This window comes from Doryrhamphus excisus, chromosome 8 (assembly GCF_030265055.1).
Source record: "Doryrhamphus excisus isolate RoL2022-K1 chromosome 8, RoL_Dexc_1.0, whole genome shotgun sequence".
Lineage (NCBI taxonomy): Eukaryota > Metazoa > Chordata > Actinopteri > Syngnathiformes > Syngnathidae > Doryrhamphus > Doryrhamphus excisus.
Window position 1 is genome coordinate 1,193,927 of NC_080473.1, and position 144,179 is coordinate 1,338,105.

Here is a 144,179-nt window from a genome sequence, read left to right on the forward strand (position 1 = left end):
TGTTTCCTATGGATACAGACTGGATTTGATATGGGGATATATACTGTATAATGATATTCAGTCTAAATACATCTGAATATTACTTTTGGTCGCCCAGCCCTACCCTATGGCCACCTATAGACTCCTATTACCCTATATAAAGTAGTAGACATAATAAGAGAAAATAAGACTCACACATGTTAGCATTGGGAGAGTTTTTTTTTAACTTTCTGTTCTGTCTGGTACTTCCTGTGGTGGCTATTGTGTCATTAATCAATGTAACATTACTGACACCTAGTGACCAGTGTAAAATACTACATGTACTACTACATCTTTGAATGAGTCTTCTGTATGCTTTATTTTTGTATTTGACTTCATTTTTATGCTCGAAAATCCTTCCTCACGAGGGTCGCGGGGGTGCTGGAGCCTATCCCAGCTGTCTTTGGGCGAGAGGCGGGGTACACCCTGGACTGGTGGCCAGCCAATCACAGGGCACATATAGACAAACAACTATTCAATTTGAATTGGCCAATTAACCTAGCATGTTTATGGAATGTGGGAGGAAACCGGAGTACCCGGAGAAAACCCACGCATGCACGGGGAGAACATGCAAACTCCACACAGAGATGCCCGAGGGTGGAATTGAACCCTGGTCTCCTAGCTGTGAGGTCTGCGCGCTAACCACTAGACCGCCGTGCCGCGAGATTTGGCATTTAAATCAGAAAAAATATATAATTTAATTTATTTAAAAATATATTATTTAGTATGATGCTCTTTTGCTTCACATTTTTGCTGTTTGTTTTCCAATTATTTCTACTTTCATTCGGAATTACATTTCTTTTGGTAATATTATGACTTTATTCCCATAATATTGCCATTGTTCCCCAACCTGATTTGCCAAATTGATTTGACATATTTTTCTTGAATATTTCAACTCTGCTACAAAAACATTGTATTTCCTTATAATATTACAGGTTCATTCACTCAAAATTGCCTGTTTTTTGTCATTTCTGTCTTAATATTTAGAACTTATTGTTGTAAAATTGCTGATTTTTAAAAAACCATTTCAAGTTTCTTTTTGGATATACCAATATATTGAAGCTGAATATCGTTATACAGTATATATCCCCATATCTTTTCCACAAGTTTATGTTAGTTTAGTTTATGTTTATGTCTAAACTCCCTTTGTGGGAGTTTGCCGCCCGAAAATCCTTCATTTCGGCAAAAAATACATAAAAACTGCCATAAATATGCATATATTTGACTAATATTCAACCATAAAATGTGACAATTTGTACATTTTTTCAACCTACCAAGGTGCCAATGTTTAGTTCTGCATACAGTGCAGTGCTTTTAGGACTGAATCCTACTTAATGAAGAGAAGTGGCATGAAAGCGTAGGAAATGGTGTACCTTTGTGAAGAGAGTGTGTGAGTGTGTGTGTGTGTGTGTGTGTGTGTTTGAGTGTGTGTTGTCACAGTAATCACGACTGGCTGTCAGCACCGGAACACATTGGTGACTTCACACAGCGAGTCCCGAAAAAGAGAACTGGGTCAGATAAGAAAAAAACTGGTTTAGTTGAGTTTAAAGCAAAACTTTGAAGCAAAACTTATTTCCCGTAAAGTTTGAAATTCCGAAAGCAGCAATTCTGTGAGTGATTTGGATGCAAAGTGACGCCTCTGTCCTGATAAAACCTTTGTGAACGTGATGGGGGAGCGCTGCAGTCACGCTCCTGGGAGCTGACACAGGCAGAGGAAAACCTTGTCTCTTTGTGGTGGATGATACCACCTCGGGAGCAACATACTGTGTGTGTGTGTGTGTGTGTGTGTGTAATAGTTACTTTTGCATCATTTGTTGCGTTGCATGAAGGTGACTGCAAGGTTGAGCATCACAGCCAAACTCTAAATACATCATTTACTGCTTCGATGAACACATCAAGAAGACTTTATCATGTTTTTTTTTTTTGGCAGAAATGAAGAAATAAGAAGCATTCAAGAAGGTCATGAAATGTCAGCCTTCTCAGCCGTTGACTACCGTGGTGGCACAGCGTTTGCTTGGAGCCTGTGCCTCACTACAGTGCACCTTACTGGACCACAATAAAGTCCAAATATTAAAAGAAAACAGCATGTCATAACTGTAAATAGATAATGTCATAACATGAGGGAAAATGAATGAAATATTAAAGAAAAACAAATAAAGATGCAATGTTTTGGAAATTATGTTGCGGAAAAGGTTCGAATGTCATAGAAATAAAGTCCAAATATTATGGTAATAAAGTCATAATAATGACAAGAGCATTTCTAAGAAGAAACTTGAAATAGTTTTTTAAAAATCTGCAATTTTACAACAATACGTTCTAAATATTAAGACAGAAATGACAAAAAAACAGGCAATTTTAAGAGGATGGACCTGTAATAATATGGGGAAATACAATGTTTTAGTAGTTCACCTTTTCTGTATTTATTTAAAACAGAGAATATAACATTTTTATGTTTGTGCAAGATTATGTACATTTTAATAAAACTGATGTCTAAACTCCCTTTGTGGAAAAGATATGGGGATATATATACTGTATAACAATATTCAGCTTCAATATATTGGGCTATCCAAGAAGAAACTTGAAATAGTTTTTAAAAAATCAGCAATTTTACAACAATAAGTTCTAAATATTAAGACAGAAATGACAAAAAACAGGCAATTTTGAGAGAATTAATCTGTAATATTATGAAGAAATAAAATGTTTTAGTAGTTCACTTTTTCTGTATTTATTCAAAACAAAGAATGTACCATTTTTATTTCAGCAGCTATTTTTGTGCAAGATTATGTACATTTTAATAAAACTGATGTCTAAACTCCCTTTGTGGAAAGGATATGAGGATATGAGGATTTAAAAATCAGCAATTTTACAACAATAAGTTCTAAATATTAAGACAGAAATGACAAAAAACAGGCAATTTTGAGTGAATGAACCTGTAATATTATAAGGAAATACAATGTTTTTGTAGCAGAGTTGAAATATTCAAGAAAAATATGTCAAATCAATTTGGCAAATCAGGTTGGGGAACAATATCAATATTATGGGAATAAAGTCATAATATTACCAAAAGAAATGTAATTCCGAATGAAAGTAGAAATAATTGGAAAACAAACAGCAAAAATGTGAAGCAAAAGAGCATCATACTAAATAATATATTTTTAAATAAATTAAATTATATATTTTTTCTGATTTAAATGCCAAATCTCGCGGCACGGCGGTCTAGTGGTTAGCGCGCAGACCTCACAGCTAGGAGACCAGGGTTCAATTCCACCCTCGGCCATCTCTGTGTGGAGTTTGCATGTTCTCCCCGTGCATGCGTGGGTTTTCTCCGGGTACTCCGGTTTCCTCCCACATTCCAAAAACAAGTAATTTTAAGTTTTGTTTTTTTAAATAATATTCAGACTTTAAAAAAAAAATGTATGCAAAAAAGTTTCATTTCCCTGGCTGCATGGTGGACGAGTGGTTAGCACGTAGGCCCCACAGCTAGAAGACCCAAGTTAAAGTCCACCCTCGGGCATCTCTGTGTGGAGTTTGCATGTTCTCCCCGTGCATGCGTGGGTTTTCTCCGGGTACTCCGGTTTCCTCCCACATTCCAAAAACATGCTAGGTTAATTGGCCACTCCAAATTGTCCATAGGTATGAATGTGAGTGTGAATGGTTGTTTGTCTATATGTGCCCTGTGATTGGCTGGCCACCAGTCCAGGGTGTACCCCGCCTCTCGCCCGAAGACAGCTGGGATCCCCGTGAGGATAAGCGGTAGAAAATGAATGAATAAATGCCAAATCTGACATGCAGTTTTTACTTGAAATATATAAATATGAATATGAAATATATACGTGTTGCTTTACAAAATATCAATGTTGCGTCCTTTCATTGTTCACTACGTGGCCCCCATCTTAGGGAAAAGGTTTGGACACCCCTGGAACCTGGTCTGGTCATTGTCTATACAGTTACACTTTGCAAAGCAAGGTGGCAGCAGAGTGCAGCCCTGCCAGGAGGAGGAAGGAGGAGGAAGGAGGAGGAGGAAGAGAAGGAGGCTGCACTCCCGTCACATGTTGAATATATTACATTTTTTGGAAGGGGGGGGGCAAGTCCTCAGCTTGGCCGGACTCGCTTTGCTTGCAGTCAGCGTGCAGCCGAGCAGCAGCAACAGCAGCAACGCGGTGGATGCACATCTCCTGGAAAAACACCTCTTGAGGAACTTCTCCCGAGTTTGCAACCCCACCGAGAAAGAAAGTTGACAGCCTCCCGGAGCGGGAGATTGTGTCTCAGCGAGTCCTCCTGCCGAGGATCCATGAAGATGGATGCAACTTTCACTTTGCAAGTCACCGGGAAGCACTGAGAGGACTTTATAGTTTCCGGACCTGAGCGAAACCCATGAATGTAAGTCACTTTCTCATTCATCCGTGCACTGCTGAGGGATGTTCCTAATATTATGGTGACCTTAATTGCCTCCATGTGGTGGAGGTTCCTCCTGAGGAGACGCTCACTAAAGCTCATAGTGGAAAAAAAAACTATTCTCCTTGTGTATATTTTTCAACCCGGTGTCTTTATGTGTAACACACAGCAAATGATGACAGACACAAAGTGTGTCATCACACTCCCAAGGTGCTTTACTGTCCTTACTGTAAATAAATCAGCAATCCCAGCTGGGCTCCATCATCACACACAAAAACACTTCTTCTACACAGCACCTGCTAAGCTTTTATTTATTTCACGTCATGGAAGCTTTTAAGCTGTCATATGTTCATACGGATAAGGAATGTCAAGGAGTTCCGCTCCCTGACGCATCCCAGTTGTGTTGAGAACAATTGCTGTCTTCTGGAAGTCACACCACACCAACAAAATCTCGGTCGTGGAGTGGGCCAGTGGGCCAGCGTGATTATTTTCAGTCTTTCTGATCATTCATTCATTCATTTTCTACCGCTTATCCTCACGAGGGGGTGCTGGAGCCTATCCCAGCTGTCTTCGGGCGAGAGGCGGGGTACACCCTGGACTGGTGGCCAGCCAATCACAGGGCACATATAGACAAACAACCATTCACACTCACATTCATACCTATGGACAATTTGGAGTCGCCAATTAACCTAGCATGTTTTTGGAATGTGGGAGGAAACCAGAGTACCCGGAGAAAACCCACGCATGCACGGGGAGAACATGCAAACTCCACACAGAGATGGTCAAGGGTGGAATTTAACTTGGGTCTTCTAGCTGTGGGGCCTGCGTGCTAACCACTCGTCCACCATGCAGCCAGGGAAATGAAACTTTTTTGTATACATTTTTTTTTTAAGTCTGAATATTATTTAAAAAAACAAAACTAAAATTACTTGTGGAGAAAGTTTGAATGCGATGAGAAAAAAGTCAAAATATTCACAGGAATAAAGTCATAATCACAAGAAGAAAAGAATGACAAACCATTGGGGGGGAAAAACAGCATTAATGTAAACAACACTGTCATTTTACGGGAATAAAGTCAAAATATCAAGAGGAGTTATCAAGTTGTATTTTCACCAGACAAAAATGTTGTAATTAAACTCCAATCATTTTCATACAATGAGGAAACATCTATGTCATTTAGCAGCATGACAAAACGTGCAAAAAACATGACTTATTTTTAAGTCAGAGAAATAACTCATGGCAAAACAAGAAGGTGGCATCCGTGTGGTGTCTTGCTGCCACATGGTGATTTTCTATGTAACTGAAAAACACGGGCGGATGTATGTTTTTAAAGTAATATTAATTTTGTTGGTATTCCATGGGGAAAAATGGGATGCCACCAGTTGAGAACCCCTCCCTGCGCTCCGCTGTCAGAATTTTACCACAGCAGGTGTGTGTTTGTACTTAATGTATGCACAAATCCGCATGCACGGGGAGAACATGCAAACTCCACACAGAGATGGCCGAGGGTGGGATTGAACCCTGGTCTCCTAGCTGTGAGGTCTGCGCGCTAACCACTCGACCCCCGTGCAGCCCTCTTTCTGATCATTTCTTTCAGAAAAAAGGTCAGTTGTGGTTCCGGGACCTCCCATAAAGACGTTTCTGTCAAGCACAACATCATTTTTTCGGCGTCTCTCAGTGTTTGATGGTAGATTATTGATTATTTTTAATGTATTTTGAAAATAGTTTTACACAATAGGGGATTTGCATCTCATTTATTTATATGCAAAAATTGCTTAAATGTGCATATTGTTTACTCATTATAGACCAAATTCAACCATGAAAAATATGTAAAATTTGCTTAAATGTGCATATTCTTTTACTACTAATAGGCCAAATTCCACCATTTAAAATAATATGTAAAATGTCTTTAACTGTGTCTATTTTTGACTAATAATAGGCTGTATTCAATCATAAAAAATACATAAAATTTGTTTAAATGTACATATTGTTGACTAATAATAGGCTGCATTCAACAATGAAAAAAATATGCCAAAAATTGCTTCAATTTGCATATTTTTCAATAATAATAAGCCAAATTCAACCATGAAAAATATGTAAAATGTGCTTAAATGTGCATATTTCTGACTAATAATAGGCTGTATTGAGCCATGAAAAATACACAAAAACATTTTAATTGTGCATATTTTTGAGTAATAAAAGGCCATATCAACCATAAGAAAACATTAAATTTGCGTAAGTTTTGACTGATAATAGACTGTATTAATTCATTCATTTTCTACCGCTTATCTTCACAAGGGTTGCAGGGGGTGCTGGAGCCTATCCCAGCTGTCTTCGGGCGAGAGGCGGGGTACACCCTGGACTGGTGGCCAGCCAATCACAGGGCACATATAGACAAACAACCATTCACACTCACATTCATACCTATGGACAATTTGGAGTCGCCAATTAACCTAGCATGTTTTTGGAATGTGGGAGGAAACCGGAGTACCCGGAGAAAACCCACGCACGCACAGGGAGAACATGCAAACTCCACACAGAGATGGCCGAGGGTGGAATTGAACTCGGGTCTTCTAGCTGTGGGGCCTGCGTGCTAACCACTCGACCACCGTGCATTCAACCATAAAAAGTACACCAAATTTGTTTTACTAGGCATATGTTTTAACTAATAACAGGTCTTATCCAATAAAAAAAAATAGTCAAAATGTTTTGACTAAGAATAGGTGATATTCAACCATAAATAATGTGCTTAAATATGCGTATGCTTTGGCTAATAAATAAAAATACCATATGAACAGCACGAGTGTGACAGCACGTCTCCCAGCATTTGATTGACGTCTCTGGAGAGCGTATCCCCCCCCCCCCCCCCCGCCCAAAAAAAAGCCACTTTTGTGTTTCTGCTCCAAGTCAAAAACAACTTATCTGATCAAAAGCAAAAGAAAAATAAATCTGTGCATGTTCTTCCTAAGGTCTCACAAATTTGCCGTCATTATCTCGTGGCCTCAGGGGCCCAACTGTGCCGGTTAGAGGAAAGATTGTGGGCAAAGTGTAGAAGAATAACGATCCAAGGATTATGTCAGGAAGCCTCAGTGCCTTGCGAGGCGCTCCATCAATCAGGATGAACCAAAGCATCTTCTTTGGACGCCAGCCACTTTGAAATGGTCACCCTGCAACACGGTCCTCGGGACCCGGGAGGCCTGGGCTCCGGGGAGTTTGGTTTTAATCCAAATATCACATATCGGTTGTGTAAACAGCTCAGCTATTGTTTTCTCATCTTCTTGGTGCATCATGCATTAGTCATGAGCTAAACATCTCATGAAGATAGCGCCAATTAAAGCAGAAACACAGCGTTGGCACACCGACGCCATGCTGGGCCAGACGGCAGCTGCTACGTTAGATGGAGTTAACCCCACGTTCGCCGTGGTCCTCTCAGCGCCTGGTGTCCGGTTTCAAATGAGAGCGCACGCTGTGACGGGACGGTAAGAAACACAACGGGATTTGTGCATACATTAAGTACAAACACACATCTGCTGTGGTAAAATTATGACAGCGGAGCGCAGGGAGGGGTTCTCAACTGGTGGCATCCCATTTTTCCCCATGGAATACCAACAAAATTAATATTACTTTAAAAACATACATCCGCCCGTGTTTTTCAGTTACATAGAAAATCACCATGTGGCAGCAAGACACCACACGGATGCCACCTTCTTGTTTTGCCATGAGTTATTTCTCTGACTTAAAAATAAGTCATGTTTTTTTTGCACGTTTTGTCATGCTGCTAAATGACATAGATGTTTCCTCATTGTATGAAAATGATTGGAGTTTAATTACAACATTTTTGTCTGGTGAAAATACAACTCGATAACTCCTCTTGATATTTTGACTTTATTCCCGTAAAATGACAGTGTCGTTTACATTAATGCTGTTTTTCCCCCCCAATGGTTTGTCATTCTTTTCTTCTTGTGATTATGACTTTATTCCTGTGAATATTTTTTCTCATCACATTCAAACTTTCTCCACAAGTAATTTTAAGTTTTGTTTTATATAATATTCAGACTTTCCGAGTGGTTAGCACGCAGGCCCCACAGCTAGAAGACCCAAGTTAAATTCCACCCTCGGCCATCTCTGTGTGGAGTTTGCATGTTCTCCCCGTGCATGTGTGGGTTTTCTCCGGGTACTCCGGTTTCCTCCCACATTCCAAAACATGCTAGGTTAATTGGCGACTCCAAATTGTCCATAGGTATGAATGTGAGTGTGAATGGTTGTTTGTCTATATGTGCCCTGTGATTGGCTGGCCACCAGTCCAGGGTGTACCCCGCCTCTCGCCCAAAGACAGCTGGGATAAGCTCCAGCACCCCATGCGACCCTCGTGAGGATAAGCGGTAGAAAATGAATGAATGAATGATATTATGACATAATTATGACTTTTTCTTGTAATATTCCAACTTATTATTATTATTGTTGTAAAATTACTGCATTTTTTTCATTTTTGCTGTTTTTTGTCAGTTTTCTAGTAATTTTATCATTTTATACTAAAGCTTCAGGAGGTTTCCTACAGCCACAGCTTACTTTCAACCTGATGCTGTGGTTATTTGGTTTTGTGGAGGCTAGGAACTTAAATATCGGTGGTTAATAGAATAGAAGCAAGAGTTGTTTGGGGAGGTTTGGCATAATTTGCATAATCAAAATTCAGCATTTGCGTGTGGACGGATAAACAGGAGCTCCTTGGGTTGTGTCGCGTGACATTTAAGGCTTATTTACCAACAGAACGTGAAGTCATTGACCTGTGGGTGTTGCTGTTATTTTGTGCAGTGGTAGTGGCGCTTTCCAACACGCTGTGGTGGTTAAAAACACAACCATTCATGATTCCCCATGCAAGTGTGCGCTGATTTTGCATCTAATACCTCCTGATATTGAGTTGCTACTGGATTACCCAGCATGCTCTGCGGGTACTTTGTAAATAACAGTTGTCTGATACAGATGTCTGATGTATTTCCTGTACAAGCGTTGGCAAAATGTTCCTCTCCCAGGAAGACGGTGAAAGAGTGAAATGTATTTTGGTACATATGCTGACGTGCGGCGATGATGGCAGTGAAATCCACCATGTTTCACACCGCATGGAAATCCTGGGACAGGCTCGGGTAGCTGGTTTGTGAGGATTTAGAAAGCAGTGAGACAAGGATGCAAAGTCAACATGACATTGAACGCCACAAAGGGATTGACTCACTCAGAGTCAATACTGCACAAGCTGGAGTGCCAAAGCTTGTTATCTTCTTTTTTCCAATGCTGATGGTGGACTGACCTGTAAACATTCACGCAAACGCTAATGGCAGCCTGTGTGAGTCCATGGCTGGGTAACACATTCATTCCTCCCGAGCTTCGTACACAAAGCTAAGAACCGTCTTTGTGCAATTACCCGAGCATGTCTGCTGGATCCATTAGGCTGCTTGGCGCTGCAGAGGTCCTAAAAGCTGCTTTATTTCACTTGTGGCATTCTGACAAAGACGCTGGTCTTGGAAACGTAGCCTTTGTGCTTTACAGAAAGGTTTGTCAAAAAAAAAAAAAAAAAAAGCCCAGGTTTGACGAATATAAATCAATACCGGAGACTTGAAATTTCAAGTGCTGTCAAAGGTTTCAAGCACCGGCTGTGCTGAGGCTTTAGCCAAGCGTTGTTTTTTGCCGGTTTGAATGATCCGAGTCACGAGTGACAGTTGCCGCTGAGCTATAATGAAACTCTAGGTCAGGGGTCGGCAACCTTTACTATGAAAAGAGCCATTTCACCCACTTGCCCACTAAAGAAAAATAGCCTGGAGCCGCAAAACGTTGTATGTTTAAAACAACATTGGAGGGAAAAAAAAAGACGAGTTGGAGTACTCTTGCTAGTACTGGAGATAAACTTTTGTTTTTAAATGAGCTCTAATTTATTTTTTAGAATCGTCAAATAACTCATTAATAATAATTAATAACTCAAATAACTCAAAGTATTACTCATTTCCCTTCATGTTAACCTGTCAGAGAGAACTGGATAGCATCCTGTCTGCTCATTCAGTCACCAGTCAGAACTCAGTCAGGATGCATTCATGGTCTCACACAAAGTTGGATTTTTGTAAACTCATAACAAAGACGTGCATTTTCACCACACGGGTGCTAAAAAATATTCAAGCATTGCAAAGGGAGCCGCAACAAAGAGGCTGGAGAGCCACATGCGGCTCTGGAGCCGCGGGTTGCTGACCCCTGCTCTAGGTCTACTCTAAAAAATACTCTAAAATACATATTATTTTGTATAATATCTGTACATTTATTTTCAATGTATTATTATTATTTTAAATTAATATAGTGATATTTTCTATTACAATATTTAGTATTTTTAATATTTCAAAAATTGTTTTTATATATATTTTGTTTTTACTTATATATAAATATATCCATATTATATTTAGTAAAAATGTTACTAAAAATATATATTATATTACTTTATCAAATCTAAATTAAAATATTTTTAACTATTATTATTTATTAGTAACTGTTATTTTTAAAATTAACCTATACATTAGATGTATACTCAAATCTGTACGTTCAATGTAAGTTTTGATGTTAAAATATTACACAGTGAAAATGATAACAATCAAATGTGTTATAATATTATGAGGCAATTAACCACACCCATGCTCTACTATATATAGTGAGGGTAGAGTGTGAAGGTGACTATAGGGGTGTTATTTCATGTCTAGAGAGCTCTAATAAGGTTAATAATGTTTCTATACTCTATGTAAATATGCCATCTATAAATAAGGAATCCTCTTAGCGGAAATTCACCGGAACCAATGAACTGCATGCAAACCAGGGATTGCTGTAAATACGTCAAAATATGTCAAATATGCAGTAATACGTATGTTTGTGTATCGTATGGAGTAGACCTCAAAAGATCTTCAAACACGGAATCCTTTCACCTCCAATGAGATTTCTAGATTATCTTTATTAATAGGCCACCAGTGCTGTCAACCCTGGAGCCTAATAATCTGTTCCAGGGTCAAACTGCTGCTGTCTTGGATCTTTTATTAGTTGTATGTATCATAAATAGCGTGTCATACAAGCGTAAAGATAAGTGAACCGCTGTTAGATGTGCTTCGGGTATGTTAAAGTTCAAAAACATTAATGTAAAAAATGTTGTTCTTCTAAGCATCCTTTGGTGTGGCTGCTCCTTCTTTAGTGTCAGACAAAAGCCAAAGAAAAAGCAGATCAGAGGAGAGGATCCTTTGTGGTGGCACCTCTGTGTGACTTTAAAGGCACGGAACATTTTGGTTTTGCCTCCATTGTGTCAAAACAAGTAAATCTTTTATTTGCTGACATTAAAGTTAGCATCTTTTGTTCTGAAGGCTCTGAAGTTAGCGCTGGAAGGTCCTGCGGACGTCTGGCCAGCTTCCAGCAGACGCTAATTGCAATGGTGCAAAGCCAGAAGACATTAGCTCGCTAGACTGCACGGAGCCCTTCAACTCGCCTGTCATCCGTCACCACCGAGGATGCGACACGTTGTGCAGCCACACTGTGTCTTAGTGTGAGTGGGGGTTCAAGGGTATGTGTCGCGTTGTTGGATGTGTCAGTGACACCACTAGGTGGAGCTGTGAAGAGCTGGAGCCAGGAAGTGGGCGATGGATCGCATTCAACCCACAAAAGTGAGGATATTTGTTAAACCAGGAGCAGGGAGACCTTTGGACAAATTAGGGCCCAAAGCAAAAATGTATTTGGAGTCCACCCCCCACATGAAAAAATCACATAGGGCCCCCCCGGGCTGCGGTGGTCACCACATCGTTAGGACCTCACTGACCCATTGAGAGCTATTTTTATATTATTTTACTTGAAAAGGAGTACAGTAATCCCTCGTTTATTGAGGTGAATTGCTCTTATGAGTCTAATATTGTCATAGGTGGAGTATAGAAAACCTTTTTATGAACTGCTAAATACAATTTTTAAGATTATTATAGCCCGCAGACATGAAATAATACCCATATAGTCACCTTTGCACTCCTACTACCCAACATCGTAAACATAATAAAAAAAAAAGACATATAAGACATAACTAGGACATAGTATAGACCAGAGGTAGGGAACCTATGGCTCAGGAGCCAGGTTGGGCTCTTTTGATGACTGTATCTGGCTCTCAAGCATTTCTTACCACAATAAAAATGTATTTTTGCGAACATTTTAAAGTAAACATCACAGAAATGACTGTTAAAAATAATATTAAAAATCAACAACTTTCTTATGCATTTTAATTCGTCCATCTATTTTCTACTGCAATACGGCCAACCATATCTATCTTTCCTGATGATATTTTCCAGGTCAAACACCAAAACTTGATTATTACTGGGTAATGCGGTAGTCTACCTCGGTCATTGAGATGTCAACATGTAAATATAAACTTTCCTCCTTTTAGTCAAATAGCTAAAGCTGCAGAACCAAGCCTTCTGACGAAGATGGCCAAAAGAATGAAATATACGGAGTACGGTGCAAAACCATGCAGCAGCAGAAGTTGTATTAATGGCAACAAGTATTTGATTTATTATTAGACACTGCGCTGCTCACGAAAGTGTGCTGGCCACACCCCCTTGGCGTGGGGTAGTGTGCCTGGTCTACATAATTAGAGCCCATTATATCTAAAACTGTTGGTCTTACATAAAAATGCACACATTTTATTGCATTCAATGTTTAAAAAAATGTATATGGCTCTCACAGATACACATTTTAAAATATCGGGCCTTCATGGCTCTCGTAGCCAAAAAGGTTCCCGACCCCTGGTATAGACTCACACATATTACCATCCTTGTCCTTCCTTTTTTACTTTTGGTTTCTGTATGATACTTCCTGCTGTGGCTATTGTATCATCAATGTAACATTACTGACACCTAGGGACCAGTGTACAATACTACATTTCACCACAACGTCTTTCAATGTGTTTTCTGAATGCCTTATACTTTTGTTTGACTTAGAAGCCGAAAGAAACATTTTTATGCTCAAAAATGTTTTATTTCAGCAAATAGAAATATGCATATTTTTGACTAATAATAATTCAACCAGCACGGCGGTCTAGGGGTTAGCGCACAGACCTCACAGCTAGGAGACCAGGGTTCAATTCCACCCTCGGCCATCTCTGTGTGGAGTTTGCATGTTCTCCCCGTGCATGCGTGGGTTTTCTCCGGGTACTCCGGTTTCCTCCCACATTCCAAAAACATGCTAGGTTAATTGGCCACTCCAAATTGTCCATAGGTATGAATGTGAGTGTGAATGGTTGTTTGTCTATATGTGCCCTGTGATTGGCTGGCGACCAGTCTAGGGTGTACCCCGCCTTACGCCTGAAGACAGCTGGGATAGGCTCCAGCACCCCCCGCGACCCTCGTGAGGATAAGCGGTAGAAAATGAATGAATGAATGAATAATTCAACCATGAAATGCAGATGATTTATAAATATATTTTGAAAAAAAACACGAGAGTGAAGCTGCGAAATTTGAAGCACAAAGCGGCGAAGGATGACTGTACACAGGAATGAAATCATAGCAGAAATAATTTTAAGTGGAAAATGACAAATGAACAGAATTTAAAAAAAGAAACCTGCCCTGGTGTGGGATCTAATCCACACAATTTCCCTTCAAAGGCAGCAGCTGTACCATTACACTACCTGTGTAACCGTACAGCTGCTGTGGTGTTAATCATTGCTCGTCTTTGCTTCACTGTGTCAATTTTCTTCCTTTTTGCATCTCTAGTAGCTATGCGGGCCTTTTGCATACCTACTATGTCAATATTAATGACATTTCTATAAATACTTCAACACAAGGATATCTTCCATTAAAACATCTGATATTTGCATATAGGATCTGTGTGTTAGCACACACACATGCACACACGTTCCATGCCATCATGCATCTATCCTAACAGACTAAAGGGGACTCCATTGCTATGGTGAACAGCAAAAATGAGACTTTTTTTTTTTTTCATTAAATGGGGTGGTGGCAGCCAAGGAGATGGGAGCTTATGTGTTGCGGCATGTGGTTTTGATGTAAAGAAGGACGGCTGAGGGCGATGCAGGGGGAACAAGGTGTTGACTTATTAGGTGAAGTAAGAAGTGTAGGAAAAATGTTATGTGTGGGTCTGTGGTCGGGACTTGTGCCGATTCAACATATGGGAAAGTCCTTTTGTACTGTTTATTATTTTTTCTCAAAGTAGCTCACTCATACTACACTGTATTTGAAGGCAGAACTAGTACTTATCATATATATTGTTGATGTTGCTCAGCTTGTCCTCGTGTGTGTCTGCAGGTTTAAGACAAGGAGCAACAATGAAAACAGCCGCCAAGGGTTTTTTGGGGAAGTCTGCAATGGATCCTTTGCGCTGTGACAACTGGTGGATGAGGAGGATGGTGCTCATTTTCTACGTGGTCCTGGAGCTTGTAGCGGTGGTCCAAGGGACCTTGGATCTGCAGCTAGATGAGGAGCAGCCTGCGGGAACCATCATCGGTGACATAAGCGCAGGGCTGCCCCCCGGCGTCACAGCATCGCTCTACTTCATCTCCGACCACGAGGGAACCGGAGTGAGCACCGATTTGGACATTGACGAGAGCACGGGGATCATTAAGACCGCCAGAGTACTGGACAGAGAACTGAGGGATAGGTACAACTTCATTGCAGTCACCATGACAGGCGTGACGGTGGAAGTGACCATCAAGGTGAACGACATCAACGATCACGGGCCAATGTTTCCAAAAAGACGCGCTGCTTTCAGAATTCCTGAGCAGACAGCCATTGGTACCCGGTTTCCTCTAGACCCGGCTGTCGATGCAGATGGAGGTCACTTCACCACACAAGGCTACCTCATTAAAGATGGAAACATCGGTCAGGCGTTCACCTTGGAGACCAAAAGAGGAAGCAATGAAGTTCTTTATCTGGATTTGGTCGTCAATGCCGTTCTGGACAGAGAGAAAAGATCCACCTATACGCTGTCCCTGGAGGCCTTCGATGGTGGTTCTCCTCAAAGAACTGATCAAATGATCTTAGATGTTACAGTCCAGGATATTAATGACAACGCTCCTGTATTCAACCAGAGCCGCTATCATGCCATCATATCAGAGAACCTTCAACCAGGAAATAACATCCTTCAGGTGTTTGCCACCGATGCCGACGAAGGAGACAACGGCATGGTGATGTATGAGATCAACCGAAGACAAAGTGACCCTGACCGATATTTTGTCATAGAACCCCACACTGGCGTCATCACACTAAATAAACCGTTGGATTTTGAGATGCGACGAGTACATGAGCTGGTGGTCCAAGCCCAAGATAACGCGACGCACCCGGAGGTGACCAACGCCTTTGTCACCATCCACGTCAGAGACTATAACGACAACCAACCCACCATGACCATCATCTTTCTCAGCGAGGATGGATCTCCTCAGATATCAGAGGGCGCACAGCCAGGGCAGTACGTGGCCCGGATCTCCGTTACAGACCCAGACTACGGCGAGTACGCCAATGTCAACGTGTCCCTAGAAGGTGGAGATGGAAAATTTGGTCTGACAACCAAGGACAATATCATCTATTTGGTCTGCGTGGACCAGATTCTCGATCGGGAGGAGAGAGACATATATGAGTTAAGGGTGATGGCAACAGACTCGGGTACACCGCCCCTGCGGGCCGAATCCTCATTCACCATTCAAGTGACAGACGTCAATGACAACCCCCCGCTGTTCGACCAGCAGGTGTACCGTCAGGTCATCCCAGAAGTGGTGTTTCCCGGGAGTTTTGTGCTCCAGGTGACAGCCAGGGACAAAGACCAGGGCCCCAATGGGGACATTAGCTACAGCATCCTTCGGGATAAAAGTGCTTTCGCCGACTGGTTCAGCATAGACACGATCACGGGGATTATCACCACTCTCTCTCAGCTGGATTACGAAAAGAACCCCAATCCCAGCATAACCGTGTTGGCCACCGATGGAGGGAAACCACCGCTGTCGTCCACCGCGGTGGTTCACATCGTACTGCAGGATATTAACGACAACGAACCTGTTTTTGACGCCAACTTCTACAATGTCTCCATCAATGAGGACACAGCTCCGGGCACGTGCATTCTGGAGGTAAGGCATTTCTTTAAAGATCGGAAACTTTCTCTGAGCCTTGCTAGCGCTGCATGATTTGGCTCGGTTGGGTCTGCTATGGTACGGAATATGACATTATATCTCTCTCAATCTGGGATATACCCAAACCTTATTGTACATACTTACAATGTTGGCTCTTGCTGTCATTGTGAGGCGGAATTCACCAAGTGTTGGATTGTTGGCCCACCAATAGGGAATGTGAGACCATCGTGAAACCGGTCAGTAGGATTACTTACTGCAACAACGCATCATCAGTAGCTTCAAAAATGTACACATTCTGGACAGAGAAGACAGGCTTGAAAGAGGAGTGAAGGAAGCCGTCTGTTTACGTTAAGGTTGAGAAGCCATCTCTGAACAGCGGAGGACGGGGAAGAGGGTCCACGACATGACACACTTTCTCCCGTATACAATGCTGTCCTTTTATCCTTTCCGAAAATATTCAGTCATTTCGCCTTTAACAAATAAATAAGTCACAGCCGCCTTGGTTTCAGGTGGCCCATGACCACCATTACATCTGAATGGAATTTACGAGGGTGATACCACCTGAACGACCATCCTTTGCATTCGAATGATGTCCTTTGACACGACAGTAAACCTTGGATATATCGGACTCGGATATATCGGAAATTCGCTCACAACGGACAGATAAAAAAGAACCGATTTTTCTGTAATGCATTTCCAATAAAAATTCATTGCATATATCGGATTTTTTATAACGGATTTCACCTATTTCGGACAAAATCTCCAGTCCCGTTCCAATGTATTTCCATTAAATTTCCCTCGCATATATCGGATGGCCGCATCGTGGCGCTCCGATTCGCCGAATCGTGACAGGCCGCTATACGACGTCATTTGCAGCGTTTGCAGCGTTGCCTGCGCGTCCAGGTACATTGGAAACATAGTCAAGGAAGTGCCTTTTTATAACGGATAAAATCCGATTTACGCATATACCGGATATAAATCCGATATATGCGTAAAACGGACATTTTCCGGTATACGCATATAACGGATTTCGCTTATATCGGACAAAACCAGTGGGAACAATTGAATCCGATATATCCGAGGTTTACTGTACAAAAGGGCCAAACCATTCCTTTAGAGCAGGGGTCTCAAACTTGCGGCCCGCGGGCCGCATTTGGCCCACGGGCCGCTAGTTTAAGGCCCCCACCTTGATACCAAAGTTTAATGTTGAAATGACAGTTTAAAGCTGTGTGCACACCGGACACAATGAACATGATTTTGCCCCCGCCCATACTGTTACCCTACCCTGTTACCCCGTTCTGTTTTGCTTTGGATTAGCAATGAAGCTAAAGGCTTATGACGCTGGGTACAAATAAATGCAGGAAATGATTTGGAATAAAAGGGAAAATACACGTCAAGATAAAGCATCTCATCAAACATGTTGTTAAAGTTACGACGCTGCTCCCAGATGGAACTGAGTACGATGCTAACTTGCTAATTGGGAAAAATTATTACGTTTCATTAATGTTCATGTTAACGGTTAAATAACTGTTAATACTGTACATTTGAATCTGAAAAGGGGCGGCACGGCGGTCTAGTGGTTAGCGCACAGACCTCACAGCTAGGAGACCAGGGTTCAATTCCCACCCTCGGCCATCTCTGTGTGGAGTTTGCATGTTCTCCCCGTGCATGCGTGGGTTTTCTCCGGGTACTCCGGTTTCCTCCCACATTCCAAAAACATGCTAGGTTAATTGGCGACTCCAAATTGTCCATAGGTATGAATGTGAGTGTGAATGGTTGTTTGTCTATATGTGCCCTGTGATTGGCTGGCCACCAGTCCAGGGTGTACCCCGCCTCTCGCCCGAAGACAGCTGGGATAGGCTCCAGCACCCCCGCGACCCTCGTGAGGAAAAAGCGGTAGAAAATGAATGAATGAATGAATGAATCTGAAAAAAACAATTTCTCTACCAACTGTATGTGGTTTCTTACGTTTTTCTTATTTGCTGTTTTATTATTATTTTACTTATTTATTACTGATTGATTGATTTATTGTCTTTGTTTATTTATTTTTTTAATCTTATTTTGTGTATGGAAAAATAAAAATTAAGATATTTGAGAACAGTGGAAACAGTTTTATCAGATATTTTGGCGTGGAAAGTGTAGGGTATAGCAGAAGCAGAAGCATTGAAGATAGAAAAAAAAAAAAAAAAAAAAAGAACCTAGAAAAAAGAACCAGAACCTAGCTCCGGTGGCCCCCAGGTAAATTGAGTTTGAGACCCCTGCTTTAGAGGATAAATAGATCTGAATGAACTGATTGGACGAGAGGTGAAATGACAACATGAACAGTCCAATTCCCTTAGAATACCATGACTTCTCTCACGGCGGTCTAAACCAGACTCAGGTTCCCTATTGGTGGATGAACAATGAATGCGTGGATCAGTCAAGGGATTGTTTGTAAGAACCAGAATGACACCTAAATATGACGTTTTTCTAACAGTAGCAGTTTTTGTCATTAATTGTCGTGGCATTGAAATGAAACAGAAAAGGGCAATCAGAGTACTTTGATACGTGCAGTATTGTACAAAAAAAACAGGCAAAATGTTAGCAGATACTTTGTCCAAAAACCGTATGTTATGAAAACGGGGACATACAAAACCTTGACTGCACTGTACAAAATGGAACCTCATCTGGAGTACCAGATGCAGTCTAAAGTTGTAAAGTTCCACAAAAACCTCAAAAGGGTTCTTTCTAAAGTCCGGGCATGACCCAAAGTAAGAAGTGTCACTTCACTCTCAAAAGGCGCCCTAATTAGGCCGGTTGAGCGTGAGAAAAAACGTCCCAAGTTGACACAACGAACTGAGATTCCGGCACATTATAGACCGGTCGGGACTTGAGATTGGTTTTGTTCAAGTGCACGGTTTTCACCAGTGGGCATGTTTTTATTTTTTTTTTCTTTCCCTACAAAATGGGATCCTGCACGGATCAAAGACTTGGACAGCGAGCGCAGTCCAGACGGAGGGCTGAGCAGACGGGCTCTTGGCTGAGGGTTTTGGCCTTGGGAGAGGGAGGGCTAGCAGGGAGAGACGAGGGCCTCACCGCGACTCCTGGCTCCGATGCAGAAATAGAAGCTCCGAGGGCTTCTTGTGTGAGGTCCCCCTAATTATAAATCATAGGAACCACCAAGATGAGGGAGATGGGAACAAACTGACATTGATTATAGAAATTGGAGAGCGAAGCAAGGAATAGTTAAAAATGTGTGTTTTGGAGGGAACCCAGCGTGGGATGGAGCTCATGCTGATGAAAATATCTATAAAGCCACATGTAGTTATCTTTCCTCTGCATTTCCTTCAAAGTATCGCCGCCTTCCTCTCAGCCGTGCTCTCCAAGTATGTGTCCAAGTATGAGGAGGGTTTCTCTGGACTCCGCCGGATCTGCCAGGACGCTGCTTGGCGGCCCGTATGAGAACAGCCTGCTTTGACTCAGGGGTCCTGTTGGAAAGCCAAACTTCTTAGCGAGACATAAAAATGGCCTCTTTTGTCATCTCCGAATGTTGAGAAACATTAACGCGGCGTTTGTGATGGAGCGTTTGAAGAGGTTTGTTGTTTTTCTGGCCTCCGCGGGTCCCCGGCGCCGCGGCTAACGATTATTCTCCGCTTGTGTCATCTTGCCGCTCTCATCAGTTAACAACAAATTGATCATGTTGTTGTTTTGGCAGGGAAGATGACGAAAAATAAGGCATGAAGCCTGTTAATCGGTCGAATAATTCAATCTGAAAGCAAGGAAAATAGGTCATAGTCAAAACGGGAAATCAAATATGACGTGAAAAACGAGATTTCTAAACCGCGAGATGCATCCACCAGCCATTACTAATTTTAATCTCCGTTATGAGTTCCTATGCTGTGTCCGATGCAGCTCTTTTTGGGATAGGCTGAGGCCAAAAAAAAAAATGGCTGCCACTTCTTGTACGTCAAGTGGACTTCAAGTCTTTTCTTCAACACCAGCCATCTTTTCAACAATAAAACGGAGACAAATTCCAATAAAAACCCAAACGCAGATGCCATTACATGGTGTAATTGTGCGCGAAAGCTCTTGACAATCTCGATGAAGAATACAAGATGTTGAGCGCAAATAACGAGCCGTGCTGCGTGCCAATCTTTTGCAAAGATTGACTGTTGGAGTATTTTGCCGTGACTGTCCTTGCGGAGCATCGGTCGTTGCGTTGCTTGCATGGGGGATCATCGAAACTTCACTCCGCTGCAGCGTTGTCCCAGAGGAAAAGTATGACGGGGTCGCTCGGCGTTTGAAGGGGAAATGAGTCCTGACAAACTCTGGCATGAGTGACAGAGTTGACACAAGCAAAGGGGAGGGGGGGGGCGACCTGAATCCTTATCTGATTTCACCTCCTTTCTCCTTAACCGGGTGCGATTTTTGCCCCCCCCCCCCCTCCGTTGCCTCATGTGCATGGTAGAATGGACCGTTTGTCACAGCGGCAGCCCCCCCCCCCCCCCCCCCCCCCCCCCCCTCCATAAGCAATACGAGACATCCGCTGATTGCCGCGAGGCCTGTGCAAGCGTCTTCAAGTTGTAATCCATCTGTGAGGCGAGAGCTTCCTGTGCGAACGAGCGCTTGGCGACGTCCGGCGACACATCGGGGATGTTAGCGAAATATTGCGCCTTGACCGGCGTTTCCTGCGTGCTGCTTCCATCATTAACCGAGCACGGCATAATACTTTAGTACTTTTTTTTCCATAAAAGTGTGACTCTGAAAGACCACGGGGAGGAATGAGTCATTAATGAATGTGCAGGGAATGATTGACAGACGTCTTTGAGGCGAGAATCCACTTAACATTTCTTTTATGTCGCAGCGCTGCTAGGTGTACTTTTGTTAAGGGTGACCTTTTCTAGTGTGAATGCTGGGGGGGGGGGCGTAACGGTACATGCATTCCTAATTGGTTTTTGGTCACAGCTAGTGATGGTGTCAAGGAAAAACTGGCGCTCAAACTCTATCATCATAACATTATTGACATAAACGACAAATATATTTTTATCATTATCCTTTAACACGAACTACGAGCTCTCTGCGTTTTTTTTTAACTCATTAAAAGCTGTTTACACAAAAGCTAAGCAGTTGTATTTTGTTCCCGGACTGTACCCCAAATGAACCCTGAACTGAAAATTATGGTACGTATAAATAATAAAAATCAATCTTATTAAAAAAATTATAAAATATATACATAAATAAATAAATAAATAAATAATGCAATAAATAAAGGACAAATAAAAAATATATAAAAAATATATATAAATAAAGGACAAATAAAATAATAAATAAATAATCAAAACTCAATAAAATAATGTGTGTATTAAATAAAATAATTAAATTGTATTAAATAAAAAAATTATAAAATATATATACATAAATAAATAAATAAATAATGCAATAAATAAAGGACAAATAAAAAAAATATAAAAAATATATATAAATAATGCAATAAATAAAGGACAAATAAAATAATAAATAAATAATCAAAAATCAATAAAATAATGTGTGTATTAAATAAAATAATTAAATTGTATTAAATAAAAAAATTATAAAATATATACATAAATAAATAAATAAATAAATAATGCAATAAATAAAGGACAAATAAAAAAAATAAAAAAAAAATATATAAATAATGCAATAAATAAAGGACAAATAAAATAATAAATAAATAATCAAAAATCAATAAAATAATGTGTGTATTAAATAAAATAATTAACACGTGAAAAAAATAAACCCAGTTAAATATTCATTAATTCATTCATTTTCTACTGCTTTTTCCTCACAAGGGTCACGGGGTTGCTGGAGCCTATCCCAGCTGTCTTTGGGCGAGAGGCGGGGTACACCCTGAACTGGTCGCCAGCCAATCACAGGGCGCATATAGACAAACAACCATTCACACTCACATTCATACCTATGGACAATTTGGAGTCGCCAATTAACCTAGCATGTTTTTGGAATGTGGGAGGAAACCGGAGTACCCGGAGAAAACCCACGCATGCACGGGGAGAACATGCTGTGAGGTCTGCGCGCTAATCACTCGCCGCCGTGCCGCCCGAGTTAAATATTAAATAAATAAATATTATTGCAATCATTTTTTGTAATTATTGTAATTTGGGAATAATTACTGCAGATTTAGTCATTTCTAATGTGTTTAATGCATCTATCCTTCACTATGGGGCGTACCATTACACCCCCTTTAGGGCCGGAATTATATTATCAACTACGCTGTGGGCCTCCATTGCTTCCAGATGTAGTAACATGAAAACATAAATGTAAAGGATGGGGATTGAACATAGTGAACTGGAGTCATTGCATCCAATACAAGTCAAATCTGATCCACAAGTTGTTCATGGCTGTCTATAGCAGTTATAGCAGATTTAATAGTAATAATAATAATAATAATAATGAATGGGATTCATATGGTACATTTCAAGATACTGAAAGAGCTTCACCGTGACTGCTATTCACGTCACAGTCACACATTAGTGGTAATCTACATTTGTAGCTACTGGTGTCCTTGGCTGAAGGAAACATAGCCTGAAGCGTGGTTCCAACCGCCGACCTTCTGGTTTCTGGATGACCTGTTCCGCCTCCAGCTGACCAAAGCAAAACAAAAAAAAAAAAGCATTTTGCATGAAAAAGTGATGTCAGCGTGTTCATAATTTGGTGGAAGATCAATCACAGCTTTGGTGGCCGCAGCGCTCCCTCCTCCTTCCTGTGCTGTTCGGAAGCCCATGAATTCACTGATGGACGCCTCAATGCAATAAAATGTGCTCAGCAGCCTCCAGCGAGGCAACTTTGACCCAAACACCCCACACTCCATCCAGATGTGCATCAGGCCCGACGCTCGGTCGGCCTCAGTGCCCCGAAGAGGAAGTATTACATTTGCATCACATCCAGTTCCCAGCAGTTTTACCACTTTTACCATTCCCAGCATGGAGAGCGGCCCCGCAGCGGCGCTGGCTAGTTAACCAAAGGGAGAAAGAAACAAATGCAGAGTCAGCTCGCCTCCAGCGAGACGGATCTCTCAGGAATGTCAGCCGAGCTGGCAGCGAAACGGACAAGGTTTCTGTTTCGCTGCAAGAGAAAGCGTCTGTTGGGAATTGATTACATGCTTTCTGTACCAAAATACCAATTCTTGACTCGACTGGAGGTTTAACTTATCACCAAAATGCACCCAAAAATCCTTTGCACACTCTGGAAGACCTTTTCTCCTGGAAAAGGCAGCCAAGCCCATCCGTGGAAGGAAATGTTTTAAGAATGTGACCGAGCATCCAGATTTCCCTTTCAGGCACTAAATTATTGCATTTTGCATATTTATCGCGGCGGTTTGGTAGAAAGTGAAAATAAGCACAAAGGTCGTCTGCTGGGGGCAACTGAAACTTTTTCACTTTCAGCTTTTCCCTGTCAGAGGTCACCACAACAAGTCAATCGCATGAATGCCTTAGTTTTTTTTTTTTTTTTTTTTTTACATCGGGTGCCCTTCCTGGTGTGACCCTGGGAATGGAACCCACGCCCCCTGCGATGTAGACAAAAGGGCGTAGCGTTACACCACCGGGGATCGAGCAGCAGCTGAAACATTGATGAGAAATGTTCCGCGGAGGAACAAGACCAAGGATGGATTTCTTATGCAAATCCCACGTGCATCTGCGAGGCAGCCAGGGTTTTTAAATTGTGGATTCATTCCAGAGAGAATGTACATGAAGATGTACTGAAGCAATGCTGGCGTTCCTCAGCTCTCTTTGGAAAGTAGAGCGAGTGAGATTAAACGGCGGGATGAATCATTACACTTGTTGGCTACTCTGTGCGGTAGCCAACTACATATTTGCTTAAAAAGTATAAAGGCTGCCAAAAATAACTTTATTTCATTAATTAAGCCACACTTCTATTGATGATTGAAGGAGACAAGTGTAGCGTCCCCACAGATGATTTATGAAGCTACTGGATTGGGACTCAGCACCTACAAATCCGAGGCCATGGATGATCTGGACATTCAGTGGATTTCACCCTATGGGTTGGGAGCGAGGTCAGACCATCACGGTGAAGAAAGAGGTGAGCCGGAAGGCAAAGCTCTCAATTTACGTTCCTAACCGCACCGATGGTCATGACGGCTTTGGAGCCGGATTTACCCGAAGACATATTGTGAGGATTACGGTCATCCGGGAAGGCCTCGGAGTAGAGCTGCTGCTCCTTCACATGGAGAGGAGCCAGTTGAGGTGGCTCAGGCATCCGTACTAGATGAACGTCTCCTGAAATGGCTTCATCTAGGCCGGGGGTCTCAAGCACGCGGCCCGCGGGCCAAATGTGGCCCGCATGACACTAGTTTGAGGCCCCCGTCTTGATATGAAAGTTTAATGTTAGTGCGGCCCGCGCAAGTTTGATATGGATGCTTTATGGTATCGTGTACCCAGAAAAAAAATATTACGTTTGATTCATGTTCATAGACCAGGGTTCAATCCCACCCTCGGCCATCTCTGTGTGGAGTTTGCATGTTCTCCCCGTGCATGTGTGGGTTTTCTCCGGAGACTCCGGTTTCCTCCCACATTCCAAAAACATGCTAGGTTAATTGGCGACTCCAAATTGTCCATAGGTATGAATGTGAGTGTGAATGGTTGTTTGTCTATATGTGCCCTGTGATTGGGTGGCAACCAGTCCAGGGACAGCTGGGATAGGCTCCAGCACCCCCGCGACCCTCGTGAGGAAAAAGCGGTAGAAAATGAATGAATGAATGAATTAATTAATGTTCATGTTAAAGGTTAAATAACTGTTAATAGTTATCCTCCCTATCTGTGTGGAAATGGTACGTTTTTGGCTATTTAAGTTTAAAGGAAATAACTTGAAGGTTACCGTTTAGGTTCGTTAGCTCTCTAGTTTGCGAGTTAGCATGTGTCTCAAGACCCTGCAGTTGCGCAATATGTTGTAAATAAAAAGAGTATAAATGTGACTGTAGTCGTGTTTTGTCATGTCTACAGGGCTCTAATAATGCTTTGTTCATTTTAATCTGAAAAAAATAATTTGTCTACCCACCAACTATATGTGGTTTCTTAATTTTATTATTTGCCGTTTTATTATTATTATATTTATTTATTTATTACTGATTGATTGATTTTCTTTATTCTTGATTTGTTTATTTATTTTTCATCTTATTTTGTGTAGAAAAATAAAAAGTAAGAAATTTGAGAACAGTGGAATGTTTTATCAGAGCTTTTATTGTAGAAAATCGGAACCAAAGCGAAGTTTTTTAATTTTTTTTGTTTTTAATAAATGCATTTTTTTTTTTTTTTTTTGGAAAACCTGATGCGGCCCAGTCTCACCCAGACCCGAGCTCCAGTGGCCCCCAATTAAATTGAGTTTGAGACCCCTGATCTAGGCGATAAAATGATTGATTTATCACTGGAATGTTAGCTACTTTGTGCTACCAGTGCTATTTTTTGAACGCATCCCTGGCCTGTATTTGATTTGTTTACCGAGTAGACACGTGTGGGATCTGGGCACGCCTCTTGGTACCAAATTGATACCAAATCTGATTAGTAGCGTTACGCCCCTAATGCTTGGAGTTCATTGTTCATTTGGCTCATCAATGACTTGTCACGGGTCCGTGCAGGCAGTCATGGAGCCACGCTGGCAGTGCAGCGGCGTTTTAACGATGTCAAGTTGTTTCCTGCCCACATCTGCTGAGGAAGGAAGATGGGCTTAAAGAGATCTTATTAATATAGCCTGACCGCCACAGCGTCGGCTGCAGGTGAGGCAGAACTCTCAGCGGAACTCCTGAGTGTCTGCGAAGGAAAGCAAACATGGAAGTCGACCTCCGGCAGCTGCGACCACGCTCCGAGTCAACAGCTGGATTCAGCTGTCACTCCCTCTCGCTCGGGTGGGATCTCCATCACTTTCCTTCTTGTTTGTGTCTTCGCGCCTTCTTCTCCAGACTTCTTATCTCCGCCGGCTTCCTTTCCCACACGGTCGAGTCTGGGCCGCGATGCCGTCACACCTACTCGTTTCCTCCCTGGCTTCCCTGTGGAGCGGTGACACAAGGACCAGAGCAGGTGAACGCATCACATCTGCGCTCGACCCCCCTCTCTTTGAGGGATGTGAGCACATACTGCCTGGTGGGTCCTGCTCAGAACTGGCCCAGGCGACAAAGAAAGGGGTGTAATTGTTGACTGCAGGCGTGTTCTCATCCGTAGACCCGTGAGGAGCACTTTGCTTGACCTTTGTGAATAGAGTCCATTATTGACTTTGCGTTCCTCGTCCGTCGGGACAGCTGAATGAGGCGGAGAGGCTCACTGGGACGAGAGTTGCCAGGCCTTCTGTTCTCACAGCCCCTCCATGCTTTGGCAGTGGCTGGACAAGCTGGGCATCAGGAAGCATCATCTGCTGGTAGTAGCCATTCGGTTCCTGAGCAAATGCGGGCTAAATCATCCATACAAGTCCCAGCTGTCCGTCAGGGGGCCAGCAGACTGGTGAACAGACGCTGAGTGACAGCTTGCCAGGTACAAAGAATCAGTAACCGGGGAAACTTGATCCCACCCCCGAAAGAGCTGCAGGGCATCGCAGTACTTTGTGTTTTGCATTAATTACAAAAGAGCTCCTTCCAAGAAAAGCATGCACTACATACACCCGGGCCCAAAATATCTCCACCGCTGCAATTATCTCGTATCCACATCGCGACTGTTTACAAAGAATGCAACGCTCATGTTTGCCAGCGACCTCAGGCCTTCGTTTCTGTACCCGACAGCCTCGCTGCTGCGTCGCTGGCTGCCAGTGGAATTGTTAGCGAGGCGGAGGAAAGAGCGTTCAGTCGCAGGCCGTGCGGTCACACGATGCTATTTCCACTGCTAATGTGATCCATTTGGGCTGATTAAAGCTGGGAAGGTGGCCAAAGGATGAGCCATCATATTAGAAAAGGATCGAATTTGATCTGATTTAATGGAAAGCAGCTGTTTTGCGTGCTGGAGACCTCCACCAAGGCTGAATATTACTCTTTTTGACCAACACCTTCATAGATATCGTATATCTTATATGGCGCCCCCTGCGGGTTGTACTCAAATGCTTTATAAGACGTGATACAAGATACATGTAGCCTTACCGTCATTAGGCAAATGTTCAATGACTTATGCACAATTACCGTAAGTCACACTTTTTTTCATAGGTTGGTTGTTCCTGCGACTTATACTCCAGAGCAGGGGTGCTCATTAAGTCGATCGCGAGCTACCGGTCGATCGCGGAGGTGGTACTGGTCGATCACTGGTCGATCGCGGCGTGACATTAAAAAAATATCATCCCAGCATCAATGCCGTCACTTGATTGATATACAGGGCAGCCATTCAGATGACAACTGAATGTTGCCCTTCGGGCGACCAATCAAATCAAACAACGTCTCTAAGTGCAGCAGAACTTACCATGTCAGCCTATCATCCATCCCCGTTACTTGATTGACATACAGGACAACCAGTCAGATGACAACTGAATTTTGACCTTTAGGTCACCGCTCATGCGTAAACAACGATGCAAAGTGCTAAGCTAGTCGGCGAATTGCAAGATTTTAAGCCCTCGCTAAAGTTTATGGTCACTAAAATGAGTGAAGGAGCTGGACCAAGTAAAAAGGCAAAAAACATATCACTTCCGTACGGATATGGAATATTATACGGATATTATGATACGGATATTATCCATGACTGATAAACATTTGGAAGTGTGCTTGAGGCTGGCTATCAGCAGCTACTGTCCGGACTATGCATCCCTGGCTGGTTCAATTCAGTGCAAGTCATCAAAGTAAACTCAGGTAATTACAAAAAATGTTAATAGTTAATTATGTGTGTTTTGCAATATTGGCTCATTTGGTTATGTAAGGTACATCAACATACATTGTACGTACAAATAATCCTCAATACATTTGAAAATAAATAGATGTTTTGCATTTTTGTAGTGGGTAGATCATTTTGACTCGGTCATTTTAAAAGTAGCTCGCATGCTGAAAAAGTGTGAGCACCCCTGCTCCAGAGCGACTTATAGCGACTAGCGACTTATAAGCGACTTTCACACCAAAATCTCCTACTCCTTAACAATTCAATATTTAAACAGTCGAAGTTAGCTTACAAAGACAACTGAAAGCGACAGAACACAAATGCCCCCGTCATCTTGCCTTTCAAGAGGATGTAATGTCCGTTTTGGTTAAGTAGTAATAAAATAAATTACCCCCCAAAAAATGCGACTTATATTCCAGTGCGACTTATGTATGTTTTTTTTCTACCTAATGATGCATTTTTGGCCTTGTGCGACTTATAGTCCAGAAAATGCGGTATTCATTCATTCATTCATTTTCTATCGCGCTAACCTATTGGTTAGGTCTGCGCGCTAACCAAGCTTTTGCATGATGGCGGCCATGTTTTTCAGCCAATCTTGGCCAAACTTTAAACGTGTGTGCTTGGCAGAGTGTACTAAATTTTGTGATAATTGGGCTCAACTCGCTAAAGTTACGGTGGTTGTTTTGTAATAAGTCAATCCGACTTATTACAGGGTGAAACAGCGCCAACATGTGGTCAATTTGTCAGGAAAATAATAACATAGGAGTGCATGGTTGGACTCGTCTTCAAGAGTCAAAGGGTTAGCTTACACAAACAAATACAACCACGAGAAACCATGATTTCACATTATTCTTAATGACTGTGTATACATTTTGTCTTTGAGAATAATACTTGGACAAAGGAAAATGTTGTGGACCAAAATCCTGGCTCTGCACCATGAGTTTCCTTTGTGGTCCAAGCCCCGCCTTCCGCTCTGACTTTGTGGAAAACTGCGTTGATTTCTGTAATTCTACTCATAAATATACCAATAAAAACATTAGAGGATCTTGCAGTCCAACTTTGTGCATCTCTGGCGGAGGTAATTAGCAGTCTTGCTGATGCTTCCAAGGTGGACGGCTTAAGTCTTGTGATCCGCAGGCGAGGAGGCCATGACACAAACCACTTGGAGACGGATGGTTTGTGGTGAAGAGATGCTCTACTTTTACATTTTGGTTGGCCGAGTTTGGTTTCAGACAATGAGGCACCCTGGCCTTCTCCAGTCAGTCGGGATTCTCCACGGTGGTCCGCTCTCACACTCTTGTTGGCGTGTTTGGAGGTCATTACGATAACCCCCCTTTTTGCCTTGGTGAGAATCCAAGGTTGTCCATCTTGTCATAAGACAACATGGCCTCTTGTTTGGCTAATGACCGCAGGGTTGTGTACTCCATCAATGGTAGCTAATTAGCCGGAGAGTTTATGTTTAGAGCGGTGCTTCTTTTAACCAGCCTGTTAGAAGAACACATTTAGCTTGGCGCTGTAAGCAACCCAGAGGCAGCACGCTGTAATTAGGCCGAGCGACACCCAAGATGTGCTATCAGAGCAGATGTGTGTGTCGTAGCGCTCATGGGCACGGGTTTGGGGTTGGAACACGTTCCAATCGGTGCTCTGGATGCCTCCCGGATTTCCTCGCCATGCCAGCGATGGCAGCAGAAACATTTCCTGAGCAGATGATGCCAAACTGAGGAGATCATTGCACATCGTTGCTCTGCAGGCACATCAGCATCAGATGGCTGTTTCTGCAACCTGGAAAATAACACTCAAAGTACTGACCTGATATTTCTCAGGATTTCGATACTATTTCTCTATTTTTTAACACATCTGCAGTCTTTGCTGTTGTTTTGTTTTTGTTTCCTGCACACACCAGAACTTTAACCGTTTGTAGCTGTTGGCCCAGTAACAGTCCATGCAACATTGCGTCAGCCCGATACCTCTTCCTCCTGGTAATTCTCACTAAGGTCAATGATTTGGCACCCTCACGAGCGGAACGACTTGAGTACTCTCATGTGCTCGTGGCGCAGAGAGACAAAACAATCTCACACGGTAAGACTCCCCACTTCCCACCGACGTTGAACTCTGTTTGCAGATCATTTGGTCTGATGCCCGACGAGGAAGAGAATCGTTAACCGTTGCCTGTTTGCACGATGAACAACATGTTGCATTGTCGCCCTGATTAGCTGAGATGTAAAGGTGGAATGGAATGGTGATTAATGTGGGCACTAGGTGTCAGTAATGTTACATCGATGAGGCACGAAGTACTGTACAGACACCAGAAGAAGTCATTTGGAACTTGTGGTACTAATAAAGACATACCTTATCTTACTTTAACTTGAGCTTAACTTAAAGGAACAACAAGGAACTCTCCCAATGCTGACATGGCTTATTTTATGTCTACTAAATTGGGTCGTATGAGTTTAAATGTCACTATAGGGGTGTTATGTCATGTCTCGAGGACTCTAAAAATGTTAAGCGCATTTAGAAGGTGGTAAACAGGTTTTGCATGCTCTGATATGTCTTGTTTTCTTTTTTATGGCTACTATATTGGGTTATAGGAGTGTAAAGGTGGTCATAGGGGTGTTATATTCATACCTGGAGGCTCTAAAAATTAAAAAAAAAGCATATTTAGAAGGTAGTAAACAGGTTTTCTATGTTCTGATATGTCTTATTATCTATTATAATGGCTACTATATGGGGTTGGAGGTGATTATAGGGGTGTTATTTCATGCCTAGAGGGCTTTAAAAATGAAAGAAAGCGTATTTAGAAGGTGGTAAAGAGATTTTCTATGCCCAAACAAAAATGTTTCATTTATAAATAAGGAATGCTACTTTGCGGAAATTCCCTTGTCACAGTTGGGTCTGGAGCTGATTTGAAAAACGGAATTTAGAGTGGTCTGAATACAGTAAATATGGTGTGTGAAGAATTACATGACAGTGTGTTGATGAGCAAGGGTTGGTAGCAGCACACGGTAAGACTCCCCACTTCCCACCGACGTGAATGAGTGCAGATCATTTGGTCTGATGCCCGACGAGGAAGAGAATCGTTAACCGTTGCCTGTTTGCACGATGAACAACATGTTGCATTGTCGCCCTGATTAGCTGAGATGTAAAGGTGGAATGGAATGGTGATTAATGTGCCATTTTGCCTCTGGAAGTGCAGGAATAGCACTGTTGCAAATCAGGGTACTACAGGGTTCATTCCATTGGGAAGATTGGGAACCATTACGAAACCAATGGTTAAGCAATGTCTCCCTGCATGAAAAGCCACTTGTAACCTGTCAAGTCAAGTCAAAATCCTTGCTAAAAAAACCCTAAAAACCCGCCCCCCCCAAAAAAAAAAATCCTCCTATGAGGCCATTTTTGTCCCTCAGAACCTTGAAGAATGTAGTTTCCGGAAAATACACTAACCATAGAACTCAGCATCTTTTCATCAAATCATACTGTAATAATCCTGTGTAAACTTTTGATCGGTTTTATACGTCAGATGCATTGGGCTTAAAAATCACAACAAGAAGACAGCTCAATTTTGTCCTGATGCAAGTGGACTGCAACACATATAATAATACATACATTCCACTTGAATTGTCTTATATGGTTTGGAACTAGATAAGGTTTTGACTGTTTTTGACTCTTTTCCATGAGTATATTTCAGAATAACAAATTTTAGAGCCGTAATTCCAATACCATGAAACTGTGGGTGTGATATTTTTGCCCAAGGTTATGATCATACCATCAGAATCTCATACCACCCCATGAAGTTTTGTATAAATCAAAACAAAAGGCGTGCTTTTGTATAGCGTTGGTAACAGTGACAGCTGGAATGAGATCAGCATTTATGTGAATTTACTCCTCAACATCACACTTAAAATATTTTGAAATAACTTTTGATATAAAGTTCATTAAAGAATGACAGATGAGTGCGGACTTTGTGTTTGAAATGATTGAGTGTGGCTTCCTGTTCTCGGCTGCAAAATGATATCATGACAGCTGAGTGCAGTATCATCAGCGTCCTTGTACAATCACACCAATCCTGATTGGGCCGTTTCATCATAGCGAGTATAACAAAACCTTTGATTAAAAATAAACATGCTATTTAGGCGAAACGGAGGAGTTGTATGTGTGGAAAAGTCTCCCGGGTGTGTGGTCTCCATAGCAAATAAAGGATGGAGAACTGAGGAGCGGGTGTCATGATGGCCTTTTAATGTTTACCATGCCGCTCGCTGTCGTATATGTGGAAGCTTCCAGTATGGAATCCCCTAATTACCACCTCCTTAAAATAAAAAAACATCCAAAACACGTCAAGCTTGACGGTGTTAAAATAAGAAAATGAGGAACGCGCTGTCTTGTTGATGCATGTATCATCACCGCTAAACCTACATTTTTTATTCATGGCCGCCACCCGCGTTCCCCTTGCTCTTTCTGCTGGCATATTAATGCGCTCCTCATTTTGTCCTTGATGCAAAGGAGAGTGGAATTAGTTTAGCTTCCTTTTCAATGGAAGGCTTTCTTTTTTTTTGGGGGGGGGGGTCTCACCCTCCCGCAGCTCAGCCAATGACTTGGAAACAGGCTGCTTTAGTGTGAAGTCACCCCGTGGCCTGCCGCTTCCGCTCTTTAGTCGTCAGGCTAACACACGTACGGCGACAAGGGAGTGGGGGGCATCCATCAGCTCATCACGTGGCCATGTGAATCCACAATCTGGATCAGATCCAGATTAAATTGTGTTCCACTTTACGACTTCTTACCCTATATACACATGCTAAATGTGGTTCTAATGGAATTTCAGGGTTTTTCAGCTCAATTGACCTGGATTGGATCTGGATTCAATTTGGGTCTTGTTTTGAAACAACTTCTTAGCCAGTATGTGCAGTGCAATTTGAAATTAGATTCTAATGTTGTGGTCATTTTCTTAGGATATGTGGATTTTTACCCAAATTGAACTGGATCACATCCAGATTCAATTTGTTTTTTTACATAACAGCGTCACAGACAATTTGAACAGTGCAAATTTGATTTTAATCTTTTGTGTATTGATATTTACCCAACCTTAACTGGATCAGATCTGGATTAAATTTGGTTTTGTTACATAACAGTATGAGCAGTGCTGATTTGATTCTAATTAAATGTTGTGATAATTTTCTCAGGACATTTTCTCAGGGATTTTTACCCAAATTGAACGGGTTCAGATCCAGATTCAATTTGGTTCACTACATGACAGCTTCTCAGCCAATTTGAGCAGGGCAACTTTTAATCAAATAAAATTATTTGTTCATGTTATGTTATATGGATTTTTACCCAATGGTAACTAGATCAGATCTGGATTCAATTTGGTTTTTGTTCACAGTGTCCAAGCGAGTTTGATCATTGCAAATGTGATGATAAATAAGATGTTTTGATAACTTTGTTATGTTATGTGGATTTTTATCCAAATTCAACTGGATCAGATCTGGATTCAGTTTGGATTCAGAAATAGCAATTGGCATTCAAACTGAATATATACTTTTCATCATTTTTAAAATTATTTTATGGTATGTACAGTTGATTCTTGCCAAAATTAAACTGGTTCTGATCTGAATTAAATTTGGTTTGACATAACACTTGTGTCGCTGTACACAGAATACCAATGTGGTTCCCTTGTAAAGGAAGGTTTAAAATCAATTAGTTGTGGTGCATGGATTTTCATCCACATGAAACTGGATCAGATCTTGATTAAATGTTAAACGAAATGACAGCTTCTAAAATGCGTGCACACTGCAGAGTTATTCCATGTAAAGGTAGCAGCAACATCTTGGCTGAAGTTCCAACCTGTGAACAGGAAGTTGTACAGCCCGGCAAACAAAAGTTCCTTGGGGGAGGTAAGAAAAAGCCACTCAGAGTCTTTTTGAGAGGCTAATTAAGAGCAGGCGGCAATGGCGCTGATGAAGTAATGAGTAATGAAAGAAATGAGAGCGAGTGAGAAAGGCAGCAGATGCTGAGAGTGAAAAGGAGGCGATGGGTTTCATGCGGTGTGCGTGCAAAAGTGGTGTGCGGACGAGGCTGAAGTGGTGGCTTGTTGCCACGGTGACGGTGGGAAACACGGGAGGGAGGAGAGTCACTTCAAGTGGAAACCCCATCGCTTTTTTGCAGGCTAATCATCAGCCCCAAAGGCTGTTTTTTTCCCCTTTTGGTCGTGGTTGCTAATATTTACATAGCATCGTCAACACATTTCCATGCTAGCACGTAGCATCACTTATTTATTTAGCTTGGCGGATGAACACTTTGGAGTCGTGGGACTATATTGTGTATCAGGTGGTTTCCACGGTGACGAAACACACATGTGCTAGGCCTCAGGGTCGGTCACGGACCAAAAAGGGGGGGTTTGGGGACAGCACATGTCCAAATGAAGCCAGACTAGGATTAGATTCAATCCGCTATCAGACCAGAAAACCGTTCACACACATACTCCTGATCAGAAATCAAGACTGTGAGTGCTTGTAGATGGGGGGGGGGGCAGGAGTGTCTCTAAAAGTGTCCAATGAGACCAGAATTCCAAAATACATTCTTTAAATAAATCATACTCTTTTGTGGTTCAATACTATTTTTTAAGAATGCATCTACAAATATGCAACGTTTATGTATATTTGTGAATAAATCAAGCATTTTCAAAAAATATGAAAAAATTAAAAATATACCACTGCACGAAGTACTGTACAGACAGACATATTTAAGATATTCGGAATTTCTCCTTGTGGTACTAATAAAGACATACCTTATCTTACTTTAACTTAAACTTAACTTAAAGGAACAACAAGGAACTCTCCCAATGCTAACATGGCTTATTTTATGTCTACTAAATTGGGTCGTATGAGTGTAAATGTGACTATAGGGGTGTTATGTCATGTCTTGAGGGCTCTAAAAATGTTAAGCATGTATGTAGAAGGTTGTAAACAGGTTTTGCATGCTCTGATATGTCTTGTTTTCTTTTTTTCTGGCTACTATATTGGGTTATAGGAGTGTAAAGGTGGTCATAGGGGTGTTATTTCATACCTGGAGGCTCTAAAAATTAAAAAAAAAGCATATTTAGAAGGTAGTAAACAGGTTTTCTATGTTCTGATATGTCTTATTATCTATTATAATGGCTACTATATGGGGTTAGAGGTGATTATAGGGTTGTTATTTCATGCCTAGAGTGCTCTAAAACTGTTTAAATAATGCATATTTAGAAGGCGGTAAAGAGATTTTCTATGCACAAATAAAAATGTTTCATTTATAAATAAGGAATCCTACTTTGCGGAAATTCACTTGTCACAGTCGGGTCTGGAGCTGATGTGAAAAACGGAATTTAGAGTGGTCTGAATACAGTAAATATGGTGTGTGAAGAGGCAGAGTTATGTGATGACCGAGGGTTGGACCGAGGTACAAAAATGTATTTGTGGCAGTCCAAATGTATTATCGCATGCAGTATAAATCAAAGACAGTATATAGTATAAATTTGATAAGGAGTAAACAAATTAGAGCAACTTTAGGATATTTTTTTGTATATTTATGATAACAAATTTGGCCCTGGGCGGCACGGCGGTCTGGTGGTTAGCGCGCAGACCTCACAGCTAGGAGACCAGGGTTCGGTCCCCGCCCTCGGCCATCTCTGTGTGGAGTTTGCATGTTCTCCCCGTGCATGCGTGGGTTTTCTCCGGGTACTCCGGTTTCCTCCCACATTCCAAAAACATGCTAGGTTAATTGGCCACTCCAAATTGTCCATAGGTATGAATGCGAGTGTGAATGGTTGTTTGTCTATATGTGCCCTGTGATTGGCTGGCGACCAGTCCAGGGTGTACCTCGCCTCTCGCCCGAAGACAGCTGGGATAGGCTCCAGCACCCCCCGCGACCCTCGTGAGGAAAAAGCGGTAGAAAATGAATGAATGAATGAATGAATTTGGCCCTACGATTGGCTGGTGATTAATTCAGGTTGTACCCCGCCTTTCGGCCAAAGGCAGCTGGGATAGGTTCCGGCATACCCCCGTGATGGATGACAGATTTGAATTTCTCAGGGTTTAATTATGATTTTTTTTTAGGTAATCTGGGGAAAAAAGCAATTTTATGCTATTTGACTACAATCCCTAATGAAACAGCATGGTGTTCCCATAAGGCACTGAGCCTTCATGATTAATGAAAAGTCAAAGGAGCATTCAGATTGTTCAGATATTTGTCTCAACATGATGAAATCCTAGTAATACATTCTGTGAACCAAAGCACCTGCACATGTCAAAGTCCAGAACCACGCAATGCACTTCCCTCCAGACACTTTGTTGGAGTGGAAAAAGTGGGATGAAAGACTTGTGTGGGGATTAAGGAGGCTTGTAAATAGAATGAAAAATAGGATTTTGCCAGAGAACGGGAAAGATCAAATGTTCTGGCCTCGTGCATGCCAGCGTGATCACTTTCCACAGCGGAAAGTTTGGAGCAAGATGCAGGACTTTCCTGCAGGAGCCGTCTGCATGCTCTCCGGGCCAAGACACACAAAAGTGCAACAAATGTTTTCTTGACGACGCCTCGATAAAGACAGATTGATACGTCGAGACGAGCCAAGAGTTTGCATGACTTAATGGAGTTATTTTAGCTCGTGTGTCGTGCTGGGGTTGACCCGCAGGAAAAGACGTGGACCTTGATAGTCCACAGTGCACAGGGAGTTCACGGCGCTCACGCTGAAATTGTCTCCGCGTCGCCAAAAGGTGTGGGGTGTGGGGTGTTGGGGGGGGGCAATGAAGCGTAAGATAAGGAGGCATCCCCTGCAGCGTATAAACGCCTCCTTGGAGGACCCGCCACTTTCACGCTTCATGTTGCTTGCTGGAAGACTGATGACAGCCATCACATTGCATTTCATTAAAAAGTACACAACAAGTAATTATTATTAGGCTAGAAAGGCTCTATTGTACTCTATGTTGTCTCATTTTGTAGTATTTTTCACCAATTGTAAATAAGGGTGAGCGGTACCACTATAATGTATTGGAAGCATGCTAGAGACAGTTTAAAAGTGCTTTTAGTAAGCTGTACTGGTAAACACAGCGTTTTGTGTGTATGTAGCTTTAATGCTAATGAGTAGAGGTGTCCAAGACCCAGAAAAAATATGTTGCAACACTCTTCTGCACTGCATGCGTATGCTAGTGACCCCGCCACCACCCACACAGACAAAGAGACTGTATGACGGACCAAAGGGCTCACTCCATTCATGCCATTGTTCTATGGACAACCAACAAGCCAAGGTGGCGATAGCAATGCACAGAGTGAACCCTCGTCTCCTGCGAGGAAAACAGACACATGTGAGTGAAGTTGGCTCATTTGTTTGTAGGGCCCTATAATTTCCGCGTTCGCGGAATCGCCAACGGAATCGCGGAATTGGACAATAAAAACGGAAATTATTTTGAATGCGGAATATCGCGGAAATGCTGTTTTCATGAGAAAGAGGAACATAAACCTGGGGAATCGTTCCCGGAGGTCGGTAATCAATGTGACACAATACCTGCCTACCGCCCTTTTTCAAACATGGCACTCCCCCCCGTCTGCGAAGAAGTTGCGCAATACCACGCTAACGCCGAAATACAGAGCCGAGCAGTACCCAGGTGACTTCTATGTATCTGGTGACATGTTATTTTGTACTTTCTGTCAACACTCAGTTGACTGGAAGCGAAAAAACACATGTGATGACCACTTGTTATCCAAAAGTCATCTAATTGTGGTAAAATGAGTAAAAGGTAAAAGAAAAAAAAAATTTAAACGGAAAAAACGGAATTTGGGAAAAAATAAAACGGAATTTATAGGGCCCTTTGTTTGTGCTGTTTTGTGCATATAAAATGTGTGAGCTGCTTTTGTTTTTGAGTTATTACAGTTTATAACCTAGGTCAACCAAAGGTCACTCACCCCCCCAACATGCACCGAATTGAACCAAAGTGGTGTCGTTTTTTTGTGCTCATTTTGTGCTGTTTTAAAAAATGAATGTTTGTGCTGCTTTCATTTTTGAGTTATTAACGATTTAAGTTTTGCACAAAACAAGCACAAAACTTTGGTTCAATTCAGAACATGTTGGGGGGTGAGTGACCTTTGGTTGACCTATGTAACAAGCTGTAATAACAGTGTAATAACTCTGTAATAACTCAACTCAATAATAATAATAATAGCGCAAACAAACGCAGCAAAAAAAATAAATAATTTTACCCACACAAAACAAGCACAAAAAATGACACTACTTTGGTTCAATTCAGAACATGTTGGGGGGGGGGGGTGAGTGACCTTTGGTTGACCTATGTAACAAGCTGTAATAACAGTGTAATAACGCTGTAATAACACAACTCAATAATAATAATAGCGCAAACAAACGCAGCAAAAAAAAAAAAAAATTTTACCCACACAAAACGAGCACAAAAAATGACACTACTTTGGTTCAATTCAGAACATGTTGGGTGGGGTGAGTGACCTTTGGTTGACCTATGTAATAAGCAGTAATAACAGTGTAATAACTCTGTAATAACTCAACTCAATAATAATAATAGCGCAAACAAACGCAGCAAAAAATACTAATTTTACCCGCACAAAACGAGCACAAAAAATTACACCACTTTGTTTCAATGTTGGGGGGGGGGGGGGCTGGTTATGTAATAGGCCAAAACTTAAATTGTTAATAACTCAAAAACAAAAGGCCGGAGTTTTGAGTGAGGTGGGGGGCCAACTTCACTCACGTAAGTTAGAGGCAGCAAATTTATGAATTATTGTAGGATTAATAAATTAATTTACTATCATCCCAATTTTTTGTGAGATTTTGTGACACCCCCACTAATGAGTGTCTCAAAGAAGCTCTATCGTATACTTGATTGACATTAACATACAGTCGCGATGTGTGCTGCAGTGCTAACGTTACACTTTCCATCAGTCCACTCGCTGATGGAAAATCAAACTCCCATGCTGACTGAGGTGAGTGTGGCCGGAGAATGCACTTTAAGATGTGTAGCAAAGCCTATGTTTTTTTTTGTTTGTTTTTTTTAACAAACCTGTCTTTCATAAAGTTGTGGATGAAGTTGGCTTAGATGGATGACATATTCCCATTATAATGTTGAAATACAAAAATTTAAGATGTGTAGTGAAGCCTGTCTTTTTTCCAAAGCTGTCCGAGTGGAAGGCTTTGATTTTGTAGGTATTCATATTATATAGTTCCGATCAAGAGAGCTCAAATCTTCCAGTGAAAAAGTCCTAGTGGATACAGTCTCAAGAATAAAAGTATGAAAATAAAAGACTTACCGCCGCATCCAAGACACACAATGCTCGTCAGTCCTGCCTCAGTCAGTCACTTTTGTTTTTCTAAGCTCTCGTGCCAGCGGGGGGAGAACTCCTGCGGGATTCTTGACTGTCCGCATCCTGGTCTGGTTTGGGCTCGTCTGAAGGGGAAATGAAGAATGATCTCCTCGGGGTCATGGGTCACGGTTATGGTAACAAGCAGGGGGAACTACGTACTTCCAAAATAGGGTCCCGGTGGACGCGTTGAGTAGCGGCGACAACTGCTGTGAAAGATCAGGTCGTAAAGGAAGTAGGTCAGGAGAACTTTCTCAATGAAGGACTTTTACTTTGTTATGCTTCCTATTGTTGCTTGTTTGGGGGTTATGGGGGTGATGAAAGAAACAATTTTTTTCATATATGAAATAATGTAAATGTAATCATCCCTCGATTTCAGACCCAACGGCGATAAATGAATGTTAAAGAATGGAATATTTTTGTAATTAGGGCATAGAACGCCTGTTTAGTTTTTGGAATAACACGCCTATAGTCCTCTTTAGACTTCTATTATCTTCTATTAACCAGAAAGCTAGCCTGTAATTCATATCTTCTAAACTTAAGAAGCGAAAAAAGATCCCACTTCCACACTGAATGGGAGGAGAACTTTTTTCACTGGGTGGTGTGGGACATGCCATGGCTGACTCAACACAGGCAGAGTTACGGTAATGTCATGTAAGCTAATATCTCCATGTTTTGTGTCAATACTGCCGCCTAGTGGCCAGAATACTTTCTTTGGCCCCATGGTGGGTTTTTTTTCGGGTTAAAAAAATGGGCAAAACCTCAATCATACATAACCTGGGGCGTTGTTTGAGTTCTTTGCTCAGTCTGATCAGTATTCTGCATTGTGCAAGCATACCCAGCATCATTGACATTTTTCACTAAAGACGTAATATGATGAAAAAAAGAAATAAAGACTTTTATGGCGGGAAACCACCACAGTGAAAGCGCTTTTTACAGATGTAGTATCAAGATGTTTATTTGGTGTGAACTGGCGGTGTTGGCACAATCTCTTCTTGTGCGATGCAGCTGTAAAGGTCATTGTTGCTAATAACCCTTATTAAAGCCACCCAGTGCCATTCATGCTCACAGGGGGCCAGGGGCCGGGTGGAGCCCCCCCCGCCCCCCAGAGGCCCCGCTCCAACGGTTTAGGAGATTAACTCTGATGACATCACATTGGGATCTGACTGTCAGGACAGTGGAGGTTAGTTTCCAATCCCTGCTCTTCAGATGTGGCGTAAGAGAACGATGGGAGGAAGGGGGGGGCACCCCACCCAAGTGGCCTCACCAAAAAGCACATCGTGCTATACGCCGCCCTGTATTTGTTTTCTTGTTTCTCTTTTTGTTTCTCTTTGGTAAAACACATAAAAAACAAACAGACCATCCCGTCTTAGTCGGAATTCGATTCAGACTTATTTTGTAAAAACAGGACTCACCATGATTGGCTTCTTTTTACGCTTGCATGGACGTAAAGAATGTTAAAAAGTGACTTCAAACACGGCCTTTGCTTGATCATGTTTGAGCCTGAAACAGATTAATTCCATTTTTCATGGCCAAAAAATCCAACAACAACAAATTGGAGCTAAAGGAGCCTCCCTAGCATGGCTAGCATAAGCAGCATGACTAGCATGACCATGGACGTTCCACTGCACCTTTTTTATTTGACCCTTGACCTCTGCCACTTCAACACTATACAGCTAAATAAATAATGATCCATAAAGCTAGCTAAGAATAGCCACTACTAGCGTGATGAAAAAGATACTCTGTATGTTAAATGGTTCGATCTTGGACTGGTTGTACTATTCTAATAAACTAAGGTAATATATGTCTAGTTAATAAATAGTTATTATTTAACAACAATATATGTTAAACGGGTTTGCTATCTCAATCTTGGACTGAATGTACTATTTGAGTAAACGGGTGTAAATGGGTGATAAATGTCCATAAATCTTGGATTTGAAACTACTATAAAAACTACTAAACACTACTATCTACTAGTATTGTGTTGAAAAAGATACTCCATGTGTTAAATGGGCTTGACCCTTGATCTGTCAGAAAACTGTTGTACAGTCGGCATTCATTAGTAGGCATTCCTTCGGCATATGCAGTAGCGGTTGTAGTATTTATTATTTGTGTTCATATGTATATATGCGCATAAATTGATCTTGGATTGTTGGTGTGTGCTGCTTATATGTTCTCGTCGGAGGACTAATAAAGGCTCATTCTACTCTACTGTATTGTATTCTATCAACTGTTCCCAAATGTTATGTATTTCCATAGAAGTCATATGTACACTCGCAGTCAAAATTTTGAAACACTTTCTCATGCTATTCAATACATGTCTCTAAACGTTTGAACGGGAGCGTAAGTGTGCAGGAAGTATAAAAAACAAATGACAGCCTTTCCTGCTCCTAGAACGCAAAGAACGCTCCTAATTGCAACGTTATTTAAGCTCTCCAGAAGCTCCAGTGCCTCAGTGGCCTTGTTCCCATAAAGCCCGGTGCTCATGTGGTCTCTTTAGAAGAGAGCGGTCTCGACCCCCTTCACGGGGCCATCCCGCTGGATTAAAAAAAAAAAAAAAGGAAAAAAAATCCTTATGGGTCGTCGGTGCGTGCGTAGAATGGCTTATGGCCCGCAACATGGCGCCTCAGGAAGTGTTGACGCGGGCTGCTTTCTGATGCTAAAGACCCCCCCCCCCGCAGCTGACACGGCGACGTGGCCACATTGTACGTGGATTGGCTCAACATGTTGGATTAGCGCCGGCAAACACTCGTGGCTTCCCTCAACGCTGCGCCGTGGACGACAAAAGCCGTGCCATCGCTCTCATGGCTTCTTTTCTTCACGTTCTTCTTGGCTCCGAGGAAGGAAGTTTGCAAGCTGCATGATAATTGCGCTTCTCATTGGCGGGCTGGGCATGCGGATAATTCCATGCGCATTTTGAAGAATTGCATTAGAGGTGAAGTTGTAAAAGAGAAAGGTTTTTAAAGGGAAATGCTTGATTTGCTTACTTTTTGCCTGGTTTTGAACTGTGTCGAGGGAGAACCTTCTGTTGGCTGCACAAAACATGAGAAACAAGACGATTTCTTTGAGAATAATGAGAAGTACGTTTGAATAAAACTCGCATGCAAGGAAACAAAAGGAGACAACCTGAACAGAAGATGTCTAACTCTGCATGCTAAATGCTACAATACATGGAAGCAGATATGCTAAGGGAGGGGTGAACTCCTCCTCCTGTGAGGCACAGAGACCAAGAAGGTCAGACTCGCATGCCTAGACACCGGAGGCAAAGTGAATCCGGTGATGAGTATTTGGAGGATTTGTTTGGAGTATCAAGCCTCGAGCAGATAATCATTACTGTGTACTAATATTTGCTAAATACAAGGATAAAGAGTATTGAACCAGTCATGATGTGCTATATATATCACTATATTGACACTTACTATGGTACCCATTATGTCATTGTATGGTCATATCACCTCGTACTTCGGAACGTGACAAAAAAAAACTTAAACTATATTAGGAAAGCAGGAAGTGAACAAATGTTACTGATTGTAAAAGTACCAGATGGAGGATAAGGATTTAATAAGCTTTGCTTCTTCCTACTTCTTTTGGACATGTGGAACTGTGAACTGATTATGTGATGCATTCAATTGTAATCTGATGCATGTTCAAATGAAATAAAACCATTACTATTATTATTATTACCATATTAGTCAAATCCACCAGCTTAATGAATAACACACAACACTTAAATGCAATAACAAACCAGATTTGACTGACAAACAGCTCTGTCCCAATGAAGACAAAATAGACAATATGAACACAATATGAATCAAATATCTGGTCAAATTCTAGCATACAAGTTAAAGTACCATTCAGAAGGAATGTGTTCCAGGATCAAACTGTGGTACAAACCTCAATCACAGGGCAGCAAGTGGATTCATCCTGAGGCTGTACAACTGTTTGGCCAGGCTGCTAATAATTACATCGATACCTCCAGATAAGAGATTAATTCCTTCCGGAGGGGTTTTTTGTATCGCAGAGTTTTCATATTATGAGACAAGATTTACTCTTTAAATGCAGTAATTCCTTCCTGCCCATCAGTCATATCAAGCATAATTACTGTTACCACTGGAAAGAAATATGTTCTTTAATGACAGCATAATCTTTTTCGTGTAAACAAATGTTAAAAACAATGATAAAAATGAATATGAAAAATAAAAATAACCATTCGAGGTGAGCTTAATGGACAGAGACAGAAAGACAGCTTAAAGACAGAAATCATACATAAGTTTACCTTACTTAACTTTTCTACTTAAGAAAATATATGTGGATTTTTAGATCTGATTAACAGATCTGATCCTGTTAAGGTTGGGTAAAAACCCATGTACAATCACAAAAAAGATAAAATAAGAAAAACTAATCAAAAATAAAAATCTAATTTGCACTGCTCAAATTGGGTGAGAAGCTGTTATGTCATGAACCAAATTGAATCTGGATGTTATCCAGTTCAATTTGGGTAAAAATCCAGGAAGACAGAATCATACATAAGTTTACCTTACTTAACATTTCTACTTAAAAAAAAATATTGTCACTTTTTTAGAACCCATGGTTGTTTTTCCTCCAAATTCACAGCACAAAAACTCAAGACAATGAATGAGAGCTTTGGGTACGCTATTCCAGAGCAAGACTCGCTGGGGATTCTGGGAAATAACGGAGCTAGCCAATGGGAGGGCACAACAAACACAACAAAGCCTTTACGTCAGGGGTCTCAAACTCAATTTACCTGGGGGCCACTGGAGCTAGGGTCTGCGTGAGACTGGGCCGCATCAGGTTTTCCAAAAAAAAACACACAAAAAAAACGCATTTATTAAAAACAGAAAAATGAATAAACTTTGCTTTGGTTCCAATTTTCTACAAGAAAAGCTCTGATAAAACATTCCACTGTTCTCAAATATCTTACTTTTTATTTTTCTACACAAAATAAGATGAAAAATAAATAAACAAAAATCAAGAATAAAGAAAATCAATCAATCAGTAATAAATAAATAAATATAATAATAATAATAATAAAACAGCAAATAATAAAAACTTAAGAAACCACATATAGTTGGTGGGTAGACAAATTATTTTTTCAGATTAAAATGAACAAAGCATTATTAGAGCCCTGTAGACATGACAAAGCACGACTATAGTCACATTTATACTCTTTTTATTTACAACATATTGCGCAACTGCAGGGTCTTGAGACACATGCTAACTCGCAAACTAGAGAGCTAGCGACCTAAACGGTAGCCTTCAAGTTATTTCCTTTAAACTTAAATAGCCAAAAACTTACCACTTCCACACGGATAGGGAGGATAACTATTAACAGTTATTTAACCTTTAACATGAACATGAATCAAACGTAATAATTTTTTCTGGGTACATGATACCATACAGCATCCATATAAACTTTCATATCAAGGCGGGGGCCTCAAACTAGTGTCCTGCGGGCCACATTTGGCCCGCGGGCCGCGTGTTTGAGACCCCTGCTTTACGTAATGCTACCAAATGAATTCTGGGAAGACCGCTGCACCTTCGGGGCAGCATTTTGTTTTTTGTTTTCATATATTGAATTTTTTTCATGAAAATTCTCAAATTCTCAATTTTTCATATAATAAGGTTTCCATAAGTCGAGGTTTTACTGTACTGCAATAAAAAAAAATGATTGTAAATTTGACCAAATCCAGGAAGTGCTTGTGTCTCACCTCCACTAAAATATATCAATGCTCTATATGTTTGCTTTAGTGAGTGATAAATGAGGAAATAATGCAAGGTCGTGGATTTGACATAATATGGGCATGTTTTTGTGCACATGGCTTGAATAAAAAAGGGCATATAAAATAAAAACCAAAAGTAGTTCAATAATGCATGTAGGAAAAGATGCGAGACGTTGTTATTGCTGCTGAAAAGCTTTGCTGCACTCCCAGTATGCTGCGTGCGTATGTCCAAACCAGAAGCAGGGTATATTTTCTGCCGTCTTTACTTTTAGGCTCCGCAGAAAAGCATGAAAGGAAGCGTGCTTGGATGCAAACCAGCGCATGTTGGTGTTTCTTTCTCATTTTCCTCTGTCATGGATGTGGCTGAAATACATCCCATCATCATGGTGGAGGAAGAAGAAGAAGCCCGAGGAGGATGAGGGGGTGGGGTGGTGGAGGTCTGAATGGGGAAAGGGAAAAAAAAAAGGAACAAAAATAGGCTCATGATGGAGCCGGTGTCTCCACAAGGCAGCCCACTAACCTCAGAGGCGCCACACTCCCGGGCTTATCCAGCCCAGTGAAAAGGAGGGGCCGCGCCACAGACCTCGATGGTTGCCAAGCCCACTCGCTTTCCTTCTGTCTGGTTCGTGGGAGGGCCCGGCCGTGTAACAAAGTCCTGCACTGCTCTCTGATTGACAGGGCAGTCGAAAACACACAAACCCCCCCCCCCCGGTCTCTGTGCAGGAGCGGCGACACTCACGCCGCCAGGTGCCAAAACAGGCCGTCAGGGTTCTATCTCGGAATGTTTTGTTAGTTTAGCAAGTTTGCTACCGTCACAGAAGCCTGATGCTCGGCCTGACCGGGCAACGTGATGATTTCAGATGCTGGAGCCTATCCCAGCTGTCTTCGGGCAAGAGGCGGGGTACACCCTGGACTGGTTGCCAGCCAATCACAGGACACATATAGACAAACAACCATTCACACTCACATTCATACCTATGGACAATTTGGAGTCGCCAATTAACCTAGCACAGGGGTTTCAAACTCAATTTACTTGTGGGCCACTGGAGCTAGGGTCTGGGTGAGACTGGGCCGCATCAGGTTTAAAAAAAAAAACACATTTATTAAAAACAGAAGAATTAATAAACTTTGCTTTGGTTTCGATTTTCTACAATAAAAGCTCTGATAAAACATTCCACTGTTCTCAAATATCTTAATTTTTATTTTTCTACACAAAATAAGATGAAAAATAAATAAACAAATCAAGAATAAAGAAAATCAATCAATGAATAATGAATAAATAAATATAATAAAATAAAACAATAAAATGGCAAATAATAAAAACTCAAGAAACCACATATAGTTGGTGGGTAGACAAATTATTTTTTTCAGATTAAAATGAACAAAGCATTATTAGAGCCCTGTAGACATGACAAAACAAGACTATAGTCACATTTATACTTTTTTTATTTACAACATATTGCGCAACTGCAGGGTCTTGAGACACATGCTAACTCGCAAACTAGAGAGCTAGCGACCTAAACGGTAGCCTTCAAGTTATTTCCTTTAAACTTAAATAGCCAAAAACTTACCACTTCCACACGGATAGGGAGGATAACTATTAACAGTTATTTAACCTTTAACATGAACATGAATCAAACGTAATAATTTTTTCTGGGTACATGATACCATACAGCATCCATATCAAACTTGTGCGGGCCGCACTAACATTAAACTTTCATATCAAGACGGGGGCCCGCGGGCCGCGTGTTTGAGACCACTGACCTAGCATGTTTTTGGAATGTGGGAGGAAACCGGAGTACCCGGAGAAAACCCACGCATGCACGGGGAGAACATGCAAACTCCACACAGACATGGCAGAAAGTGGAATTTAACTCGGGTCTCATAGCTGTGAGGCCTGCACGCTAACCACTCGTCCGCTGTGCAGCCTGATTTTAAACATTCATTCATTCATTTTCTACCGCTTTTTCTTCACGAGGGTCGCGGGGGGTGCTGGAGCCTATCCCAGCTGTCTTCGGGCGAGAGGCGGGGTACACCCTGGACTGGTCGCCAGCCAATCACAGGGCACATATAGACAAACAACCATTCACACTCACATTCATACCTATGGACAATTTGGAGTCGCCAATTAACCTAGCATGTTTTTGGAATGTGGGAGGAAACCGGAGTACCCGGAGAAAACCCACGCATGCACGGGGAGAACATGCAAACTCCACACAGATGTGCCGAGGGTGGGAATTGAACCCTGGTCTTCTAGCTGTGAGGTCTGTGCGCTAACCACTCGACCGCCGTGCCGCCCGATTTTAAACATAATAATAGCAAATGTGATGACTTGAAAAGTGGAGATTTTAAAAGCGACACTAGCAAATGTGATGATTTTAAATGTCATGATTGCAAACGGAACAATTTGGCGCGTGATAACTGTAGAAACGACATGAAGTGACATTTTGTTTGAACGTCGTATGCGTCGGGAAACACGGACGTGGACGCTTTGCCGCTCATAACAAGCCTCGGCGTTTAAATCCGATTGGCCATCAGTATAAAAGGGGTCAGTGTGAAAAGATGAAGAATATTGCATTCATCACTGATATGTCAAATCCTGCACTTTCTTCTTTCTTAATTTAATTTATTTCAGACATGCATACTATGTTACATTATTCTTTCTCACATATACACTTACAATATCTATTTATATATATATATATACGTATATGTATATACATACACATATACATACACACATATCTACATACATATATATATATACACATATACACATACACATACATGCATACACACAACACCTCATTACTACACATGTCTGAAAAGGAGCAGGAAGAAGCAAAGCTTATTAAATCCTACCCCTTCTCCACGCCATAGCAGTTACCAATTCAATAAGTTTTTTGTTTTTTTTTCACACATATAATCACAGAATCTTACATAAGACAAACAACAAAAGAAGAGTGGGAACATCGGACACCCCAGCAAAACCCCGGGACATTGCTGAAGCACACCACCAACCCCGCCAGTCAACCCACCTGGCCCCGACCCCCCTAGCCCCTGAGTGCACCCACCGAGTGCCCAGCACCCCAGCAGTCCCCGCACACCCCGCTGCCCTCCAATAAGAAGCCATTTTGGCTGGACCCACAAGTATGTGTGATCCCTGGGCGGGCCTACATTTGCATGGATTGTTTGTTCTGTTATCCAACAGACCTCTTCCTCGTGCCACAGACATGTTACCAACATGTGGTCAACGTGACACCCGGTGTCCAACCATCATTTACCTCAGTATTGTGAGGCCACATGGAATGCTCCCATAAGAAGCACCCACCAAGCCCGGGCGCCCACAGCGCCATCTGCGGCTATTGAAGCCCCAGCCCAGCCAGAGAGCAGCAAGCCGCGCAAGTGTGCCGAAGCACCCGAGACCCAGACTCACACCCCCAGTAGCCAGGGAGCCACTTTATCCTCCATCTTTACTTCCACAGGCTATTTCTTCTCTTGAGCCTTTCTTCCTGCTTCTTTGGACTGTGTTGCTATGGGAGACGTAATCAACGATCATGCAGTTGAAATGGTTTCTAAATTGCGTTTAAAATAACAGCGACGGTTGCAGCGCTGCATTCAATAACGCGGGCCATCTAGCAATTGCCGTGCCCCTGAAAGAGTGAAAGTGAAAGAGCAGCTCTAACTGGTTCTCACTAGTGTGTCTGTTTATTATCTGTTTACTAACGCTAGGTGTGAGTGTGCGAAGAAGGCCTTTCTACGAGCAGATAAGCGACTGAATCTAAAGATGGAATAATAATATTTAACTGCTGTGAGAAATGACATATGTAATAAATGAGTAATTAAAGTGCAGAAAGTCTTAGGGGTGGACCCTCCTCGTGTGTAACCACGTCTGATTTATCAGGAAGCGGAGTGTGTTTGGCGGCTCTTTGCACGCTCATTCATCTGGAGAATATTGCGGAGAGAAAAATATTTTCATAACCGGCTGAAATTGTACATTTTAGCCGGATTAAGGGAAGCGCGCGCATATTTCTGGTCCCCTCCGCCGAGTTAAAACAACATCTGGCTGACGTTAGTTGTGTCCTGTGTAATTATTTTCATTTGTCACTTTACAGTCCGAGCGTGTAGCGCTCGTAAAAACGTGTTTTCTTCGCAGGGAGCGTTTCATGTTTACACAAAAGGCCAAAGCCTCCGAGACAAACTGTGTGGAGCCCAATGCAGGTGAAGGCAGCACATATTTTGTCACGGAAGGAACATGAAAATGTCCTCAAAAGCCTGATGATTTATGAGATCTGTATATTAAAAGTTAGCTCCAGTCTGTTGCAATATAGATACGGTGTCTTACAAGAGGAGATTAAGTAGGGCACATTTTTTACTTTGTATATTCCTCACAAATTTTAGCACCCGACAAGCAAATCCAAGCCTCAGAATTATACGGGAAAAAAAATTTGGCTACTGGTCATGTGACAAAATGACACAAAACTTATGGACTGTGGCTATTATATGGTTCAGTCGAATCACTACATTTGGTACCCAGCTTTTGGGGACTATGACAAGCACAGTAGGATACCCCATAAGACTTAAGTTGGCTTAAATTGGTGCCTCGCCAGACGATAACGTCAATGTTTTTCAACCAATCTTGCTAAAATTTTACACACATTTGTCTGACAGTCTCCTAAAGGTGTGTACCAAATTTTATGGTGATGAGGCAAAACATGACCAATACCCAATAACCTACGAACAATTAAGGTGTCTCAGAAAATACTTTTTGCTTCATGGCGGCCATGTTTTTCAACCAATCTTGCTAAAATTTTACACACACGGGTCTGACAGTCTCCTAAAGATGTGTACCAAATTTTATGGTAATCAGGCAAAACACGACCAATACCAATACCAATACCCAATAACCTACGAACAATTAAGGTATCCCAGAAAATACTTTTTGCTTGATGGTGGCCATGTTTTTCAACCAATCTTGCTCAAATTTTACACACAGTTGTTTGACACTCCCCTAATGGTTTGTACCAAATTTTATGGTGATGAGGCAAAACATGACGAATACCCAATAACTTGAAAAAAATTAAGGTGCCCAGAAAATACTTTTTGCTTCATGGCGGCCATGTTTTTCAACCAATCTTACTCAGATTTTACACACATTTGTCTGACAGTGTCCTAAAGATGTGTACCAAATTTTATGGTGATCAGGCAAAACATGACAAATACCCAATAACCTACGAACAATTAAGGTATCCCAGAAAATACTTTTTTCTTAGTGGCATCCATGTTTTTCAACCAATCTTGCTAAAATTTTACACACAGTTGTTTGACACTCCCCTGAAGGTTTGTACCAAATTTTATGGTAATCAGGCAAAACACGACGAATATCCAGTAACTTACAAACAATTAAGGTGTCCCACAAAAGACTTTTTGCTTAGTGGCGTCCATGTTTTTCAACCAATCTTGCTAAAATTTTACACACAGTTGTTTGACACTCCCCTAAAGGTGTGTGCCAAATTTCATGATGATTTGCTGTAAGACCCTGAAGTTACAGCGGGGGTTCTTGTACAGCATATTGAACTGTGTGTGCTAATCAGACTTATTATGGGGTTTAATAAGAGCGCCTCCATGTGGTGTATTGGTCATAACAATAACAGCACAGGAAACACAGTAGGGGTTCATATTTTGGACACCTTTTCACTCTTTTGTGTGCATCGCTTCAGGAGTACAAGAGTTTTCTGTACATTTCCCTCAAATCTCCTGTTATCCAACACTGCCCTGTTATTCCCCGCCATGTAACACTACTGTTCTTTATTCCATCTGATCCTCGCTAAAGCGTCTTTCGTTTTTTTTTTATTTTTATTCCCAAGTTTGCACCCTGAGACCTTTTCATCTGGTAGCAATCTCCTGTGAGCCGTCTCAGCCGCCACAAAACCAATCCATCAGCCGCTGTCATGTGCCGCGCTGCGTCGTGAAAACTTGCAATGTTCTCGTCCAATGCGAGAAATGACTCCGCGTAAACTTAATTTCTGTTTAATTGCTTTTTTGGAAGCAAAGAGGCAGAAGCGCTTATATTTGGAGACCGGGCGCTGGGTAGATGCTGGAAACAGCAAGTCGTGGTTGAAATGTGCTGATTGCGTTCATACGCAGCAGGTTGGATGGAATGAATTTCCCTTTTCATGTTGCATGTTTGGAGCTAATGTGGAAAACCAGCACCAGATCGCATCCCTTCCAACGCAAACAAGGAAGCCGGGAAGCAAGGTGGCGTGTGTGGACTAAGTGGACCACATGTGTCCCGTCAAGAAATCGCTTTTACCCACGCAGGCTAACTGCTTCCATGCTGCTCGCGGACCAGTGACAGCTATGAAGGTCAATGAAGGACAGAGCGGCCTTCACCCCCCCCCCCCCCTCCCCCACAAGACAAATCATATCCGCTCCACTTTGAAGAGTAAAACCTGGGATCAAGTGTAATATTAACAGAGAAAAAACTGTCCTAAGGAGCACGCAGCATCCGCACTCTCGCCTCCAGCGCTCGGTCCACGCGTTCCTCTGCCAAGGTCGACGGAGGGATTACGAGACGCAGGATGTCTGCCCTGGCAGGAAATGAGAGGTGTCCATGTAAAGCCGCTTTAAATGAAGCCGACCAGAAAAAAGAGTGAATGATGCACCCTGACCTATAATGAGTTGCACATCGAAAGGCGGTGTATAGAGACAGCATACGGAAACCGCAGATGCTGGCAAGACAGCGGTGAGCATGACTGAATGTCCCCTGTGGACGCTTGCAGGGTCCAAATGTCTTCTCGACAATGGTAGGAAAGTTTGACCGGGCGGAAAGGAGGTCAGGATCTGCTCGATTGCTCACAATGATATTTTTCACATTTAACAACAATAATGAAATAAATACGTCCGTATATTCATGCATTGGGAAGGCGCCGCTGAGGCCACACGATCAACAATGAAAGGATACAACTTTGACACTTTGATTGATATATATACATAATGTATATAATTATATTGTCTTCCTATTTTTGTTGTTCCTTGATTGATGAATGTTAATTGAGTTGATGTTTGTTAATTTTCTAAATATTTAAACTCTCTTCTTGAATATTTTTTTGGAAAATTATGACTTTATTCCTGTAATAAAAAATTTGAGGGTTGACCAATATCAGTTTTTTAGCAAAAGGCCAATATCCGCTAAAAATCCCCATCTTTAAAAGTAATGTTGTTGTTTTTTTCGTAATATTATGATGTCATTCAGGTTTTCCCATTAGATTCCAACTTTTTTTTCTCTTAATATTTACAATTCATTCTTGTAAGATTTGTGTTTTGGTTTCAGTTAAACTATATTTTTAAGAATAAATTGTAATTTTTTGAAAATTAGGTTGGGGAAACAAATCTAATGTTACATTATATTCAGAATAAAATCAAAAAATTATGGGAAAAATGTACAAGAAGAATGTTTAGATACTTTTTTAATATTTAAAAAAATATATTTTGTGAGAATAAAGTCAAAAAGTTCAGATAATATAAAACAAAGAAAGAGTGGTGATTTTACAAGAATAAACTCATAATATTCTGAGTAAAAATAATGTCTTTTTAGGCATAGATTTGACATATTACGGAACCAATGTTATTTTTTTTAAGTTGCAATACTTGGAGATTGAGAATCTATTTAAAAAAGTAGTAATTTTGGAAAACGAGGGGGTGAAAAAATATATAATATTACTGGAATAAAGTCAAAATATTCCCCCCCAAAATTTACAAAGGTAAGTTAAGAAGAAAATTTGAATATTTGGAAAATTTAAAAAAAGGTGACCAAAGAGCTAACTTGTTAGCCTATCTGCATGTATTGCTTTATAATATATCAAAGTTGCATCCTATCATTTGTCACTGTGGAAAAAGTGTGGCCACCCCTGCTCTTGGGAGGAAAAACACTACTAAATCTAAATCATGTATGAAACGTGACTTTTGCATCGTAGAGGAGCTTCCAAAAGTGTAGAGAAGATAAGTAAGTGATGTCAGCGAGGGCGAGCGAGTACAGGTGCTTTGTCCTGCGTTACCATCCTCAGGCCTCCAGCGGGTTCCTGGTGCATCCTGCAGATAAGGACAATAAACCTCGCTGAAGCTTGCTGTTGATTATAAGGAAAGTGATGCTGATAGGCTGGCGCTGTGCGCTTTCATGCCTTCCAAAGATAGCGGAAGTCCTTGTGGGGCATGAATAAGACAGCCAGAGGTTGTCATTTTTCCTCTTTTTTTGTGATTCCATGACAGACGTGTAGACGCCCCGCAAACCGGATTGATTAAAAACGGCGTTTGAGCTCAGGGGTTCCACTGTCCGGTGAAAAGAGGTAGTGAAAGAAGGCAATGTGGACAAACTCCCCGAGGCTCGGGCCACTGGCACCGTAGTCCAATCTTGGAAAAATATTGTTCTGCAGTCTCGCCAGAAGTCGGCTCGCTGCTGGACTAACTCAACGTGACGTGCAAAAAAAAAAAAAAAAACCCAATCACCAAAATGCACAAAAACTCCCAAAGACCGGACTTGCCTGCCTTGGGGACCGTGCAGGATCCCTCAGGAGGTGATAGGGTTCTGCAGACCTTCCCTTCTCGCTTACATCCCCGAGGACTCCGCCGCCGCTTCCGTTTCACCAACAGGCTAAACAAGGGCCACCGCATGGGGCGCAGGAAGTGGTGGAGCCGAGGAAAATGACACTTTTTAAACTCATAACTTTACATGATATTATTCAACACATGAAGACCAAAAGTTGCATGTTTATATAGAGTGGACGTTCTTAGCATATCTACATGACTCGCTGGCGGGACGTTGTTTGGAGATGTTTGGAGCATCTGTTGTACAGTACATGTACAGTTGGCAGGGCTCTACGTTAAAAACCAAAATGACTTGCCCATGGGGAATCCTTAAGGTGAGAACTACTTGCCCGAACTTGCCCCATGTAAAATGAAAAGACTGCCATAATGATATCATATATCAATATATGCTGATAATTCATCAGATGCATTGTATTTGGAGGAATGTCTGAAAATTTGTGGAGATGTATGTTAACATGGCAAGCCATGCTACCTTACACATGGTAGTCGTAGTAAGCAGTGATATTTATAAGTTGTTCACCACAATGAAACATTTGACACATTTGTGTACTAGTAAAGTGTTTTTAATCCAGAAAAAAATGCTCAATGGTTAAACAATAATTTGTGAAGCAAAGGTGACAAAAATACACAGAGAAATGAGAAATGAGGTTTTGTAGCTTGTGCAAAATCAGCACTTGGTATTGGATCTAATGGGTGGTGTTTCATTGTGACCACTTCAAATTGTCACAGCAATGTGATTCACTCACCTGTGCCATCATTTGATTTGCTAACCGCTAATAAAATACTTGTTTAGGAGGCACTGCTTCATCACTTTTTGCTGTTTTCCTTCTGAAGTTATTGAAGAATTAGACGATGTTGGCATGGACGCCATGATAGATGTTTTCCTAGTCAAACGATCGCTGATTGGTTGATCGCGAACAAGAACGGGTGTGGGTAAAACGCGGATTGTGGATTACGGACCGCGGTCTAAATAAGATTCTGATTGGTCCATTTCACGATTTGCAAGGATTGGTTTGCAAATTACCACCGGAATTACGCAGTCCGTGTTTTACCAACACCCAACAAGAACCGCTTTAAAAAAAACTCTTGGCAGTACGGCATGCTAAAGTGCACTTGCCCGACGGGAATATTAATGATTGGATTTACTTGCCCGAATTGCCCCGGGCCATCGGTACACCGTTATTGTCGAGCCCTGGTTGGATGTACAGTACATGTTGCAGGATGCCAGGATTGGGTTGAATTACGAAGCTTTTCTCACTCTGCCCAGACGAGCAAGGCAAACAAGCAATGGTCACATGCATGGAAATATATTCCCCTCCGAGCTGTTCATACACCTTCTTCTTCTTCTTCTTCTTCTTCTAATCAAATCCTCAGTGCCTACGAGCCCCGTCTCAAGGGTGTGTACAGATAGAAGGGGGCTCGTGTGATGTGCAATCAGTGTGTGCAGACATAACAGCGCATACTTGGAGGGAAAGATCAGAAGCAGCTGCTCACAGTTCATCCTGTTAAAAAAACGCTCCAAGTCACGCTTCAGGCAGACCCGCCCCCCGTGAGGACGCCCACCATTCCAACAACCACAGATGTGGTCAAAAATGAAATTTTTGAAGGCTTCGCTACACATCTTTTTTTTCAAGTCATGTGTCCGAAAAGGATCAGGAGGACGCACTTATGCACTTACACGCTCATACAAAAATAGACATCATGCTGAAGAATATATTATTTAATAAAGCATAGCTGTGGCCTCACAGCTTGGAGACCCGAGTTCAATTCCACCCTCGGCCATCTCCGGGTACTCCGGTTTCCTCCCACATTCCAAAAACATGCTAGGTTAATTGGCGACTCCAAATTGTCCATAGGTATGAATGTGAGTGTGAATGGTTGTTTGTCTATATGTGCCCTGTGATTGGCTGGCGACCAGTCCAGGGTGTACCCCGCCTCTCGCCCAAAGACAGCTGGGATAGGCTCCAGCACCCTTGTGAGGATAAGCGGTAGAAAATGAAGGAATGAATGAAAAGGCATGAGAATGGCTAAGGCTTTCAGAAGACACATTCAAAGAGGATATGTAGTATTCTACACCGGTCACTAGGTGTCAGTAATGTTACATTGATGAGACAATAGTAGTACAGTACAGAACAGGAAGTATAAAAATAGCAGCAACTGATGCTAACATGTATGAGTGTATGGATTGTGTCTTATTTATGTCTAATTTTGTCTTGTTATGTCGACTATATTGGCTAATGTGAGTGACTATGGGGGTGTTATTTCTTGTCTGGAGGGCTCTAATAATGTTAACGCGTTCAATCCCAGCTTTTTTCAAAAGGTAGCGGCCATTTGAGACCATTTTGACTGACATTTCATGGCACACAGAATATTATGTTCTACTGATTATGTTCTAATCAGCACTAGAACATAGGTAAGTTTCAGGAAAATACCAGTTCCCGACTACAAAAGGGAAAAAAAAAAAGATACATTTGAAGCAGAACTTTCACTTTGACAGGAAAATGTTGTGCTTTTGTGACATCTGAAATATCGAAACAACGATACCAACATAAACAACATAAAAAGTGTGTTTTTTTTACATCAAAATACGTATTTATTTCCAAATAAACACCATCAACCTTCTCCTGATGGAGCAATGCATCACCAGAAGCGAATTAGCAGGCCTAATTTGTCGCTGACAAAGGACGGGGACGTCCCACATTCCTGGCCGAGGCGCTGGTGACTCCACAGCGAGCCAACGCCAAGAATGCCGCTCCGTGAATGACAACTTGTTTGGTTCGGAGGTGAAGGTCCGCTCATTCCCACGTTACCCATGCGGGGCGGCCCGCTGGCTTCCTTCCGCCGCCCAGTGGCCGACGTTTCGTTTTTTTTTTTGTTTTTTTTTCTCAGCTGACTTTGGTGTCGGTGGGAGGATATCCGTGCGTCCTCGCCAGCCGCTCGTCATCTGTCGAGCGCGTTAATCTGCAGACGACAGTTGTGAAAATACGCCAGGCCTTTTGAGGCCTCTGCCGTAATCCTGCAGTTGTTCCTCCTGATTGAAAACAAATCCATCCCTCATCACCGTCGCTCATAGAAGAATCATCCAAGCACTGGAAGTTGATCTTTTTTGGAGCTTGGGGACAGGGGTGAGGGGGTCGGCCTGAGTCAAAGGAAACGAAAGCTTCGCTTCCCTTGAAAGTGGCGTCCAGGAATCTTAATGTTTCTCCATATGGATACGAGAGGAAAACCAACAGTGACACCGAAAGTCCTCTTCCTCTGCTGCTCCTTGCGCTTTCATCTCGCTGCGATCTGCTTCCTGCATTAGTCCGAGGAGGCTTGTGGCTTTCTGCTCTCCAGGGGGAAATGCAAAGCGAGAAGGGAAAGAACGATCCACAGAGGGACTGAATAGAACCTGGAAAACGGTCAGCATGTGGCGCTTGGATGTGGATTTTATTTGCTAATAGCATACGTCTACTGTTGGAATCAGTGGGAAGAACGCGGACACGTTCTAATGGGACGTCTGGGTCCCAGTATCAGTGATTGTTGCACGTGCCTTTGTGCTTCGTGAACGTACGTCTCTTTAAAGGAAACCAAAGGCTTTTCAAACAGGATCAGTGAAACCTGAGGAGCGCTCACCGACACTTTGACAAATATCCGAGTCTTTTATCACAAGTTTTTTTCCTCTTGTAGTCGATCAAAGTCCTGGAAGGACAGCACGGACAATGAATCCACCTGACGGGACGCCAGATTAGCAGCAAGCAGGAAGTAGGAAGCGAAGAGGATCCGAGCTCCCTTGCATTCTCACTTGTCTTGATTTACTATTTTAATTATCAATTCAACTCCGGTTTCCTCCAACATTCCAAAAACATGCTAGGTTAATTGGCGACTCCAAATTGTCCATAGGTATGAATGTGAGTGTGAATGGTTGTTTGTCTATATGTGCCCTGTGATTGGCTGGCGACCAGTCCAGGGTGTACCACGCCTCTCGCCCGAAGACAGCTGGGATAGGCTCCAGCACCCCAGCTATGCTTTATTAAATAATATATTTTTGAATGAAAACAGAAACTTAAATATTCCAAAACAAAATGTTGTCTGCTGGCTGGATCTGTGTCTTATTTTGATATTATAATATTTTTACCGTGCGGCACGGCGGTCAAGTGGTTAGTGCGCAGACCTCACAGCTAGGAGACCAGGGTTTAATTCCACCCTCGCCCATCTCTGTGTGGAGTTTGCATGTTCTCCCCGTGCATGCGTGGGTTTTCTCCGGGTACTCCGGTTTCCTCCCACATTCCAAAAACATGCTAGGTTAATTGGCGACTCCAAATTGTCCATAGGTATGAATGTGAGTGTGAATGGTTGTTTGTCTATATGTGCCCTGTGATTGGCTGGCCACCAGTCCAGGGTGTACCACGCCTCTCGCCCGAAGACAGCTGGGATAGGCTCCAGCACCCCCCGCGACCCTCGTGAGGAAAAAGCGGTAGAAAATGAATGAATGAATGAATTATCAGTTCATCGCTAACCCGACACAAACGTTCCTAGTCTAAAACACCTAAACCCAAAACCGGGTAAAAACAGTCATAAAATCATTCTAATAAAATAAATCAATTACGTTATTGATGTTTTTTTTAATTTTTGTCCACAGCCAAAGAAGAAGGTTGTGCATGAAATTATTTTCAGAGCGATGTAGAAAGATATAAAAAAGAGAAATGCATTGCGTGTCGCTTGGACAGACAGGAAGGTCGAGTGTTTTTGTTTCCTGACTTCAGTGGGGTCACGGTATTTTTGATTGGCTGGCTTTTCACTTATCTGGCTGCTGGTTTCCTCTTGCCGGGTGGCGGTGTCGGGCGGCGGGTGCACCGAGGTCATGCGGAGGCTCGGCCCGGGAACTGTGAGAAAAGGCGGCCGGGTGATTGGATTAGCGTTGCCTAATGAATGAAAACAAGGCGGCAGCGCCGAGGGAAGCCATTGGTCCGCACGGTGACCAAATCCTTAACAAGATTGTGCAGCAGACCTCAGATCAGCAGAAGCTTTTGCGTTGACTTTTGGCTCATCTTCACCTTCATACTGTCTCTGATCCGTAGCGCCATCATACGTGTTCACCTTCAGCGCTTCCAATGAGCATCTACGCTCCACTTGATGGCCATGGAGGCCTTCCCTCTCCCTCGCCGTCAAATATCCGTGGAGGACGCGGGTTGACGACCCCGCCAGGGCTTGTGAGAAGATATGAGAAGATTACGTTGCATTCCTTGTCCCTGAACCCCTCACTCTGGAAACAATTAGCAGGAATGACCTCAAATCAAAGACGTCTTGCTATTATCTGAGCAGGATCGCCAGCTAAGATGTTGGAATAACAGCCTGGGCTTTTTTTCTTTTCCGCGCAATATCCAACCCTCGAGGGCCCGGAAAACTGAAGATAAAGTCGTAAATTTAGGAGTTTATTCTCGAAATGTCCAATATATTATTTCAATACTGTCCAATAAATAAAAGAATAATCTTTCTACTTTTTTGTGAAGCATGCAAAGGGTTAAAAACACAGTTTGCTTGAGTTTTGCACTTAAAAATGGAAGCAGATGAGCCGCAACATGTGGCAAAGACATAAACATCTTGCCCCCCCCACCCCCGGACCCTCACTGTGAATTGAAAATAAGTCACAATAAAGGAAGAGGAGTCTTTAATTTGCCTTTGATTGGATTTGCATGGAAGTTGGTTTCCCTCCTGTGGGCGTGTGTGATAATCCCGCCCCCGTGTGAGTGGGGGCTCTGTTGTGGGGTGGGAGCACTTTTATGAGGACATCTGGTCAGAAGGTGTCAGGCCTGCCGCTGCGGAACAGGTTTGCGTATGTTTGTCATCAAGCGCGTGTTGTGTGGAGTCAGCCTTAGCGTCTCTCATCGCTCGCTTTCACGCTCCTTTTCTTCATTCATCCCCTTAAAAGCTTTCACATGCGACACCGATGCTTTCAATTCTACCCGGCGACAGGGTGTGAGAACGTCTTGTTACTCAAAAATCAAAGATGTCGTTTCATGAAAATAAATGAGTCGCATTTTGTACAAAAGCATCAGGCACGGCCTCAAACGTGATCTCATTCAAGTTTTAACATTTTATTCAAGTTTTTATCAATTTGATCAAATTTAATGTCATTTTATTATTCAAAAATCCATTGCATTTCCTGTATATCTCACGTATGATGTATTAAATATAAAAATATATTCATTTTTTAATGAATGAATATTAAGAAACCTAATCATAGTATCATTCAAATTATTTAAAAAATAGCATTGTGTACAAAAACATAAAAACATCACGTAATTGATTAAATTTCAATGTTACACATGAAAATAATATCAATAAAAATAATATAATTGAATTTAATTTATGGAGCATTTTGTATTCAAAAATAATGCATTGAATTTCCTGGATAACATATTATCTATGACTAGAAAAAAAATTAAATATTGTATAAAAAATAATGCATTACATTTGCTGGATAAGTCGCATATGTATTTCTAGAAAATATGTTCCTTTTTTAATGAATTAATATTATTAAGGAAAATAATTAAATTTAATTTGAATATGAAGTAAAATACTTTAATTAAATTTAATTTAGGGAGCATTTTGTATTTAAAAACGCACTCAATTTCCTGGATAACTTTTTATTATATTATGTGCTCCCCTTAAAAAAAAAAGAATATTAAAAAAAAATTGCATTTTGTATGAAAAGTAATGCATTAAATTTGCCAAATAAGTGACATATCTATTTCTCGAAAATATTTTCCTTTTTTAAGGAATTAATATTATTAAGAAAAATTTTAATTCAATAAAAATAATTAAATTATTATTTTTCTTAATACAAAATAATGAGTTAAAAATAGAAATTTTGTAGGATTTTGTGCATAAAAATGCATACATTTGCTGGATAATGCTATTAAAATCTATTTGCTAGGATAAGAGGTTCCTTTTGTAAACCAAGTGAATGAAGATGAAGAAAAGTCCGATTGTGTCAGTGCAGAAGCTTGCGAGGAGTGACGCCAATGTTTTGCTATGACTGTTGCTTCACTGTGGGTGGAGCTCACGCTGCCGCTGGCGTGGTGCAAAGTAGTCCAGTTTGAGTGTCAATTGTTAACAGAATAATATATTTTAAAAAAAACAAAACAGCAGACTTTCACTGACATAATCACGTTTGAATAATCTTTGTCGCTTCTCAGCCGAGTCAGCATTGATCAGGAAAACATCACATATCCTGCAAATGATATGCAGCGGTGTTGTGCGTACAAACACGCCAGATGCCACATGGCGGTGGGTGTTCGCTTCCATTATTTGTCATTTGGGGGGCGGTTTAGTGACTTTTTAAAGGTGTTTAGCGCACAACAAGCGCGAGTCACAGCTCAGCTTGAAGGAGGTTAGCGTCGTCGTGTTTTCACAGCCGCTCCGTGACATCATCACATTTCAAAGCACCTCGTAAACATAAAGGCCGTTACCGAGCGAGCCTCCCTGGGAAGAAACCCCCACTCCGTGGAGCCTTGACGTTCATTTTTGGGGGTAAAAAGTGGACATTTCTGTCTCAGACGTGGGTGAAATGCTGAGTGAAGTAAATGTGCTAAGACGTTATGTACTGGCTGACTTTCTAGCATCTGCCCGTTCTTTAAAAAAACGTCAAGGCCACACATGCTGTGTGCAATACAAAAAAACAAAAAAAAAGGTTTTGATCCCCGAAGCGAATGTTTGGCAAAGAAAGAAGTGTTTCCTTGGATAATTGCTTAATGGGGCTGAAAGGAAAAGTCATCTCATTTTGCGGCACGGAAGACTGCAGCAGCCAAAAGGCATCAACATATATCTCAATACGTCCCATCATATTCCGCTACATGCTTCGCCGATCATCCACTGGAATTTTTTTTTTTTTTTTTTATTACAAATGTTGCTTTGGAATGGAAACAAATCAAAAGTTATGTTCACATCAATGTGGAGACAAATTCATCACTCACTTAGCCTGCCTGTGGACTGTGGACCAAAATCATTAAACATACAGTATGTACTGTGTGTGTGTGTGTGTATATATATATATATATATATATATATATATATATATATATATATATATATATATTTGCTGGACTCTTTGATTAGCATTCCCGCAGGAATTTTTGTCATGTGACCAAAGACTACACACTAGAGAAGAACAAGGATGGACAAACTACCGGATGTTCATTCATTCATTCATTTTTTACCGCATATCCTCACGAGGGTCGCGAGAATGCTGGAGCCTATCCCAGCTGTCTTTGGGCGAGAAGCGGGGTACACCCTGAACTGGTGGCCAGCCAATCACAGGGCACATATAGACAAACAACCATTCACACTCACATTCATACCTATGGACAATTTGGAGTCGCCAATTAACTTAGCATGTTTTTGGAATGTGGGAGGAAACCGGAGTACCCGGTACCCGGAGATGGCTGAGGGTGGAATTGAACTCGGGTCGCCTAGCTGTGAGGCCACAGCTATGCTTTATTAAATAATATATTTTTGAATGAAACCAGAAACTTAAATATTCCAAAACAAAATGTTGTCTGCTGGCTGAATCGGTCTTATTTTGATATTATAATATTTTTACCGTGCGGCACGGCAGACAAGTGGTTAGTGCGCAGACCTCACAGCTAGGAGACCAGGGTTTAATTCCACCCTCGGCCATCTCTGTGTGGAGTTTGCATGTTCTCCCCGTGCATGCGTGGGTTTTCTCCGAGTACTCCGGTTTCCTCCCACATTCCAAAAACATGCTAGGTTAATTAGCGACTCCAAATTGTCCATAGGTATGAATGTGAGTGTGAATGGTTGTTTGTCTATATGTGCCCTGTGATTGGCTGGCCACCAGTCCAGAGTGTACCCTGCCTCTCGCCCAAAGACAGCTGGGATAGGCTCCAGCACCCCCTGCGACCCTCGTGAGGAAAAGCGGTAGAAAATGAATGAATGAATGAATATTTTTACCAACTTAGATTTCTTAGAATATTTCTACTTTAGTCTCATACAATAATTATTTTTGGTTGCATTTCTGCATTGCTATGAATCGCCAGTGTAGTTTTCATGTTTGAAAAAAAAAATTGTCGTAATCATTACTTGTGAACATGTACATATAATATATTAAAGAATATTTCTATGTACTATTTTGAGGTGTTTTCTTCTTTAGATGTTTTTATGGTGCCTGATGCAGATTTTGGAGCAAAGGGATGATGCCGTCATGCTTCATTATTTATTGATCACAGGTTGAATCCTTTGCTCGCACAATTTAGTGTCAGCATTGCAAAAAAATGTAAATATGCTACTTCGGAGGCTTCCCCTGCATAGATCAAGGATTGAAGTTGTGGGTGTTCTGCAACGTGTGAGTTTTTTTTTTTTTGGGTGAAATCTACGAAGCAGTGCAATGTCCTCGCACGTGGTGTCGTACGTTTACCTGAAATGATGATACATCTCTCTGGAGAGTGTATGATAGCACGTAGCACGTATGCGCACACACAAGAAAGCGTCATGTGACATGTGAATGGTGAACCCATCAAATGAGCTTAAGTCACCGTGCCGCACGTTGAGCCATCCCATGACCGGCCAATAATCCACAGTGTTGCGTTCCCATTGGCTTCTTTTCTTCCTTTCTTGGATTACAATATGTTTTCTTTGTGCCATTTTTCGACTTTGCTATTAACGCCGCAAAAAGCAAGCCTGGGGTTTCTTCACGAAAAGCCGTGGCTAATCCCTCATTAGCCCACATTCAGGCCCTTTTTTGCAAAATGTTTGCTAGCTTTGTATGCGGTCCCATGGCGGATTAGCACACAGGATCGGGGTCCGCTTCGTATTCAGCTGTTTCTGCAGAAATGTCCTCCTTTAGCGGCGCATTGGGGCAACCTTTGTTGGCTGCTGGGCGCGTCGGCCTAGCCGTGGTGAAGGAAAACATGGTGGACTTGTTGCTGAATTAGCGCTGGGAACCACTGATACCTTATCCACATCACTCTCTTTATAGTTTTCCCTTGTCCATGTGTAGTAGGGTATTTGTAAAAGCGTATCATTTCCCCCTCTGCTAATAACATCAACAACAATTGTGAAGGTTGTGACAAAAACAGGCAAGCAAAAAGCGCTTAATCAATAGCCAGGCAGTTCAGAGGGCATCCATGTTGTTTCTGATGTAACAACATACCTTTTCACAGGAAGTGACGTTTGGAAATATAAAAGTCGGGTTATTTGCGTCCGTACCCAAACACACAACTGAATTTTACTACAAATCTACAATGGAGGTTTTGAAAACCTTTGTTTTTAGTGCCACATATCATTCATTCATTCATTTTCTCACACTTTTCCTCACGAGGGTCGCGGGGGGTGCTGGAACCTATCCCAACTGTCTTGTGCTATTGTTTTTATTCAATTTTCCAAATATTTCACCTTTCATAAATGATCTTGGTAAATGTAGTTCTTGTAATAGCACAACTTTATCCCCATAATATAACCATTTTTTTTGTTAATATTTAAACAGTTTGCTACTAAAATGACATTATTTTTCCCCATAACATAATTAGTTCATTCTTGTAATATTGCATCTTTTTTTCACTATTCACAATTTTTTTGTTTTTTTTAATTTATGCTGTTAATTTTTATTTCAACTTTATTCTGAAAATGATTTGTATTCATTCCCATAATATAACTTTTCCCCCGAAGCTAATTTTGAAAAAAATCTTTGTTTCCCACAATATTACCACTTACTAAAATGATATTTATTTTCCTCATGATAGTATGAGTTTACTCTCTGTGATTGGCTGGCGACCAGTCCAGGGTGTACCCCGCCTCTCGCCCGAAGACAGCACCCCCCGCGACCCTTGTGAGGAAAAGCGGTAGAAAATGAATGAATGAATGAGTTTAATGATGCCCCCTCTTGGTGAATATTGGTATTACATTACACGTGACATTCCACCTATACTGTGGCGTGGCTCAGATGGTAGAGTGGCGGTCTCCTCACCTGATGGTTGATGGTTCAATCCTTAGACTGCAACAAGTTCCTAGATGATGATGATGATTCTACATTTCATGTCATTTGTTATAACGTTCAATATTAACTTCTTGGTATGACAGCTGTTCATGTTCAAGTGGTAATTCAAACATTCCCTGTAGCGATAATAAAGCTTTCGGAGGCAGTTTGACCCCGGAACGGATGAATTGTCCGTCATTCCCAACGGGATGGGTTGTTAGTTTTTTAGCTTTTCAGTAAAACTCATTTTCTCTGCTCATGCATCAAAGGTAAAATAAATATCGGTTGTGAAGCGCATTGAAAGGGTTAATGACCTCCTTCTTGTCACGTCAAAGCAGGAAAAACATGACTTCCATCTTCTTTGCGTCTCCCGTGGCTGTTTATTGCCACTGCCGTGTTTGTTTAGTTCCTCTTTCAGCACCTTAGAAGAAGGCTTAACGCTCTCTGGGACGACTCGACCCACGAAAGCGTTGACCCCCGGGCAGCCTGGCAGTGCTGGAACTTGGCTGTCTTCCCAGTAAAAGCCGTGGTGCGTCGTTCCTGGCGGCTTATCCTCCCTCGGTGAGCACTGTCATCCAACACGCCAGGACCCGCTTTGATGGGGGTCAAGGTCTACAGTCTGGTGACCCCTCTCTTGTATCTCGCTCACGCTTGAAGGTCCAAATGAGACGAGGCGGCACGGAGCGTGACGTCCACGGACTGGCTTGTGTCAGCGTACACGAGCACAAAGCAGCCATTTTTCAGCTAACAGGTGCCTGAGAGAACGTGTTGGAATAAAGACCATATGAGGCTAAAAGGCAGGCGGGTCAGAACGCGGCTGATTATCAGAGGAATGTTTTCAAGCTGCAAAAACAGCCAACTTATCAACGAGAGCCCAGAGACATGACCGATTCCCAGTGCTCGCAAACACATGCTGGACGTCTGCTTGCCTTATCCAAGTAAAAACCTCAAAATTAGCAAAACAGGAGCGTTTGTAACGTTGAACACAAACCTTGAAAGGAAAAGTGTACTTTCTTTGACCTGTTATTGGTACAAACATACAAGTGAGATGTAGTTTTCTGGAAATATTAGCTTACATGACACTACCTTAACACTGCATGTGTCACGCTGCGCTGTGACATGTGCTTCTACCTTGTGTTGCTGCTTGGGGGTACGTCTGGGCTTCGTGTTATTTGAACCCTTACTGCTCTCCTTATGCTGTTGCAGACGCGGACCTTCCCTGAGTTGGGCGGAGCTACCAGACGGGCGCAGCTGCTGCCAATTCATCCCAATTTCCGGTCTCCCTCATTAGGCACTGAGCTGCGGCAGGAGGGTGCTGGATTATTCCTTTGTGGACGTGACAGACCAGCTCTGAGCTGTTGCCGTGCTCCTGTACCGATTCAGCGCTGCTTACGCCTCTGCCACGCACCCTCCTACCCGTCCGGTAGCCCGCATGCCTATAGGACTGCGTATTGTCTTTTGAGGTAATTTGTGTTGTGCCTGCCGGCACTTAGTCACGGAGCCCCCTCTTTTGTGCTCCGTCGTTTTTCGTTACTCGTACCTCACTCACTGGACAATTAAAGACTTTAAAGACCTTACCTGAGACTGCTGTGTCCTGCATCTGGGGATCAAACCGCCGCGCACGCGCCCTAGCGTGACAGAATAATCCAGCCAATATCATGGATCCCGCGGAACATCAGCAGCTTGAGTTTGCCCTCAAGGCCCAGGGGCAGATGATTAGTGACCACGAGCGGACGTTACAGGACCTTTCCACGTTGGTCCGCGACATGCACGCCCGCATGACGAGCACGTCCGTGGCCGCCTCCTCGGACGCCGTTCCGGCACCGGCCACAACATCGTCGGCGCTCCAACTCGTCCCTCGGGAGCCCAATATCCCTCACCCTTCCAGGTATGAGGGAGATTTTGGCGAGTGCAGACTATTCCTCCACCAGTGCTTCCTCGTGTTTAGTCAGCAAGCGCAAACCTACGCCACGGACTCTGCCAAGGTGGCGTATATAGTTGGGCTCCTGACGGGGCGCGCCGCCAAATGGGCCATGGTGGTGAGTGAGAACAAGCCGGAACTCTTCTCCAGCCTCTCCCTATTCGTCGAGGAGCTCAAAAACGTGTTCGACCACCCGGTCAGAGAACGCGAAGCAGGACTGCGCCTCCTGGCCTTGCGCCAAGGCACGAACTCGGTGGCGGATCACTCCATCTCATTCCGCATTCTCGCAGTGGAGAGCGGCTGGGATGAAAAGGCTTTACGGTGCGTCTTCTGGGCCAGCCTTAGTCCCCGTCTGCTGGACGAATTGGCAGCCCGGGATGAGACCCGTTCCCTCGAAGAGCTTATCTCCCTCGCCATCAGACTGGACAACCGTCTGCGGGAGCGCAGTCGGCAGCGTGGTGGGGAACCGCCCCCGTTACTCTCTCTCCCTCACGGAACTCTTGCGCTTCCGCCTCCACCGTCGATCGCTCCACCCACCGAGAGCCTCGGGGAGGCGGTTCCTATGCAGCTGGGAGCCAATCGGATCTCCGCCACGGAAAGACTTCGTCGTCTGCGTCTCCGCCTCTGCCTCTACTGCGGCGCTGCGGACCACCCAGTCTCCCGCTGCTCCAGCCGGCCAGTCGCCCGACGTTCTTCTCCCACCAAGAGCTCGTCGGTGGACGGACGTTCCCCCCCTCCCTCCTCCACTGCTTCCGTGGGCCGTCTGCAAGTGGAAGGTACGTTGTCATGGGGAGGGGAGGGGCGCCTTGCTATTTCCGCCCTGGTCGACTCGGGCGCTGACGAGAACTTTATAGACAGTGGCTTGGTAAAAGAACTTAACATCCCTACTGTGTGTGTTGAGAGATGCAAAAAGGTGCGTTCTCTGGATGGACGTCACTTAGCTAGCATCACGCACCAGACACGCCAGGTTTCTCTCCTGTTGTCCGGCAACCACCGGGAGTCCATCTGTTTTTTTGTTATCCCCTCACGCTCCGCTCCTGTAGTTCTGGGTCTCCCTTGGCTGCAACGTCACAGTCCTTATATTGATTGGTCCACTTTTAAAATAGTCAACTGGAGTTCTTTTTGTCATGCTAACTGTCTCCGCTCTGCCTCTCCTCCAGTCTGTCCTTCGAACCCTTCTCCTGTCTCGCCCGACCTCTCTCTGGTACCGGAGGAGTATCACCCCCTTAGGGAGGTCTTTTGTAAAGATCACGCTATGTCTCTTCCCCCCCACCGTCCCTACGATTGTGCCATAGACTTATTGCCCGGGGCGCCTCTTCCTTCCTCTCGACTATATAATATTTCCAAACCTGAACAGAGGGCTCTCGAGGAGTACATCTCCACTTCCCTTGCTGCTGGGCATATCCGGCCCTCCTCCTCCCCCTTGGCAGCGGGGTTCTTTTTCGTCCACAAGAAGGACGGTTCCTTGCGCCCGTGTATAGACTTTCGGTCACTCAATGCCATCACAGTTAAGAATAAGTACCCTCTTCCTCTCCTTGACTCCGCCTTCACTCCACTTCACACTGCCACCATTTTTACTAAATTGGACCTACGTAGTGCCTACCACCTCATTCGTATTCGGGAAGGGGATGAATGGAAGACTGCCTTTAACACGCCTTTAGGACATTTCGAATATTGCGTCATGCCTTTCGGTCTGACTAATGCTCCGGCAGTCTTCCAATGCCTCATCAACGATGTCCTACGCGACATGATTGGCCGCTTTGTTTTTGTGTATCTTGATGACATCCTTATTTACTCCTCATCCACCAAACAACACCTGCAGCACGTTCACCTTGTCCTCCAAAGGCTCTTAGAAAACCGTTTGTTTGTCAAACCTCAAAAGTGCACTTTTCATTCACTGTCGGTGCCCTTTCTGGGGTTTATCGTGGAGAAGGGGCAACTGAAACCCGACCCTGCCAAGATCCAGGCTGTGGTTGACTGGCCCACTCCCACATCTAGGAAGCTGTTACAGAGGTTTCTGGGTTTCGCTAACTTTTACCGGCGCTTTATTCGGGACTTTAGTAAAGTCGCCGATCCTCTGAACAAGTTGACATCTGCCAAGGTTCCGTTTTCCTGGTCAACGGGGGCCGATTCGGCCTTTCGGCGCCTTAAGTCTTTTTTCACCTCTGCACCTGTTCTGATTCACCCGAATCCTTCTCTACCGTTTTTCGTTGAGGTGGATGCGTCCGACACTGGCGTAGGGGCCGTGCTCTCCCAGCGCTCCAGCTCAGACCAGAGGCTGCACCCCTGCGCCTTTTTCTCCAGGCGTCTATCGCCCGCTGAACGCAACTATGATGTTGGCAATCGGGAGCTGTTGGCGGTGGTCCTCGCCCTGCAGGAGTGGAGGCACTGGTTGGAAGGCGCTACACACCCATTTGTTATCTACACTGATCACAGAAACCTGTCGTACATACGCTCTGCCCAGCGCCTCAACCCCCGCCAGGCCCGGTGGGCTCTCTTCCTCACCCGCTTCAACTTTACTTTGACTTATCGCCCAGGTTCCCTAAATGGCAAACCGGATGCTCTCTCCCGCATGTTTGCACCGCAAGTTGAGGACCCAGCACCCGAGGCCATCCTTCCCCAGTCCTGCATTGTGGGCGGACTCCAGTGGGAGATCGAGAGGAGAGTGGCTGAGGCCAGCGGGGACACCCCTGTCCCAGCGGGCTGTCCTCCAGACCGACTGTTCGTCCCACGGTCCCTGCGGTCGGAGGTCCTGACCTGGGGCCACTGCTCTAAGATTGCCTGTCACCCCGGAGCCAGACGCACTGCCTTCCTCCTGTCCCAGCGCTTTTGGTGGCCCTCCCTCCACACCGACACAAAGAGCTTCGTTGCTGCCTGCCCCATCTGTGCCAGAAACAAGTCTTCCAACCAGCCACCGGCAGGCCTGCTCCACCCGCTCCCCATCCCCTCTCGCCCTTGGTCACACATTGCCTTGGACTTTGTGACGGGTCTGCCTGCTTCGAGGGGTTTCACCGTGGTTCTTACCATTGTGGATAGGTTCTCCAAGTTGGCTCACTTTGTTCCCCTCCGCAGAATCCCCTCCGCCCTGGAGACAGCCAAGCTTCTAGTGCAACATGTGGTCCGCCCCCATGGCATTCCAGTTGATGTGGTGTCTGACAGAGGTCCCCAGTTCGCCTCAGCAACCTGGAGGGCTTTTTGCAAGTCCCTGGGAGCCTCGGTCAGCCTCTCCTCTGGATACCACCCCCAATCCAACGGACAGACGGAGCGGGTAAACCAGGACCTGGAGTCAGCCTTGAGGTGTGTGTGCCACCAACACCCCACGTCCTGGTCTCGGGATCTTCCGTGGGTGGAATACGCCCACAACACCCTGGTGTGTTCTTCCACTGGCCTCTCTCCTTTTCATGTCGTCCACGGCTTCCAGCCTCCACTGTTCCCCCACCAGGAGCCCAGCTCATCAGTTGCTTCGGTGGCTTCGTTGCTCCGCCGGGTCCATCGGGTGTGGCGGGACACACGGACGGCACTATCCCGGACCGCCAAACGCAACCAAAGACTGGCGGATCGCCATCGGAGGCCTGCACCCAACTATCAGCCTGGGCAGAGTGTCTGGCTGTCTTCGCGGGACCTGCCCCTGGCCGTGGAGTCGAAGAAGTTGGCCCCCAGGTTCGTGGGACCATACAAGGTGGTCCGTATGGTCAACCCTGCTTCCGCCAGACTCAAGCTCCCCCCATCTCTCAAGACCTACCCGGTGTTCCATGTGTCCCGCCTGAAGCCGGTTACCCTAAGCGATCTCAATCCACCGCCAGTGCCTCCTCCCCCTCCTCGCCTGGTGGATGGACACCCGGCCTTCACAGCCAGGTCTATCTTGGATGCCAGGAGACGGGGCAGGGGTGTGCAGTACCTTGTGGACTGGGAGGGTTACGGTCCCGAGGACCGCTCATGGGTCTCCCGGTCACTGATCCTCGACCCCACCCTCTTATCTGATTTTTACCGCAAGTTCCCAGACAAGCCAGGTGGTCGGCCTAGGACCACTCGTTGAATTGGGAGGGGGGGATACTGTCACGCTGCGCTGTGACATGTGCTTCTACCTTGTGTTGCTGCTTGGGGGTACGTCTGGGCTTCGTGTTATTTGAACCCTTACTGCTCTCCTTATGCTGTTGCAGACGCGGACCTTCCCTGAGTTGGGCGGAGCTACCAGACGGGCGCAGCTGCTGCCAATTCATCCCAATTTCCGGTCTCCCTCATTAGGCACTGAGCTGCGGCAGGAGGGTGCTGGATTATTCCTTTGTGGACGTGACAGACCAGCTCTGAGCTGTTGCCGTGCTCCTGTACCGATTCAGCGCTGCTTACGCCTCTGCCACGCACCCTCCTACCCGTCCGGTAGCCCGCATGCCTATAGGACTGCGTATTGTCTTTTGAGGTAATTTGTGTTGTGCCTGCCGGCACTTAGTCACGGAGCCCCCTCTTTTGTGCTCCGTCGTTTTTCGTTACTCGTACCTCACTCACTGGACAATTAAAGACTTTAAAGACCTTACCTGAGACTGCTGTGTCCTGCATCTGGGGATCAAACCGCCGCGCACGCGCCCTAGCGTGACAGCATGAAGTCAGCCATGGCATGTCCCACAAAGTTCTCCTCCCATTCCATGTGGAAGTGGTCAGGTTGTGATCCCCCCGCCGCCTTATTTATGTAGTTGGAGCATAGAGAACCTGTTTACAACCTTCTACATACTTTTTTTTTAACATTATAAGAGCTCTCTAGACATAAAATAACACCCCTATAGTCACCTTTACACTCCTATTACCCAATTTGGTAGACATAATAAGACAAAATAAGACATTTTTTCTTCCCTGTTCTGTACTATACTTCGTATTGTCTTATTGTTTCATCGATGTAACAACATCTAGTGACCAATATACAATACTACATACAGTATCATCTTTGAATGCATCTTCTGAATGCCTTATGTTTGTTTTTCACTTAATTTAGCCATTTGTATGCTTGAAAAAGTTTTTTTTATGAATGATAAGCTGTATTTAACTATAAAATAGCTCGCTTTTTTATAACACCGAGTTCTACAAGGTTACTCGTGGGCTACAAATTGTCTGCAGATCGTTTGGGCGGGAGGCAGGAAATCCAATAAAAAACTGGAAGCTGGAAGAGGTGCAGAGTCTGGAAGATCTAGAACAGGGGTCAGCAACCTGCGGCTCCAGAGCCGCATGTGGCTCTCCAGTCTCTTTGTTGCGGCTCCCTTTGCAATGCTTGAATATTTTTTAAGCACCCGTGTGGTGAAAATGCACATCTTCGTTATGAGTTTACAAAAATCCAACTTTGTGTGAGACCATGAATGCATCCTGACTGAGTTCTGACTGGTGACTGAATGAGCAGACAGGATGCTATCCAGTTCTCTCTGACAGGTTAACATGAAGGGAAATGAGTAATACTTTGAGTTATTTGAGTTATTAATTATTATTAATGAGTTATTTGACGATTCTAAAAAATAAATTAGAGCTCATTTAAAAACAAAAGTTTATCTCCAGTACTAGCAAGAGTACTCCAACTCGTCTTTTTTTTTTTCCCTCCAATGTTGTTTTAAACATACAACGTTTTGCGGCTCCAGGCTATTTTTCTTTAGTGGGCAAGTGGGTGAAATGGCTCTTTTCATAGTAAAGGTTGCCGACCCCTGATCTAGAATGTAATCTAGGTGTAGAATCTATCGTGTGTCGCTGCTCTATATTCCCGAAAAGTATGAGTATAAACTTGAACATGAGATTTACTGTGTTTTGCTGCTGCTAGGACCCAATGTACTAATAAATTATAATTAATTATAAAAATAAAATATTTTTGAGGAAAATGGGATTATGGTAAAACTTATACTTTGTATCAGCCTTTCCCCAACGACTGAACCTCAAGTCCTTTAGCATCTTGCTTTGCTTGCACAGGAAGAGCAATGGCGACCTTTCACCCTTTGTGTGTCTGTCCTTTCTACGTACCCCGCCACACAGTAAATCTGCCCTCTAGACCCACACTCTGATTTATTTACGCCTTTGTCGCCACGTCCCGAGTCATAGCTCTCGGGGGGGGGGGGGGTGCCATCACTTGAGACGTTAGAGCAGGACGGCGATAATAGAGTGGTTTGTTTGGGTGTCGTGTTGTTGTTTAAAAGATTAATACCTGATGGTTCCTTGTTTGTTCTGCAGCACAATAAAGGCCAACCAATCAAAGGACCCGGGGCCACCTCTAAAACTGAACACCGTGCTGGGTCACATGTGGAAACAGTGACGCCGTTCATAGTGAGACGTGAAAACAATAATTAAAAAATCATCAGTCATTTGCACAAAACAAGTAAAAGCATTAAGGCCCCCGCCCTCCCGCCCCAGGTGTTGGTGGGGGGCCGTGAGTGAGCTTTTGTACTGTTTGTACAAATTAATCAATGACAATTATTAGCTTCTTCATAGTATTTGAGTCCACGGACATGCTAGCGTCACTTTCATATATTTCCTTGGGGATTTCCGACTTCCACGTGAAACCAAGATGGCGGCTGGAAGGTAATGTCAGAGGGCACTTGGACGTTTGGCTGACCTTTGACTTGGGGCCTAACGTGTTGGATTTGGATGTGATTAGCTTGAGCTTCTTTGGGTTTAAATCTCATAGCAAGTATGCTTCAGGCTCCTAAAAACGCTCAATTAGTCGTAAGGGTTGCCCAAACTTGGGGTCAGGACCCAAAACGGGTCAGGGGTCAGTTTTTACTGGGTCACAGATGGCCCCGGATTGGACGACACCGGTCAAAAATGTGGTCTAAGATCTTCTTTCCCGTCAGTGAAATAGCAATAGCAAGCTATGAAGGATGTCGGACAGGTTTTATACACGTCCGACTTTCTTGGTGTGTTTGAATCCCACAATATCCAAAATCTACTGGTCTTGATGGAACAGCAAGGATGTACGGCGTCGTGCAGGGGTGTCCAAAGAGGATCGCTCTTGGATGGCCATGAAAAGAAAAAGTCCAGCTGTGTTTCTTTCTGTCTTCCTGTCTTCTTTTTTGACTCCTTATCTGGTAGAATGGCGAATGGGGCCGCTGGGAAGGCCAGCAGTTGATGAAGGAAGTGATGGTAAAGTGGGTGTGGCTTGTGAAGGTCATCAGGAGTGCGAGCGTGGGTGTGTGTCCGAAGCAATAACGGACCGCCATTAAAATGATATTCACTGTCATCTTTGGCATAATAACAATCAGACTTCTCAGCTGATATTTGATAGGATCATCACGCCCACCTTGCAGTCAGCATGAGGTCATCCTTTTTGGGAGCACATTGGCCAGCGAGACTTCTGGGCGGAGCTAATAAAACCGGCGCCAAGAGACAACACACTGAATGAAGCGTGCTGCAGCTCGTACCTGCTCTATGTTCGCCAAAGAATGCATTCCACCATCTAACAGCAATGTCTTTAAATAATAATAATAATAATAATAATAATAATAATAATAATAATAATAATAATAATAATAATAATAATAATAATAATAATAATAAATAACATCTAAAAATAGAATAATATAATACAAAATATATATAAAAACAGAAATCAAATAACATTTAACATTAAAATACATTCATTCATTTTCTACTGCTTATCCTCACAATTTTTTTTAGTTTTTTTTTATTTATGCTGTTAATTTTCCAAGTATTTCAACTTTATTATCAAAATGATTTGTCTTTATTCCCATAATATAACTTTTCCCCCAAGCTAATATTGAAAAAATTCTTTGTTTTCCACAATATTACCATTTACCAAAATTATATTTATTTTCCTCATGATAGTATGAGTTTACTCTTTATTATTATTGTGAATATTTTTTTTTAATTTTTAAAAGTATTTTTCATTGGTGCTGTTAATTTCTAATTATTTGAACATTTTTCCTGTGAACTTTATTCTGATGATTATGAATTTATTGCCATAATATTTCAACTTCATTCTCATAACATTAGAACTTTTTATTTATTTGTCTTTGTTTTCGCCATTCTTGACTTATTATGGCATATTTTGACTTCCATCCATCCAATTTCTATACCACTTATCCTCACGAGGGTCGCAGGAATGCTGGAGCCTATCCCAGCTGTCTTCGGGCGAGAGGCGGGGTACACCCTGGACTGGTGGCCAGCCAATCACAGGGCACATATAGACAAACAACCATTCACACTCACATTCATCACAGGGCTAACCACTTGGCCGCCGTGCAGCAAATGACAAATTAAATAATTGAAATTAAAAATAAACAAAAATTATTGTATATAATAATTTGAAAGAGGCTGCACGGCAGAGAGTGGTTAGCATGCAGGCCACACAGTTAGAAGACCCGAGTTAAATTCCACCCTCGGCTATAAGTATAAGTCTTACACTTACACTATGCAGTATATCCATTTAAGAAATAAAACACTCCATTATATATAATAATAATAATTCAATAAATTGCTCCTTCATTACTTAGTCAAATGTTTTATTATTTCTTGTGAATTTATTAGTTCTCTTTAAACAATCAAAAATATGTTTTATCCGATTACTCGATTAGTCGACAAAAATTTCAGTAAAATACTCGATTAGTAAAATATTGGATAGCTGCAGCCTTAATCCTAATCATTTCTGTGTTGTATTTGTTATTTGTTGTAATAATAATAATAATAATAATAATAATAATAATAATAATAATAATAATAATAATAATAATAATAATAATAATAATAATAATAATAATAATAATAATAATAATAATAATAATAATAATATAATGTCAGCACACAGACCTCACAGCTAGGAGACCAGGGTTCAATCCCACCCTCGGGCATCTCTGTGTGGAGTTTGCATGTTCTCCCCGTGCATGCGTGGGTTTTCTCCGGGTACTCCGGTTTCCTCCCACATTCCAAAAACATGCTAGGTTAATTAGCCACTCCAAATTGTCCATAGGTATGAATGTGAGTGTGAATGGTCGTTTGTCTATATGTGCCCTGTGATTGGCTGGCTGGCCACCAGTCCAGGGTGTACCCTGCCTCTCGCTTGAAGACAGCTGGGATAGGCTCCAGCACCCCCGCGACCCTCGTGAGGAAAAGCGGTAGAAAATGAATGAATGAATGAATATAATGTCATCCCATCAGATGAAGAATTGTGGTTTATACCAAACAAAACTATTTTTGACATCTGCTGTTGTCGACTTGTATAGTATCAATAAAAATATATATATTTAAGAATATATTTAATATAAGCATTTACAATAAATGAACATTACACGCCATACGCTTTGATGCTGGCATCTCTTTTCGCATTGATTGTGCAACTTGAAGCTTCCTCTTCCAATGTTGGTCAAATGGTCCTCGGCTGAAGAGCTCACAGTGTCAAGCACCTCCGAGGTTGTTATCACAACATGAGCATCTTTCCACTGAATGCCGCCAGAAAGACCGTGATGTATGTGAGCAATAAATAAACCCTTACGAGCTCATTTCACGCAATCACCTAAGCGCACGTGGCGGCGTGCACGAGTGCTGATGCAAACATCTTGTCCCCAAACTTCCTACTTTTAGATCTGACTCCTCCCATGTCTTGTCCATGAGCATGTCTTGTCGCCTCCCCTCTCGTGGACGCAGCGGCTGATTGTTTGAAATGAATCACGGCGAGAGGGGACGGCCAGACGTGTATACAAGATAAAATATCACTACACGATCACCTAAATATTTAAGCTCAGGATAAATAAATACCCCAGAAAGGAAATGAAACCCCCTTTTTGTGGTTTTTTATTTAGCTTGTGGGGGGGTTGAGAAGAAGCTCCCAGTAAATGAATCACACGGAGGGAAATATTTCGTAGGAATCTGCTAGTAAAAGAAGAGGAAGTGTGTGGCATGAATGTAGCGGGAATGCTGCATACGTGCACAAGTTGGGTCTGCTGATCTCAAGTCTGCTGTTCCAGTTTTCTTCCAACTTCCACTGGAGTCTCCGGCCTTTTCATGAAAGCCAAGGAGGAGCGCTAACTAACCATCGGTCAAGTGTCGAGTCCTGGAGTGATGTGTGACACCACGGATTGGGTTTCCCATCCGGTATCGGATGGGAACATCCAAGCTGGTATCGGTGATACCGATCCGATACCATATCATAGTGTGAAGAATACATCAGCACATCAAGACATTTAATTCCTATATGAAATAAAATTGATTTATTAACGCAAAAATACATTAAATGAATTTATTTACATAAAAAAAATATTTACATTTATTTATATAATTAATTGAATACATGTTATTATTAATTTTAAACCATGCTATAAAGAATACAAGACATTTAATTGATTTATTCATGGTAAAATATATTTGAATCAATCAATAAATTATTTTTTTTAATAATTTGCATAAATTAACAATTTAATATTTAATTCAATACATTTAATTATTTATTCAAACCCTGATATCAGAGCACAAATAATACAAGATATTTAATATTTAATTATTATATTATTATATTATATTATTATTATATTATTATATTATTATATTATTATATTATTATATTATTATATTATTATATTATTATATTATTATATTATTATATTATTATATTTTAATATTCAATTTATTAATTAAAAAACAAAATGCATTTAAATGAATGAATTCACAATTAATTGATAAATTAACATAAATCAATGATTTAGTACTTAACAGAAGAAATGTAATTTATTTTAAACCCTTATATCATACCAGCATAAAAAATACAAAAATTAAATGAATTTATTATTGAAAAATGAAATGAAATTAATTCATTTAAAATAAAATAATTAATATACATAAATTTATAATGTAAAAAAATATTGTTTTATTTTAAACCTTGATATCATAGCATAAGAAATACAAGACATTTAGTTAATTTATTAATGAAAAAATAAAATACATTTAAATGATACATTTAAATAAAAAACATGAATGAAGAATTGAATCATTCATGAAGACAAATAATTAATTCATGAATAAAATATGTAATAATAAATAAATAATAAAACAATATGTGATTCGCCTAGCTTGTTAGCGGAGCACAGAGATCCACCGTTGTTGTTTTGGTTTGGATTCCAGATCTGTTTTCAAATGTTTGTCTTACCAGGCTCCAGAATGCTATTGTGGTGCAAACAAACGTCTTCGACGCATCCATTTCGTGGAGAAAGGTTGTGGTGTAATTAGCCTGTTAGCTTTGTGTTAAACAGACCTACACAGGAAGTGAGAAGCTGCCGTGCTTTAGCGTTCTTCATTTATTTGCCAGTGTTTATCAGCGGGTGACAGGCTGTGTTTATGCGTACGCTTCCAGTAGGCCTCGATGACCCCCGATGGCCCCGCCCTCCAGCGCACCCCTTCACCTCGAGCTAAAACTAAATCCGGTCGTCTTCGACTGCGTTCTTTCCCGCCGACGGTAACGCACGGAGCTCAGTCAGTGTGGGTTCCTGGTTTAGACTGTGAGCAGGCGCCGACAGGGCTTAGATTTCCTCCAGGTTACATCATGGCGGGAACGTCTGTCAACTTCATCGTTAAATGGAGCAGCGGTAGCCGGGAGCGGGGACGTTTGAATGTGAGGGGAAAACTAAAGCACTTGGAGGACATGAAATACTCGGAACATATCTGATGATGTAGTTTGGCAATCTGAAAGACGGCAACAATCTGCCACTAATAAGCTAGCTAGTAATAAGCTAGCTAATAACACACATACACAATTTGAATCTGGGTTGCTCTCATTTATACATTTTTAATAATGTTTTGCCTTTTGCCAGCGCTTATTTTAGTAAGCCCTGCTGTGAACTAGCTAAAATGCTAATGCTAATCCACTTTTGACATATTCACAGTAACTCTGCCTTATTTCGCATACAACATAATGTTACTGGGTGACATAGAAGGACGCAAGCACCAGCATAGCTATGTGATGCTAAAGTGCTAACATTACATTTTAATAACATGCTAAGTGACGGACAGATATTTGTCAGAGCTTCCGGCTTTAGATTAAAGGAGACCTATTATGCTCATGTTTGGTGCTTTGTGTTGAGTTGTGGACTCCTATAGAGCAGCTACACACAATAACCCACACAGAAAACATCCTACACATTTTTCTGTTTCCATGGATTTCCTACTTCTGACCCAAACTACACCCCCATTCCCCATCTAGGCACGCCCACTCCGCTGTGATTGGTCACATTCCCACGCGCTCCCGAGGACTTCCGAATACCTAGGTTTGTGTTTACAGAGTACAGGCAATCTACAGATCATATAAGGAAGTGTGGATCACATTGACGTTAGTAAAAGCTCTTGAACTGACGCTTTGGCGTACTTTAACGCCAAATTTACAACATTCTAACAACATTTACAGGTCAGAAAAGTGGAAAAAGCATAATAGGTCTCCTTCCTCTAAGTACTCATGAGTATTTATGAAGTATTCATGATTGAAGCATTACAATAGAGTGTAACCTTGTTGTAAAAAAATTCTTTCACTTTTGCTGTTTTATTATTTAGTTTTCCTGTTAGAATGCCGCAAATGGCCCCCGGGCCGCACTTTGGAGAGCCCTACTATACATCATGTAATATCGAATCATAAAAACAAACACATAAATCAATCCTAGCCAGGTTTTTATATAGTGAGCCTTCATTGAGCCTTTATTTCAAGATGTGTAGCGAAGCCTGGGGTTGTACAAAGGGGTGGACGTACACATCACTGTTAGAACATCATTAAAATTTCACCGTTGCGTCACGGGGGCCTTTTCAGTAACATTTTAACATTCTTAACACTCATTACAACATAAAACGCTTTTTCATGTATTCTTCCAGAAACTGTTGGTTCAATTCCCAAATGTTCCCTAGTCTGCATGCTGACTTCTCTCTGACAAATGCATGTTTACGATGCAATTTCAGGCATAGTTTCTAGACATTAGTTTGAGCGTAAGACATTCTCATGCTCGGCTGGCTGCAAATATAGATTCTCTTTGGAGTTTATTTGTGGGGAAACTTCCCACGAGATGGACCAGTGTGGTCCGCAGCTATTCATAACGCAATCCTGCTTCCCAGACTGTCTATTTTCATTTTTGTTTTGCAACAATCTACAATGAAATGACAATTTCAGCGAGGCAATAAACATAAAACGTCTCCTTCTGGCCTCCCGTTTAAATCTTTTCTCAATTGCTGCTGTCAAAAGCATGAAGGAGGCTGAGAGTTTGTTTCAGTCGGGCTGCGGCTGTAAATTAAGCGTTGAAGAGCTTCAGAGGAGTGCAGTTCTTGCCACACCGCAGATTTGGCCCCGTGTGCCGTGCTTGCAAAGGCGACTAAAGGCATCCCGGTCTCGCTTCGCAGCGAAGGACCTCACATTCTAGAGTTCTCAGCAAAGCTTGTGTGCACATGTGTTGCGTCCTGCAGCTGGCATCGGAGACGAACACAGACACGGGGTAGGAAAGAAGATGGAACGGAGATGGAAAAAAGATGCGTTTAATCGGGCTTGTCCAAAGTGCGGCCCGGGAGCCGTTAATTTATTAGCCGGGAGCACATTCTAAAAATGTTTAATTCTGCAGTAAACTTACGAGAATGAAGTCAAAATATGGCTGCACGGTCAAAAGAGTGGTTATTGCGCAGGCCACACAGCTAGGAGACCAAGGTTCGATTCCCTGCTTGGGCATCTCTGTGTGGAGTTTGCTCATTCCAAAAACATGCATGTTGGGTTAAATGTCCATAGGTATGAATGTGAGTGTGAATGGTTGTTTGTCTATATGTGCCCTGTGATTGGCTGGCCACCAGTCCAGGGTGTACCCCGCCTCTCGCCCAAAGACAGCTGGGATAGGCTCCAGCACCCCCACGAGCCTGGATGGAAGTCAAAATATGCCGTAATAAGTCAAGAATAGCGAAAACAAAAACAAATAAAGTTGTAATTTTTGGAAAACAATGGGTGCCGAAAAAGTTATGAGAATAAAGTTGAACTATTATGGCAATACATTCATAATCACCAGAATAAAGTTCACAGGAAGAAAGTTGAAATAATTAGAAATTAACAGCACCAATGAAAAATACTTTTAAAAGAGAAAAAAAAATCACAATAATAATAAAGAGTAAACTCATACTATCATGAGGAAAATAAATATAATTTTAGTAAGTGGTAATATTGTGGGAAACAAATCATTTTTTCAAAATTAGCTTGGGGGAAAAGTAATATTATGGGAATAAATACAAATCATTTTCAGAATAAAGTTGAAATACTTGGAAAATTAACAGCATAAATTAAAAAAAATAAAAAAATTGTGAATAGTGAAAAAAAGATGCAATATTACAAGAATGAACTAGTTATGTTATGGGGAAAAATAATGTCATTTTAGTAGCAAACTGTTTAAATATTAACAAAAAAAATGGTTATATTATGGGGATAAAGTTGTGCTATTACAAGAAGTACATTTACCAAGATCATTTATAAAAGGTGAAATATTTGGAAAATTGAATAAAAACAATAGCACAAATGGAAAAAAATTAGCAAAGACAAAAATTGCTGTTTATAATTGGCTTTTTTTCACCTATATCACGACGTTGAGCTGCAGTTTTATCTGAAATGTATAACTTCTTGGCAAAAAATCAAAGTGGCCAAGTTGCATCCTTTCATTTTTCGCAACGCTGGATTAAGTTAGGACCCCCCCTGCTTTAAATGAAAAGCTGCAGTGTGTTTCTCATTGTCACTAATTGTGCGCTGCTGTGCGTAGACCACGGCCTGGTGGGATTAAAACGTACTCTTTGACTGTTTCATGATGCAAATGAATGCCGGTGCAGTGCAGGGCATTTCATCCCCTGTGTGGACTGCAGGTATCCATGAAAGAAGTCGTGTTTGTAGCCAGTGACGTGTGCCAAAAGGCATCACATGACCACACACGGAGATACTGATGAATATTCCTCATCAAGACCACATACTAAGTGCAAAGGCACCCCACCCCCCTCAACCCACATGCTGGGAAGAGTTTGTGCTTGGAAAGCCAGAACGGGAACACTTTGTTTGTCTTCATTAAACAGAAAAAAAGTTCATTGTCATTTAAACCCAAAAGTCACCCTTCTCGAGTGGAACCTTGGTTAGGGCCATGAATCCGTTCCAGTAGTTCTCACTCTAACTGAAATGTACTCTAACCTAATCAATTTCTTTTTCCCATAACAAGCAATGCAAATCCCATGAATCCATTCCAGAGAGCCAAAAATGTTAACACAAAAAATGTTTTTATAGTTTGACAGGGATAGTTTTACATGCATAAAGCAATTTAAAATGCATATAAACGGGATGAACTAACATATAAGCTTACTTTTACCTCATTGAAGACGTGATTGTTGCCAAAGACACAGTGTGGCCGCGAGACCAACACAGATGGCACCTTCCTGTTTTGCCATGAGTTATTTCTTCAATTGTTTCTCACCTCAAGATTCTGCCTTTCTTTGGATCATGGCTGTAAAAGAAGCCAAAATGGAGCCAAAGAAAGTTGCAAATGGCAGCATTTTAATAAAGAAGCTGAGAAACACAACTGAATTCAAGAAATAACTCATAGCAAAACACTAAGGTGTCATTCATTGTTTATATACATTTCAAAATGTTTTGTGCATGGAAAAATGTGTTCATTAGCTAAGAATTACAGTCAACTGCTGATGACATCATAGACAGGTGACAGAGGGGACTTCCGCTTCCTGTTGCCATGTATTAGCAAGCCAATAGAGGTTAACAAAGTTCCATCCATCCATTTTCTATGCTGCGTATCCTCACTAGGGTTGCTTGCGGTATGCTGGAGCCTATCCCAGCTGACTTCGGGCACCAACAAAGTTATTTTGTGATAAAAAATACATGAGGAACGCCGTTGGATTTACAACAAGATGGGTACCATATCGTACCCTAACTGGAAAATGTACGCAAACCAAGGCATACACTAACCGGGGTTTGACTTTATAATGAAAGTAGAAAACTAAATAGAGTAATCTTACTAACATCGAGCAAAAGATTTCAAAAACATCCTGAGTTAGCTTGTTTGTAGTCCTGACAAAAAGGTTGCAAAGTTGTCTCCTGCTGCCAAGTCTGGCTTTGTCTTTTCAATCGGCATGCAAACCACATAAGGACACTTTGGGGCTTTAGTTGAAAGGCCGGGGCGTCCAGTGCAGGCGTGACCTCAAGGCGCTTCATCCATGACATGTCCCTCATCGCTGTCATATCCAACGTGATGTTTTTGACATTACTCACCAATGAAGACATGTGGTTTTACACTTTCTACCAGCAACTGGACATCCGTAAAAAAAAAAAAAACAAAAAAAAACTCCTTTTAAATCCGTGTGACAAGATTTGTCAATCAAAATGACTTCTTCAGTGCTGAAAAAAAAACTCCAACGAGCAATTTTCTTTCTTTGTTTTACTTTCCATTGGCCCAAACAGCAATCAGCATGTGTAAGAAAATAACTTCTCCCATTTGACCTTTGCAAAAATAAACAGGCAAATGTCTTGTGCAGGTTTACCATGCGAGCTGTCCTCCGTGCGTCCAGGTGGTCGATGGGTTAATTCTTCTCTGTGAGGCTTTAGTGTTGTTTATTTTCTTACGCAACGTAAATCTTCCCTGAGAATTGTCAGCCATGTTCTATTCAGTTTATCAAAGGTGGTAAATGAGCACTGAAGCCCACTTGATTCATTAGAAAAATACACATATATTATTAGTAACCCTTCCTTGAAATAATTCATCAACTTCGCTTAAATATGTTAGATATTGTTTGCACATTGTTACATATTTAAAAGCGAACAGTAAATGTGCAAAAATGAGATTTATAGTTGATGGCACCAGCCATGACTGATTCCACCATGCGATGCCATGGGAGTACTATCACTCAGGTAAACTAACAGAGACCAGAGGGTGTTTACCGTCATTGTAGCCAAGATCTCAACCATCTTTCAATAGTTTTCAAAGAGAAAAAAATGGATAAACCTGAAACAGAACATGGACTTAAGTCTTAGGCCTTAAGACATGGAGATTGGTCACTTTTAAAACACAGAGTGATATGCGTATATTATCACATACTACAGTATTAATTGGCCCTGTACCCTAGAAAGCGCCCATGAATGATACGGGAAAAGGCCGAAATGATACTGTGTCAAAGCCCAGGGCAGTGATACTGATAAAATATAGAGTTTAACCATGTCCAGTATCAGCCCCCGAAGCTGTCCACTCAGAGCGCGCTGCTCTGGTATCGTTGAAATATTTTTGCAATTTTTGTGTTTACACTGTTTAGATATAATACATGTAATAAACTGAACATTTTCTGGAAACTAAATGGTCTTTTGATGAAATAGTACGTGATAATAAGCTCATGATTAAATAGTATGTGACAATAAGATCATCACATGGTTTGTCTGGTATCAGGCCAGGTATCATGTCAGTATCAGCCCGAGACCGAACCTATAATTACTCTGGAGTTGCTCAATTTCAGGCATTGTTTTTAAATGCGCTTCTTAATGAGTGAGTTTTATTGCCCCGCCCGTACAGTAAACATATAGCTGTGAAAAGATACTCTATTTTGTGGCAACATCGTTCTTGTGTTTTTTTCCTGTGTACCAGCAGAATAGCATCAAATTTCTTTTTGTGTTTATAGCGTACTTTGTTGTAAAGATGTTCATCCGTGAAATGATCGCTGACAAGAACAGCACTCATCCATATGTTCTCTGCATATGTCTTAAAACTTCCTGTTTTTGAAAAGAAAACAAACTTACAGTATGACTGAACATCCAGCAGCATCACGACATTTTGGCACGACTATGACTTGGATGAAAAATATACCGAACCAAGTCCACCATCTTCCTGAGAAGCCTTTGTTTCCTCTGCTTTAGCTGAGCGGTGTCACCCCCATGACGTCACTTTCGGAAACGCGAGTGCTAGCTCGTCATGGCTGGCGCTACCGATATATCTGTCAGTATTGCAAATTTAGCGTTCGCCTTCAAAAATGGAACAATGTAGAAGATAATTCCAAAGATTATATAAGATATTGAAACAAAGTTAATGAATCATGTCAGGGACCCTTTAAACCTTCCCATCCGTGTTCTTTTCCCAAAGAAAAATTTGGCTGGTCCGATGGCTCAAATTATCCACTGGAATCCTCATCAGGCTGCACATCAGATAAAAGCTGGAGCTTTGAAAACACGTCAAACATATTTTACTTCCCGATAGCATACGCTGAATATTGTCCGAGAGTTACTTCATTTGAGTGTGCAATTTCCAGAGTAGGCACTTCGTCATAATTATTGGAACATGTCTGGGCCTGATTAGCCCGTACAGATTATTTAATGGCTAAAATATCGTATTACACGCTGCCTGCACACTCTTCAATGTACTGTAGTTTTCCAGGCCCATCCTTGCTGTTTTCTGCCCCTTTTTTTTTTCTCTTCCTTGTTGCACAATATCTCTTCTCTACGCTTGTTGTGCCTTTTCAGAAACTCTACTCTTAAATGGTTTGATGCCTAATCGCTTCCAGATGGAAGGTCCAGATGAAAGACAGACGCTTTGGTTTGACAAGAAAGTCTAATGAAAGTTAAAAAAAAAAAAAAGAAAGAAAAAGAGTCCATGTACCGCTGAAAATTGTGTCAAAAAGCAAAGTAAACTGCAGAATGATTGAACAGTGACGTTTAGGGACATCTTTTTTTCTTTGACAACTCAGCAGTTTCAATGCGGACCACATGGAGAACTAATGACGTAGTGTTTGTTTATTTAAAGAATCTGGTTTTATTGATGATAAAGAGCTTGAATGTTGAAAACCTCCACTGTGATGTTGCCTCACAAATGTACCCATCAACATCTGGAGACAACGGGAATGTATTTGTCTTTGAAGGCCCATATTAATCAGTCTAAAGACAGTTATTGATTACAGTCGGCTCCAGAAATGTCATAAGCGGATGGAATCTCACTATTTTCACCGCTAACAAGTGTGAATGTTGACATTCCAGTGCAGTCTCTGTCAGGGTATTGATCGATTGCAACTGAATTGCTCAGGTTGTCTGCCCCCCCCCCCTCTCATCCGACGGGACAGTGCAAGATTCAAGTGTTTTATTTCTGCATCCTGCATCCTGCATCATTCCCCTCAGACCAGACCTGACTCGTCTTTGAACATGAACTGATCAAGCCTGCTCGGATGCAAGGCGAAACGTCTTCTGAGACAACCCGAACAGTCCAGTTGTGATTGATTCAACGCCCTGAGAATGCAATGACCCGGATGAATGAGGGTATTCGGACATGCTGCAAGCTGTGGACCACCTACTATGCATCTGATTAATACTCCGACATTATGCCGTCCACTATTCGAACTTTAATTATTTTTGCAGACTAACATTTAGAAAATGGACCAAAACAAAAACAAAAATATCCCATGTCATTGGTTAATGTGTTGATAGATCCAAAATAGACAGGATATGGTACAAGTTTGAGAATAATGACATGTAGAATTTAATAAAACACACATGCCAAGACATGAATCCAAACAAAACGATGGCTTCTCCATTAAAAACCAAAATGACTTGCCCATGGGGAATCCTTAAGGTGAGAACTACTTGCCCGAACTTGCCCCATGTAAAATGAAAAGACGGCCATAATGATATCATCTCATTTTTGTGGCATCACATGAGAATCTCAAGTAAAGATGAAATGATTATCATTTCTTGTGGTTGTTTTCCTACATAGATCATGACGTTGCAGGGAAATCTGGATTGTCAAGAGACTTCTAGGCACTTTGCCTCGATAAATAAAAGTACATTCATGATTGAATAAACATTGTGCTTATTAAATAATAAATGACAACACAAGTTATTGGGTAATGTGATTCACTCACCTGTGCCATCATTTGATTAAAATACTTGTTTAGGAGGCACTGGTTCATCAGTTTTTGGTGTTTTCCTTCAGAAGTTATTGAAGAATTAGACCATGTTGGCATGGACGCCATGATAGATTTTTTCCTAGTCAAACCATCGCTGATTGGTTGATCGTGAACAAGAACGGGTGTGGGTAAAACGTGGACTGTGGTTTGCGGACCGCGGTCTAAATAAGATTCTGATTGATCCATTTCAAGATTTGCAAGGATTGGTTTGCAAATTACCACCAAAATTACGCAGTCCGTGTTTTACCAACACCCAACAACTTTAAAAAAAAACTCTTGGCAGTACGGCATGCCAAAGTGCACTTGCCCGACGGGAATATTAATGATTGGATTTACTTGCCCCAATTTCGTTTTAACTCGCCCCGGGCCATCGGTACATCGTTATTGTCGAGCCCTGCTTCTGGAGAAAATTGAATCAGTTGGATGATTGTTTTGCATTAAGTATGGCAGTGTGACGGGGCTGCATGGCGATGGAGTGGTTAGCACGCAGGCCTCACAGCAAGGAGACGCCAGTTCGATTCCACCCTCGGCCATCTCTGTGTGGAGTTTGCATGTTCTCCCCGTGTATGCGTGGGTTTTTTCTGGGTACTCGGCTTCCTTCCAAAAACATGCTAGGTTAATTGGCGACTAAACGGCATGAATGTGAGTGTGAATGGTTGTTTGTCTATATGTGCCCTGTGATTGGCTGGCGACCAGTCCAGGGTGTACCCCGCCTCTCGCCCGAAGACAGCTGGGATAGGCTCCAACACCTCCCGCGACCCTCGTGAGGATAAGCGGTAGACATTCATGTGTACATTTCCAGAAATACATATGTACTTGTATGTTAGCGCATACTACAAATCAAATGGAATATCCGACTACTGCGCTGTAGTAGTGTTCACCTAAGAAGTGCTCTTCTGGCCTTCCTACAGCACATGTGCGGGACAGCAACACATAACCATGTCAAAGCATCCGCCCCGTTATGTACAGTTGGCACTCAGTCTGGATGAGACGATCTGGCAAGCGCCACGTGATCGTATATTTGCGAAGAGGATTGATGAAGACGCTTAGTGACCTTGGCGTTTTTATGCCGCTTCTCCGGGACAATCCCGCAGACGAGCTTTAATGGACATCTGGACAAAGACAAATCTGCAGTTGATTGTTCCGATGAAGTCAGGCAAGGACACCGAAGGGAGGAGATTCTGACACGGCTGTTTTTGTTCTGCAATTATCGAGAAAGCGTGACTTTCTCCAACGTCTGTTGCTGAAGCGCGTACAAAAGAGGTTATGCAAATGGATAATTGGGAGCTGATGTAAAAAAAAAAAAAAAAAAAAAAAAAAAAAGTTCATTCAAAGGATTTCAAAAGCTGCGTTCTTTTTGGAAGAGAATTAATTTGTGACCCACACGCCAAAGAGCTCGGGCCAAACCATCCATTTCGCCCGCAGGCAGTTTGGGTTTGAACATGGTGCCGTTAGTCTTTGGGTCCAATCAGTCATCCAGCACTTTGGTCTGCAGAAGTGAAGCCATAAACAAGAGCTACGGTATGGGCCTCTTTGACGTGATGTTTGCAACAGTTATTAACGACTCCCAGATGATAGCTAATAGTGTTTCATGTTCTTTATTCAGTGCTGGCCCGTGATAGTACGTCTCAAACATCCGACATGTAGCATAGCATTGCAGTGGACTATCATAGCGCTCAATCCCATGTTGGTTATTTGAGGTGCTGGCGGACACGTGACCTACTCTAGTTCTTAGTGTGAGGGTGTGTGCCCACCAGGAGGTCTTTACCCTCCTCAGAAGTGATGCCAGGACATCATCACCGCCACCGGCAACAGCAGGCTTTTACACCAGCTGTGCAAATTTCAGCGCTGGCCGCATTCCTGCAATCCCACCCACTCGACCCCCACACTTCCCTCTTTTACCTTTACTGGCTTTTAATGATCAGCATGTCCTGCATCGGCCTATCATCTGCCGCCTTGTAATTGCTTGCGTGGGAGTTTAGCCATTAAAAGGTCTTTGAAACTGTTGTTGGAATTTTATTTGATGATGATGACTTGTAGTTTTCCAGCCTATCATACCAGGAAATGATCACATACTACAGTATTAATTGTCCCTGTACCCTAGAAAGCGCCCATGAATGATACTGTGTCAAAGCCCAGGGCAGTGATACTGATAAAATATAGAGTTTAACCATGTCCAGTATCAGCCCACTCAGAGCGCGCTGCTCTGGTATCGTGCCCGTGAAACAACCAATCAGAGAACAGCGCACGGTCGTGAACACACAGCGTTTGTTTTGCTGCTCTGTCAACATGTCAGCGGTTAAATAGTAAATAGTAAATAGTATAGTCAATATTAGTATAATAGTAAATATTAAATAGTACGTGATAATAAGCTCATGATTAAATAGTATGTGATAATAAGATCATGTGATAACCTATAAGTATCCACTCAAGGAGAAAGGGTATGTGGTCGAAACCAGACTGTAAACACACTGATGGTGGCCATATTGGGTTGTAAGTGACATACCTTAAGCCTCTATCTCACCAACGCCTGATAATTAATACTTGGCAGTACTGCAGTAATACTGAGCCGTACTGCAAACTTGAAAGAACACTTCTGAAGTTGCAGTTATGTGCTGACTGTAGCCACTGGAACTTCAGAGGGTTTGGTATGTATTATTATTATTATTATTATTATTATTATTATTATTATTATTATTATTATTATTATTATTATTATTATTATTATTATTATTATTATTATTATTATTATTATTATTATTATTATTATTATTATTATTATTATTATTATTATTATTATTGTCATTGTTATTGTTATTGTTATTGTTATTGTTGTTATTGTTATTATTATTGTTATTGTTATTGTTATTATTATTATTATTATTATTATTATTATTATTATTATTATTATTATTATTATTATTATTATTATTATTATTATTATTATTATTATTATTTGGTCGAATCACCACCATATGAGCAATCCGGCGCGGTGAAGCAACCGTGGGCAAGATACGGGACCCCCAGGAGCAACTGGGGGTGCTGCGTCCGTCATCAGTAGGTATACGTGCCAACGGTGTCAAAGCGCTTTAAGTGTTGAACATCCACAGTCAAAGTCCACAAAGTCCACAAACAAAGTCCACTTGCCATTTATAAAAACCAACATGGGAAGTCCTATTTTTGTGTATCAGTAAAACCTCATACCTTTTAAATGTGAAGCACATTTTGGGTCAGGTATGCGCTGCGTTCAGGTAGCCAAGCAAGATAAAAGCAAACGCTCGTAAATTTTGACCCTCGGGGATTTCGAGGTTCAGTATTTCTGGCCCAGCTCGTTTTTGTTTTCTCTTCATTCTCATCTGCGCTGGGTTGAGCCATGACTGCTCAGAAGATCCCGCTTAATCACGCTCAGCCGTGAGTCGATTGGCGTGACGTTGATGGGCCGTGACGTCTCTCTCGTCCATGTTTGCAGCTTTCAGACATTGATTGCATGTTTTAAGGTGCACTGAAGGGGCATTTGCATGCGGAAGTGAGGTGATGGATGCATGCGATAATTTCCCAGTGGGCAAACATTTACATACGCGCTCCATCATTTGCGGCCTATTTGGATTGGCAGCGCCGCCGTTCTGATTGGCGGCGGAACGGCGGGAGACAAATCTGTTTGACTGGGGGAGCGTGATGAAAAACCTCCTCACTGACCCCTTATGGGCCTCTGTGGGCTTTTTTTCCACGTCGCTCATTTACTCACTGTCGTTACTTCCACACGGTGAGGCTGGTGGAAGAACAGTAGCCTGGGGAAATACGACAACGTCACCAGCAGGTGGTCATATTGGACTGCAGGACGTCCTCAAGCCTCGCCGCTCCATCAATGCTCAGATTTGATTGAGTGTTTATTAGTTAAGGAAGCATATTTGATAAGTGTGAGGAGAACCTTTCTAGTCCATCGGTGAAGAAAAATGAAGGTAATAACGAGCTTCCTAGACTTTCTCTCCGACCGCAAACCAAGACCAGCTAGTAGGCCAGGAGTTTCTTTTTCTTTTCTTTTCTTTTTTTAGAGCATCAGGCTCCCTGCTCAGTTTCAGCATATTGAAGATAAACATACAGAGGCATGTGAACCTGCTTCTCCTTAGCGGACACAACCAGTCAGACGGTCTCCTTCGCAAGGCTCCTGGAATCTGATGGGAGAACCGCAAAGTGTCCCAGTTATGGTTGGATTCTCCCAGCTTGTTTTACTGAAAGGGCTCCAGCAAACACTGCTGATAAGACGGCCATCATGCCTCACTCACCGACGCGAGTGTGGGGAGAAAACCTCAAGCTGCTGCTGCCGCTGTGGTTGATGAGCCCAGATTATGTTTGCAGTCTTTTCAATCCAAATAGAGGGTTGTGAATGACTTACATGATGAAGACGAGATGGTGCGAAAAGACTAGGATGACCGTGACCGAGTGACTTGTGTTTTTTAAACAATAAATAATACATTAAATTAATATTTACAGTATAATTTTTTATACACGTAACATTTAAGTTCATTCATTCATTTTCTACCGCTTTTTCCTCACAAGGGTCGCGGGGGGTGCTGGAGACTATCCGAGCTGTCTTCGGGCGAGAGGCGGGGTACACCCTGGACTGGTCGCCAGCCAATCACAGGGCACATATAGACAAACAACCATTCACACTCACATTCATACCTATGGACAATTTGGAGTCGCCAATTAACCTAGCATGTTTTTGGAATGTGGGAGGAAACCAGATGCCAGAGGGTTTTATTACATTTGAAAATATTTATTAATTGAAAATAATAATTTAATACATAGACCAGGGTTCAATTCCACCCTCGGGCATCTCTGTGTGGAGTTTGCATGTTCTCCCCGTGCATGCGTGGGTTTTCTCCGGGTACTCCGGTTTCCTCCCACATTCCAAAAACATGCTAGGTTAATTGGCGACTCCAAATTGTCCATAGGTATGAATTTGAGTGTGAATGGTTGTTTGTCTATATGTGCCCTGTGATTGGCTGGCGACCAGTCCAGGGTGTACCCCGCCTCTCGCCCGAAGACAGCTGGGATAGGCTCCAGCACCCAGCAAATGAATGAATGAATTTAATACATAACTTTTTTTTCCTGTTTCTCTTTTTTTATGTGTTTTTTTTTTTTGGTCAACCGACTGTGACCTTGTGGCATGAGTTGTGGCTGATAGCAGCTCCTGTGTGATTATTCACTGTGCTATTGCAGTCGTATTCTACTAGGTGTCAGGAATGTTGTTATTGATGACATAATGGCCACCAGGTATCCTGTCAATACAAAAGTGTGAGTCTATGTAATGTTGTATTTATGTTTAAGACGTCTTATTTTCTATTATATATCTGCTACTGCTGTATATCAGGTACAGTATCAGGTGTAAAAGTGACTATAGCAGTGTTATTTCATGTCTAGAGGGGTCTAATAATGCTAAAACCATATTTATTAGGTCTTAAACGCTATGAAAATATTCCATTTATGAATATGGACTCCTACTTTGCAGAAATTCACTTGTGGTGGTCGGGTCTAGAACCAGTTCAGACTGTAGTCTGCATTGTCGACTTAGCCATATTGACTTAGCCACATTTTCAACACAAAAAAGCCAAAGAAAAAACAAAATAACAAGTTAAACCCTATCGATGCTTATAGGATTTACTGAAGTCTTGCTAGATATACACTTGGGTTGCATCTAACAAGTCATTTCTTGGTCGATTAATCCAAAGCGTGTTGCGTCCATGAATCAGTTCAGTTGGTGCTTTGGTCCAATAATGTCAAAGCTGATGCGTGTGATCTGATTTCGGAGAATGTTTACATTTTTACATCAAAAAAGGACTAATTGAATAACCAATACATTGTTGCAGCTCTAATAGACACAGGTTGGTCCAACTTTGAATTGTGTAACTTAAAAGGTTCCACTGGTAGTAAACATGCAAGAAAGGAAGCAAATCTTTGCGGCAGACGTTTGAGGTGAAAGATCTTGTCGTGACATCGTAGCTCCGCTGCAGCGTTTTTCATTTTTCCCCTCCTCAGACTTTTACGACGCTTGTTTTCAAGCCAACGGCCGTGTTTTATTGGGCTCTCCTCGTCCCCTTGGCTTAGCGGTTTGTGGCTTGGCTAATTTTCCCGTCTTGAGTTTTTCATTTGCATACAGCCTCATGTCATCTTGTATGGGAAACCGTGCAGGAAGATGACACCGATGCGCCGCTGTTAACCTACACGAGGGGGGGCCCGGTCGGGATGATAGCCTTGGGCGGTCCAGGCTAGAAGTGGTTAGGACTTGATGCAAATGTGTGGTTTGCTATCTGAGTGTTCCTTCCCAACAATGAGACGTACGCAAAACACATGGAACATATTGTGCTAGCGCATCCAAGCCGCGTATCCAAACATCCTCACCGTATTACTTTGCAGTAGTGAAACTTTTCAAACCGGCCCAGCGGAGTGTTGAAGGGAAGCATAAAAGTTTGACACGGCTGCGGCAACCACCCCTCCAACTTTTCCTTTTATTTCCCTCACTACTTTTTTTCCATTTCATACCATAAATATGAAACTTGTATGGTGTTTTTATGTGCTCCATGTGGGTGAACCTTGGACAACCAAAAGAAATCTGCTCAAATATCACACAGTTTGCTGTGAATGGGTTCGTCGTAAGAAAGGAGATATTTCCACTGTGGATGAAGCCGCATTTCATAATTTCTCGTAGTTCCTCACACCGCAACCTTTCTTTAACCCCCCGCGCTGCTAATACTTGTCAAACAACTGCAGAGAAAACAAGCTCGCAACACTGTGGGCTCATTATTTGAGTCAAAGTGATAAAATATTACCGTGCAAGCCCAGCCTGAGCGCGTTTAAAGATGGAGTAGCTGCCTCCTATTGCTCTCGCTTTCCCCTTTCCTTGTGTGGTTTATTATTCTTCATCGCTGCCTGCCTCACTCCCACACACCACTCGCCCTCTGTTTGGAGTTACAATCATCCACGCCTCCCATCTGCTCCGGCATGAGAGTGGAGCCTGAATGACGCCCCCCCCCCCTTCACCTCCAGCATTCATCGCCTCAAAATGAATGATTCAACAATTTCATCCTCACACATAGCATCTTTTAAGGACGAGAGTCGGGTTGGGATGATGAACTTGCTTTTTCTTGGCGGCGCTCCTGGTGGTGACTCAGGTGTGGTGGTGCGGCCCCGGGGCCATTTATTGTCCCTCTGGATATTGTAAAAATAACATGAATTGATTATCTTTTATGAGGCTGCACGGCGGATGAGTGGTTAGCACGCAGGCCTCACAGCTAGGAAACCCTAGTTAAATTCCACCCACGGCCATCTCTGTGTGGAGTTTGCATGTTCTCCCCGTGCATGCGTGGGTTTTCTCCGGGTACTCCGGTTTCCTCCCACATTCCAAAAACATGCTAGGTTAATTAGCCACTCCAAATTGTCCATGCTGATAGGAACAAACCCCGGGCGTGGTGGCGAAATGGACTATTTCCTTGTAAATAATAAATGTTTGTGTACTAGTTGGGCTGAACTGCAGATGAGTAGTTAGCACACAGGCCTCACAGCTAGGAGACACAAGTTCAATTCCACCCTCGGCCATCTCTGTGTGGAGTTTGCATGTTCTCCCCGTGCATGCGTGGGTTTTCTCCGGGTACTCCGGTTTCCTCCCACATTCCAAAAACATGCTAGGTTAATTGGCCACTCCAAATTGTCCATAGGTATGAATGTGAGTGTGAATGGTTGTTTGTCTATATGTGCCCTGTGATTGGCTGGCCACCAGTCCAGGGTGCACCCCCCCTCTCGCCCAAAGACAGCTGGTATAGGCTCCAGCATTCTCGCGACCCTTGTGAGGATAAGCGGTAGAAAATGAATGAATGAACATCCGGTAGTTTGGCAGGAAAGCTGTCCAGCCTTGTTCTTTAGTGTGTAGTCTTTGGTCACATGACAAAAATCCGAAGACAGCTGGGATAGGCTCCAGCACCCCCTCGACCCTCGTGAGGATAAGCGGTAGAAAATGAATGAATGAATGATTACTAATGGAGGCACACTTCTAAATTTACCGGTGGATCTACGTTCCTACCCACACCTGTGGTCATGAGCGTTGGGTAGTGACCGAAAGGACAAGATGGTGGGTACAAGTGGTCGAAATTAATTTTTCTCCATAGGGTGGCTGGGTTCTGCCGTAGAGAGAGGGCGAGAAGCTATGTCTCTGAGTTGTGTTGCTGTTTCTTCTCATTGAGAGGAGCCAGATGAGGTAACTCAGGGGATGTCCGACCGGTAGGAGGCCTCAGGGAAGACCCAGGACACATTGGAGAGACTATGTCTCTCAGCTGGCCTGGGAGGAGCTGGACAAAGCGGCCACAGAGAGGGAATCCTGGGATTCTCGTCTTAGGCTGACGTCTTAGCCTGGCAACCTGACCTCAAATAAGATGGATGGATGATTATTAATGAGATATATTATTACATGTCTGAAAGTGGCCCCTCGGTGCCCTTCAATTTTCTTGTAAAAAGCTTGCACACCCCTGACTGGTGTCGTAGATGCTGAGAGACATACGTTTACATTTAAACGCCGGTGCTTAATGATTTAAACTCAGTCAAAGAGCAAAGTGTACAACACGTTTTGGATAGTTAAAGGATTACTTTTTTGAGCTCTAAGACTTAACATTACCAAAATATTGGTCATTTTCTCCAGGGAGATTATGGACAGAAAACCAATGACAAAGTGCAATCAGACTGTGGAGAAAGGCAAGATATAAACGGCAATAGAAATGCCGACTGAGAAATAATTACGACTGGAGGCTTTCTGAGGGTCTCACCAATTGAACATCTGGCTGTTAAACGTTAAAATATATGTAATATGTGTTCCTGAGACTACATTTGGTATCCAGAAAACTCCCACCAACGCTGAACAATCCTTATATAAATACTGATCGTACACCTTCACTGATACCCACAACATGTATGCTCAAATTTTAAGAGCAGAGTTTTGTTGAAATCGTGTGAGGATATTTTGCATTGTTAAACACCCAAACAAATTATGATGAAAACACAGTAAAAGGGAGGAATAATAAAGTTGTTAGACTGGATCTTACTGTAAGAGAACTGTTGCTGGTCTGTAGAGGACTGGTCTATTTGCCCCGCTGTGTCATGGGAGATCCTGTCGGCAGTAAACGACTTGCGTGGCTGACGATTCGTCAGCTAGGTTTTTTTTACGACGCCAGCGCTTCCAGCTCTCTGTAGATGGCGTGCTCTTATTAAAACCACACCACAAGCGAGGGGGACATTACAGGGTATAATGCGCCACACTGAAGCGAACTGTGTGGTATACCGCTGTTCCGCAGTCGCCGCCGTCACTGTCCTTTGTAGACAGACGCCAGTCCTGAAGCAGGCAGTTTCCCATGCTGGCATCCTTCCCGGATCCTGGAGAAGTCATCCTCCTTCATTCCCTGAGAGCCCACATCCTGCCAGAGGGCCTGCTTGGCTCAGATAAATAAAACAGAATCCAAAGATGCTTTCAAACAGCACCTGCTATCTTGCTCTTGTTGGACTGTAATATATCCCGCGTTTGACTTCTGACTTTGGGATTGTCATTACTCAGCCAGCCGTGCTTTCTTCTTCATAGGTGATGGCAACAGATGCAGATGGCGGCTCCTTCGGCTCCATCACATACTCCCTGGGCTCGGGCCCTAACAGCGCCATTGCCTCTCAGTTCACCATCGACAAGGAGACTGGTGTCATCTGCACTCGGGCGGCGCTGGATCGGGATCTCGGCCAGAACAGCTATGACTTCACGGTTACTGCAGTGGACGGGGTGAGCCCTGGTTTTATGAAAACAATACTTTACACTAATGTGTCCCATAAAGCCAGAAACACCCAGTGTAAGCTGTGCGGGCTGCAGAGCATAGACTTTGTTGAAATATTCCTATGAAAATACAAGCTGAGAAATGAAAGAAAATGATGGCCATGTTAAAACGATTAGATGGGGGGGAAAAAAAATGCCTCAGCTGTCAAGCAGTAATATTTTATTGGGTTGAACGGCTGCCTCCTTTGTTTTTGCCACCTGGTCCAAATGAAATGGCTGCATTGTATTCGGCACAAATGAAAAGCCTATGAAAGAGACTGCAGAAAGACCTCTCGCCCTGGGCAGGCCTCTCCTGGGGGAGGCTATCAATCTGACCTGTTGGGACTATTCTCAGAGGTCACTCTATGCATTGAATTTTATTTCTGCTTTTCCCCTACGCCATCAATACGCTCTACTTGCAACACATATGAGTGTTTGGTGATTTATCCGATGTGACGGTATAAAATAACAAGGGATCTTTTTGTTTCCCGGACAGGGCGGACTGAGCACCCTAGCCTACGTAAAGGTAGACCTGGTGGATATTAACGATAACAGACCCGCCTTTTACCCGCTGACCTATGCTGTCAGTTTGAGCTCGCAAAGCGCTCCTGGTACTTCTGTGGTACGAGTGATGGCCTATGACTCGGACTCGGGGGAAAATGGCAAGATTACATACAAAACTGTATCTGGAGGCTCGTCTCCTTACTTCACCCTCAACAAAGACACAGGTTGGTGCATTTGTTTTGTTTTATACCTGTGTCGGTTTGTGTATAATACTGTGGCTAACGGCTAATAAATACGATGAATCCATTCAGTGTACTCTTGTTTGTGCAGGTGTGATCTCTCTTTCTCGGCCCGTCCACGGCAAGGCCAACACAGTCATACCGATGGTGATTTCAGCTCAGGATGGCGGAGGTCTGGTTGCCCTTGCTAATGCCAAGGTCAACATCAGTGTGGTGGCAGGCTTGGTGGCGCCACCTGTGTTTGAACAAGCACAGTACTACTTCTCCGTTTCTGAGGATGTCTTGCAGGGGACCGTCGTTGGGACCGTTCAGGCCAAAAGTAAGACAGGTACGGACCAGAAACGGCACCTGTCAACCAGTCTTACCTCCATCAACACATCAATCAGAAATTCCATTTCACAGCTGTGTTTATACTTTCATATTCCAAGCTTTTATAATCCACCCTTTAAATTGAAAAATGGCCTCTTAGGCGTATGCTTAAGTGCTTCCACTGCAGCCTCCTGGGTGATGATAACTTGCCTCTGGTTTGTGTCTGGTTTTCCCGCCTGCCAGGCACCTCAAGAGATATTGCCTACACCATCAGCTCCGGGGACCCCACAGGATACTTCACAGTGGACCCTGACACCGGGACCCTGCGCTCCAGTCTTTCATTAGATCATGAAGTCCAGTCGTCTCTTGATTTAGAAGTGCAGGTCCGCACCGGTAACCCTCCGGCCTTTGGTCAGACCTGCGTACACATCACCATCGAGGACGTAAACGACAACCCGCCTGTGTTTCTTCCCTCCTCCTCTGAGTCCCTGCTGCTTCCAGAGCAAACTGAAATGGGAACTGTCGTGTATCGCGTCCAAGCTGAGGACAGAGACTCTGGAGCTAATGGCCAGCTGTCTTTTGACCTGTCCTCTCCGACTGGGGTCCAGAGGACCTTTAGCATAGAACGCAGCAGTGGGGAGATACGACTGGTGGGGCTCCTTAACTATGAGAGTATTCCCCGCTATGATCTCCAAGTGATTGCCAAAGATAACGGAGTGCCTCAGCTTAGTGCGACATTCATGTTGGTGGTCCACGTCCAAGCTGAGAATGACCAGGGACCCATGTTTGATACCCTCAGCTACCGTGTGGAACTTAAAGAAGGCACTCCGATAAACACACGCTTCCTGCGTGTTCGCGCCTCGAACAGAGAAACGTCTGGTTCCAGTTACTTCAGCCCTCTTGCTTATCACCTTCGCCCGGATGGCGACGCTGCTGGTTTTGGCATCGCTGCAGACAGCGGTTGGCTCTTTGTGAAGAGCGCCCTGGACCGAGAAGTCAAGGACATGTATCTCCTAACCGTGCTGGCCACTGCTGGTCAAGGACAGTTGAAAAAGACCGGCAGCGCCACCGTGCGGATATCCGTGACAGATGAGAACGACAACTCCCCTCGACTCACGCAGACAAGGGTCTTCATGGCGGTGAAAGAAAACCTGCCGGCAGGAACGGGCTTCGGTCACGTGCTGGCGACTGATCGGGACAGCGGCCCCAACGGACGCCTCGGATACCGCCTGTTGCACCCCGACCGCAACTTCCATATAAACACACACACAGGTTAGTCGGGAATATGATGCATCGAGTGTGAGCGGCTTACTTTGTACGTAACGTCACATTGCCCCACAGAATATTTCAAATTGGAATTATTCATGATTTCATTCATTCATTTTCTACCGCTTTTCCTCACGAGGGTCGCGGGGGTGCTGGAGCCTATCCCAGCTGTCTTCGGGCGCAAGGCGGGGTACACCCTGGACTGGTCGCCAGCCAATCACAGGGCACATATAGACAAACAACCATTCACACTCACATTCATACCTATGGACAATTTGGAGTGGCCAATTAACCTAGCATGTTTTTGGAATGTGGGAGGAAACCGGAGTACCCGGAGAAAACCCACGCATGCACGGGGAGAACATGCAAACTCCACACAGAGATGCCCGAGGGTGGGATTGAACCCTGGTCTCCTAGCTGTGAGGTCTGCGCGCTAACCCCTAGACCACCGTGCCGCCCTATTCATAATTCATAATTTAAATCTATTAAATTTAAAATGGCATCTTCCTTACCACATACCCCTGCGACCCTAATGATGATAAGCGGCATAACCACCATTACCGCCATAAATAATTCAGACGGTGGCGACAGCAGCGCTCAGCATCCTGTTGTGCTCTAATTGGCCTGCTGAGCCTGTTAGTCTGAGCGAGGCGACGTGCACTCTGATTTGTGATCACGTTCTGGCAGCCTCGCGAGTCTCAACAGCATCTGGCAAGCTTGCAACATGCATGCAGATGTGCTCGTACGTCTTAATACTCGTGTGTCATCCGTTATCGCCTATATCGCTACGTACAATCGCCTTTTCTCTGCTTCAGGTGAGATGAGCACAAGGGGCACCCTGGACCGAGAGCAGCAGTCCAGTTACCAGCTGGCGGTGGTCGTTCAGGATGGAGGTTCACCCGTTCGCAGCGCCACCGGGACCGTCTTCATTAGTGTCCTGGATGACAACGACAACGCTCCGGTATTTATCCACAGCCAGCCTGGGAAAAAGATGATACTTCAGGTGATCCGACAAGACCAGATACAGAAAAGGACATATGGTGATATTTATTTATATTATTGATTATATTTATTTGTCTAATCAACAGGTGTCAGAGGGTCAGTCCTCTGGGTTTCTTCTGGGTACGATACAAGCCAAAGACCCCGATGAAGGCGAGAATGGCACCGTATTCTACTCTTTGTCAGGTACAATATGAAATCCTGAGTTAGGCATCTCTGACCATGATACGATTTGTCGGCAAATAACACGCAACTAAATGTAGCAAAAACAACTCCCTGTTTCCAAGCTCATTCAAAAACTGAATTCATAAGACTTTTTCAATCACACTCCTTCTCATTCCCTTCTTCTACTTACAGTATTATCACTAAGAAGCTAGCTAACAGGTAGCAGTTGACTTAATGTAGCTAAAATTAGCTACATTTAATGTAGCTAAAATTAGCTACATTAAGTTCCCTTGTCCTCGAAAATGCTGAATTTAAACAAATATATTTCATTCAAATTACCTTCTGCTGTAAATCGCATTGGTCTTCGTCTGTGTCTGTGTTTTATACCGAGCTAGCAAGGAGGATTCGCTAATTGGCTCAGCTAAATGCTAACAGTAAATGCTTGCAAAAACGTCCTTCCCTTTGAGGTTTCAGTGGTGGGAGAGCTCAAACTTACTGCTTTGGTATCTCAGACTAACCAAGAGCTACTCTTGGTTTCTGTACTTTGACTTGAGCCTGGGGTGTCCAAAGTGCGGCCCACAACTAAACCAAAACAGACAGCAAAAATGAAAAAATCAGCAGTAATTTTATATAATAAAAATAATTAAATAAAAATAAACAAAAAGAGACAAAAAAGTCACCGCCTAATTAGAAGAAATTCATTTTTATGAGAATAATGTAATATGAGGAAAAATAAAGTCAGTTTAGTAGCATCAAGTTGAAATATTATAAAGATGTTTTAAAACATTGTATTATGAGAAACAGAACAAAATGGAGAGTTGGTATTGTTGAAGAAAATGTACAAGAAGAAAGTGGAAATGGCTGGAAAATTTTGGGAAAAACAGCAGCAATTTTGTAAGAATGAAGTCTAAATATTAAGAGAAAAAAGCGGTATGCTAACAAGAAAAAAATTGCAATTCTATGAGAATATTACAAGATTATTTCAGAAGAAAGTGGAAAATGAAAAAAAAAACACACTTCTTTCAAAAATGGGGAAAAAAGGGGCAAATTACTCTTAATCGCAGGCTTGTTGACCTAGATCACGACGCTGTGATGCAGTTATTTCTTAAGATATATATATATATAACTTCTTACTTCTTATTTGTACATGTTTTGCTTTCTATAATATAAAAAGTGGCAAAGTTGCATCCTTTCATTGTTCAATATGTGACCCTCGGTGGAAAATGTTTGGACACACCTGCCATAGGTTCTCATAGTAAGCCCTAATTTGAAGGACAATCATCTATTTAAGAAGCAGAATTGAAATAATAGGACATGTACATTTCCAGAGGCAGCATGGCGGACGAGTGGTTGGCGCACAAGCCCCACAGCTAGGAGACCCGAGTTCAATTCCACCCTCGGCCAGCTCTGTATGGAGTTTGCATGTTCCCCCCGTGCATGCGTGGGTTTTCTCTGGGTACTCCGACATTCCAAAAACACATTCCAAAAGCATCCTAGGTTAATTGGCGACTCCAAATTGTCCATAGGTATGAATGTGAATGGTTGTTTGTCTATATGTGCCCTGTGATTGGCTGCCGACCAGTCCCGACTCTCGCCCAAAGACAGCTGGGATAGGCTCCAGCACCCCTACGACCCTCGTGAGGATAAGCGGTAGAAAATGAATGAATGAATGCACATTTCCATGGAAAACCATGAAAATGGTTTTGATCCCTCCCCCTTACTATTTTATGAGGATATTTTTAATAGAGTTGCCTTAGTTGTGACCAGAAACAGGTGGAATAGGATTGTATTGCTTTGAATCCTATCCCGATCCAACTGTATATCAAATTTTGGACCACGTGTCTTGTAGGTCCGAGGGCCGAGCGCTTCTTTCTGAACCCCAACACCGGCGACCTGCACTCATCCTCCCCTCTCATCCACTCCGAGCGTTCCGAGTACGCGTTGACGGTGATGGCCACAGACAGAGGACTGCCTCCTCGCAGCGCCTCCTGCCCGCTCACCATCCAGGTCAGTCTTCATCTGGAGCCCAGCCAGGCCAAACAAACACTCAGCGCTCACCTACTGTATTTAGACACGGGGGCTGAGACGGGTCCACAACCGATGTCTGTGGGCCCCTCAGACGTATCAGCCTCACCCTGACAAGCCTCCCTCCCGTTCTCTTCCCCTGTGACGTTTCAAAAGACGTGAAATGGAAAAGTGGGTCTGAATCAAACACTCCCAGCTGGCGTGGTGATGAGTGCCAGCTGTGGAGCGCTCTGATCGAGGCTGGACGGCGCGACTTCAACACTTTTTCAAAACAGTAGCCCCCTTTTTGCAATGAGTGGCAGGACAAAATACTATTTAGCGTATTCTTTCATTTCTAACACAGAGCAGAAAGCTCACACCGTGGAATGAGCGTGTCCCTTCCAGGAAAATTGACTTTACCATAAACAAATTTGTAACTCAGTTTTTCCTAAATGAAAAAAAAAAAAATCAACTGAAAGACATAATTATTCAATAAGTGAATTAAACAATGCACTGTTGTCCTAACCCGCCGAGTTGATTTTATGTCCTTTAATCATCTTTTCAGGGTTATTTTCTCAGCTCGTCATCTACTCACAGTCTTCTTTTTCCGTCTAATGTGGAAGCAATTTATAACTTGTCATGTCAGATATCACAAAGTCTTATGACTGCAAGGCAATGCTGAGTAGATTACTGTTCATTTTTTTCCATTCATTAGAATTACGCTAAACGCTCCAATTAATGGCACTGCTTAATGAAGTGCAAGCCCTTTGCGTGGTCTACAACAGCACTGGCATTAGCTGCTGCAGGGTTTTTTATTTATTCACCCCACAAGAAGAGAGTACACAAGTAATAATGCAACTGATTTTGTCGTGTCTTTTTTCCCCCCGCCAGTGGCATCAGGTTCTAAACCCGATCAAACAGATCACATCAAACAGGCTTCATGTGATTCAAGTCTGTAAAAAGTTCTTGTAACTGCGTTTACTTTCCCAAAGAACACAAATCTGAGACCAAATGTGTTTCTACTTGTGCCAAAAAGCCAGGACATATTTTGTACTTTGTAAAAAAAAAATAAAAATTAAAAAATCCGCCACCAGGGGCTGTCGGAGGAACATGAAATTCATGCTGATGCTCCTCAAATAAACATCCTGTCTTTCATTGCAGGTCCTCAGCATGAACAAGTCGTCTTCAAAGACCAGCTCACATTCTGTAGCGTTCAACTCTGTGGAAGAGACCAAACCGGGTTCAGTCATTGGTTCGGTTCGCCTCCATGATGGAGATAACCCAGCAGGGGGCGAGGTGACCTACATGGTGGTGGGGGGTACTGACAGGGACGGCACCTTTGTTGTGGATCGCCTGACAGGAGATGTCTACTTAGCCCGTCCTCTCGACTATGAGCAAGACGCTCACTACACGCTCAAGATCGAGGTGGATGACCTTTCTCAGACCCCGCCCATTAGCACCCTCGTCAACCTTGACATTAACGTAAAGGACAGCAATGACCACGCTCCCCAGTTCCCAGAGGACCCCATTACTATCGTTGTCTCTGAGAGCGTCCCACCGGGCACGTCTGTCTATACGTTCCAGGCCATAGACAAGGACGGCAGCGGGCCCAATAGTGACCTGAGGTACTCCATCCTCCAACAGTGGCCCGATGTTCCCGGTCTACTCACCCTTGACTCTTCCACTGGGGTCCTAACTCTAAACCAAGAACTGGACCACGAGGTCAACCCGAGTCTGATCCTTGTTGTAAAAGCGACTGACTCCGCCCTGGACGCCAGCGAGAGGCAATGGAGTTCGGTCACGGCGAGGATTTACGTGACAGACGTGAATGACAATGAGCCGGCGTTCAGCTCGCCGACGGCGGTGAGCGTGATGGAGGACCAGCCCATCGGCTTTGTGGCGCTCTACGTCATGGCCAGAGATGCGGACCGAGGGGAGAACGGCAGGGTGACCTATAGGATCCAGTCCGGGAACTCTGGCGGTACCTTCAGTCTCAACCCAAATACTGGTAAGTTACGCTTGAGGTGGGCTTGGGATGTTGGGTAAACGGGCCTTGTGAGCCCCATCACCCAAAAGTGGTGACGTCACACCACTTCTAACCTGAGTTTTTCTTCCATCTCTTCCTGGTTGCTTTGCCACCATGGCTGACTTGGAACTGTTTGAAAAGTTGAAGCAGAATTCTGACATTTGTGGTCAATTTTTTCCAAAAAGTCAATCATAAAATTATGTTCTTATTATCCATAATGCATGATTAAAATTCATTCATTCATTTTCTACCGCTTATCCTCACGAGGGTCGCGCCTATCCCAGCTGTCTTCGGACGAGAGGCGGGGTACACCCTGGACTGGTGGCCAGCCAATCACAGGGCACATATAGACAAACAACCATTCACACTCACATTCATACCTATGGACAATTTGGAGTCGCCAATTAACCTAGCATGTTTTTGGAATGTGGGAGGAAAACTGGAGTACCCGGAGAAAACCCACGCATGCACGGGGAGAACATGCAAACTCCATACAGAGATGGCCAAGGGTGGACTTGATCTCAGTTCTCCTGCGTGCTAACCACTCGGGCGCCATGCAGCCCCCATAATTAAAATAATCATTACTATTAATATGATGGGATGACGATACAGTAAAATATGGTTTCTGATGGTAACCATAACTGCGATGGGGTCCACGGTGACAACAGGTTTCATGTCCCTGGTGTAGTGTAACCTGGCTAGCAAGACCATTAGCATCGAGCGTCCGTTAGCATCTTGTGATGGCGTTCTCAGGGCATCGAATGAATCACAACATGCCCCAACAAGAACAGTTTCAGTCTTTTCTTGCGCAAAATGACAGTCGTTAAGATACAACGGAGTGGGGCCTCTGCAGCCAATGAGAGAGGCAAAACATGGACTACGTGGACCATGTGATGCTAATAGCTAATTGCTTATTTTCTGACATGTTAATGTCACACCGGCTTGCTATGATTATCTGCATCTCTAAAGCAACTCTTCCGCATACTTATTATTAAGTAGCCTTATGTGTCTTGGCATGCGAGTCTGCCCTTCACAGGAGCATATCTTTCCTGTATTAATTAACATTTTGGGTTGTATTGATTTGTTTTCTTGAATTGTGAAAAAGTGTTTTTTCTTGACATGAATGCCAAAGTGAGGTTTAGAAAACCATTGAAATTGGTCACAACTCCAGGAATTTTTGCTGACGTGTTCACTGTTGTGATCACTCTTATCCACGGAAGACAGTAGCGCCCCCCAGAGGACTCTAGAGGTGGGTGTCTTTGTTGTAGGTCTGCGCTCTTAAAAGACTGTAAACATTCTGGATACATGTCAACTTAGTGTAAACACAGTTTGAACTTGAGTGTTTCGCTGTATCTTTACGTTCAATAAGTAGGATCATCCATCTCACGCTGGCTTTTTTCATTTCCACCACCTGCCGGGAATTCCATTCCACATCTGTTCACCTGTTCATGTCATTTCACGGCCGCTTTTGAAGAATTTGCAGCACCTGTAAAATTTCTCTGCGCGTTGTATATCTGCTCGCCCTGGAACACCAAAATACCCCCCATCCCCAACCGACTGTAAACACACAAGTTCTCGTATGAAGTTCTGAAGAGATCACTCTTGTTTCACCTTTTATGACTTATTTGGCTCAGTTGGAGGGCAGACAGACTTAAGAGGCCTGACAAATAGTAAACACACACATGAACACACACATGAACACACACACACACACGTGCACATCAGCCATGAAAGAGCAAGGAGCCTCCTTCTCAGGCTTCTGGGAACCATTAGACGAGGGGATCAGTTACGTGTGTTTATGTGCGCGTCGTGGTGTCTCGTGTGTTTGTGAGTTCGCGTGAGACTGTGTCACTTTAGTCCAAACGCTGACCTCGGGCAATTTGGTCCCGTGGGTTTTTGTTGTGGCGTTTGAGACGCGTGTCTTTTCCTTGTTGGGATGGAAACATTCAGGATGAAAAAAAAGGTAAATCCCTGGAGAACCCGCTTTGTTCCCATTTGGAGGGGACACAGAGAAGTGTTTCGCGTTTACCACCATGCTAAATGTTAGCATAGTAATATGCAGAGTCAAACGATGAACGTATTGAGTGAAGAACCAAAGCAACGTTCTGGTTTAAACATACGTTTTTTACTTGGTTAGTGTGTTTTGCCTCGATTTGCGTACATTTTCTGGTTAGTGTACAATATGGCCTGCGGTTTGGCGTGTTATTAATACACTGTATGTGTTCCTAATGTATTTTTTTAATCACAAAACATCCTTGTTAGCATCCTATTAGCTCACCAATACATGAGAACAGGAAGCAAAAGTCATTAACAGTTGACTCTGTAACTTTTTGCAAGCAAATTTCTGAAAGATTTTTACAGGAAACACGTTTTGATAGTTTTACTACACTAATAAAATTGGAAAAATAAATGCATATAAAAAAGAATGAAAGGGATACCTTTTCCCTTCACAGAAGACACAAAGTGGCAACATGATCGCCACCTTCCTGTTTTGCTATGAGTCATGTCTTGAATTGCAAGTTTCTTTGGTTCTATTTGTGTTATTTTGCAGCCATAATCACAAGAAAATCAGGGACTCGGGGTGAGGCACGCTATAGAATTCGAGAAATAACTCATGGCAAAACAGGTGGGTGGTGTCTGTGTTGATCTTGCTGTCAAGTCGTGTCTTTGGCAACAATCAGGTCTTCAGTGAAGGTAAAAGTCACTTTAAATCTTCACTTATCCCTTTCATTCACCATTTATGTGCAGGGTTCTATGATTGTAAAGCTATGAAAATGTGTTTTGTGTTTATTTATGGCTTTCTGTAACAGATTGACTGGATTTGACAGTATTTTTTATGGGGAAAAATAGATTAGGTTGGACCTTTTGCAACGGATTAATGACACCAACCAAGGTTACACTCTATAGCAGGGGTCTCAAACTCAATTTATTTGGGGTCCACTGGAGCTAGGGTCTTGGGCGAGACTGGGCTGCATCGGGTTTCCCCCCCAAAAAAAAACACATTTATTAAAAACAGAAAAATTAATAAACTTTGCTTTGGTTTCGATTTTCCACAAGAAAAGCTCTGATAAAACATTCCACTGTTCTCAAATGTCTTAATTTTTATTTTTCTGCACAAAATAAGATGAAAAATAAATAAACAAATCAAGAATAAAGAAAATCAATCAGTAATAAATAAATATAATAATAATAATAATAAAACGGCAAATAATAAAAACTTAAGAAACCACATACAGTTGGTGGGTAGACAAATTCTTTTTTTCAGATTAAAATGAACAAAGCATTATTAGAGCCCTGTAGACATGACAAAGCACGACTATAGTCACATTTATACTCTTTTTATTTACAACATATTGCGCAACTGCAGGGTCTTGAGACACATGCTAACTCGCAAACTAGAGAGCTAGCGACCTAAACGGTAGCCTTCAAGTTATTTCCTTTAAACTTAAATAGCCAAAAACTTACCACTTCCACACGGATAGGGAGGTTAACTATTAACAGTTATTTAACTTTTAACATGAACATTAATCAAACGTAATAATTTTTTCTGGGTACATGATACCATACAGCATCCATATCAAACTTGCGTGGGCCGCACTAACATTAAACTTTTATATCAAGGCGGGGGCCTCAAACTAGTGTCCTGCGGGCCACATTTGGCACGCGGGCCGCATGTTTGAGACCCCTGTTCTATAGTATATATTGTATGTGTACTGTATGTATGCCTGAGAGCACCGTCGGCTAATCCTGTGAAGTCCAAGTGTCGGTGCCACAAACCATACATAGGCTTAAGACACTAAATGAAATCTTTTTCCCGTGTACCTTGCACACATGTTACCAGTGACCAGGGTTATGGCGGCTTACGGAGGAGTCGGAGCCAGTGAAAGAAAAATACAAGCCGGTAACTCGGACCAGATTAAAAGCTTGAGGGCAAACTATCTGAGAAAGATACGAGCACGCACAAAAAAAAAATACTCCCAAACAACCCGGCGTCGGCTGTCTCTTTCTTTCATCTTGCAATTTGAAGGCATGAAATTGCAAGGGAATTGATGCGAGCGCCATAGCCTCTCAAGACAGGACGATGAAAAAAGGAAGGCTTGAGAGCACGGCAGGCCGGTTTGTTGCGTGTCTGGAGTGTGTGTTTATCGCCGTGCTCTCCTGTGGAAAATCTTGTAAATTGTGGCCAGGCAGTTAGAGCAGCGTTGGTGGTGTTAGAAGCTTTCAGGTAGGCTGTGAGTGTGTGAGTGTGTGTGTGTGTGTGAGTGTTCGATTTGGCCCTCACACGCCAACATTTCACACTTCTTTCCTGATCACAGGACTGGTGCAGAGTGGCACCTTTTATTGCCTCTGATGACTTCAGCATGTTTCCTAGTTGTGCCGTGCAACTGCCCCTGTGAGACCGTCTATAATCCAACCACCTCAACCCCCACAGGAAATCACCCCTGAGCCATCTTCTGTGCAGGTTCTCTGTCCATCTTCAAACCCCTGGACCGGGAGGAGCAGGAAGTCTTCAACCTGACCATCGTGGCCGAGGACCACGGGACCCCCCAGCGATCATCCAGTCAGCTGCTGTGTGTCTTCGTGGTGGACGTCAATGACGAGGCTCCCTGGTTTGAGGAGAGCCACTACGAAGCCCAGATCGCAGAGAACCAGCCTGGAGGGACAATGGTGTTGACGGTGTCGGCCTTAGACCTGGACCAAGGTGAAACTTATGTGTTCTATGCTGTCTTTGTTATTCTCGTAAAAATTTTTGCTTTTTTTCTTCAAATATTTTTACTTAATCTCAAAAAATTACAGCTTTTTTTTAACATTTCTGCAGTTTGTTTTATGGTCCGACTATTTATTTTCACGTAATTATGACTTTTTCGATAATATTTTGAATTTGACTTGACACTTAATATTTTGACTTTATTCATTTTAATCCACTTTTTGGAGAGGTCTACTACATGTTGATGAAGCGACACGTCATCAGAGTACTTCTCAGAGGAGGTGACACAACATGCCATGCCTTGTCGTGACTATTCCAGTAGTGTTTATGGCCTTTCAAGATGCTTACAAGTAGTATTTTTGAATTCAGAGCCAAAAAACTGAAGGACAGATTTTTTTTTTCTGCTACGTCTTGTGAAGCAGGGAACTGCACGCTCGACGACCCATCCGCTCATCATTTCCTGTGAATTATTGCATGATGACAACTAAGTTAGATGTTAAAACCATGTTGTTTGCACAATTGTAGACTGCCACTCCAACGTGCATTCTTCTCTTGCGCTTCGTTTTTTTTCTTCTTCTAAAATGAGGGGCACATTTCCGCGCGGTGGGACTCAGAAGCAAATAAAAGAAAAGTATTGTAAACTTTCAATCCAAAAGCAATTAGTGAAGTAAACAAGCTAGCTTGCCAGATTCCATTGTGTTAGCACGCAATGTGGCGCCCAAACACCTGGGGAAGCGCTGCTGCAGAGTGCTGACACAGCAACAAACAAATAAAACACACCAGAGAAAAACAATGGATGCCCCTATCCACCACTGAAAGAAAAAAAAATATATGTCATAATTTAGACTTTTTATCTCAGTGTTCTGATTTTTTGATCTAATCATTTTGACTTTTCATCTCATATATTTGACTTTTTCCCTCATAATTGTGACTTTTGTATCTCTTTTCATCACATAACTATGACTTTTTATCTTGTAATTTAAACCTTTTATTTGAAAATTTTGATTTTTTTTCATCTAATAATTTCTACTTTTTATGTCAGAAGTTTGACTTTGTGTGTCATAATTATGACTTTTTATGTCAGAATTTGGGCTTTTTATCTCAATATTTTGACTTATCTCATAATTTTGACTTTTGTCCCATTATTATGACTTTCTAAACTAATAATTTAAATTTTTCAATCTAATAATTTCAATTTTTCATTTCATAAATATGACTTTTTTATCTCATAATTATGATTTACCATTGGGATATTTTTTTTCTTGTCGTGTTGTAAACAGATTTTTATTAAAAAAATAGTACAACACACTAGAGAATTTTTTTTCTATAGTCATTTGTAATCAAAGCAAACCGTGTGTGTGCGTTTGTCCATAAGGAACCAATGGCCAGGTGACATACGGCGGCGTCTCAGTGGAGGGTTTTACTATCAACCCTGTGACAGGCGTGATAACCACCACTCATCCACTGGACAGGGAGCTGAGAGAGTACTACACTGTGACAGGTACAATCTTGTAATGATTCGACAATATTAAATTAATCATTAAATGAAAATTTGCTAAACGTCTATCAGATTTCTCAATGAATGACCTTGCATTATGTCACTGTACAAGATGAAGCACATTATATACAAACATGCAATATATTGCACAGGGAATTGAAGGTGTGATCAAAAGCAGAGCAATCACACTCAACCAGACAGAACAAAAACACTTTGGGCCCATTAGATTGTGGTGGGCTCATTACTCTTCCAATTCGCTCAATGTGACATTTGGACTTGCAACCATGTGTTTACCTTTTCTCTCCTTACCTATTGCCTGACCGCTGCTGTCAATCACACAACACTTTGCCTCCATACTTACCCGTTTCATGAGTTTTCTTTCATGTCACATCCTCAGTTTATGCAAAAGATGGAGGCCGTCCCCCGAATTATGCCAAAGCCACAGTGAGGATCCGAGTGCTGGATGAGAATGACAACGCCCCCGTCTTTGCACGCCTCTACTACAGCATCGAGGTGCCCGAGAACGTTGAGTCGTTGCTTCTTTTCACGCTGCGAGCCACAGACCAGGATGCGGGAGACAGTGGAAAGATGAACTACAGAATTACAGGTGAGGAAGGGAAGCGATCTCTCGTCATGAACATAACAATGAATAGATGCGCCATAGCCACACAGATCTAACGACCATCAAGAACTAAATATACAGGTTGTTCAGTTCAGGACTGTTTTCCCAGTCCAAACACTTATTGTCCATTTTCTACAAGAAATACAAGGAAAGCTGTGATATACAAAGCAGCTGTCTAGTCCTATAGGGATTTATGTTTTTGGCATTTCAGCTATCAGCATTGACACACTCAATTTAGGCTGTGCTGACTTTGCGTTCTTTGTAGCTGGAGACGCTGGAGGGGATTTCCACTTGGACAGACACTCTGGTGCGCTGTCCACCTCTGGGCCCCTGGATCGGGAGAAAAGAGCCAGATACACACTCAAGGTCACAGCTCAGGATCAGGGACACCCGTTCCTCAGCAGTACCGCCACCGTGGAGGTGACAGTGATGGACATGAACGATCATAGCCCCCAGTTCACCAGCAGCAGCTACACCGCGGACGTGTCCGAAGATGTCCCGATCGGTTCGTTGGTCCTGGATGTGAAGGCCACTGATCTGGACGAGGGCTCAAACAGCCAGGTCATGTACTTCCTGCGTCATGGATCCAAGAGTATGTTCATGATCGACCAGAACACGGGCCGTATCATCACAGCGGCACACCTCGATAGAGAGAGAAGCGCCTCTTACACCTTTGAAGTGTGCGCCACCGACTCCTCGCCTTCCAACCCTCGCAACGCCACCGCTCAGGTCACGGTCCACATACAGGATGTCAACGACAACGCTCCCTTCTTCATTCAGGACCCGCTTATTTTGAACATCTCTGCGAGCAGCATGTCAAGCCAGCGAGTGCTGGCCACCATGAGGGCGGAGGACAAGGACTTTGGGGCCAACGGCTCCGTCTTTTATCGCTTTGCCAACTCTGTGAGGGGATTCACCATCAACTCGCTGACAGGAGACATCCAAGCCACAGAGAAGCTGCAGACGATGACGCAAACCCAGAGAACTTTGATAGTGCAGGCCATGGACCAGGGAAATCCGTCTCAATCCTCCTTGGGCGTGGTGATTATTTATATCAAGGAACAGACCTACAGGGGGATTCGCTTCTCTCGCACAGCACGAGACGTCAGTCTGCAGGAGAATGCTGCAAAAGGTAGGCAAGATTCTAGAAATGTCGACTTTATGGCATTTACCCGTTCACGGCCAACACTGGTTCAACTCCAGCCCTGAACTAAATCTGCACCAAGTTTACTGCAGTAGAAAAGGGCTCAGCAGTGGTTGTATTTTATATTCCAGGCACAGTAGTCACACAGACCCAAGCCCAGTACCCAGATGGGTCTCAAACTGGTGTCAGCTACAGTCTCTTCAGCGGAAACAGGATGGAATCTTTTGGAATAAACACTGTTACCGGTAAGTGTACATAGATGTGGCAGCGTCCCCTCAGAAAAGCTACCCAAATTTACTGTTATATTGGGTTTTTTTCCCCAGGTGAAATATGGGTCCAGAAATCTGAAGGGCTGGACTACGAGGAGACCCCCAAACTCCGCCTTGTGGTGAAGGCCGAGACGGCATCCTCCAGCTCCTACATGGCAGTAAACTTGATTCTGCAAGATGTCAATGACAATTTGCCGCGCTTCCAGCTCCAAAACTACGTCGCCTACATTCGAGAGGCACAGGGTCACGATTTTCCCATTATCCAGGTGCGGTAGCCCGTTACACCCACCCCCCCACCCCCACCACCTCAGTTTGTTGTGGTTGGCCGTTGTTTAAGTGTGAAATCGTGGAGTAGTATAGAAACACTATCCAGTCTTCAGCAGCCTGGATAGTCTCAGTGCCGTGCAGTAATGAATGGCTGTATTCTCAGTGTTCCTGCTAAGTGTATACAATCAGTTATGCCATGGAAGCGGCTCCATTTTTATTTCATTTAGACTCCATTGGCAATATTTCTCACTAGATCGTGTTACGCTGAAACAGCTCTTGCACATGCACTGTAGTCTCATATCTCTACATCCAATCTCTGTGCAGGTTGCAGCAGACGACCTGGACCAGGGTCAAAACGGTCAGGTGACTTACTCCATTAGGTCGTCATCCATGAGTGGTTTGTTCAAGATAGACCCGCTGACTGGCAGCATCAGCACCGCAGCCATCATGGACCGAGAGATCTGGACGCAAACAAAGTGAGGAGTTGTGTTTTTCCCTTTCTTGATCTTGCGTTCAAATGGTGTGCCAAGAGCTTAAAAGTGCAGATGGTTCAAAGTACTCGCTGTACTGTGCCATTGCGTTGCCAGGCTCGTCGTCACTGCAACAGACCGTGGAACCCCACGACTGGCTGGCTCTGCCACCCTCACTGTAATCATCATCGACCTCAATGACAACAGTCCCATGATTCCTCTTCCTCGGGAGATACGCGTGCCGGAGGGTAAGTGGACAAAGGGATTTAGTCCACATGTTGATATATTTACTTTGACTCCAGGTGATTGGTAATGTAGTGGTTCACGTAGCTGACTTTCAGTGAGGCAGTGCAGACTTAATTCCCAGTCAATGCCTCATTCACAGTTACAAACAGTATGTTTGTCTGGCGAGCAGTACAGCGTAAAGTCCGCCTCACGCTCTCAGGCAGCTGATGAGGTTCCAGCTTCTCCCGCAACCCGACCCAGGATAAGTGGTGAAGAAAATGAATGGATGGAAATTCAGCCCTGGAACAGAAAGCTACATGTCCCTTAAGGCGTGCTGACCAAGGTCCAAAGGCTAATAAGCGGGAATGACGAGTACTAGCATCGTGGCAGAGCTGGAAACGTACACTTTGAAGGCTTTCACAGATGTAATTATCCCCTGGCAGAAGGGTTCTGGTTAGCATTATGAAAAAGTAGTCACAGTGAGATGTCACCACACTGTATATGAAATAAGCTTGTAGAAAATACATCACAGCTTCGTCAGAATACACCCACATTACCTAAAACGCACTCTTCTTGTCTTCACAATCAGACACTCTGATTGGCACGGTTATCAGTCAGGTGACAGGAAATGATGTGGATTCCGGGCCAGCCCTCTCCTACACGCTACACCTGGATAGCGACAGCAAGGGCATGTTTGGAATCCACTGTTATGGAGGAGGCGTGTCTCTGACCGGAGCGCTGGACTACGAGGAGAGGACGTGGTACACCCTCACCATCCGATCATCGGACTCGGAGCACCAAAGCGAGGCCAATCTGACGGTTTTGGTGGAGGACGTGAATGACAACACTCCCGTCTTCACTCAGGACTTGTATCAGGTATGACTTCAACACAGATGGTTGTTTCATGGAAAATTGCATGTTTTTTGTAGTTTTGCCACACCGCACCGGCTAGCGACTTCCCGACTAGCTTCACCATACATTCGCCTACAGCTCGTCACAATGCCTCAGGTCACTAGTGAAGAGAGCTACATATTGGAGCTGCTGCTGTTGTTTTTGAGTATGAAACTATTTATGAATAAATGTGTCATGTGCCATCCCGCAGGTATCGGTATCGGAACACATCACAGCAGGAAGTGCTCTCATCACAGTAACCGCCACCGACTCTGACTCTGGAGACAATGGAAAGATCATCTACAAAGTCATGTCATCAACCAGGGGGGTCTTCTCCATCGACCCAAGCAATGGTAATGCTGTGTTTCATTTGAACTATTTTCTCAGGCAAAGCCCCCTGAATTACATCTTTTTTCCCAAAATATTATTTTGCTGTTGCTTTCTTCACGCTAAATGTATCCAATGTTATATTCTGTTTTGTTTCCTCACAGGCACGCTGTTCATCAACCAAAAAACTGAGTTTGATTTTGAGAATCCCTCCATCCTTGTGGTTGTGGAGGCTCGAGACCAGGGCACTCCATCACTCTCCTCCGTCGCTACCATCCAAGTTCAAGTGTCCGATACAAATGACAACACCCCCACCTTCCACCAGTCAGAATACAGAGCTTATGTGTCTGAAGATCAACTTCCCGGCTCCACAGTTCTAGCCTTAGAGGCAGTGGACGGAGACCTGTCGCGGGATAACTGTGGTTTTGATTTTGCCATCGCCAGTGGGAACTTGGGTAATGCCTTCCAGATTGAGAGCAGCGTGCGCTTCTTGGAAGGAAAAGGTTTCCAGACAGTTGGAAGTCTGATTCTGGTGGAGGAGCTGGATTTTGAAGCCGTGTCGAGTTATAACCTGACGGTCGTGGTATCAGATCGTGGGATCCCCCAGCGTAGCTCCAGCGTGCCTGTCCTAATCAGCGTTACCGACGTCAACGACAACCCTCCGGCTTTCAGCAGGGGCGAGTACAGCGTGGTACTGAGCGAGAGTGCCACTGCAGGGACAGAAGTACTGCATCTATCCGCCACAGATCCGGACTCTGCTCCCAATGCGGAAGTTCAGTACTCAATAAGCTCAGGAGACAAGACCAGCCTTTTCCAAGTGGACCAGTGGACTGGGGCGCTGAAGTTAAAGCGACATCTGGGCAGTGAAAGACAGTTGTCGCATGTGATTGTTGTTCAAGCTACAGACGGCTTGGGACACTACGCCTTTGCCCCTGTCAGCATCGATGTGAAGGATATCAATGACCACTGGCCCTTTTTTCCACTCAACCAAGTAACAGCTAGCATCAGGGAAAACCAGCCCAAGAATGCCTTAGTCACCATGCTGCACGCCATTGACCATGACAGAGGGGTTTATGGAAAGTTGAAATATTATATTGTAAAAGACTCTAAAGACGGAACTGAGGCCTTCTTCGTTAACCAAACATCTGGAGAAGTACGCACCCGCTCTACCTTTGACTTTGAGAAGGTGAACGCCTTCAAGTTTATGGCTGTAGCCATGGATGCTGGCAACTATTCTGCTACAGTCACGGTGCAGGTTTATGTCACCGGGGAGGATGAGTATGATCCGGTTTTTACCTCCCCTGAGGTCTCACTCAACGTGCCCGAGGGTGCAAAGAAAGGTCAAGTCATCGGCAAAGTACACGCCAGAGATGAAGACGGAGGCCTGGATGGCATTGTGCTCTACTCACTAGCTGACACTTCACCTTATTTTGAGGTCAACAAATCAACTGGTGCCATATTTTTGAAGATGGACAGCTATAGCAGACACGTGAGCCGCTCTAAACGAGAAGTCCGCCTCATGACACTGGACGTGACCGCACACAGCCCTCTCCAGACGTCACGCACGGCGGCGGTCAAAGTGACCATCGACGTGACCCACACATCGTTTGGCCTGGCCACAGACATGAACATGCTGCTTGTAAGTGTCATCGCTGTTTCACTCGGAACAATAGTCATACTCAGTATAATCGCCGTGGCGCTTTTTTTTGTCAAACTGAGGCGCCAAAGGAAGGAGCACAAAAGACACGGGCGAAGCAAAGTGTCAGGCACCATGCTGCACAAGTTTGAGGAGACAAAACTAGCTGCAAGTGAAATCATATACCATCAGGCCCTACCCGGGTATGCAGCTGATCAGAGCAGCGGTAGCAGTAGCGGGGGTCCGTACACTCGGGGAGGATCCTTGGACCCCTCCCACTCAAGCGGCCGTGGCTCGGCAGAGGCTGAGGCGGCAGAGGATGACGAGATCAGGATGATAAATGAATACCCTCGCGTGTCTAGTATCTCCTCCTCCATGCAGGAACGGATCTCAGCCCGAGGTCCGGACTCTGGAATCCAGCAGGATGCTGATCAGTTGTCGGACGTGTCTTGTGAGCCTTCCGTTGATTGGTTCAAAGGGAAGAAAACGGGAAGCCTGAATGGTACTTTGCTAGCTGGGCAGGTTCCAGTCTACAGAGATGAGGGGGGAGGCTATGTAGGCATGGGGCGGGGGCTCAGCATCTCTCACCATAAGGACTACTCTTTCCCCGAGGATGGAAAGCCGGCCGTAGATGGCTCCTTGACTGCCATCGTGGCCAGTGATGAGGAGCTGAGGGGCAGCTACAACTGGGACTATCTGCTGAACTGGTGCCCCCAGTTCCAACCCCTAGCCAGTGTCTTTACGGAGATAGCGCGTTTAAAAGACGAAACCGCGCCCCCTCACCCTCGGAGGTCCTTCCACCACAAAAACAAACCGGAGTCAAGAATTGACCCCCCTCCGCTTATAACATGCGTAGCCCACCCCGGGGCAAAAACTGTCCCACCCAAGCCTGCTGTGGGGAGGACATACCCTCACCTGTCTTCTTTCCGGAGATCTCCCCTCAGCAGTGACGGATCCATCTGCTCTGTGGCCATGTCGCCAAGTTTCTCCCCCTCGCTGTCGCCACTGGCGGCGCGTTCCCCGGCCGTCACGCCCTTCAGCGTCTCACAGGGCCCCTCGGCGTCCATCATCAGCGCCACAGAACACCATCTTGAGCACAGTGACCAAGCAGAGTTGAGGATCTAAACTGTAGAAACAGATCCCAACCCTGGGATTTCGGCTTTATGACCACAGTGTTGGGTCAGTTCCGTTCTTTTAGCGATCTGGCTAGGTTCTTCATGAAAAAAATTAGAACTGGCTGACTTAAAGGCCGTATGGACTTTGTTTTTTATTACGAACAAAACACTTTGTGCTCCTGTTGATCAGTGTTGATTTGCACATTCAAACGGGGGATTCATACATGATGTCAATATTTTGTAGAAAAGCATTGTCTATATTTTTATACTTCTAGATCTGGCAGATCTGGTAGATCTGGCGTTCAAGTCTCAAAGGGTTGTTAAAGGTCTTGTTCCTATATTTGTATATTTGTAGTTTTTACTGTACCCTCGTTTGTACTGTAAGATGGATTTATCGCTCAAATGAACATTTGGATGAATGGGGATTCTTGTCCCAAATCATTGTAAATATATTAAGGACGCAGCGTCTTAGTCTTAATGGAGCGGGATCAGGTTTTCGCCGGATACGCTTGGAAAGGTAATCATGAATGTGAAGCACTCCAAAGTGTTCCTTTCAATGTGTGAGAGGAAAACGCCCACCGATCTTGTCAGGTGCTTTAATTTATCACAACCGGCCTTAACGCTTCTCATTTTCCATCACTGCAACGCGACTGACTTCATGAAAGGGATTACGAAAACACCATTTAAGCTCCAACAGTGCTGCTCCAACTTTGATTGTGTGTAGATGATGATATCAAAGTCAAATGTTATTTGATGGAGTGGGTGGAAAATGAATTACAGTATGAATGTTCCAACACCAGCAGAGAATGTTTTATGCGTCGTGTTTCGCTAGAATTCACCACACAGATGCCTAGAAGCCATTTCATGATTAAGTATCAATTTTATGAAGTAAAATAAAAACCTTCGCTCTTGACATTATTTTTTTGTGTTTTATTTATTTTGTTGGCAGACCTCAGAAGCTCAGAGGCTTTGTAAATTATTGTGTTAAGAATACTGTAAGCAAGATATGTATATGAACACTCACTAATTGATAGACTGAAGGCTTTTTGTATACTTTCACATTTCTATGCTTGTCCGCAGCAATGTTTGAGCTAAGTGCCTGATTAAAGATCTTTGGTTAAAACGGTGTGTTTTTGCTCTGTTTTTGTCACATATAGATGTACAGTGGGAACCTGCACGGTCTGCAAAATTTGTAGATTTTTGGTTAAATTTATTAATAAGCCTTTTTTCCACAGTCAACATATGTCATTCATCATAAGTTGGTAATAATTTAAAAATGATATCAGCTATATTGTCCAGGTCACCAACCCACCAGTCGATCTAGCATTCAATCCTTCCCTTACTCATGAACAAGATCCCAAAGTAACCCTTAACTGAACTCTGCATTGATCCGTTGTGGCAAAGAGGGAGCAGAGCTCTCAATTCGTTTGCACATACAGATGCTAATTACAACAGTCACTTTTGCCACAAGAACGTCCGCAAGTCAATCCATGTGCAGAGGGGTAGCGATGTGCGTGTGTGTCATTTTTACGGGAGTATCAATTGCTATAATGTGCAACTACTAAGAGCAGGAATTTGTTGTAAATGTGTTGAGGGTTGAAGACTTGCAGTTTAAAATGATACTACCAGTATGTGTTTAAAGCAGGGGCCTCAAACTCAATTTACCCGGGGGCCACTGGAGCTAGGGTCTGGGTGAGGCTGGGCCGCATCAGGTTTTCAAAAAAGTTAAAAAATTATGAAAAACTGAAAAAAACTTTTTTTTTTGTTTCCGGTTTTTACTGTTCTCAAATATCTTAATTTTATCTTAAATATCTGAAAATAAAAAAAAAATATTTCTGGGTTCATGATACCATACAGCATCCATATAAAACTAACATTAAACTTTCATGTCAAGGCGGGGGCCTCAAACTAGCATCCTGTGGGCCGCATTTGGCCCGTGGGCCGCCAGTTTGAGACCCCTGTTTTAAAGCATAGGCAGCTGTCCAATAAGGCAAGAAGGCAGAGGTTGTTTTTCAAGAGAGCATCATCCCTAGCACTAAAGTTTTTTCTAGCATCTAGCTAACAAATACATTGGCAGGGTATTTCCTATCTGGTGACTCTACAAAGTGGGCCAGTGTTTGTTTGGGGCTTTTTTGCAGAGCTGCCATATGAACCCTTTTGTCAGCTATTGCGCACACCAAGTTGATTTGTTTTTGTCGTCTCCGCACTGGAAATAAGGGTGGAGCTGCGTGAACGGGACAATCCGTTGATGATATGCTTGGCGGCGGTGTCACGGTAATGAGCCCAATGCGGTTCCCAAAAAGCGGAGCACCTAATGTCAGGGGTCACTATTTACACAACAGATGATATGAGTAAGAGGGCGGGCCAAGCCATTACTCAAAGCTCAAATTAAAGGCTCGGTATAAACCAAATGAGATCTGTCATTTTGCCGTCAACACAAAGTGCATACACAGGAGGAAGCTGATCCCTTAACATGCAAGCTTTTTTTTCCCTGCTTTGTGACTGGATTGAGTTGTCACCGCTGCACTGTCGTGATTAGAATATGTAAACACCCTTTCCAGTGATTAATGGGATAAGTAAAAGATTCTGTAACTTATTGTCCAGACATAAACTGAATGAAGCTGCCAAGTAGAAGATAAGTCAAAACATCATCATAATCATTTAAGCTAACACACACACATTTAGCTACAGTGGTACCATGGTTAGCATCTTTCAACATACCAAAACAGATGCTAACTCCATCAATTTTTCCCATAATTAATAATGTAAATTCATTCATTCAGTTCCAGAAAGCAAAAAATGTTAACACAAAACACATTTTTATAGTTTTATAATGATAGTTTCACATGCATTAAACAATAACAAATAAGCTAGCTTGCTAAGTTACAAAATGGCAACCGGAAGTGGGAGTCAGCTACGTAGCCTGTCCCAGATGACAAGGATAAATGAAGAATTCCAGGTTATTTTTACCTTCATTGAAGACACAATTCTTGATGGGAGACTTCCCAAAGACACAATGAGGCAGCGAGACATCACACGGACACCATCTTCCTGGTTTGCCGTCACTTAGTTCTTCAATTCCACTGTTTCTCACCTCAGTCATCCAAAATGGAGCCACAGAAAGTCTCAAGTGCCAACATTTTCATAAAGAAGGGGAAAACGTACTATTGAATTGAATAAAAAGAATAATGAAAATGTCTAATGTAATTGAAATATTTAAATACGTTTAAATATTAAGGAAAACAAATGTTTTTTAAAGTCGTGATATTAGGAGAAACACACAGAACACAATTAAGCTGCAGTTTTGGGAATATCAGGTTGGGGGAAAAGTTACAATATTATTGGAATAAGGTCAAAACAGGAAAGTAAAGTCATCATATTACAAGAAGAAAATTTACCAAAAGGAAGTTGAAATATATATATTTTTTAATGGAAAAAACAGCTGTAATTTTAGGAATTTTGAAGTCAAAATAGAGAGTCAACAAGAAAAAAAATGCAATTTTACAAGAATAATATGAATTTAGTAACATGAATTTGAAATATTAAAGATAAGAGACATTTTTTAAGTCGTAATATTAAGAGAAACAAACAAAACAATATACTGCAAAATTAGAAGAAAAATTTGCAATATTATGGGAATAAAATGAAAATATGTGTAATTACTTTTCAAAATAAATGTAATGTGATATTACAAGAAGAACATTTACAAGTAGAAATAGTTGGAAAACAGAACAAATAGCCATTTTTTACTTAACTTACTTAATATTATGAGGGAAAAATAATGCCATTTAATTAAAATAAGCTTTAAATGTGGGGTTTTTAAAGTCAGATTTTTATGAGAAACAAAGCTAAATTGGTAATTTTTGGAAATTGAAGTTACGGAAAGTTATAATGTGGGAAGATCATAATGCTATGAGAACAAATTTACAAAGATTATTTAGTTTAAATATTTGAAAAGTTAAAAAAACAGCAACAATAGGGAAAAAAGAGCACAGAGTGCAGTTCTTACTAAAAAAATTGTCTTTTTCACTTCATATCACCAAGCTAAGATGCGTTTTCTTATTGAAATACAGTATATATAACTTCTTGGCATATCTACATCCTTGCTCGCATGCTTCGATAAATTATTTTTGTTGCTAAACTTGGCTTTGAACAACTAATGTATTATCAAAGAAATGGTGAGGCGTACCTCAAGGGTCTAGCCTGGACCCTCTGCTTTTCTTTTCTTCATGTTTTGCACATTTACTGAATACTGTTCCATTTTACTGTATACGTAGCGTGATGCGTAAATACATGTGAGCCCGCCTTTTGTCTTTGCTGAACTTCTATGAACTATACTATGTGATAATACTTCAACTGAAGTAATACTTCAAGGGTCTGCCCTTGATCTTCTGCTTTTGTTGCATTTCTTCCGTGATGATGTTTGAATGAAAAGCCCCTCCCTATTTGCTTGGAGTGAACATGCAGCCTGTAGCGCGGCCACCTGTCATTAAAGCGTTTACCCTCATCATCCACATTTTCCACAAAGCATTGGTGCTCCTCAGAAGTCGAGGTCTTTTGCAGCCTTGAAGACATAATGACTAAAACGACTGGGGGACATAATGGTTTTAACATGGCTGCTCAGCGCGGGAGCTCTGTGCCATCGCTGCCTCTCTGAAGCTTGAAACGTAGGCACAGAGCTGAGCCGGTGTCGGTGAGATGATATAATATGGCGGATCAATCAGAGGAAATGATTATGTATGTTAGGAATGTCGATCTTTGAGCTGCTTTATCTGAAGGAGCTTATGGAAAGGATGGGATTCTTCTCCCAAGAAGCCAAGGCTACCGTCCAGCGAATTTGAGGCCAAAGCAGTAGAGCGATCCTTTTCATGCTTGGATTACCCATAAAGCCTTGGTAGCTACAGTTTGCACGGAAGTGTCTCCTGCGACTCCAGGGATGCTCCGTGCTCAGCTTCCTACAAACCCTTGTCCAAACATTCCCTCCCCACAGTCGCTGCTGACCTCCCTTGCCTCTTGGAAGTCGTTTTTTTTCCTTCGCCAGGTTTTTTGCAGGACTAGCAGGAAAGGGGGGAGAGGTTTCAAAACCCGTTGGCATGCAAACCCAACGTCTATTTTTGGAGTGCATTCGGTTTTTTTTCTTTGAAAACAAAAAAGCCACAGGGAGAAATAGGCAATAATGGAGCGAAGGGGGTCTGTTTCTCATTTGGCCCGGCCTGCCAGCGTCAGGGGGAACCACAGCGGTGCGGGGAAAGAGGAGGGTGGCAGATGAGGGAGTTAGAAGTATTTTTCCTGCAAAACCACAGCCAAATCTTTTGGGCCCCCATCTTTAAGCGTTGTCTCCAAGCAACCGAGCCAGCATGGATCCCTTTACTGTCTCTGTTGTTGTTTGTCGCTCGCCTTTTTTTGACTTTGTTCCTAAATCTGCCATGACTAAATGCACTTTTCTTTAATTTGTTGCCTGTCGTAAATTCAATTCTGACACGGCATTGTTTGGAAGACTGGCCGGATTCCACACTGCCGCCATGGTTGTCACTATAACTGTGTGTAGTGAGTCAACCCTTACGGAAAAATATATATTGCAGTATATTGGCAAATATAATGCTATTATATTATTAGGAAATATATTTCCATATATGGGATCTTATGTTTATATTTTCCAATATATTGCAATATATGCATAGATCATATATGTGTATATATTGATACATATACAAAATATCTTGCGATCAAGACCAAAAAGGACTATATTTTTACATATATAAAATTGCATATAATTTGGGATATATAAACTCATATATTATATGTTTGGATTTAATATATTTCAATACATTGAAAGCGGCAATCATTTGTATATTCTGCAATATATTGCCATATATTACATGAATATATAATGTATAATATATGTACAAAAATATATTATTCCATGTATTTATAATATATAATGTATTGGAAAATATAATGGAAAAATAATATATTATTATATAATACAATATATTTAAAGTAATATATTGATAAATATATTTTCTTTTCGTAAGGGAACATATACTATCCGACAAGAATTCAGCAATGTTTGTATATTATATAGCTGCCAGATATGTTATTATGACGCCGCAAGTTTAATGTTTAATGAGTCACACCACTGTGATGTTCCATGGATGAGGAAGAGTTTCCCATCACTCATTCTGTGATTGAAAATCTCTGGTAAAGACCAAAGAAAGCCGCTGTTCCATCCACTGATATCTGTCCAAAAACCCTTTTTCATATTTCTGAACATGCGGGAAGCGTGGCAGTATGTCATGTAACGTCAGCGAAGACAATCCGAGCGTGCTATTATGCCTCATTGTTATCTACTGAAACGTCTCAATTGCTAAATCATAATAGTTGGAGGATGGATATATGGATCTAAAATACATTTGCAGCACACACTCCCAAACCAACAGTGTCCATTGCCAGTGGAAACCCCGTTATTAACATGAAGTATTATCAGCGTCAGCCTTTCATTTTCAAGAGGAAAATGTCTCCCCGGCCACATAAAATCCTGCTCTGAAGTCGTTCAAAAGTACTTTTTTTTATCTTCATGCACTGTTGTCAAGCTAAACTTTGTTTTGAACAACTGATGTAGTATCTGAGCAATGGCGTGTGAAAAGTCTTTTGTGGTGAACCTCAAGTGTCCCTCCTCGATCCTCTGCTTTTTTTTTTGCTTGATGTTTTACACATTTACCAAATGATATGTTGTCTTTCTAATATGATATGTAGACAATGGTGAGATGGTTTTACCGCACAGATTCACAAGCATTGATTTTATTGTCGCACAGATTTTATTGTGAAGTCCATGAAGAATTGGCCGGTAAATCAACGCCGTGACAAATCAAAAACTGCTGTGCTTTAGTGCATTTAAAAAGAGATTAACAGGGTCACGATTAAGGTTAGTACTTTTGAAACTAACTAACTCAACTTTTGTGGCATTAACCCTAGGCTTAAGCAAAGACTAGGAATAATTACACTAACCTTGGCCAAGGGTTAGGTTGAGGCTAAGTGGCATAACCGTAACCTTGACCTAACTCAGGGGTGGGCAAACTACGGCCCGGGGGCCACATGCGGCCCACCAAGCGTTTGAATCCGGCCCGCCAGTTGCTTTTTCCACCATGTTCTTATTCATTGTATGTTGTCTTTTATCTTGTATTTTATATTGATGTTTTTTTATCTTCTGTACAGCGACCTTGGGTGTCCTGAAAGGCAATTTTAAATAAAATGTATTATTATTATTATTATTATTATTATTTTAACATACAAACTGGCAACACGACTTGCAAGTTGGATGTCTTATTTATTTATATTAGTAAAAAAAAAAATATTAAAATTAAAATAACATAGTTTGATGTGGTGTGATGTTTAAAGTGCTCCTGAAAAAAGGGACATTAGAACATACAACTGATATAACACTTTTACAGACAAAAATAGACAAATAATTCAAGGAAAATTATAAGTATGTGTGTGTGTGTGTGTAAAATATATGTTCTGGCCCCCTGGACAATTTTGTTCAATCAATGCGGCCCACAAGTCAACATATTTGCCCACCCCTGACCTAACTCAATACCACCTGTTGAGTGAATAAGAAATCTTCATGGTGACAATTACTTCTCCTTGAGTTAAGAAATGAATGTAAGAGATAATGACACTTATCACATACTACAGTATCAATTGGCCCTGTACCCTAGAAAGCGCCCATGAATGATACGGGAAAAGGCCGAAATGATACCGTGTCAAAGCCCAGGGCAGTGATACTGATAAAATATAGAGTTTAACCATGTCCAGTATCAGCCCCCGTAGCTGTCCACTCAGAGCGCGCTGCTCTGGTATCGTGCCCGTGAAACAACCAATCAGAGAACAGCGCACGAGCGTGAACACACAACGTTTGTTTTGCTGCCGTCTGTGCTCTGTCAACATGTCAGCGGTTGACACTCGAAAACGGCGAAAAACAAATAAGGAAAATAGCAAACAGAATATTAGAAATGGAACGTTTTATCACCATTAATGAGGAGGACACTCTTGAAATGATCAAAAAAACTAAAAACCAAAAACCCCAAACTTGATTAATGGAACTTTAATTGTCAGACATTGATAAGATAAGACTGTTGTTAAAATATTATTGTTGAAATATTTTTGCAATTATTGTGTTTACACTGTTTAGATATAATACATGTAATAAACCGTACTCCTTACAGGAAAAAAAAATATTGCAGTATATTGGCAAATATAATGCTATGTATTAGGAAATATATTTCCATATATGGGATCTTATGTTTATATTTTCCAATATATTGCAGTATATGCATAGATCATATATGTGTATATATTGATACATATACAAAATATCTTGCGATCAAGACCAAAAAAGGACTATATTTTTACATATATAAAATTGCATATAATTTGGGATATATAAACTCATATATTACATATTTGGATTTAATATATTTCAATATATCTCTGTGTGGAGTTTGCATGTTCTCCCCGTGCATGCGTGGGTTTTCTCCGGGTACTCCGGTTTCCTCCCACATTCCAAAAACATGCTAGGTTAATTGGCGACTCCAAATTGTCCATAGGTATGAATGTGAGTGTGAATGGTTGTTTGTCTATGTGTGCCCTGTGATTGGCTGGGGTGTACCAGGGTGTACCCCGCCTTACGCCCGAAGACGGCTGGGATAGGCTCCAGCACCCCCGCGACCCTCGTGAGGAAAAGCGGTAGAAAATGAATGAATGAATATTTCAATATATTGAAAGCGGCAATCATTTGTATATTCTGCAATATATTGCCATATATTACATGAATATATAATATATTGTATAATATATGTACAAAAATATATTATTCCATGTATTTATAATATATAATGTATTGGAAAATATAATGGAAAAATAATATATTATAATACAATATCTTTAAAGTAATATATTGATAAATATATTTTCTTTTCGTAAGGGGTTGTAGACATCTCCCTCATGGCGGCACACTTATTTAAGGGTAGGGGTCCTAACCCAACCCGAGGTTAAAAGTAGAAGTCCTAACCAACCGAACCCAATCCCGAGACTACTGTGTTCGAATTTCCTGAAATGTAAGATGCTGATGTACTCTATGATGACTGCATAAGGGTTTTAATGATGACGAGAGAACGTGTGTGGCTCACTTGCTCTCAGTGAGGAGTGTCACGACTGCTGATTTTCAATCAGGACATCCACATTCTCCGAGGTGTGTGGTCATTAGTGAGAATTCTTCAGCCAAAGAACGTACAAGTCATTATGGCTTGTATTCAGGAGACATCAAAAGGAAAGTACTGTTTCTTAGCTAAGAGACGCGTAATTGTGACGTCAACATTTTTTAGTGGGAAATCAAAAAGTCGGAGAGTACGAGATGTGTAGTTCACTGATAGAGTAGTGTGTGTTTTTTTATCTGAGTACCTTTCTCCCTGATGTTGAGTCCCCTCACCATTGAATTTACATGAAGTTCAAGTGAGTTTGTGTGTTGTTATGCGATACACTCCAAACCCCTGAAGAGATGACTGCAGAATGCTGATTCAATAATTACATTTGTTGGCTTGGCCTAATCAGATCTACTTCTCGTGCTTGTGTTACCTTTCAATTTCTGCTTTAAACAATTTTTGTATCATCTTACCGAGGCACAGACTGAATGTCGCTCATTTTGGGAGCTTTTTTGTCTGCACTTAAATCCCATGCAGCCAGCTTCTGTGCTTTAATCGTGCTATATGAAGAGTGCAAACGCTAAAGCAGTGGTTTCCAAAATGTGGCTTGGGGGCCATTTGTGATCATTGCATTTTCTGCTAACAAAATGTCAACAGCTCGCTCTAGAACAGGGGTGCTCATTAAGTCGATCGCGATCTACCGGTCGATCGCGGAGGTGGTACTGGTCGATCGCTGGTCGATTGCGGCGTGACATTAAAAAAATATCATCCCAGCATCAATGCCGTCACTTGATTGATATACAGGGCAGCCATTCAGATGACAACTGAATGTTGCCCTTCGGGCGACCAATCAAATCAAACAACGTCTCTAAGTGCAGCAGAACTTACCATGTCAGCCTATCATCCATCCCCGTTACTTGATTGACATACAGGACAACCAGTCAGATGACACCTGAATTTTGACCTTTAGGTCACCGCTCATGCATAAACAACGATGCAAAGTGCTAAGCTAGTCGGCGAATTGCGTCAGATTTTAAGCCCTCGCTAAAGTTTATGGTCACTAAAATGAGTGAAGGAGCTGGACCAAGTAAAAAGGCAAAAACTGGACCAAGTAAAAAGGCAAAAACTGGACCAAGTAAAAAGGCAAAAACATATCACTTCCATACGGAATGGGAGGTGGACGTTTTTTTCACAATGTCTTTTTCGAAGTGCGTTTGCCTCATATGCCATTCTACCATCGCAGTACCAAAGAAGGGAAATGTGGAGTAATGTGGAGGTAATTACAAAAAATGTTAATAGTTAATTATGTGTGTTTTGCAATATTGGCTCATTTGGTTATGTAAGGTACATCAACATACATTGTACGTACAAATAATCCTCAATACATTTGAAAATAAATAGATGTTTTGCATTTTTGTAGTGGGTAGATCATTTTGACTCGGTCATTTTAAAAGTAGCTCGCATGCTGAAAAAGTGTGAGCACCCCTGCTCTAGAACATTACGAGACAGGACTACAACATAGCAACCGCCAACCAGAATGTTACAGCATTACGTTCTTAGGTAATTGTTGTGCATCCTATTGAAATGCAAGTGATATTTAGCGTTGTGGTCTCCAGGTGGCTGTAAAGACACAAAACATTGAGACTCGGGGTGCTTCGACCGATCAGTATCATCCTATATTGTGGAAATGTATTTATTTCGGTCGGACCTGGAACCAATTAACCGCTATGAAAGAGGGACTATGAACTGTATTCTTCAGCCGCCAATAATAGAAAGAAAGCTAAGACCGGAAACATCTAATTGGTGCAAAAACATCTATCGTTTATATCGTTTATATCGTTTATATCGTTTATATCGTTTATATCGTTTATATCGTTTATATCGTTTATATCGTTTATATCGTTTATAGAGCATGCCTCCAAGACAACAGCCAAATGGGTGAAAGGCATGCCCTCTCATGTCCGCCCAACTAGTAACAAATCTAGCAAGAGTCTCCCTTTTGGGACATGAAAGCACATATCGCTCCCATCTAAAAATCTGTTTTGTGTAAGACATTTTTTTTTTGAACGACAAAAAGAAACAACAGAAGGACGTTTATTTGTAGTTTGAAACATATTTGCTTTGCTTTTCATGTTTTTCTCTCAACTTTTTGCAAATGCCCAATTATGCAAATTTGAAGATCACATCATTCCCCCCAAGCAAATAGATTGCAGTCCTGTGAGACACACTGATGAATGTTTTTTTGCCATAACAGAACGTTGTATTACATAAACTCCCCCGGCCGAGCACAGAGGCTTCTTTTAGCTTGCTTTGCACAAGATCATCTTACATAAGAAAATAGCATATACAGTCATTGCATCTGAAAGCTTGAGTGCAGGAAGACCATTGTGGCACATAAATCCCAAATCTACCAAAGAATAAACGTGTTGGGCCAACTCCACTTCTCCAGCAGGGCTTAAAAAAGAGGAAGGCCAAAGGAAAATACTTGAGCCTCAAGCGCCATATGCTTTCATTTTCACCTCTGATTAAGTCTTTTCACTTCCACAATATTGAGACTTATTCTGTCATTAAGAGCGGTCGTCGATGACGCGGAATTTGCAGCAACCCACTCGGCATCTCGTCAAAATTTACGACTCATAATTGCTTACCTTTTTATCGCTTATAGGAAACGATTAAGGTTGGAGCTTTGAACGGCGGCAAGAATGCTATTGATGTCCTCGGAGGGGCCGACATTAAAATCAGCTTTGTGTTAGTAATCACCCACATGAGGACTGGGGAGTTAAAGCCACACATGAAAGGCTGTTCTTATGCTTCTATAGTCCGCAAGCATTTTGATTTGTGTGGCAATAAACCACCAAAGTGGCCCACATCAAGACGAGGAAAGTTGACTCACTTTTTAAAATACATGACTTTAATTCACCTGTGACTCAAATGCTGCTCGTTACGTTTACTTGGATGCATTTCAATTTCATTAAACGTACGCAAACTGAGGCAAAAAAGAAAATACACATAACTGGAAAACCAAGCTTCCTCTATGTCTCAGATGAATTTTTAGCAAGCACAACCAGTATTGGGCACGTTACTCTAAAAACGAGTTAAAATCAGTTAGTTACTAGTTACTTCTCCAAAAATGTAAGTGAGTTACTAACTGAGTTACTCCACTATAAAAGTAACAAGTTACCAGTAAAAGTAACTATTGCATTACTCGCAAATGGAGCCTATCCGAACTGTCTTCAGGGTGAGAGGCGGGGTACACTCTGGACTGGTTGCCAGCCAATCACAGGGCACATATAGACAAACAACCATTCACACTCACATTCATACCTATGGACAATTTGGAGTCGCCAATTAACCTAGCATGTTTTTGGAATGTGGGAGGAAACCGGAGTACCCGGAGGTCGGGGTACACTCTGGACTGGTGGCCAGCCAATCACAGGGCACATATAAACAAACAACCATTCACACTCACATTCATACCTATTTTTGTAGTTGTATTATGATATTTTGCTGTTTTTGTTGTTTTTGGAATAAAATATGACTATAAATGGCCCCTAGCTGTACTTCGGACACCCCCTGCATTGTAGGCGCAAGACAAGTTATGGTGTAATACAGGGGTGCTCACACTTTTTCAGCATGCGAGCTACTTTTAAAATGACCGAGTCAAAATGATCTACCCACTACAAAAATGCAAAACATCTATTTATTGTCAAATGTATTGAGGATTATTTGTACGTACAATGTATGTTGATGTACCTTACATAACCAAATGAGCCAATATTGCAAAACACACATAATTAACTATTAACATTTTTTGTAATTACCTGAGTTTACTTTGATGACTTGCACTGAATTGAACCAGCCAGGGATGCATAGTCCGGACAGTAGCTGCTGATAGCCAGCCTCAAGCACACTTCCAAATGTTTATCAGTCATGGATAATATCCGTATCACAATATCCGTATAATATTCCATATCCGTATGGAAGTGATATGTTTTTTGCCTTTTTACTTGGTCCAGTTTTTGCCTTTTTACTTGGTCCAGCTCCTTCACTCATTTTAGTGACCATAAACTTTAGCGAGGGCTTAAAATCTCGCAATTCGCCGACTAGCTTAGCACTTTGCATCGTTGTTTACGCATGAGCGGTGACCTAAAGGTCAAAATTCAGTTGTCATCTGACTGGTTGTCCTGTATGTCAATCAAGTAACGGGGATGGATGATAGGCTGACATCGTAAGTTCTGCTGCACTTAGAGACGTTGTTTGATTTGATTGGTCGCCCGAAGGGCAACATTCAGTTGTCATCTGAATGGCTGCCCTGTATATCAATCAAGTGACGGCATTGATGCTGGGATGATATTTTTTAATGTCACGCCGCGATCGACCAGCGATCGACCAGTACCACCTCCGCAATCGACCGGTAGATCGCGATCGACTTAATGAGCACCCCTGGTGTAATAGCTTGAAAATGTCTTTTTCATGGCTACAATTCCTGAATTTTACCACACAATCCTGACTAAACTGTCCGACTTCCTTCCAATAGTGGCCTCCACTCTCATACGTGCTGTGCTACACTTGAATAAAGAGATATCTTACCTCAAATAGATGCCTCAGCGGCGGCGGCGGGGTCATGTCGCCTGAAGAGCATCCTGTGCACGGTATTTGTAAATGCGATGTTTACGATCTGACACTTGCAGTGAACTATTCTGCATAAAAGCTACCAAATCTTTAAAAATTGTAAAAAATGAAAATAAATTTTTTTTATACACACGCATGTATGCTAAATGTCAAGACTTAATGACATTTGCTCACTCTTTGAAATCCCTGGTCCACACGCCCAGCGTGACCTGCTGGATTGAACGTTATATAGTAGCGTACGTGGGAGGTCTGCTACCAGCATACGAAGGATAAGATGGGTTTTATCCACCTGACGTCGATTTGGCAGGACTAGAAAGGAGACTTCCACACTGCTAGCACTTCAACCGTGACCCAGATGCTGCAGGAATTACTACATCAAAGCCGGATCACTATAAATAATAGTTTGAATGTATAAATCGTGTTTTGTTGATGAAATATTTAAGATTGGAGGGCAGGTTTAGGGGTCATGAATGTGCTAATGAGTGCACAATGCAGGATATTGTCTTATTCAGTTTGAAATGAATCGCTCATTGCATTGATTTGTTATTGTTTTCCTGTGTTTCTGGGCTGGATGCTTGGACATGGGTGTGGTGGCCATGGCGATGCGTTGCATTGCTGACTACCGCAAACAGTGACATCCCTTAGCGTGCAGAATGGGAGTCACTGCAACAGAAGGTCATGGTTAGGATTGTTTCAAACATGCTTAACAGTCACGTTATGGAACATGGCGTGTTTACACTTGCACCATCTAAAATGTCCTCAAAGGAGAAGGAAGAAGCGGAACTCATTTAATCCGACCCCTTCCTGTGTTTAAATGGCAAAAATGGCAAAGAAAAAGAATCATGAATGTTTAACAATGGATAGAAAGATTACGCAGGGATGAAAGAAAGAAATTAACCGTTCCAAAAAAGTACATCAATGAGAATTACATGCATTTGAAAGGAGAAATTGAACTAAACTATTGATAACTAAATGAATACAAAAATAAATACAATGCAAATATACAAATGAAAATACATCAATAGAAACTTAAATACATGAAAATCATATTATTAAAGATCAATAAATACGTAAATAAATTAGATTAAAATTAATTAAAATACATAAATAAATAATAAATAAAAGACACTAAAATGCATCAAAATAAATAAAAGTCTTAAACACATTTTAATAAGTAAATAAATAAGCGCTAAATAGGTAAATAAATGAGACATAAATAGAATACAAACACAAAAATATATAAAGTAAATACATTCTAACAAATTCAAGTATTAAAGATAAAGTAACAAGTAAATAAACTTAATAGAATACAAATACAGTCCATAAATATATAATATAAAAAAACATTCTAACAAATGCAAGTATTAAAGATAAATGAATAAATAAACAGAATAGTACAAATAAACAGAATACAACTCCATAAGCTAATACAGTATAGTTTGAGTAAAAAAATAATGGAATTATTATTAATACAAATTATTAAAATGAAATCATTGTATAATGCATATCTACACATTTTTTATGAAACAGCAGCATATTCAACAATGATATATGAATGAAATTAAAGTATATAAAGTATAAAGTAAAGTATTCATTCATTCATTCATTTTCTACCGCTTATCCTCACGAGGGTCACGGGGGGTGCTGGAGCCTATCCCAGCTGTTTTCAGGTGAGAGACGAGGTACACCCTGGACTGGTGGCCAGCCAATCACAGGGCACATATAGACAAACAACCATTCACACTCACATTCATACCTATGGACAATTTGGAGTCGCCAATTAACCTAGCATGTTTTTGGAATGTGGGAGGAAACCGGAGTACCCGGAGAAAACCCACGCATGCACGGGGAGAACATGCAAACGCCACAGGGTGCAATTGAACTCAGGTCTCCGAGCTGTGAGGCCTGTGTGCTAACCACTTGCCCGCCGTGCAGCCCCATGTAGAGTATTTCTTTGTACTTTGTTTCACCTTCCTGTCCTGGTATTCCTCCTTTAAAAAGCAACAAAGACATTTATATTCATTCCGACTTATCAGGACCGACTGGAGGAGCACGCTGCTGGATTAAGATTGTGGAGGAAGCTTCATGTCATCTTCTCAGGCCACCGAGTGTGCTTAAATGGAAAAGTATCTCAATCCCGATGCAAAACAGTCTGACATCAACTCCTCCATGCTTGCGGCTGTCGAGTGAGCCGAGTCGGAGCAGAAGCTTGTGAAGTTGTTTGAGGCCCAGAGTGATCGTCTCTCGCGTTTCTGTCTGTGATGAGAGCTTTCATTTGCAAGTCTGCTTCCACACATCAAAGTGCCGCTGTTCTCCGAGTAGGAGTCGAGTCAGGATTCGCTCTCTCTCCAAAAACTTCTCCTCTTAAGCCGGAGTGGTCACGCTGCAGATATTTGGACATGTACGTGTTCTAATATGATAATTAGCTTTATCTTTGCTTGAAGTACCCTTGGATCGTTATACCGTGTATGCGTGTATAAGGTAAATGTACGTACATTTATTTGCTGACCACTACCACCCCTGCATGGTTTTAGCCCACGACTCACCAATTAACAATAACGGCTCAGATGGTGCAAAATCCTTGATGTCCTACGACGGGGGTCTCAAACACGTGGCCCGTGGGCCAAATGTGGCCCGCAGGACACTAGTTTGAGGCCCCCGCCTTGATATGAAAGTTTAATGTTAGTGCGGCCCGCGTAAGTTTGATATGGATGCTGTATGGTATCATGTACCCAGAAAAAAATATTACGTTTGATTCATGTTCATGTTAAAGGTTAAATAACTGTTAATAGTTATCCTCCCTATCCGTGTGGAAGTGGTAAGTTTTTGGCTATTTCAATTTAAAGGAAATAACTTCAAGGTTACCGTTTTGGTCGCTGGCTCTCTAGTTTGCGAGTTAGCATGTGTCTCAAGACCCTGCAGTTGCGCAATATGTTGTAAATAAAAAGAGTATAAATGTGACTATAGTCGTGTTTTGTCATGTCTACAGGGCTCTAATAATGCTTTGTTCATTTTAATCTGAAAAAAATAATTTGTCTACCCACCAACTATATGTGGTTTCTTAAGTTTTTTTTATTTGCCATTTTATTATTATTATTATATTTATTTATTACTGATTGATTGATTTTCTTTATTCTTGATTTGTTTATTTATTTTTCATCTTATTTTGTGCAGAAAAATAAAAAGTAAGATATTTGAGAACAGTGGAATGTTTTATCAGAGCTTTTATTGTAGAAAATCGGAACCAAAGCACTGAAAAGGTTTGTATATTTTTCTGTTTTTAATAAATGTGTATTTTTTTTTTTTTTGGAAAACCTGATGCGGCCCAGCCTTGCCCAGATCCTAGCTCCAGTGGCCCCCAGGTAAATTGACACCCCTGTCCTACGGGATACATTGTGGTCGTCTACCTCCGTGCACGTCTAGTCAAGCAAAACGCCCCAAGTCGAGCTTAACACCGCTCCTCCCGCGGGAGCTCTTTGAGGGGAACAAGAGCTGTATTCATGCTGAGTAATGAACACATAATGAAGCTACTGCAGTCAGACAGCTACTAGTACTACTTCCGTTGCTACTAGGCTAGTAGCAGATATTCCGCTACTTTCAAAGCCCTCCCTCACTCAAATGTGTCAGCCTTCGGCTTCAGAGCCCCAATGTTGAACAGATTTATGCAAGACTTTTAAGGCGGGGGGTACTGTACCAGTACCTTGTAAACCCCCCTCCCCCTGAAAAAATGTATGGACGCCTGAGCTGGAGCCACATCTGTACTTGTACTTTATTATTGTACTTCATTATTGTACCTTTAATGAGGGACGGAGTTGTTAGCGTGTGGAGGCAGGTTGATGATGCTGTGAGGTGGCGGTGGCAGGAAGGGGAAGAATGAAGCTAAGGCACATATCCTGGGGGCGGGGGCAGTGCCCCATGATGGTGGACAGAACAACGGAAGTTGTTACTGTGTTTTGAATACTTGAGCATACATGAAAACACTTCCCTTTAGATCAGGGGTGCTCATTAAGTCGATCGCGAGCTACCGGTCGATCGCGGAGGTGGTACTGGTCGATCGCTGGTCGATCGCGGCGTGACATTAAAAAAATATCATCCCAGCATCAATGCCGTCACTTGATTGATATACAGGGCAGCCATTCAGATGACAACTGAATGTTGCCCTTCGGGTGACCAATCAAATCAAACAACGTCTCTAAGTGCAGCAGAACTTACGATGTCAGCCTATCATCCATCCCCGTTACTTGATTGACATACAGGACAACCAGTCAGATGACAACTGAATTTTGACCTTTAGGTCACCGCTCATGCGTAAACAACGATGCAAAGTGCTAAGCTAGTCGGCGAATTGCGTTAGATTTTAAGCCCTCGCTAAAGTTTATGGTCACTAAAATGAGTGAAGGAGCTGGACCAAGTAAAAAGGCAAAAAACATATCACTTCCATACGGATATGGAATATTATACGGATATTATGATACGGATATTATCCATGACTGATAAACATTTGGAAGTGTGCTTGAGGCTGGCTATCAGCAGCTACTGTCCGGACTATGCATCCCTGGCTGGTTCAATTCAGTGCAAGTCATCAAAGTAAACTCAGGTAATTACAAAAAATGTTAATTGTTAATTATGTGTGTTTTGCAATATTGGCTCATTTGGTTATGTAAGGTACATCAACATACATTGTACGTACAAATAATCCTCAATACATTTGAAAATAAATAGATGTTTTGCATTTTTGTAGTGGGTAGATCATTTTGACTCGGTCATTTTAAAAGTAGCTCGCATGCTGAAAAAGTGTGAGCACCCCTGCTTTAGATATTCTAAAGGCTTAGATAATGTGTTTTTTTAACTGTGTCACAATGTTTATAGGCTTCACATTGTTTGGTTAGCATCGACAAGGAAGATTGCTGAAGACCCAGAATGATGTGTGTACAGAGCATACAGTTGATTATTGCTCCCTCACGTCCCTCTCATTATTTCAGAAATCCATTAATTCATAAATGATCACTTTTTCATGGTAAACTATGGTATATTATTAGTCAAAACATACTGAGATACAAGTGATATGTAGTGTTCTGGTCACTAGAGGGCAGTAATGAGAGGAAACATTGAGACATTAGCTTACATCACATGACCTGAATGCTGCATGAAGTCAGCGTTGATAGAATGAAAGCAGGTTTTCCTCCCTTTCTGTGTGGAAGTGGTAGGTTTTTGGCTTACACCAAATAAGTTTGAGGCTAACTAGTAGCTTGCTAGCACAAGATTTTGAAGTGTAAAGGTGGCTATATGGGTGTTATTGTCTACAGGGCTCTAATAATGTTAAAGGGGACCTATTATGCTCATTTTGGGCCCTTTGTACTGAGTAACCCTCACAGAAAGCTTTTTTTAGATCTTCCAGAATCTGCACTTATTCAGCTGTATTTCCTTGGATTTCCAAAATGGTCTGGTTTCATTTATTCCACCCATAGCCATGGCCATGTCACTCTGCTTGGTCCCATGTAATGATGTCCAACTCACTGTGACATCACAGTGAGTCTGTGTTCAAAAGAAACTCTTTGAAAGGCAGCGTTCAGGTTCTCCCTTACAAACCTCATTAGCTGAAACGTTGGCCACAAAATGTTGGATTCAGCTGAACCCCCTTAAGTTACTGCGGCTGAACGTATGAATGTGTGTGCTCATGTTTTCCCAGGGCCGCATATTCCAAACAATCGATCCGCAAACGGATTGCAAAAGGCTGAAGAGATGACGAACATGGATATCTGTCACGTGTCTGCAACGCAGCTCTAAAGCACCACCCCATCAATGAGCAAATATGATCGACAGTGAAAAAGGGAGGTGTTTTGTTTGCGTGTTTGAAGCTCTGACCAGGAATCACACGTTCCTTGGAAGAACTTCTGCAAAGTCCTGGGAGTCAGACTCCGCCGGTTATTTGAAGTGAAAATAATTTGCATTCCTTTGTGTACATTCATGGTCTTTTTTTTTTCCTTCTGGCAGAAAATGGAAGCATAATGAAGATGTCGGATGATGGAAAAAACATCAGCACAAAGGATTCCATGTGAAGACTTCCAGGACTTTGGTACCAGCTCAATTTCACACAAAAATAAAATGAAGGAGGCCCTCGTTCTCTTGCATTGTTGATTGATGGCATGTCTCCTTCTGTCTGATGCATTCAATGCGGCTTGTTTTTTATGCTTTCCAGTCATACCACATATCTTGGAAGTGTGTAGCACCTGAAAACCATTTTTCCAACCTTGGTGTGCATCTTGCAAGCCAATGCTGTTGGTACGTTTACAAATACTAGTACATAATCAGTGTGTGACAACAGTGCGCTTTAAAAGTATATTTTACATGCTTTTTGTGAAATCTAAGCTGGTAAAAATGGCAGAATATAAAAATAAAGTACATTTTCAACCCTACAGACACCTTTTTGGTTTAGAATCTTTAAGATATGTCACGCATTATGTCAAGAAAGCTCTCTAAAAGTATATTTTACATGCTTTTTGTGAAATCTAAGCTGGTAAAAATAGCAGAATATAAAAATAAACTACATTTTCAACCCTACAGACACCTTTTTGGTTTAGAACCTTTAAGATATGTCACACATTATGTCAAGAAAGCTCTCTAAAAGTATATTTTACATGCTTTTTGTGAAATCTAAGCTGGTAAAAATGGCAGAATATAAAAATAAAGTACATTTTCAACCCTACAAACACCTTTTTGGTTTGGAATCGTTAGGATATGTCACGCATTATGTCAAGAAAGCTCTCTAAAAGTATATTTTACATGCTTTTTGTGAAATCTAAGCTGGTAAAAATAGCAGAATATAAAAATAAACTACATTTTCAACCCTACAAACACCTTTTTGGTTTGGAATCGTTAGGATATGTCACGCATTATGTCAAGAAAGCTCTATAAAAGTATATTTTACATGCTTTTTGTGAAATCTAAACTGGTAAAAATAGTAGAATATAAAAATAACCTACATTTTCAACCTTGCAGATGACATTTTTATTTGGACTATTTTAGTTATATCCAGCAATATGTCATGAAAGCACTTTAAAAGTATATTTTACATTCTTTTAGTAAAATCTAAGGTGATAAAAATAGTAAAATGTAATAATAAATTAAATTTTCAACCTCGCAGACGACAGTTTGGTTTGGAATAATTGAGTTAGGTCATGCAATATGTCACAAAAGCTCTTTAAAATTATATTTTGTAAGTTTTTTGTGAAGCCTAAGCTACATATTCAACCTCACACATGCTATTTTTGTTTGGACTATTTCTGTTATGTCCAGCAATATGTCATGAAAGCTCTTTAAAAGTACCGTATATTTTGCAAGCCTTTAGAGAAATGCAAGCTGGAAAAATAACCTGCCTATTTAAGCCATTATGACAATCAATGTGTCAAGAAAGGTCTTTAAAAGTATATTTTACATGCTTTAAATAGAATCTCGGAACTTCAAAACAAACTATGTATTCAACCCAGAAGACGATTTTTAGGTTTGGAATATGTGTGTCACTAAAGCTCTTTAAAAGCATATTTTACCAGATTTTTAAAATAAAATCTAAGCTGGTAAAAATAGCTGAATATAAAAATAAGATACTTTATGTATTTAATCCAGAAGCACACTTTGGTTTGGCATATTTTACAGTGGCATTTTAGTTACAGTAGGTCATAAAATGTCATATAATGTCATGATGGTTGTTTGACCACATTAAGTGTTGCCATCTTTTTCTCCAAGGACATAGTTGTGATGGTTCCTCCCAGCTCTTCCTCATCTTTTTGGGAATGTTGAAAGTACTTTTATGCATTGGCTTGTCTTTTTTAGTTCTTTCTCCTAGTACTTTTTGTTTATTGGCCTTTTGTATGTTATACTTGAGCCACTGTCTAAAGCGTGCTTTTTTGTTAGATAAATCTCGCCTTACTGCTCAGGCTCTGCTAAGGCCTCCAAGACAGATGGACAGTACTGATTCACAACACACTCACCATTGCCAGGCTATATTGCATGCAGCGTGCTTTTTGATGGACATTTTGATATTGAGGTCCTTCAGGGGGTCTCACTGGTGATTGGGAATAAGAATCAAGGCAAGGCCAGCCACTGGGCTTTTTCATCTACAGTTGGACTTATTACATTTCCACCGTTGCTCTCAAATTCCATTCAAGTTGTTGCAAATGATTCATAATTACCTCTTCCTGACCACAGATCCTGTTACAATTCCCAGTCGTCTCAGGAGCGGGAATACCAAGCTGGAACAGCCCGGTGAGGTTGTGCCCTTCAGGTAAGGAAAGAATCAACATGCGACTTGATACTATGAAATATCAATGCTTAACAAGTCTGCGGTTCCAATCCTCGAGCCTAGGCTCTAAAAGCATGTACAGTATATGCATTCTAGTATAGATCTATTGTCAACACAGCCATTATTGTCCACATTCAGGAACTGGCAACACGAGTCGGTAGCAAAATCACTGTGTCCAGTCTACAGTCAAGCATGGAGGTGGTAGAGTGCACGAGTGCTGACAGTAGCTGTGCCGGTATGGTGGTGGTAGCGGGCATGAGTGCTACCAGGAACTGCAGTTCTTCTTGATTAAACATGAATTCCAGTTGAAGATAGTTGTGTCTTGCCCACAGTCAAGCGTGGCGGGCGGTTGTAGCGTGCAGGAGCGGTTCAAACATGAATTCCAAAACAATTCCAAGTGAGTTGCAAGATAACTATGTCTCCTATACATTCAAGTATGGCGGTGCTAGCATGCATGAGTGCTGCAGGGAGCTGCGATACGCATATGCATACATATATGCATTCCAACAAGTGGGTTGCAAAAGAATTGTGTTTTGCCTACAGTGAAATATGGAGGTGGTCGTGTGCATGAGTGCAGCCGGTAGCTGCGGTTCAAACATGAATTCCAACACAAGTGGGTTGCAAGAGAATTGTGTTTTGCCTACAGTCAAGCATGGAGGTGGTCGCATATATGAGTGTAACTGGTAGCTGCGGTTCAAACATGAATTCCAACACAAGTGAGTTTCAAGATAACTAAGTCTTGCATAGTCTTGATAGTGTGCATGAGTGCTTCCAGGAGCTGTGTTCATCGAGTGGAAATATACATTTCAACCTAAGTGAGATGCAAGATAATTGTGTCTTTCCTACAGTCAAGCATGGTGGTGATAGTGTGCATGAGTGCTGCCGGGAGCTGTGGTTCACTGAGGGAAAACGTGAATTTCAACACAAATGACATGCATGATAATTGTGCCTTGCCTACAGTCAATCATGGTGGTTGTAGTGTGCATGAGTGCTGCCAGGAGTAAATGGACTATGCTTGCCTACAGTCAAGCATGGAGGTGGTCGCATATAAGAGTGCAACTGGTAGCTGCGGTTCAAACATGAATTCCAACACAAGTGAGTTTCAAGATAACTAAGTCTTGCATACATTTAAGTATAGCGGTGATAGTGTGCATGAGTGCTGCCAGGAGCTGTGTTCATCGAGTGGGAATATACATTTCAGAGATGCAAGATAATTGTGTCTTTCCTACAGTCAAGCATGGTGGTGATAGTGTGCATGAGTGCTGCCAGGAGCTGTGGTTCACTGAGGGGAAACGTGAATTTCAACACAAATGACATGCAGGATAATTGTGCCTTGCCTACAGTCAATCATGGTGGTTGTAGTGCGCATGAGTGCTGCCAGGAGTAAATGGACTATGCTTGCCTACAGTCAAGCATGGAGGTGGTCGCATATAAGAGTGCAACTGGTAGCTGCGGTTCAAACATGAATTCCAACACAAGTGAGTTTCAAGATAACTAAGTCTTGCATACATTTAAGTACAGCGGTGATAGTGTGCATGAGTGCTGCCAGGAGCTGTGTTCATCGAGTGGGAATATACATTTCAGAGATGCAAGATAATTGTGTCTTTCCTACAGTCAAGCATGGTGGTGATAGTGTGCATGAGTGCTGCCAGGAGCTGTGGTTCACTGAGGGGAAACGTGAATTTCAACACAAATGACATGCAGGATAATTGTGCCTTGCCTACAGTCAATCATGGTGGTTGTAGTGCGCATGAGTGCTGCCAGGAGTAAATGGACTATGCTTGCCTACAGTCAAGCATGGAGGTGGTCGCATATAAGAGTGCAACTGGTAGCTGCGGTTCAAACATGAATTCCAACACAAGTGAGTTTCAAGATAACTAAGTCTTGCATACATTTAAGTACAGCGGTGATAGTGTGCATGAGTGCTGCCAGGAGCTGTGTTCATCGAGTGGGAATATACATTTCAGAGATGCAAGATAATTGTGTCTTTCCTACAGTCAAGCATGGTGGTGATAGTGTGCATGAGTGCTGCCAGGAGCTGTGGTTCACTGAGGGGAAACGTGAATTTCAACACAAATGACATGCAGGATAATTGTGCCTTGCCTACAGTCAATCATGGTGGTTGTAGTGCGCATGAGTGCTGCCAGGAGTAAATGGACTATGCTTGCCTACAGTCAAGCATGGAGGTGGTCGCATATAAGAGTGCAACTGGTAGCTGCGGTTCAAACATGAATTCCAACCCAAGTGATTTTCAAGATAACTAAGTCTTGCATACATTTAAGTACAGCGGTGATAGTGTGCATGAGTGCTGCCAGGAGCTGTGTTCATCGAGTGGGAATATACATTTCAGAGATGCAAGATAATTGTGTCTTTCCTACAGTCAAGCATGGTGGTGATAGTGTGCATGAGTGCTGCCAGGAGCTGTGGTTCACTGAGGGGAAACGTGAATTTCAACACAAATGACATGCAGGATAATTGTGCCTTGCCTACAGTCAATCATGGTGGTTGTAGTGCCCATGAGTGCTGCCAGGAGCTGCGGTTCATCAAGTAGAAATATGAATTTCAACATAAGTCAGATGCAAGATAAGGATAATAGTGTGCATGAGTGCTGCCAGGAGCTGTGGTTCATCGAGGGGAAACGTGAATTTCAACACAAATGACATGCAGGATAATTGTGTCTTGCCTACAGTCAAGCATGGTGGTGATAGCGTACATGAGGGCTTCCAGGAGCTGTGGTTCATCGAGGGAAAACCTGAATTCCAACACAAATTAGTTGCCTCTGTCTTGCCTACAGTCAAGTATGGTGGTAGTAGTGCCCCGGTCTGGGGCTGCATGAGGGCTGCAGTTCATTCAGGAAAATATTGACACTTTGTCCACAATTTGGACATGTATGGACATTTATACTGCTATGCAAGCTGTACACAGATTACTCTAAAGAGCTGTTATAGCATTGTCCCTTGACAATTCACTGTCATAAAAATAGTTTCTGAAAGATACGGGGTCTATTTTTTTAATGTGTGTACACAACAGCACTTTTGTACCCCGTCTAAAAATGCTGCAGACGACATATTTACTAAATAATTGTCAAGTGTTGCTGGCTTCTTCTTTCAAGTGGAAAGATGTTGTATATTCTCTCAGTTGTTTAGAACTCTTTTGCTGTAAATAATAGAAATCCTCCTGGCAGCTGAAGAGGACATAAAAAAATACAGCACTCACAGTTTGATGTGTTGTTTTACAAAACTGTATCAACATGCCGCTCCTAAATCTTTACACTTGTGAATCATGTAGTTGAGTAAAGTGAGACTGATCAGGGAATGTTCTTCCATATTCCATAATTGGCTTTCATTAGGATGTACAAAGCAACAGTGAGATAAACAACAAGACATAACGCAGTGAATGCACTCTGTTGCAAAAATGTTATTATTTACAGTATCTCCACTCTGGAGCCAAGACTGGGGGTGGGGGCACTTGCAGGTGAGTCCCTGGTGGTCTAATGGATCCACATTGGAGGAACATCTCTCTGTTTTTACCAACCACTAGGGGCTGGATTCGAAATGTGACAGAAGTGAGGCAATACAGTCAATACAAAAAAAATATATTGCAGTATATTGGCAAATATAATGCAATGTATTATAATATATATTTCCATATATGGGATCTTATGTTTATATTTTCCAATATAGTGCAATATTTACATAGATCATATATGTGTATATATTGATACATATACAAAATATCTGGCGATCAAGACCAAAAAAGGACTATATTTTTACATATATAAAATTGCATATAATTTGGTATATATAAACTCATATATTATATGTTTGGATTTAATATATTTCAATATATTGAAAGCGGCAATCATTTGTATATTCTGCAATATATTGCCATATATTACATGAATATATAATATATTGTATAATATATGTACAAAAATATATTATTCCATGTATTTATAATATATAATGTATTGGAAAATATAATGGAAAAATAATATATTATAATATAATACAATATATTTAAAGTAATATATTGATACATATATTTTCTTTTCGTAAGGGATGGCGGTTGATTGGTTCCAAACACGACCGTAATAAGTGAATTGGATTTGTTATTTATCAATGGAATATTTTCATAGAAGACCTATGATGACTTTTTACCATTATTAGAGCTCTCTAGACATGAAATAACACCCCTATAGTCACCTTTACACTCATGTTACGCCGTATAGTCGACATCAAAAGAGACATACTGTATATTGTGCTTTCCAGTACTGATAACCGACTGCGGAAAACAATTTCCCATGTCTAAAAGTCAAGCTTGTGCTTGAGCAGCCTGTTTGTAGGCTGTGAATAATGTGGAGGTCAAAGGTATGGGTTGGGGGGGGGGGGGGGGCTGAAGGATGTGGAGGCAGCCCCTCTGCCAGAACGGAAAGTCAAAACATACCCTTTCAATTATTCACGAGTTCCAAAGTGGAACTAAAGCAACCGGCCAGCCGTTGGGATGTTTAGCTTAGAGTTAGCCTCAACATTATTTACCTTTTTCATTTATGGCTCTTTGTGCTTTCCTGTCCACTCTGCGACTTAAAGGACATATAAATGTCTTCTGATCCACTCCACAGCGACCCCCGTGTCGTTTAAACCTGACGTCAAAAACACAATTATTCTAAATCAATCCTTTT

The 144,179-nt window shown here is 42.3% G+C and overlaps 1 protein-coding gene across 1 annotated transcript; it reads left to right on the forward strand.

The window, feature by feature from the left end:
* Window positions 1-4,170: 4,170 nt before the first annotated feature.
* LOC131134448 (protocadherin-16-like) lies at window positions 4,171-118,461 on the forward strand. Its single transcript, XM_058079740.1, has 21 exons — window positions 4,171-4,398; window positions 14,724-16,534; window positions 96,465-96,653; window positions 97,180-97,411; window positions 97,518-97,754; window positions 97,979-99,007; window positions 99,817-100,004; window positions 100,090-100,186; window positions 102,015-102,172; window positions 103,331-104,177; window positions 108,658-108,897; window positions 110,279-110,404; window positions 110,799-111,008; window positions 111,289-112,155; window positions 112,299-112,412; window positions 112,491-112,702; window positions 113,028-113,179; window positions 113,291-113,421; window positions 113,988-114,274; window positions 114,501-114,642; window positions 114,781-118,461. The coding sequence occupies exons 2-21, from the start codon at window positions 14,744-14,746 to the stop codon at window positions 117,375-117,377; spliced, it is 9,846 nt and encodes a 3,281-aa protein (XP_057935723.1). The 5' UTR covers window positions 4,171-4,398; window positions 14,724-14,743; the 3' UTR covers window positions 117,378-118,461.
* The last annotated feature ends 25,718 nt before the right edge of the window (window positions 118,462-144,179 follow it).

Coding starts and splice junctions, on each gene's coding strand:
- LOC131134448 (XM_058079740.1), top strand. CDS start 14,744: ATGAAAACAGCCGCCAAGGGTTTTTTGGGGAAGTCTGCAATGGATCCT. Junction 99,008..99,816: donor CCATATAAACACACACACAG/GTTAGTCGGGAA, acceptor TCTCTGCTTCAG/GTGAGATGAGCACAAGGGGC. Junction 102,173..103,330: donor CCTGCCCGCTCACCATCCAG/GTCAGTCTTCAT, acceptor CTTTCATTGCAG/GTCCTCAGCATGAACAAGTC.